The 144,179-nt window shown below is 45.0% G+C and overlaps 1 pseudogene; it reads right to left on the bottom strand.

Moving 5' to 3' along the window:
- Nucleotides 1-90,606: 90,606 nt before the first annotated feature.
- LOC122919961 lies at nt 90,607-90,785 on the bottom strand (annotated as a pseudogene).
- Nucleotides 90,786-144,179: the final 53,394 nt, after the last annotated feature.

Raw genomic sequence — 144,179 nt, 5'->3', positions numbered from 1 at the left:
TGATCCCGTGGTCGTGGCATATCGACGTGTAAAGGGCCTCAACATCACACGTGACCAGCCACATGTCCCCCTCCAGCGACACCCCATTAAGTTTCCGCAATACATCAGAGGTGTCTCTGACATAGGACGGCAGGGTCTCCACGCACCCCCCCAGATAGAAATTCATAAATCTACTAACTCGTTCACAGAGGCTTCCTACCCCGGACACAATAGGGCGCCCGGGGGGGGGGGGTTTGTAACTGTTTGTGGATTTTGGGCAGCAAATACAGAGTGGGAGTAACCGGGTAATCCACCACCAGGCCCTCTTTGAGTCGAGCTGGCAGAATGTTGTTTTCTACCCCAGAATCCAGGATACTATCTAGTTCAGCTTTAAATCTAACAGTGGGGTTACTCTCTAGACGTTTGTAGCAATCCTTATCTCCCAACTGTCTGAACGCTTCCTTCTCATACATCTGTGCAGGCCAGATCACAACATTTCCCCCTTTATCCGCTGGTTTGATAACAATAAGGCTAGTGGCTAGGCCTCCACTCATACCGTTAAAGGGTGTCACTCAATCAAATACCTTGCAAATAAAAAAAATTATATTTATTATTTTTCAGTGATATAATCACAGTTGCAAGCCAGTGTGTGTCAGGCCCACACAGACTGTATTGTGGCCACTGGCTAGTGGCTAGGCCTCCACTCATACCGTTACAGGGTGTCACTCAATCAAATACCTTGCAAATAAAAAAAATTATATTTAATATTTTTTAGTGATATAATCACAGTTGCAAGCCCGTGTGTGTCAGGCCCACACAGACTGTACTGTGCCCACTGCCCACCACTTATATAGGGTGGCACAGTACCTTGCACGCATAGTACAACTTATCTAAAAAAAAATGACAGGCAGAGGCAGGCCACCCCACAGGGGCCGTCGTGGTCGTGGTGCTGTGATTTCCACTGGCCCTGGAATAATGCAAATATAGGAATATAAAAAAGAGAGGATTAAGGTACAATTAGAGTTCTCTGGTCTTAAGGGCGGACCAGGTAACGCGAAAAGAGTACCTGAAGTAGAGGCTAACAGAGGCGCCATGGGGTGGAGGTGAGATCTCTGAAAAGTAGTGTATATAGGAGTTATGCTCGTCTACAGCTATAGATCAGGGCAGGCCGCACAAGTGTTTCGGTGGGTCAAGGGTACCCTTGCCCACTGTGGAGAAATAGAGGTGGTGTAGAAAGGAAGAAAAAGAAGGAGCCCTTTGCACCCGTTAAAAAAAAGAATGAGAAAACACGTAATAGGCGCCAAATCCCTTAGTCACTGGACGTGATGAGGATTATAATTTGTTCTTAGTTATATGTATGAAATAAAAAGACCTTCACCTAGGTCTAATAAAAGAACCAAGAGTTTAAGAGTAGCAACACAACCTTATAGTGGTGATGTTGGCAGATGATGATTATAAAATGAGCATAATAAAATCAAATGCACTCACTTCACGGGGGGGGGGCAGTCACTTCACGGGGATAATAAAATCCAATTCCCCCCCCTCCCCTGTGAAGTGGATGCATTTGATTTTATTATCCTCATTTTATAATCATCATCTGCCAACATCACCACTATAAGGTTGTGTTGCTACTCTTAAACTCTTGGTTCTTTTATTAGACCTAGGTGAAGGTCTTTTTATTTCATACATATAACTAAGAACAAATTATAATCCTCATCACGTTCAGTAACTAAGGGATTTGGGGCCTATTACGTGTTTTCTCATTCTTTTTAACGGGTGCGAAGGGCTCCTTCTTTTTCTTCCTTTCTACACCACCTGGAATAATGCCCAGTGTTCAGAGGCCACGTACCCTGAACCCAAAAAATTCAGAGAAAATAGTTGACTTGCTTACACAGGACACCCAATCTTCAACAGCTTCCGCTAAGAACTTTGACGCACCATCCTTCTCCAGCTCAGCTTTGGTCACCTGCTGTCAAGTTACCACTCTCCCACCCGCCGCCACCATCACCACTACCACCACAGCAACCACAGCCGCTTCACTTGATCCCTCAGAGCAGTTATTTACACACCAGTTGGATGAAATTAGTGATTTGCAACCATTATTGCCAGAGGATGTAAATAACAGGGATATGTCTCAGTCAGGCAGCATTACACACATGGACGTACAGTGTGATGATGATGATGATGTTGTACCCGCTGCTGCTTCCTTTGCTGAAATGTGTCAGATACAAGTGAAGTGGTTGATGATGATGATGTGTCCGTAGATGCCACGTGGGTGCCTGCTCGAAGAGAAGAAGAAGAGGGGGAAAGTTCAGAAGGGGAGAGAGAGAGAAGGAGGAGACGAGTTGGAAGCAGGGGGAGGTCGTCGCAAGGAGCTAGTGGCACAGTCAGACAGCATGTATCGGCACCCGGGGTCAGCCAGACAGCTCGCCAATCAATGCCGTCATTGTTGCCACCACCAGAATGCCGTCATTGCAAAGCTTAGCAGTGTGGCATTTTTTTTGTGTGTCTGCCTCTGATAACAGCAATGCCATTTGCAACCTGTGCCAAAAGCAACTGAGTCGTGGGAAGTCCAAAACCCACCTCAGTACAACTGCTTTGCGAAGGCACATGATCTCACATCACAAACGCCAATGGGATCGACACATGAGTATAAGCAGCACACAAACTGAAAGCCACCATCCTCCTCCTGGTCCAGCATCTTCAGCCATGTCAACCACTGCTTGCCCCCTCTCAAACACCCGACACTCCGCCTCTCACCTTCAGCAGTTCCATCTCATCTGCCCACAGTCAGGTGTCTGTAAAGGAAATGTTTGAGCGTAAGAAGCCAATGTCACAGAGTCATCCCCTTGCCCGGCGTCTGACAGCTGGCTTGACGGAACTCTTAGCCCGCCAGCTTTTACCATACCAGCTGGTGGAGTCTGAGGCCTTCCAAAAATTTGTCGCTATTGGGACACCACAGTGGAAGGTACCTGGACGATTTTTTTTTTCAAAAAAGGCAATCCCAAACTTCTACTCAGTGATTGAAAAGGAAGTCATGGCATCTCTGGCATACAGTGTTGGGGCAAGGGTCCATCTGACCACTGATACATGGTCTGCAAAGCACGGTCATGGCAGGTATATCACCTACACTGTGCATTGGGTCAACCTGCTGACGGCTGCCAAGCATGAAATGCGTGGCACTGCAGCGGAGTTGGTGACACCACCATGACTTGCAGGCAGGCCTACTGCCACCTCCTCTACTCCTTCTAATCCATCCTCTTCCATAACCTCCTCGGCTGAGTCCTCTTCTGCTGTGGAGTCTGGCTGCACATCAACTGAACCCCCCCAGATCCCCAGGGGCTATTCCACATCCCGGAAACTACAGTGTCACGCTGTCTTGGGGTTGACTTGCATGAAAGCAGAGAGCCACACCGGACCAGCACTCCTGTCTGCCCTGAACGCACAGGTGGATCAGTGGCTGACCCCGCACCAACTGGAGATCAGCAAAGTGGTGTGTGACAATGGAAGCAATTTGTTGGCGTCATTGAATTTGGGCAAGTTGCCACATGTGCCGTGCATGGCACATGTGTTGAATCTCATCGTACAACGCTTTGTGTCTAAGTACCCAGGCTTACAGGACGTCCTCAAGCAGGCCAGGAAGGTGTGTGGCCATTTCAAGCGTTCCTACACGGCCATGGCGCACTTTTCAGACATTCAGCAACGAAATAACATGCCAGTGAGGTGCTTCTTTCGCGACAGCCCGACACGTTGGAATTCAACACTCCTAATGTTCGACCGCCTGCTCCAACAAGAAAAAGCTGTCAACGAGTATTTGTATGACCCGGGTGCTAGGACAGCCTCTGCGGAGCTGGGAATTTTTTTGCCACGTTACTGGACGCTAATGCGCAATGCCTGTAGGCTCATGCATCCTTTTGAGGAGGTGACAAACCTAGTCAGTCGCACCGAAGGCACCATCAGCGACCTCATCCCATTTGTTTTTTTCCTGGAGTGTGCCCTGCGAAGAGTGCTGGATCAGGCTGTAGATGAGCATGAAGAGGAAGAGTTGTGGTCACCATCACCACCAGAAACAGCCTTGTCATCATCGCTTGCCGGACCTGCAGCAACGGTGGAAGAGGAGTATGAGGAAGAGAAGTCAGAGGAGGAATGTGGCTTTGAGGAGGAGGAAGACCAACCACAGCAGGCATCTCAGGGTGCTCGTTGCTGTCACCTCTCTGGGACCCGTGGTGTTGTACGTGGCCGGGGGGAAGAACAGACCATCAATGACATCAGTGAGGACGAGGAATGGGGAAATGAGTAGCTCGGCATCCAACCTTGTGCAAATGGGGTCTTTCATGCTGTCATGTCTGTTGAGGGACCCTCGTATAAAAAGGATTAAGGAGAATGACTTGTACTGGGTGGCCACGCTACTAGACCCCCGGTATAAGCAGAAAGTGGCAGAAATGTTACCAAATTACCGAAAGTCAGAAAGGATGCAGCAGTTCAAAACTAAACTAAAAAATATGCTTTACACAGCTTATAAGGGTGATGTTACAGCACGGGAATCTAACAGGGGAAGAGGTGAAAGTAATCCTCCTCCTACCACGACCACGGCGGCAAGGACAGGACGCTTTACAGATGTGTTGTTGATGGAGGACATTCAGAGCTTTTTCAGTCCTACACATCGCCACAGCCCTTCGGGATCCAGCCTTAGAGAACCACTCGACCGACAGGTAGCAGACTACCTCGCCTTAACTGCAGATATCGACACTCTGAGGAGCGATGAACCCCTTGACTACTGGGTGTGCAGGCTTGACCTGTGGCCTGAAATATCCCAGTTTGCGATAGAACTTCTGGCCTGCCCCGCTTCAAGTGTCCTGTCAGAAAGGACCTTCAGTGCAGCAGGAGGCATTGTCACTGACAAAAGAAGTTGCCTTGGTCAAAAAAGTGTTGATTACCTCACCTTCATTAAGATGAATGAGGCATGGATCCCAAAGGGACTGACAGTTGGAGATACGTTTGACTAACAAAAGGCCTGATGACATGCCTTGGCCTCAAAATGGTCCCCACGCTGCTGTATTTAATGTCTGCATACCGGATGACTTTCGTGAATTCTCCGCCACTAGGGTTCAAGCCGCAATGTTTTAGTCACCTTTCTGCCTTGAAAACATCAATTTTTCCGGCCACGGCTACAACAGCGGCTGCAACAATAACATTATTTTTCAGGCATGTGTACATGACTAATTTTTCTGGCCTCTGGTACTGCACTGTGGCTGCAAAAAAAAAAAAAAAAGGCACATACAAGTGTCAATTCCCCTTCGTGATCATTACCTTGTTGTGGTGAAGGGGCTTGCGTATCACAATGAAGCGATCATCACCTCTATGAGGGTTTTGGCAATGTTGCCACACCCCAGATGATAAGGCCATTGCTTCATTATGATCAGACCAAAAGCGATCGGCTGGATAATTTTTCATAGAAAAAACATAAATTTTCTTCTTTTTATTTTAAGTTGTATGGGTTTTTAATACATAAAATAAAAAAATCATAATAAAGTCTCTTAATAGTTTATTAGAAATAATGCAGACAATTAAAAAAATTCCCATCAATTCCAATACAAAGCAAGTGCAGAGTTTAGAACTAAATTATTTCAGAATGTTGCAATGGTTCGTTAATTCGACAATGGTTAATCAATTTTCCACACGTCCCCAGATAGGGGATGTAACAGGGATTAAACTGATAGGAATAGTACTAGTTAAGACACCACTCATATAGGCTGTCACAGCACATTGCTCCGTGCACGCGCAGTGCCCCAACTTGGGAGTAAGAGGACCGACCAAACTGCTTTTTCCATCTCCCGGTTCCTAAAATCAATTCCGTTTGGTGTATCAGAGTTTGGTCTGTCACTGTGAAGGCAGTCGAAGGTACCCGGTCTAATTTCTTTTTCACAAAAGGCAATCCCTGATATGGGACGTAATAGGAATTAAACTGATGAGAATTTTGCTACAGAAAATACCACTCATATTGGGCATGACAGTAATTGCACGGCGTAGACGCAGTGACCGTGGGGTGGATTCAAACAAAGGGGAGGGAGCCAGCGCTTTTTTAACCATCTCCCCGTTCGAAAAATCAATTTAATAAATGGATCCCAGATTGGGGACAATACAGGGATTAAACTGATGAGAATAGTACTACAGAAAATACCACTCATATCGGGTGTGACAGTAAATTGCACGGCGCAGACGCAGTGACCGTGGCGTGGATTCAAACAAAGGAGAGGGAGCCAGCATTTTTTTAACCATCTCCCCGTTCAAAAAATCTATTTAATAAATGGATCCCAGATTGGGGACCATACAGGGATTAAACTGATGAGAATAGTACTACAGAAAATACCACTCATATCGGGTGTGACAGTAAATTGCACGGCGCAGACGCAGTGACCGTGGCGTGGATTCAAACAAAGGAGAGGGAGCCAGCATTTTTTTAACCATCTCCCCGTTCAAAAAATCTATTTAATAAATGGATCCCAGATTGGGGACCATACAGGGATTAAACTGATGAGAATAGTACTACAGAAAATACCACTCATATCGGGTGTGACAGTAAATTGCACGGCGCAGATGCAGTGACCGTGGCGTGGATTCAAACAAAGGGGAGGGAGCCAGCGTTTTTTTAACCATCTCCCCGTCCGAAAAATCAATTAAATTCACCTTTCCGGGACCCTTGGTGTTGTACGTGGTTGGGTGGAGGAAGAAACCTTCAATCACATCAACGGGACACGGCTAGCTTGGTATCCAACCTTGTGCAAATGGGGAGTTTGCGGTTGGGCAAATGGGCTGTTTGCGGTTGTTTGCGGTGCATTAAAAGGGGAGTTTGGTCTGTCAATGTCTGTGAAGCGGGCGCAACCCTTACACTACCTGATCGATACAACATCATACCTGGTCGTATATACACACGTTGTTCAAAAAAATGTAGGATTGTTAGGTGATTTATGCCCTTTATGGATTAAAATCCAACTCTACGTCAACTATGTAATTTTCCATAGGAGTTTTGCCATGGATCCCCCTCCGGCATGCCACAGTCCAGGTGTTAGTCCCCTTGAAACAACTTTTACATCACTACTGTGGCTAGAAAGAGTCCCTGTGGGTTTTAAAATTCGCCTACCTATTGAAGTCAATGGCGGTTCGCCCGGTTCGCCCGTTCGCAAACATTTGCAGAAATTCTCGTTCGCCGTTCGCGAACGGAAAATTTTATGTTTGCGACATCTCTAGTTGCCATGCTGTGCTTGAGCTGTTGTGCCTGGAAGCCAAGAGCCACATTGCTTTCAGCTCTGCGGTCACAGGCCGATCAGTCGCTAACCCTGCTCAATTTGACAGTTGGTACAGTGGTGTGTGACAACGGTGCCAATCTGCTGAGCGCGCTGAAAAACGGCAAAATTACACATGTGCCGTGCTTGGCACACGTCCTGAAATTAGTTGTGCAGCGATTCGTTGCTAAATACCCCGGGGTCCAGGTCTTGCGGCAGGCCATTTTAGAAGATCTTACACAACCATGGCTTGCCTTGCTGACGTTCAGTAGCGACACCACCTGCCCATCAGACGTCTGATTTGTGATAGCCCAACATGCTCAACTCCACCTTTTATATGCTTGATAGGCTGCTCCAGAAGCAATATGCCATTAAGATTACCTGTACAAACTCTGCAGCAGGACAGGTTTTGGGGAGCTTAGTTTCTTTTCAGCCCCAGTGGCTGCTCATGCACGATGCATACAGACTTTTGCGGCCATTTGATGAGATCGCCAAACTGGTCAGTCGCATCCAGGGCGCCATAAGTGACATCATCCTTACGCTTTCTTTCAAAAGTGTGCATTGCTTCGTGTCATTGAGCAAGCTGTGTAGGAGCAAGGGCTGGAAGATGAGGAAGTCGCAATGCTAAATTAATTCCCAGGGGGGGCAACTCCATCTGAGACAAGTCAGCAGGAGTCTGAAGAGGAGTCAGAGAAGGATGGTGCCTGAAGGGAGAAGGAGGAGAAGGAGTAAGAACAACAGGCTTTAAATCTTTCGGGGATCCCTGGTGTTGTCCGTCGATGGGGGGATGAGAGCGAGGATGACAATCTCCTGGGCGATGAGTAGGATCCAGGGCGCTCCACTGCTTCCAATTTAGTGAAATGAGGGCCTTCATGCTTCAGTCTTTGAAGAGGGACCCCCATATAAAAAGCATAAAGCGCAATGACCAGTACTGGGTGGCAACGTACTTAGACCTCTGGTGCAAACACAAAATGGCAGACATGTTACCAGCATCACAGAGGGCTGTCAGAATGCAACATTTCCAGGCCTTATTGTGATAGATGCTGCATTCTGCTGTTGCGGGCGCTGGCAGAGGAATTTCCACCCACACAGAAACAGTTGCGGGTACCAATCCTACCGTGCATGCAAGAAGAGGGCGGTTTGAAGATGTGTTGGTCACTTCAGATATGAGATCATTCTTGCAGACAACACATCGACAGCCTTCCTCTGGATCAAGCCTCAGGGAACGCCTAGACCGAAAGGTGTCTGACTACATCGTGTTAACGGCCGATGTGGACACTCTGAGAAGCGAGGAACCCCTGGACTACTGGGTGTGCAGGCTTGACCTGTGGCCAGAGCTGGCACAATTTGCCATGGAACTCTTAATTTGCCTCCCGTCGAGTGTCCTGTCAGAAAGGATGTTCAGCCAGCAGGCGGGATCGTCTAGGAAAGTGCGGGAGTGCACTTTCCTAGCTCATGACAGTGTGGACTAAAAATAAATGAGGCATGGATCTCGGAGGAATTCAACACCTGTGACGACCACTTTTAATTGAATTTCCTCATGCCAGCCCACACATATCCGCCATCACCCAGAAAAAAGAATGGTCCCTGTCTTATGTAAATACAATGGCATAAAAGGATTTTTCTGTCTGGTAAATGCCTAATTTTTGGGGACAGTACTCCACTGCCATGCAGTAAAATTAGAATCCAATGACCGTCTAATATATTTCCAGCCACATTATCACTTTTCTGTATGGTGAATGCCTAATTGTTCGTGCCTCGGAGGAATTCAACACCTGTGACGACCATGTGTTATCAAATTTCACCTACTATCATTTGGGGTTTATTCAAGAGGGGGGATTTCATTAGCCATGTTTTTAATACAATTTATATGTTTTGTTCTTTTAAATATATGTATTTGACATGTATTTGTACTGGCCTACAGTAAAATTGTAATCCAATGAGTGTCTAATATACTTACAGCCACATAATCACTTGATATTTTCTGTCCGGTGAATGCCTAATGTTTGGGGCCTGTACTCCACTGGCTTGCAGTAAAATTGCTATCCAATGACCATCTAATATACCTTCAGCCACATAATTACTTGATGTTTACTGTATGGTAAATTATTAATTTTTGGGCCCTGTAATCTAACTGGCCAGCAGTAAAATTGTTTTACTGTGACCGCCTAATGTACCTCCAGCCACATGATGACTTGTTCTTTTCTATACGGTGAATGCCTAATGTTTGAGGCCTATATTCCACTGGCCTGCAGTACAATTGATATCCATTGACCATCTAATATACCTCTAGCCACATAATCACTTGTTCTTTTCTCTCTGGTGAATTCATAATTTTTGGGGCCTGTACTCCACTGGCCTACAGTAAATTTTTTATCCACTGACCGTCTAATATACCTCCAGCCACATAATCACTTGTTTTCTGTACGATGAATGCATCATTTTTGGGGCCTGTACTCCACTGGCCTGCTGCCACGACCATGAACATCTTCTTGGGAGCCGCATGCAGTTGCCCGTGGTCTGGTGTTGTGTCAACCGCAGCTGGGGCACTTAGTTGCCTGCCTCAAGTGCGGCTGCCTTTGGTTATGTGTGTGTGTTTGTAGGCATTTTGAATGTCTGGTGTGCACTGTGTTTTATGTTATGTGTGCATTCTGACATTTTCCCTTTGCCTGTGGCTGCCCGTGGCAACGTGTGGTGTTGTGTACATGTGGTGGCAGTGTCTCGGCCTTCTGGCCGACTCCCAGGACACGTTTGCCACGCATGTCGTTGTCGATGGTAACAGCTGCAGTGAGAGTTGGTTTGTGTATTCCCCTTTATGTGGGTTCACTACACTCCCTGGTTTAGGAAGGGTTAACTCCCTCAGTGTGTGTGCACTGGGTGTGTCTGAGTGTGGGTGTGGCTACTTTGGGCTATAAAGCCTCTGCTGGTTTCAGTTAGCTGAGGGGTTCTTCAGCCATGGTTGCTGGAGACATCCTCCTGTTATTTAAAATCTGCCAGTGGGGGCCACCCTTGTGGTCATAAGTTTATGTCTATGTGATGTTCAGTTGATATTTTCCTTTTGTTATTTGGTGCAGCTATGGATCTGGGTTCCTTTGTGTGGATGTGTGTTTGCTGGGTTCATTTAATGTTGTGTGGACATCAGCTTGCCAGCACAGGGATCCAGTCATCAAGGCTGTGGCAGGTGGGTGGAACTAGTTCAGTTCACCTGCCATATCCATAGGACTGTTTGTGTTCCCCTTTTCCCTGCAGCTTGGCCAGTGAGACTCCTGTTCCTCCGTGTCCAGAAGGAACAGGTCGTCTTACCCTGCTCCTAGTTTAGGGCCACCCTGAGGGCTAGCAGGGACTTCAAGGTTACGGAGTATGAGCCCTCCTACCATCATGGTCGGCTCATACAGCTAGGAGTCAGGGTAAGATTAGGGATGCGATTAGGAGGTGACCTGCTCCCTAATTCTGTCGTCCTGGTCGAGCAGCGATTACCATCTTCTGTCATCGCACGGCTGAGGGTTTTCCCCATCCTCAGCCGTGACACCTGCAGAAAAATTGTCATCCAATGATCGTCTAATATATCTCCAGCCTCATAATCACTTGATGTTTTCTTTCCAGTGAATGCCTAAATGTTTGGGGCCTATACTCCACTGGCCTGCATCAAAATTGGTATCCATTTACAGTCTTTAATACCTCCAGCCACATAATCACTTGTTCTTTTCTTTACAGTGAATGAATAATGTTTGGGGCCTGTACTCCACTGGCCTGTAGTAAAATTGATATCCATTGACCATCTAATATACCTCGAGCCAAATAATCACTTGTTCTTTTCTGTACGGTGAATGCATAATTTTTGGGGCATGTACTCCACTGGCCTGCAGTAAAATTGTTATTCAATGACCATCTAATATGCCTCCAGCCACATAATCACTTGTTTTTTTCTGTCAGGTGAATGCATATTTTTAGGGGCCTGTACTCCACTGGCCTACGGAAAAATTGTTATCCACTGACCACCTTATATACCACCAGACGCATAATCACTTGATGTTTTTTGTCCGGTGAATGCCTAATGTTTAGGGCCTGTACTCCACTGGCCTGCAGTAAAATTTATATACATTGACCGTCTAATATACCTCCAGCCACATAATCACTTGTTTTCTGTACGGTGAATTGCATTATTTTTGGGGCCTGTCCTCCAGTGACCTGCAGTAAAATTGTTATCCAATGACCATCTAATATACCTCCAGCCTCATAATCACTTGATATTTTCTTTCCATTGAATACCTAATGTTTGGGGTCTATACTGCACTGGCCTGCAGTAAAATTGCTATCCATTTACTATCTAATATATCTCCAGCCTCATAATCACTTGATGTTTTCTTTCCAGTGAATGCCTAAATGTTTAGGGCCTATACTCCACTGGCCTGCATCAAAATTGGTATCCATTTACAGTCTTTAATACCTCCAGCCACATAATCACTTGTTCTTTTCTTTACAGTGAATGAATAATGTTTGGGGCCTGTACTCCACTGGCCTGTAGTAAAATTGATATCCATTGACCATCTAATATACCTCGAGCCACATAATCACTTGTTCTTTTCTGTACGGTGAATGCATAATTTTTGGGGCATGTACTCCACTGGCCTGCAGTAAAATTGTTATTCAATGACCATCTAATATGCCTCCAGCCACATAATCACTTGTTTTTTTCTGTCAGGTGAATGCATATTTTTAGGGGCCTGTACTCCACTGGCCTACGGAAAAATTGTTATCCACTGACCACCTTATATACCACCAGACGCATAATCACTTGATGTTTTTTGTCCGGTGAATGCCTAATGTTTAGGGCCTGTACTCCACTGGCCTGCAGTAAAATTTATATACATTGACCGTCTAATATACCTCCAGCCACATAATCACTTGTTTTCTGTACGGTGAATTGCATTATTTTTGGGGCCTGTCCTCCAGTGACCTGCAGTAAAATTGTTATCCAATGACCATCTAATATACCTCCAGCCTCATAATCACTTGATATTTTCTTTCCATTGAATACCTAATGTTTGGGGTCTATACTGCACTGGCCTGCAGTAAAATTGCTATCCATTTACTATCTAATATACCTCCAGCCACATAATCACTTGATGTTTTTTGTTCGGTGAATGCCTAATGTTTGGGACCTGTACTCCACTGGCCTGCAGTAAAATTGTTATCCATTGACCGTCTAGTTTACCTCCAGCCACATAATTACTTGTTCTTTTCTGTACGATGAAAGAATAATGTTTGGGGCCTTTACTCCACTGGCTTGCATTAAAATTGATATCCATTGACCGTCTAATACACCTCCAGCCATATAATCACTTTTTCCTTTCTGTATGGTGAATGCATAATTTTTGGGGCCTGTACTCCGCTGGCATACAGAAATGTTTAACTGCAGGCTGGGATAGACCTGATTTAATGTGCTTTGTAGCGTCACAAAGCCGAATCAAAATTTTGAAAACTTTGCTCATCTCTATTCCCAATCATTGTTCCATTTGTCATCCTGTGTAAAGGGGCCTTAACCATCTTTATTCAATACAGGGTATACACTAATAAGCACTGGTAGGTTAAGTGTATATTCCTCCATTAAAGTTGGTGGAACATTGCCATTGCAATGCACATCAACAGTAATTCTGTAATCTGAGAATGTTAGAGCATGTAAACAAACCACTGATTTTCCAGTTGGATTTTAGCATGCATTCCACTCTGAAATCCTAGGAAAAAACCTCTTCCAAATCTTATTGATTTTCAACATGAATCTAACCAGCTGTTTATACAGATGTGAATTTACCATGTGGATTTCAAATCCATGTCAAAATAGGACATCAGTGGACAGGGCTAATCCACAGTCAGATCCAGGGGATTCCAAATACACCACAGAAATCTGAATGTTAGCTTCAGATTTTTGCCAGATTCTGTGGCAAATATACGCTGAATTTTTGTGGTATATTTCCACCACGTGAACAGACCTTATTGTGATTTAGCACCTAAGAGAGCCTGAACGACCAAAGAAGCCAAGCAGTCAATCACAGCACTTCACATTCACAGGAATACACTCCAAAAAAGTGGCTGTCGCCAGCTAAAATGTGCACCGCACGGCCACAAATTCATAAACTCCTATAAATGCACAACACGCCAGCGGTAATGTTTATGCAAATTATTTTATTGAACATATATGCAAAAAATACAATACAAAATTCTTTAAAACCCATAAGGGGAATACAGGCAAATGTGGATGAAAAGATGCCCCCTAAGGCCGGTATATGTAACAGTGCATAATAGTAATAAGTTGCCACTGCTCATGTGTTAAATCGGGAGCCCCAACAGCATGCTGCAACCAATAAAAGATCACATCAAGAAATGATGACAATAAATATATCCAAAGTTATGTCAGTAAACATAACACTGTATCAAGGAAACTCCAAGTTGGGTCACCTCAGTAGAAACTGAATCACGTCCCAGGTGGAAAGTGCCAATCTGGGAGACTGAGGAGATCCTGGAGCATGAATGTTATGCAGCACAGTTGGGGCACCGACGGTCACAAAAGCAGCATTAGAAGCATATACCATACATAAAAATGCAACAACCAACCTGGCCCAGGGGGAACAACCCATATTCCCCTTCTGGGTTTTAAAGAATTTTGTATTGTATTTTCTGCATATATGTTCAATAAAATAATTTGCATAAACATTACCATTCACTGGAATACACCAGCTTTATTATTGGCATGTGCCAGCTTTTTGGCACATAATAATGGTGTAAAGTAAGTCAGCCTTGAGATGGTGTAAGGAAGATCAAAGTGACTAACTTATAGCAAAATGCACCAAATCTATCACATAGTCTGCATCACTGTAATAAATTTGGCATCTCTTCTGATTGTCTCATGTAATGCTGTCTAAATTTAAGGCAAGTGTAATAAATATGCCCTAGTGTATTTTATGTATCACCCCTGATATATTGGCTTGAAAATCAGAATTTCTATTTAGCGCGTATGAAAGATGTGTTTTTTATATGTCTGATTTGTCCAAATCCAAGAGCGGCATGCAGTGCAACTTGCTTTCTGTCACTTACAAGGACTGTTTGGCTCAAAGAAGAGTGAAACAGTGGCTATGTTCTGAGTCAAGTGATGAATGCTGAAATCCATAACTAAGTTTTATGTTTGTAATGGGATCCCCTGCCTATTATACATTCTTTTATGAAGTAGAAAAATGGCAATGCTTACTGTATCAATTTTAGTCATCTGTCTGAGTGCTCTGTTAAGTATAGCGACATCAACAAAGGCAGACAAATCAATTACAAGCTATCCTTGTTTGCTAGCATAAATGCAGGTGATAAATGCCTGTTCAACATCTCATAATAGTTTGTCTTTGTCAGAACTGACCTTTCACCAAAGACATGTCCTGATTTGAAATAAAACATGTTACTATACAGAATTCCGAGGTATAATGCTCTGACGCTTCTAAAGATAACAACTTTGAGGTTACTTTTTTTTTTTTTTCTGTTTACATTTTTCTTTATTAAGCAAAAATAGTTTACATACCGTTGAGGAGAAAACTGTCTCTAAATAAGAGTATCAAAACATTGTAACAAGGTCACATATAAGATATATTCCTTATGAAAGAAACTAATACATCATTGCAATAAAAGATGATCCAAACCTTTAGGCCCCTTTCACACGGGTGAGTATTCCGCGTGGATGGGATGTGTGAGTTGAACGCATTGCACCCGCACTGAATCCCGACCCATTCATTTCTATGGGGCTGTTCACATGAGCAGTGATTTTCACGCTCTATATTCAGCGTTTTTCACGTAAAGCAGGCCCCATAGAAATGAATGGGGTTGCGTGAAAATCGCAAGCATCCACAAGCAAGTGCGGATGCGGTGCGATTTTTACGCACGGTTGCTAGGAGACGATCGGGATGGAGACCCGATAATTATTATTTTCCCTTATAACATGGTTATAAGGGAAAATAATAGCATTCTGAATACAGAATGCATAGTCAAATAGCGCTGGAGGGGTTAAAAAATAAAATAAAAATGTAACTCACCTTAGTCCACTTGTTCGCGTATCCGGCATCTCCTTCTTCATCTTAGCTTTTTGTAGCAACAAGGACCTTTGGTGACGTCACAGTCATCACATGATCCATCACATGATCTTTTACCATAGTAATGGATCATGTGATGACTGTGACGTCACCAAAGGTCCTTGTTGCTACAAAAAGCTAAGATGAAGACAGAAGGAGATGCCGGATACGCGAACAAGTGGACTAAGGTGAGTTAAATTATTATTATTATTTTTTTAACTCCTCCAGCGCTATTTTACTATGCATTCTGTATTCAGAATGCTATTATTTTCCCTTATAACCATGTTATAAGGGAAAATAATACAATCTACAGAACACCGATCCCAAGCCCGAACTTCTGTTGAGAAGTTCAGGTTCGGGTACCAAACATGCGCGATTTTTCTTACGCAAGTGCAAAACGCATGACAATCTTTTGCACTCGCGCTGAAAAGTCGCGGGTGTTCCCACAACGCACCCGCACATGTTTCCGCAACGGCCGTGTGAAAGAGGCCTTAGGGTCTGTTCTGAAGCAGGTTGGCTGCAGGGGTCTCAAGGATGGAGGAATAAAGTGAAATATCTACATCTGGTTTATCACCTATAAATCTATTACATAAGTTGAGAGTATATTCCTGCCAATAGCCGAGAACCAGACTCAGTGTCACGACTATGCTGATGGTCATGACTCTTAGACTTCGCATGCAGTTGCCAGCAGTCAGTTGGTTGTTCACCGCAGCTGAGGGCTGTAAGTTGTTGTGGTTGCTGCTGGCAACATGGTGTTGTTGGCACTGTAGCAGCCTGAGCTTGTTGCTGAGCTGCTTACTGTCTAGGCACGCGGTTGCCTATGGCAACTTGTGTTATATGCGTGCACTTTCCCTAATTGGTGTTCACTGGGTTTATTTGTGTGTGCACTTTCCCTTTAAGTGGCTTCACTACCCTGTCTGGTGTTGGAAGGGTTAATTCCCTTTCCAGAGTGTGTCTGTGTGGGTGTAGCTACTTGGGCTATTTAGCCTCAGTTGAGACCTGAAGCTGAGGGGTACTCCAGCCTTGTGGTAAGCTGGAGTCATCCTCCTGGTCTTATACCATCTGCCAGTGAGGGCCACCCTTGTGGTCATACTGTCACAACTGAGGATGGGGGAAACCCTCAGCCGTGCGATGTTACACGTATGTGGAAGCTGCTTGGCCAGGACAACAGAATAGGGAGCAGGTCACCTCCTATCGCACCCCTAAATCTGACCCTGACTCCTAGCTGTATGAGCCAACCCTGATGGTAGGAGGGCTCATACTCAGGAACCTCGGGTCCCTACTAGCCCTCAGCAGATCCCTGAGCTAGGAGCTGGGTAAGACAACCTGTTCCTCCTAGACACAGAGGAACAGGAGTCTAAACTTGCCAAACTGCAAGGAAGGGAAAACATAAACAGCCTATGGATATGGCAGGTGAGGAAAGCACTTCCACACCTACCTGCCACAGACACACTGACTGGGTCCCGTGCTCAAATGCTAGTGTCCACACCAAACATAAAAAGGACACAGCACCCACACATAAACACACAGGAAACCAGATCCATAGCTGCATTGATAATAAACACAACACAAACATAAAAGTTATGCGTGATCTTTATTTTATGTTTGTGTGGTGTTTCTTAAGGTTTAAGAGCTCAAGTTGCACCACAAATTCGATTGCAAGTCTGAAAGATTTGGTTCCACCAATTGAGAAGTATAGGACACTCCCACCAAAAATGCAGGTAGGAACCTCTTTCCCCTGAGCACCTCTAGCATGTGTCAGACGCGGACCAAGAGTACAAACAAGGGATGTCTGGGGTCTTATACAATCTTGTGATAATTTTGTAGCCATTCTCTTGGAGTCTAACACATCGGGACGACACGTGTGGGGAAATTAAGATAGTGTTTATCTCGGTGTTGGAGAATGAGCAGTTCAAGTCTCTTTCACATAATCTGATATATGCCGGGGCAATGTTGGTCACTAGGGTTCTCAGTCTGTTATATAATTGTGATATAAGTTTAGGAGGGTTTTGAGAACTGCTGATCAGACTTTCAAACCAAACCTGAGGTCTGTGTAAGTCTCCCAGAGTGATATGTTGTGATAAGTATGCACAAAGAAAGTACAGAGAGTTGTTATGTGATGTAGAGATTGATAGTTTGCTTCTCAACTCTCTCAAGGATGGAATCTGAGTGTCTTGAAAAAGATCTTGCAGCCATTTGAGGGAATCGCTATATTGCCTGGGCAGGCTTTCGATGAGAGCTTTAGGGGCAAGATAAAGTATATCCCTAACTTGAAGGATTGGGGAGAGGTGTGGGACTGAGTAATGTGTGTCCTGTAGCCATTTCCAGGCTGCTATAGTAGCTTTTATTAAAGGAGTAGCGCTATAGGGGAGGAGTATGAGGGATCTGTGTCCTAGTAATAGGGCCCTGAATGTGGATTCGACTAACTGTTATATGGAGACCCAGGATTTATGGGGTGGGGCTCTCAACCAGTCCACCACCCTAGAGAGAAGAACTGCTTTACTATAAAGTTCAGGGTCTAGGAGAGCAATCCCACCTGTTTTCTTAGGGTGGCTGAGGGACTTGTAGGAAAGGCGAGCCTTCTTTTTGTTCCAATTAAATGAATTAAAAGTGACCTTAGGGAGATAAAGTAAGAAGTTGGGACCAGAATGGGAAGTACTTGTAATAGATAAGTCAGTTTAGGTTAAACCAATGACATAAGGATATTTTTTCTTCCAAACCAAGAAAGTATGGGCAAATCTAGGTTTTAAGAGTATCAGATATTTGTTTCAGAAGGGGTATGTAATTTAACGAGAATAATTTTCACACCTATATATGTTAAGTGAGGAGAGGACCAATTGAAGGGGGAGTTTTGCTCTAAGTGGTTTTTATGGGATATGGAGAGTCCGGTACTAATGACGAGGGACTTGTTATGGTTCACCTTAAAGTTGGAATGTCTGCTGAAGTTTTCTAGGTGTTGATCAGAAAATCGTCCGCAAAAGCGGCTGTTTTGTGCTCCTGGTCACCTAGCTTCACTTCCTTTATTTCTTTATTTGATCTGATTGTTTGTAAAAGGGGTTCTATAGTCAGGACAAATAGAAGGGGGAGAGACATTTCAGATTTGAAAAAGGCTGGAGAGGGTGCCGTTAACCGAGATCAAAACGGATGGGTTAATATAGATGGAATCAATCGCATGAAGGAAAGGGACTGGAATTTTTTCTGTTAAGAGGACCTGTTTCATAAAGGACCACTTAACTCTGTCGAAGGTCCTCTCAGCATCTGTGCTGAGAAGGACTAGGGGCATAGATTTCTTTTTTGCATAATTTTGAGGTTACTTTTTAATTTGCGAACCATACTTTTTTTCTGTATGTATTCTCCCCATAAATTCCTCTATTTCAGCATGACTCAACCATGTATTTTTCATTGGGAAATAAAAATATCATGGCCCGGATTTACTAATCTTAAAGATTGCATAAGCTTAGACATGCTAGGTACTCCTTCACCACATTTATCACAGGAGCTCAGGCTTCATGATAAATCTAGTGGTGAATATGAGACAGATTTTTGGGCAATTTTAGCGCTAAATTGCACATTTTACACCCTTTCCCATAAAGCTCTGCCTCATTTCTGCTAAGCTCCACCCTCTTTTAAGCATGTCAGAGAAAAAGTATAGTATCCCTAGAAGTACCAATTTGCACAATTGTTTAGATTTTTGAGCAGATACGTTTTGTAAATCTGTGCCCAGATCTGTTTTATCCTACTACGCTTCTGCAGGTTGTTGTGCTCACAAAAAGTTGAGGATACAGTTTAACTGTTGCTAATTTATACAATTTCATCAATGGACAAAAGAGCGTGTCAAAAATATTTTCCACATAGTAGCATCAAGTGGCTGCTATTTCCATGATTACATTTTCTTCAGGTCTGTAATTGAGTCATCTGTATACTAATTAAATCCCCCTACCTATGTGTTAGTGGGTGCACTGGACTAAGCCATCCCACAGTTGTGAAAATGTGATACTGTTAGTTTGTAACAATGCTGGTTCTCAGATCTGGAATCTAATGGGAGAGGCAACAAACAAAATTCTCTATGATAGCCAGTTGTGTTGAGTGAAGCGAAGCATTCAAAGTGGAATTCAGTCCGAAGTTTAGGAAAACTTTGATTTGAAACAAATCCGAATTTCCTTGTCTTTGAGGTAATGATTAATTTTTTCCTTAAATGGTGACTGCACGTGTTACAAAGTGAAAGTGAGAAGCTTGGGAACACAAGATCACCCATAATGCTGTGCAGCCAGCCAATCTGCAGCTAGCTATCCCCTGTGATGTCACAGCCCTGTACATCCCACGCAGTCTCTGCCATTGTCCTGAGAGCTGAGCATAGGAAGAGACGTGGCAAGCGCTCATGTGCCTGGGACAGTGTTACTGAAAATGATTAATAGAAAAAAATTGGAGAGGGAGAGTGCAGGGAGACTTATGATGCTTCAGTTTTATTTATTTCTTCCTACATCGGCCGAAAATGTAATTCAATACCAATAAGATGGAATCCTTTATTATTCCATTACCAATGTGCCAACCAATACCATCCAGTCTGCACCCCTTAGAGGGGCCAGGTCTTAATGATGACCATCCTCATCTTTTGATGGATTTACTTCTTCCAAATCAAGCTTTAAAGTCTCCATGCCCTAGAAAAGTCATCAAGATGCAGAGAGAGGAGGAGCTGGGTGTTGCTGGTGACATATTTTTATCGATATTTGATGATGTGGAAAAGGAGGAAAAGCAAATGACAGAAGAAGGAGGGCTCCCATCTGCTGGACAGAAGAGCGCTGGGGTTGGAGAAGTGGGCATGCCAGAGCTGATCAATAGTCAGTGTTTACTGTCAAATAACCTGCAGGAGATTGCTGGCCAGAACAGCAATAATATGCGTAATGTCCTCCCACTTAACCAGCCAAACCTCATATCAGCAACAGCCCCTGTAAAGGTGCCATGCAGCCATTGACAATGAAAAAGGACTATAAAGTGCAGTCTTTATTATTAAATGAAAGGCAGCAGCGGGCTAATTGGCCATGCGATTCTTCAACACAGCATGGCCACAAGCCGTCAGCAGAGCAGCCACTCTGTATGGGGTATATCTGATTTTATAGTGATTCATGGTTAATTAATTTGTAATGAATCAAATTTGTTGGCTAATTTTGGCAAAATTTCCAAATTCATTTTTTTTAAACTTCGCTCATCTCTAATAACCAGTAGTATTGTAGAATATGTACAGTAGCAGTTGTATTACAAGGACTTGTCGCTCAAAGAATTGGAGCACCATGGAGAGAGGTCAGCAGTGGTCAGATGAATGCAGGATTCTGTACACAAGAGATTACTGTATTTTTCACCCTATAAGATGCACCTGCCCATAATACACACCAAAGTTTTACAGGAGGAAAAGAAAAATATATTTCATCAGACCTCAGATCAGACCCCCAATGTTAATCAGACCTAAGGACAGACTCCCAATGTTAATAAGTCTCTCAATTAGATGACAGATCAGACCTACATATTAATAATCCAACTACCAAAACCAACGTGTATTTCACTGGCAACTGAGGCGGAGCACTAATTTCTCTGGAGCAAGTTTGACTATGTCCACACATAGTAACCGGTCCCAGCGCACGCAAGGACCATCTATAGATGCATCTGCTGTGGCCCCTTCTAGGACACCTATTAAACAGAAATATAACAATTCTGGTGATTCCAAAAATGGGGAGTTGAAGGTAATTACCCTTTCAAATATCCAACTCTCCATATCTCAGAATTATATTCCCCTCCAGCAAAACGCCCTATGAAAATTTGAGTCATGAACAAAGACTAGCGTTAAAGCAATTGAGGGGCATGAAGAATGTCATATTTGAACCGGCTGACAAGGGTGGGAACGTGGTCGTTTGGCCTGTGTAGATGTATGAGGTGGAGGCCCATCGCCAACTTCGTGATACTGATTGCTATAGGAAACTTACATCTAATCCTACCAGTAGCTTTCAGGCTCAGATACAATGTGTTTTTACGGGGATTATTACTAAGACTTCCTCCCATGGCTTAGTGGTGAAACATCCGATTACCCCCACATTATATCTACTACCCAAGGTTCACAAATCTCTATCTAGACCCCCGGGTAGACTGATAGTTTCGGGATGTGGGGGTTTGTGTGAACCTATATGTCGCTTTTTGGATTTTTTGCTTAAGCCATGTGTGGAATGTTTACCGTCTTATGTTTGTGACTCCACTGACGTCTTGAAACGTCTGGAAGATATCCAGATGGAATATGACATGTTCCTTGTAACATGCAATACAGAGTCACTTTACACTTGTATTCAACATGAGTTTGGGCTTAGGGCCTCCAGCTTATTTTTACAGACGAGGAATTTGGCCCCTGATCTAATAGAGTTTTTATTGACTCTGTTGGATTTCATCCTGACACATAACCATTTCCTTTTCAAGGACCGAGATTACCTGCAATTGTGTGGTGTGGCAATGGGGGCGACTTGTGCGCCCTCTTATGCCAATGCATTTCTTGGTTTTTGGAAACGGGAATATGTACAACAGGCTATGGATGAAGCAGATGGTCAGGTCATTTCCTGGATGCGCTTTATAGACGACATTTTGTTTATTTGGCAGGGGTCCAGGACTGCACTGATACATTTTTAATACGACTTTACAAGAATGATTGGAACATTAGGCTGACACAGACCATATAACAGCATGAAATGACGTTCTTGGATATCAACATCAAGACTTCTGCAAATGGAGCCTTGCAAACCGGTGTTCATCGCAAGGAAACTGCCGTGAATGCTTTACTTCATGCCTCTTCTTTTCATCCCAAAAAACAGAAACGATCTATACCAATTGGTCAGTTTTTACGGGCAAAAATATTGTGCACGTCATCGAAAGACTTTGAACAGGAGTCAATGCTACTTCGACAACGTTTCCAGCAAAGAGGATATCAACTAGTGGTTATTGAACGGAGTTACCAACAGGCCTTAAATACATCTCGGCAGACTCTGCTCACAACTAAACATTGTCAAATGTCTCATAGGTCACAATCGGTTTGTATGATTACTGATTATAATGTACAATGGAATAACATCAGAAAAATGTTCATGAAATTTTGGCCTATTTTGCGGTCAGACTAAATCCTCTATTCTGTTCTTACCTCTACTCCTACATTTGTTGCCCGTCGTAGCCAAAATCTCAATGACATTTTGGTATCCAGCCACTATGTCTCTTCTCTCTCGATTGAAAGGGCCAAAATGGGGGTTGACACCTGGTGGACATTGCAGTATTTGTAAGGTCATGATCAAAACTGATCCTTTTTGCGACTCATCTGGACAACTTACGTACAACATTGTGCATTTAATTAATTGCAGCACATCTGGTGTTGTATATTATGCTACGTGTCCGTGCGGATTAATTTATATTGGCATGACAACACAGGAACTTCGTATACGTATCCAGGAACATCAAAGTGATATACGAACTGCATCTAAAATCAATGACCATGACAAAGAGAGGATGGTTAAACTTAAACCAGCTGTGCGACATTTTTTGCCTCAAACATAACAATCGAAGGCAGGACTTAAAGTTCCGTGGCATTGATAGAGTAAATCTTGTCTCTAGGGGTGGTGACTAGTGATGGATAGAGTTGAGCGAACACCTGGATGTTCGGGTTCGAGAAGTTCGGCCGAACTTCCCGGAAATGTTCGGGTTCGGGATCCGAACCCGATCCGAACTTCGTCCCGCACCCCATTGAAGTCAATGGGGACCCGAACTTTTCGGTACTAAAAAGGCTGTAAAACAGCCCAGGAAAGGGCTAGAGGGCTGCAAAAGGCAGCAACATGTAGGTAAATCCCCTGCAAACAAATGTGGATAGGGAAATGAATAAAAATAAAAATTAAATAAATAAAAATTAACCAAAATCAATTGGAGAGAGGTCCCATAGCAGAGAATCTGGCTTCACGTCACCCACCACTGGAACAGTCCATTCTCAGATATTTAGGCCCCGGCACCCAGGCAGAGGAGAGAGGTCCCGTAACAGAGAATCTGTCTTCATGTCAGCAGAGAATCAATCTGCATGTCATAGCAGAGAATCAGGCTTCATGTCAGACACCACTGCAACAGTCCATTGTCATAAATTTAGGCCCAGCACCCAGGCAGAGGAGAGAGGTCCCGTAACAGACAATCTGGCTTCATGTCAGCAGAGAATCAGTCTTCATATCATAGCAGAGAATCAGGCTTCACGTCAGCCACCAATGCAACAGTCCATTGTCAGATATTTAGGCCCAGCACCCAGGCAGAGGAGAGAGGTCCCGTAGCAGACAATCAGGCTTCACGTCAGCCACCAGTGCAACAGTCCATTGGCATATATTTAGGCCCAGCACCCAGGCAGAGGAGAGAGGTCCCGTAACAGAGAATCTGGCTTCATGTCAGCAGAGAATTAGTCTGCATGTCATAGCAGAGAATCAGGCTTCACGTCACCCAACATTGGAACAGTCCATTGGCATATATTTAGGCCCCGGCACCCAGACAGAGGAGAGGTTCATTCAAATTTGGGTAGCCTCGCAATATAATGGTAAAATGAAAATAAAAATAGGATTGAATGAGGAAGTGCCCTGGAGTACAATAATATATGGTTAAGGGGAGGTAGTTAATGTCTAATCTGGACAAGGGACGGACAGGTCCTGTGGGATCCATGCCTGGTTCATTTTTATGAACGTCAGCTTGTCCACATTGGCTGTAGACAGGCGGCTGCGTTTGTCTGTAATGACACCCCCTGCCGTGCTGAATACACGTTCAGACAAAACGCTGGCCGCCGGGCAGGCCAGCACCTCCAAGGCATAAAAGGCTAGCTCTGGCCACGTGGACAATTTAGAGACCCAGTAGTTGAATGGGGCCGAACCATCAGTCAGTACGTGGAGGGGTGTGCACACGTACTGTTCCACCATGTTAGTGAAATGTTGCCTCCTGCTAACACGTTGCGTATCAGGTGGTTGTGCAGTTAGCTGTGGCGTGTTGACAAAACTTTTCCACATCTCTGCCATGCTAACCCTGCCTTCAGAGGAGCTGGCCGTGACACAGCTGCCTTGGCGACCTCTTGCTCCTCCTCTGCCTTGGCCTTGGGCTTCCACTTGTTCCCCTGTGACATTTGGGAATTCTCTCAGTAGTGCGTCTACCAACGTGCGCTTGTACTCGCGCATCTTCCTATCACGCTCCAGTGCAGGAAGTAAGGTGGGCACATTGTCTTTGTAGCGTGGATCCAGCAGGGTGGCAACCCAGTAGTCCGCACAGGTTAAAATGTGGGCAACTCTGCTGTCGTTGCGCAGGCACTGCAGCATGTAGTCGCTCATGTGTGCCAGGCTGCCCAGGGGTAAGGACAAGCTGTCCTCTGTGGGAGGCGTATCGTCATCGTCCTGCCTTTCCCCCCAGCCACGCACCAGTGATGGACCCGAGCTGCGTTGGGTGCCACCCCGCTGTGACCATGCTTCATCCTCATCCTCCTCCACCTCCTCCTCATCCTCGTCCTCCTCGTCCTCCAGTAGTGGGCCCTGGCTGGCCACATTTGTACCTGGCCTCTGCTGTTGCCAAAAACCTCCCTCTGAGTCACTTCGAAGAGACTGGCCTGAAAGTGCTAAAAATTACCCCTCTTCCTCCTCCTCCTCCTCCTCCTGGGCCACCTCCTCTTCCATCATCGCCCTAAGTGTTTTCTCAAGGAGACATAGAAGTGGTATTGTAACGCTGATAACGGCGTCATCGCCACTGGCCATGTTGGTGGAGTACTCGAAACAGCGCAACAGGGCACACAGGTCTCGCATGGAGGCCCAGTCATTGGTGGTGAAGTGGTGCTGTCCTGTAGTGCGACTGACCCGTGCGTGCTGCAGCTGAAACTCCACTATGGCCTGCTGCTGCTCGCACAGTCTGTCCAGCATGTGCAAGGTGGAGTTCCACCTGGTGGGCACGTCGCATATGAGGCGGTGAGCGGGAAGGCCGAAGTTACGCTGTAGCGCAGACAGGCGAGCAGCAGCAGGATGTGAACGCCGGAAGCGCGAACAGACGGCCCGCACTTTATGCAGCAGCTCTGACATGTCGGGGTAGTTGTGAATGAACTTCTGCACCACCAAATTCAGCACATGCGCCAAGCAAGGGATGTGCGTCAAACTGGCTAGTCCCAGAGCTGCAACGAGATTTCGCCCATTATCACACACCACCAGGCCGGGCTTGAGGCTCACCGGCAGCAACCACTCGTCGGTCTGTTGTTCTATACCCTGCCACAACTCCTGTGCGGTGTGGGGCCTGTCCCCCAAACATATGAGTTTCAGAATGGCCTGCTGACATTTTTACCGGGCTGTGCTGAAGTTGGTGGTGAAGGTGTGTGGCTGACTAGATGAGCAGGTGGAAGAAGAGGAGGAGGAAGTCGAGTAGGAGGAGGTGGCAACAGGAGGCAAAGAATGTTGCCCTGTGATCCTTGGCGGCGGAAGGACGTGCGCCAAACAGCTCTCCGCCTGGGGCCCAGCTGCCACTACATTTACCCAGTGTGCAGTTAGGGAGATATAGCGTCCCTAGCCGTGCTTACTGGTCCACGTATCTGTGGTTAGGTGGACCTTGCCACAGATGGCGTTGCGCAGTGCACACTTGATTTTATCGGATACTTGGTTGTGCAGGGAAGGCACGGCTCTCTTGGAGAAGTAGTGCCGGCTGGGAACAACATACTGTGGGACAGCAAGCGACATGAGCTGTTTGAAGCTGTCTGTGTCCACCAGCCTAAATGACAGCATTTCATAGGCCAGTAGTTTAGAAATGCTGGCATTCAGGGCCAGGGATCGAGGGTGGCTAGGTGGGAATTTACGCTTTCTCTCAAATGTTTGTGAGATGGAGAGCTGAACGCTGCCGTGTGACATGGTTGAGATGCTTGGTGACGGAGGTGGTGGTGGTGTTGGTGGTACATCCCCTGTTTGCTGGGCGGCAGGTGCCAACGTTCCTCCAGAGGCAGAGGAAGAGGCCGAGGCGGCAGCAGCAGAAGAGGCCGAGGTGGCAGCAGCAGAAGAGGTAGCAGGGGGAGCCTGAGTGACTTCCTTGGTTTTAAGGTGTTTACTCCACTGCAGTTCATGCTTTGCATGCAGGTGCCTGGTCATGCAGGTTGTGCTCAGGTTCAGAACGTTAATGCCTCGCTTCAGGCTCTGATGGCACAGCGTGCAAACCACTCGGGTCTTGTCGTTAGCACATTGTTTGAAGAAGTGCCATGCCAGGGAACTCCTTGAAGCTGCCTTTGGGGTGCTCGGTCCCAGATGGCGGCGGTCAGTAGCAGGCGGAGTCTCTTGGCGGCGGGTGTTCTGCTTTTGCCCACTGCTCCCTCTTTTGCTACGCTGTTGGCTCGGTCTCACCACTGCCTCTTCTTCCGAACTGTGAAAGTCAGTGGCACGACCTTCATTCCATGTGGGGTCTAGGACCTCATCGTCCCCTGCATCGTCTTCCACCCAGTCTTGATCCCTGACCTCCTGTTCAGTCTGCACACTGCAGAAAGACGCAGCAGTTGGCACCTGTGTTTCGTCATCATCAGAGACATGCTGAGGTGGTATTCCCATGTCCTCATCATCAGGAAACATAAGTGGTTGTGCGTCAGTGCATTCTATGTCTTTCACCGCTGGGGAAGGGCTAGGTGGATGCCCTTGGGAAACCCTGCCAGCGTAGTCTTCAAACAGCATAAGAGACTGCTGCATAACTTGAGGCTGAGACAGTTTCCCTGGTATGCATGGGGGTGATGTGACAGACTGATGGGCTTGGTTTTCAGGCGCCATCTGTGCGCTTTCTGCAGAAGACTGGGTGGGAGATAATGTGAACGTGCTGGATCCACTGTCGGCCACCCAATTGACTAATGCCTGTACCTGCTCAGGCCTTACCATCCTTAGAACGGCATTGGGCCCCACCATAAATCGCTGTAAATTCTGGCGGCTACTGGGACCTGAGGTAGTTGGTACACAAGGACGTGTGGATGTGGCAGAACGGCCACGTCCTCTCCCAGCACCAGAGGGTCCACTAACACCACCACGACCATGTCCATGTCCACGTCCGCGTCCCTTACTAGATGTTTTCCTCATTGTTATCGTTCACCACAACAGCAAAAATATTATTTGGCCCAATGTATTGTATTCAAATTCAGCTAAATATAAAATTGAGGCCTAGTATTTAGGCGCTGGGTGACCGGTATAGATTTACTGACAGAATTAGACTTGGAAATGCACAGTAGCGTGTGTGTGAAGTTATTCTGAATGACCCTATGTGCACCTTGAATATTATATACCCTTTTAGGGATAGATTTCAAATAGCTCTGATACAGCAGAAACCACTAAATTATGAAATTGCTAAATTGGGAATTGTATTTCAACCCAGAACAAAAAATGTGCTTTGACGGACACTAAATAACTTGCCCAGCCAGAACAGTACAGCGGTAAAGACAGATTTAGCAGGATATAAATTTGAGGCCTAGTATTTAGGCGCTGGGTGACCGGTATGGATTTACTGACAGAATTAGACTTGGAAATGCACAGTAGCGTGTGTGTGAAGTTATTCTGAATGACCCTATGTGCACCTTGAATATTATATACCCTTTTAGGGATAGATTTCAAATAGCTCTGATACAGCAGAAACCACTAAATTAGGAAATTGCTAAATTGGGAATTGTTTTTCAACCTAGAACAAAAAATGTGCTTTGACGGACACTAAATAACTTGCCCAGCCAGAACAGGACAGCGGTAACGAGAGATTTAGCGGGATATAAATTTGAGGCCTAGTATTTAGGCGCTGGGTGACCGGTATGGATTTACTGACAGAATTAGACTTGCAAATGCACAGTAGCGTGTGTGTGAAGTTATTCTGAATGACCCTATGTGCACCTTGAATATTATATACCCTTTTAGGGATAGATTTCAAATAGCTCTGATATAGCAGAAACCACTAAATTATGAAAGTGCTAAATTGGGAATTGTATTTCAACCCAGAACAAAAAATGTGCTTTGACGGACACTAAATAACTTTCCCAGCCACAACAGTACAGCGGTGGGTAACGAGAGATTTAGCGGGATATAAATTTGAGGCCTAGTATTTAGGCGCTGGGTGACCGGTATGGATTTAGTGACAGAATTAGACTTGGAAATGCACAGTAGCGTGTGTGTGAAGTTATTCTGAATGACCCTATGTGCACCTTGAATATTATATACCCTTTTAGGGATAGATTTCAAATAGCTCTGATACAGCAGAAACCACTAAATTAGGAAATTGCTAAATTGGGAATTGTTTTTCAACCTAGAACAAAAAATGTGCTTTGACGGACCCAAATAACTTGCCCAGCCAGAACAGTACAGCGGTAAAGACAGATTTAGCGGGATATAAATTTGAGGCGTAGTATTTAGGCGCTGGGTGACCGGTATGGATTTACTGACAGAATTAGACTTGCAAATGCACAGTAGCGTGTGTGTGAAGTTATTCTGAATGACCCTATGTGCATCTTGAATATTATATACCCTTTTAGGGATAGATTTCAAATAGCTCTGATATAGCAGAAACCACTAAATTATGAAATTGCTAAATTGGGAATTGTATTTCAACCCAGAACAAAAAATGTGCTTTGACGGACACTAAATAACTTTCCCAGCCACAACAGTTCAGCGGTAACGAGAGATTTAGCGGGATATAAATTTGAGGCCTAGTATTTAGGCGCTGGGTGACCGGTATGGATTTAGTGACAGAATTAGACTTGGAAATGCACAGTAGCGTGTGTGTGAAGTTATTCTGAATGACCCTATGTGCACCTTGAATATTATATACCCTTTTAGGGATAGATTTCAAATAGCTCTGATATAGCAGAAACCACTAAATTATGAAATTGCTAAATTGGGAATTGTTTTTCAACCCAGAACAAAAAACGTGCTTTGACGGACACTAAATAACTTGCCCAGCCAGAACAGTACAGCGGTAACGAGAGATTTAGCGGGATATAAATTTGAGGCCTAGTATTTAGGCGCTGGGTGACCGGTATGGATTTAGTGACAGAATTAGACTTGGAAATGCACAGTAGCGTGTATGTGAAGTTATTCTGAATGACCCTATGTGCACCTTGAATATTATATACCCTTTTAGGGATAGATTTCAAATAGCTCTGATACAGCAGAAACCACTAAATTATGAAATTGCTAAATTGGGAATTGTATTTCAACCCAGAACAAAAAATGTGCTTTGACAGACACTAAATAACTTGCCCAGCCAGAACAGTACAGCGGTAAAGACAGATTTAGCGGGATATAAATTTGAGGCCTAGTATTTAGGCGCTGGGTAACCGGTATGGATTTACTGACAGAATTAGACTTGGAAATGCACAGTAGCGTGTGTGTGAAGTTATTCTGAATGACCCTATGTGCACCTTGAATATTATATACCCTTTTAGGGATAGATTTCAAATAGCTCTGATACAGCAGAAACCACTAAATTATGAAATTGCTAAATTGGGAATTGTATTTCAACCCAGAACAAAAAATGTGCTTTGACGGACACTAAATAACTTGCCCAGCCAGAACAGTACAGCGGTAAAGACAGATTTAGCGGGATATAAATTTGAGGCCTAGTATTTAGGCGCTGGGTGACCGGTATGGATTTACTGACAGAATTAGACTTGGAAATGCACAGTATCGTGTGAGTGAAGTTATTCTGAATGACCCTATGTGCACCTTGAATATTATATACCCTTTTAGGGATAGATTTCAAATAGCTCTGATACAGCAGAAACCACTAAATTAGGAAATTGCTAAATTGGGAATATTTTTTCAACCCAGAACAAAAAATGTGCTTTGACGGACACTAAATAACTTGCCCAGCCAGAACAGTACAGCGGTAACGACAGATTTAGCGGGATATAAATTTGAGGCCTAGTATTTAGGCGCTGGGTGACCGGTATGGATTTACTGACAGAATTAGACTGGGATATGGCCAAAAAATAACCACACTATTGCTGGTTAAATGCACTTGGTGTGACAGCTTGACCAACCACACTACTGAGGGTTAAATGCACTTGGTGACGGGCACAGCTTGCCCCTGATGTAGTATATGGCCAAAAAATAAACAGACTATTGCTGGTTAAATGCACTTGATGTGACAGCTTCACCCTGATGTAGGCTTTAGCCAAAAAACAACCACACCATTGAGGGTGAAATGCACTTGGTGACAGGCGCAGCTTGCCCCTGATGTAGTATATGGCCAAAAAATGAACAGACTATTGCTGGTTAAATGCACTTGGTGTGACAGCTTGACCAACCACACTACTGAGGGTTAAATGCACTTGGTGACGGGCGCAGCTTGCCCCTGATGTAGTATATGGCCAAAAAATAAACAGACTATTGCTGGTTAAATGCACTTGGTGTGACAGCTACACCCTGATGTAGGCTTTAGCCAAAAAACAACCACACCATTGAGGGTTAAATGCACTTGGTGACAGGCGCAGCTTGCCCCTGATGTAGTATATGGCCAAAAAATAAACAGACTTTTGCTGGTTAAATGCACTTGGTGTGACAGCTTCACCCTGATGTAGGCTTTAGCCAAAAAACAACCACACCATTGAGGGTTAAATGCACTTGGTGACGGGCGCAGCTTGCCCCTGATGTAGTATATGGCCAAAAAATAAACAGACTATTGCTGGTTAAATGCACTTGGTGTGACAGCTTCACCCTGATGTAGGCTTTAGCCAAAAAACAACCACACCATTGAGGGTTAAATGCACTTGGTCGCAGCTTGTGCTGGCGCACCACAAGACACAAAATTGCCACCGATCACCCCAGAAAAAAGTGACTGACAAACGGTCTGGGCAGCCTAAAAACAGTGAGCAATTGAGTATCAGCAGCTCAATGACCCACAGCTGCAGATCGATCGATTAATCAAGTCCTTTGGAGGAGTTAATCTGCCTAATCTCGCCCTACTGTCGCAGCCGCAACCTCTCCCTACGCTAATCAGAGCAGAGTGACGGGCGGCGCTATGTGACTCCAGCTTAAATAGAGGCTGGGTCACATGGTGCTCTGGCCAATCACAACCATGCCAATAGTAGGCATGGCTGTGACGGCCTCTTGGGGCAAGTAGTATGACGCTTGTTGATTGGCTGCTTTGCAGCCTTTCAAAAAGCGCCAAGAAAGCCTCACAAAAGCGCCAAGAAAGCGACGAACACCGAACCCGAACCCGGACTTTTACGAAAATGTCCGGGTTCGGGTCCGTGTCACGGACACCCCAAAATTTGGTACGAACCCGAACTATACAGTTCGGGTTCGCTCATCCCTAGTGATGGACGAACATCAGTTCACAAACGCGATTGCGCGAACGCGATCAAATGTTTGCGAACCGCAAGTTTGCGGCGGTTCCCATTCATTTTAATGACAGGCGAACCTGAAAAACCTTCAGCTCATATTTGCAGCCAAGAAAAAATTACTAGAAGTGCGCAAATAGTCCCACAACATGGACAGTGACATACCAGATGTATTATTCAAATTTGTGATCTCCATAAAAACGTTTTCAATGCAAAATATTGGCAATAAAATTTTCACGTACGCGCATGCGCAAATGCACTATAAAGTATAATGGTATATAACACCCCGCTTCAATCAGTTTATTGGGGTACGACTGGTATATCACACCAGTAGAAATTATTTGTTCCAATAACGCTTGTCCCTCTATATACCTGCAGTATCGCAGCAGAACCGCACACAACTGCCTCACAATGCAAATGTACTATAATATACTTTCTAACATAGAAAGTATATTATAACATTGTACAAGGAAGGCAATCCATTAGAATATACATGAAGATAAAACGTAACCTTTAATAATTTTACTATGAGGGTCCATTCATGCGTCCGTAAGTGTTTTGAGGATCCGCAAAAAACGGACACCGGCAATGTGCATTCCGCAATTTGTGGACCGCACATCGCCGGCACTATAATAGAAAATGCCTAATCTTGTCTGCAATTGCGGACAAGAATAGGACACATTCTATTTTTTTGCAGAAACGGAAGCACAGATGCGGAAGTGCGGATCCCCAAATGCGGATGTGGATCGGATGCGAACAGCACATTCCAGCCCCATTGTGGAATGGATGCGGACCCATTTTGCAGATGTGTGAAAAAGATTTCCTTCAAAATGAAAATAAATTTAATTTTTAAAGTTAAGCAAAAAGCATAGATGTGGTAGGCAATAACAAGTGCTTGGCGGCACTAAATCAGGTGCTCGGCGGCACCAAATCAGAAACCATATGTCCTAACACAATCCGGGGGGTTCCAGTGCACATTGATGAATCCAGGAGGGAAAGCAAAAAAACATCCATCCCTGGGGTAGATGATGATGTGGTATTGAAAGACAGGGTGGGCAAAGAACTGTCCCAGATATTGCCCTTCAGGGGGGTGCTTATTCTGGCCCTGATAGCCTAACCACAGACTACCTGCCCTGATGAGAGCGACCCCGTCTGGAACCTTACCCTATATAAAAATGGCCCTAGTATGCCCCTAGGCCCCTGACTTCCAGGTGATCACTATATAGATCTATGTGTTTTTGAGTCATTATAAAAGTATATTATAAGTTTATTGCACCCCTCTGTGTATCACACATATGGATAGCACACCTATACTAGTGCTTAAAATGACTTTTGTGGCCCTATTAGCTAGCGTTTGGTGTCCCTAACAGCCTGTCCCTGCTCCACACAGCAACCTTTCCCTACACTGGCAAACACTGAATGTAAAATGGCGTCCAGATCAGGTTTATTTAAAGGTAGGGGGTATGTCCATGTGCTGAAATGTCTCAATTGGCTGTCCTGTACCACCTGATGGATGTGTCATGCGTCAAAGTTCTTCACAATGTAAAAGAATATGGCGGGCACGAATTTCTCCATATGTTTGTATGTTCGGCGAATCGCAAACACGCAAAGTTCACTGCGAAACAACCTCCGGGCGAACCGCAAGGCCATCTCTAGTGGTGACCTTTTTAGACACCTTGAACAGGTCGAGAGCAAATGGATAATTAAACTTCAGACTCAAATACCAAATGGTCTCAATGATAAAGTTCCCTTTGCCTCCCTTCTATGACTCCTCCTTGAACTTAAAATTTGTTTTGAATATGTGTTTTAAATATCGTATACATGGGTGGTGGAAAATGTGTCTTGAATACTGACCACTGGCTGATTTAAATCACCTCCCTCCTTGGCGGGTGGAGGGGTTTTTGTTCACATGGATGAATGAGTCATTCGTTTTGGTATCATCGCAATTCGGTGGTGGGGATGTACCTATAGTGTCATACTGCTGGAATTGCTAGTCAACCAGCATTGATAATTTGATACTAATCATTGCTACAGACAGGGTATACAATGGGACATTATTTATATGTACATTTATGAATTTTTTGTAACATGTGCATGTTTTATTCAGTTTTTTTTTTCTGTTTTGTTTTATCCCACTTCTTATTATTTGTTATCATTTTGACACATGATCATATAATATCCTACTTCTTCAGTCAAATTTTGTTTTATCCCACTTCTTTTAAAGATGTCCAGAACTATTCGCCGGCGAACAGTTCCCGGCGAACATAGCTTGTTCGCGTTCGCCGCGGCGGGCGAACATATGCGATGTTCGGTCCACCCCCTATTCATCATCATTGAATAAACTTTGACCCTGTACCTCACAGTCAGCAGACACATTCCAGCCAATCAGCAGCAGACCCTCCCTCCCAGATCCTCCCACCTCCTGGACAGCATCCATTTGAGATTCATTCGGAAGCTGCATTCTTAGTGAGAGGAGGGACAGTGTAGCAGCTGATGATTTAATAGGGAAATCGATAGCTAGGCTAGTGTATTCAGTGTCCACTACAGTCCTGAAAGACTCATCTGATCTCTGCTGTAAGGACAGCACCCCAAAAAGCCATTTTTAGGGCTAGAACATCCCTGTGTAATCTAACTGCAGTTGCCGGCCGGCTTGAGTGTGTCAGGCTCACAGCGTATACTGTGCCCACTTGCCCAGTGCCACCACTCATATCTGGTGTCACAGTAGATTACATTTAAAAAAAATATATATTTTTGACTGTGAAATAATAGCAGTCAGTTGCCTGCACGCGTGTGAGTTTAAGGCCCTGCTAGTGCAAAGTGTCACCAGCGCAACTCATATCTGGTGTCATCACAGTAGATTAAATAAAAAATAAAAAAATGGACTTTGAAATAATAGCAGTCAGTTGCCTGCACACGTGTATTTCAGGCCCTGCAAGTGCATAGTGTCACCAGCGCAACTCATATCTGGTGTCATCACAGTAGATTAGTGATGTCTAGAGTTGAGCGGACACCTGGATGTTCGGGTTCGAGAAGTTCGGCCGAACTTCCCGAAAATGTTCGGGTTCGGGATCCGAACCCGATCCGAACTTCATCCCGAACCCGAACCCCATTGAAGTCAATGGGGACCCGAACTTTTCGGCACTAAAAAGGCTGTAAAACAGCCCAGGAAAGGGCTAGAGCGCTGCAAAAAGCAGCAACATGTAGGTAAATCCCCTGCAAACAAATGTGGATAGGGAAATGAATTAAAATTAAAATTAAATAAATAAAAATTAACCAAAATCAATTGGAGAGAGGTCCCATAGCAGAGAATCTGGATTCACGTCACCCACCACTGGAACAGTCCATTCTCAGATATTTAGGCCCCAGCACCCAGGCAGAGGAGAGAGGTCCCGTAACAGAGAATCTGGCTTCATGTCAGCAGAGAATCAGTCTTCATGTCATAGCAGAGAATCAGGCTTCACGTCAGCCACCAATGCAACAGTCCATTGTCAGATATTTAGGCCCAGCACCCAGGCAGAGGAGAGAGGTCCCGTAACAGACAATCTGGCTTCATGTCAGCAGAGAATCAGTCTTCATGTCATAGCAGAGAATCAGGCTTCACGTCACCCACCACTGCAACAGTCCATTTTCATAAATTTAGGCCCAGCACCCAGGCAGAGGAGAGAGGTTCCGTAACAGACAATCTGGCTTCATGTCAGCAGAGAATCAGTCTTCATATCATAGCAGAGAATCAGGCTTCACGTCAGCCACCAATGCAACAGTCCATTTTCATAAATTTAGGCCCAGCACCCAGGCAGAGGAGAGAGGTCCCGTAACAGACAATCTGGCTTCATGTCAGCAGAGAATCAGTCTTCATGTCATAGCAGAGAATCAGGCTTCACGTCACCCACCACTGCAACAGTCCATTTTCATAAATTTAGGCCCAGCACCCAGGCAGAGGAGAGAGGTCCCGTAACAGACAATCTGGCTTTATGTCAGCAGAGAATCAGTCTTCATGTCATAGCAGAGAATCAGGCTTCACGTCACCCACCACTGCAACAGTCCATTTTCATAAATTTAGGCCCAGCACCCAGGCAGAGGAGAGAGGTCCCGTAACAGACAATCTGGCTTCATGTCAGCAGAGAATCAGTCTTCATATCATAGCAGAGAATCAGGCTTCACGTCAGCCACCAATGCAACAGTCCATTTTCATAAATTTAGGCCCAGCACCCAGGCAGAGGAGAGAGGTCCCGTAACAGACAATCTGGCTTCATGTCAGCAGAGAATCAGTCTTCATGTCATAGCAGAGAATCAGGCTTCACGTCACCCACCACTGTAACAGTCCATTTTCATAAATTTAGGCCCAGCACCCAGGCAGAGGAGAGAGGTCCCGTAACAGACAATCTGGCTTCATGTCAGCAGAGAATCAGTCTTCATATCAGAGCAGAGAATCAGGCTTCACGTCAGCCACCAATGCAACAGTCCATTTTCATAAATTTAGGCCCAGCGCCCAGGCAGAGGAGAGAGGTCCCGTAACAGAGGATCTGGCTTCATGTCAGCAGAGAATTAGTCTGCATGTCATAGCAGAAAATCAGGCTTCACGTCAGCCACCACTGCAACAGTCCATTGTCAGATATTTAGGCCCAGCGCCCAGGCAGAGGAGAGAGGTCCCGTAACAGAGGATCTGGCTTCATGTCAGCAGAGAATTAGTCTGCATGTCATAGCAGAGAATCAGGCTTCATGTCACCCAACATTGGAACAGTCCATTGGCATATATTTAGGCCCCGGCACCCAGACAGAGGAGAGGTTCATTCAACTTTGGGTAGCCTCGCAATATAATGGTAAAATGAAAAAAAAAATAGGATTGAATGAGGAAGTGCCCTGGAGTACAATAATATATGGTTAAGGGGAGTTAGTTAATGTCTAATCTGGACAAGGGACGGACAGGTCCTCTGGGATCCATGCCTGGTTCATTTTTATGAACGTCAGCTTGTCCACATTGGCTGTAGACAGGCGGCTGCGTTTGTCTGTAATGACGCCCCCTGCCGTGCTGAATACACGTTCAGACAAAACGCTGGCCGCCGGGCAGGCCAGCACCTCCAAGGCATAAAAGGCTAGCTCTGGCCACGTGGACAATTTAGAGACCCAGAAGTTGAATGGGGCCGAACCATCAGTCAGTACGTGGAGGGGTGTGCACACGTACTGTTCCACCATGTTAGTGAAATGTTGCCTCCTGCTAACACATTGCGTATCAGGTGGTTGTGCAGTTAGCTGTGGCGTGTTGACAAAACTTTTTGTCACGGACGGTGTACAGGGAACAAGGCAAAGCAACAAGCATAAATGACTCGCTGGATCCAAAAGCTAAGGAACAAAAGGGAGACCCCTGCAGAAGACCTGGCACTTTCCCTGGCTGCTCAGCCTATGCAAAGATCCGAATGGTGGAAGTTTGCATATCCACGTACCTTGACTATATAATCCCTGAGCACCCTACAATACTGAGGGGACACGACCACCGGCTCCCTACACAAGATACGGAGGGAGTCAGGGTCTACTGGGGTCCAGCAAACAGAAAATAACAGATAAATGTTCAAACACTTAGCTTTGTAGTAGACAGGAGAACAAGACCAGCTTGCACACACACTCCAGGAAGAAGTATAAGCCGCCCAGAAAAGCATTCTGGGGAGGAATTTAAAGGGAAGCAATTAGTCCAACACATGACAGCTGAGAGAGGCTAACGAGATGAGCAACTGAACAGCACAACAAGAGAACTCAAGGAGGAGGTTCTGAAAGGCCTCTGTCAGAGCTTCTCAGCTGTCTTGTTGTGACACTTTTCCACATCTCTGCCATGCTAACCCTGCCCTCAGAGGAGCTGGCCGTGACACAGCTGCCTTGGCGACCTCTTGCTCCTCCTCTGCCTTGGCCTTGGGCTTCCACTTGTTCCCCTGTGACATTTGGGAATGCTCTAAGAAGCGCGTCTGCCAACGTGCGCTTGTACTCGCGCATCTGCCTATCACGCTCCAGTGCAGGAAGTAAGGTGGGCACATTGTCTTTGTAGCGTGGATCCAGCAGGGTGGCAACCCAGTAGTCCGCACAGGTTAAAATGTGGGCAACTCTGCTGTCGTTGCGCAGGCACTGCAGCATGTAGTCGCTCATGTGTGCCAGGCTGCCCAGGGGTAAGGACAAGCTGTCCTCTGTGGGAGGCGTATCGTCATCGTCCTGCCTTTCCCCCCAGCCACGCACCAGTGATGGGCCCGAGCTGCGTTAGGTGCCACCCCGCTGTGACCATGCTACATCCTCATCCTCCTCCACCTCCTCCTCATCCTCGTCCTCCTCGTCCTCCAGTAGTGGGCCCTGGCTGGCCACATTTGTACCTGGCCTCTGCTGTTGCAAAAACCTTCCTCTGAGTCACTTCGAAGAGACTGGCCTGAAAGTGCTAAAAATGACCCCTCTTCCTCCTCCTCCTCCTGGGCCACCTCCTCTTCCATCATCGCCCTAAGTGTTTTCTCAAGGAGACATAGAAGTGGTATTGTAACGCTGATAACGGCGTCATCGCCACTGGCCATGTTGGTGGAGTACTCGAAACAGCGCAACAGGGCACACAGGTCTCGCATGGAAGCCTAGTCATTGGTGGTGAAGTGGTGCTGTTCCGCAGTGCGACTGACCCGTGCGTGCTGCAGCTGAAACTCCACTATGGCCTGCTGCTGCTCGCACAGTCTGTCCAGCATGTGCAAGGTGGAGTTCCACCTGGTGGGTTCGTTGCATATGAGGCGGTGAGCGGGAAGGCCGAAGTTACGCTGTAGCGCAGACAGGCGAGCAGCGGCAGGATGTGAACGCCGGAAGCGCGAACAGACGGCCCGCACTTTATGCCGCAGCTCTGACATGTCGGGGTAGTTGTGAATGAACTTCTGCACCACCAAATTCAGCACATGCGCCAGGCAAGGGATGTGCGTCAAACCGGCAAGTCCCAGAGCTGCAATGAGATTTCGCCCATTATCGCACACCACCAGGCCGGGCTTGAGGCTCACCGGCAGCAACCACTCGTCGGTCTGTTGTTCTATACCCCGCCACAACTCCTGTGCGGTGTGGGGCCTGTCCCCCAAACATATGAGTTTCAGAATGGCCTGCTGACGTTTACACCGGGCTGTGCTGAAGTTGGTGGTGAAGGTGTGTGGCTGACTGGATGAGCAGGTGGAAGAAGAGGAGGAGGAAGCCGAGAAGGAGGAGGTGGCAACAGGAGGCAAAGAATGTTGCCCTGCGATCCTTGGCGGCGGAAGGACGTGCGCCAAACAGCTCTCCGCCTGGGGCCCAGCTGCCACTACATTTACCCAGTGTGCAGTTAGGGAGATATAGCGTCCCTGGCCGTGCTTACTGGTCCACGTATCTGTGGTTAGGTGGACCTTGCCACAGATGGCGTTGCGCAGTGCACACTTGATTTTATCGGATACTTGGTTGTGCAGGGAAGGCACGGCTCTCTTGGAGAAGTAGTGGCGGCTGGGAACAACATACTGTGGGACAGCAAGCGACATGAGCTGTTTGAAGCTGTCTGTGTCCACCAGCCTAAATGACAGCATTTCATAGGCCAGTAGTTTAGAAATGCTGGCATTCAGGGCCAGGGATCGAGGGTGGCTAGGTGGGAATTTACGCTTTCTCTCAAATGTTTGTGAGATGGAGAGCTGAACGCTGCCGTGTGACATGGTTGAGACGCTTGGTGACGGAGGTGGTGGTGGTGTTGGTGGTACATCCCCTGTTTGCTGGACGGCAGGTGCCAACGTTCCTCCAGAAGCGGAGGAAGAGGCCGAGGCGGCAGCAGCAGAAGAGGCTGAGGCGGCAGCAGCAGAAGAGGCCGAGGCGGCATCAGCAGAAGAGGCCGAGGCGGCAGCAGCAGAAGAGGTAACAGGGGGAGCCTGAGCGACTTCCTTGTTTTTAAGGTGTTTACTCCACTGCAGTTTATGCTTTGCATGCAGGTGCCTGGTCATGCAGGTTGTGCTAAGGTTCAGAACGTTAATGCCTCGCTTTAGGCTCTGATTGCACAGCGTGCAAACCACTCGGGTCTTGTCGTCAGCACATTGTTTGAAGAAGTGCCATGCCAGGGAACTCCTTGAAGCTGCCTTTGGGGTGCTCGGTCCAAGATGGCGGCGGTCAGTAGCAGGCGGAGTCTCTTGGCGGCGGGTGTTCTGCTCTTGCCCACTGCTCCCTCTTTTGCTACGCTGTTGGCTCGGTCTCACCACTGCGTCAGTGCAGTCTATGTCTTCCACCGCTGGGGAAGGGCTAGGTGGATGCCCTTGGGAAACCCTGCCAGCAGAGTCTTCAAACAGCATAAGAGACTGCTGCATAACTTGAGGCTCAGACAGTTTCCCTGATATGCATGGGGGTGATGTGACAGACTGATGGGGTTGGTTTTCAGGCGCCATCTGTGCGCTTTCTGCAGAAGACTGGGTGGGAGATAATGTGAACGTGCTGGATCCACTGTCGGCCACCCAATTGACTAATGCCTGTACCTGCTCAGGCCTTACCATCCTTAGAACGGCATTGGGCCCCACCATATATCGCTGTAAATTCTGGCGGCTACTGGGACCTGAGGTAGTTGGTACACAAGGACGTGTGGATGTGGCAGAACGGCCACGTCCTCGCCCAGCACCAGAGGGTCCACTAACACCACCACGACGATGTCCACGTCCGCGTCCCTAACTAGATGTTTTCCTCATTGTTATCGTTCACCACAGCAACAAAAATATTATTTGGCCCAATGTATTGTATTCAAATTCAGCTGAATATAAATTTGAAGCCTAGTATTTAGGCGCTGGTTGACAGGTATAGATTTACTGACAGAATTAGACTTGGAAATGCACAGTAGCGTGTGTGTGAAGTTATTCTGAATATCCCTATGTGCACCTTGAATATTATATACCCTTTTAGGGATGTATTTAAAGTAGGCCTGATACAGCAGAAACCACTAAATTAGGAAATTGCTAAATTGGGAATTGTATTTCAACCCAGAACAAAAAATGTGCTTTGACGGACACTAAATAACTTGCCCAGCCAGAACAGTACAGCGGTAACGACAGATTTAGCGGGATATAAATTTGAGGCCTAGTATTTAGGCGCTGGGTGACAGGTATAGATTTACTGACAGAATTAGACTTGGAAATGCACAGTAGCGTGTGTGTGAAGTTATTCTGAATGACCCTATGTGCACCTTGAATATTATATACCCTTTTAGGGATAGATTTCAAATAGCTCTGATACAGCAGAAACCACTAAATTAGGAAATTGCTAAATTGGGAATTGTATTTCAACCCAGAACAAAAACTGTGCTTTGACGGACACTAAATAACTTGCCCAGCCAGAACAGTACAGCAGTAACGACAGATTTAGCGGGATATAAATTTGAGGCCTAGTATTTAGGCGCTGGGTGACAGGTATAGATTTACTGATGGAATTAGACTTGGAAATGCACAGTAGCGGGTGTGTGAAGTTATTCTGAATGACCCTATGTGCACCTTGAATATTATATACCCTTTTAGGGATAGATTTAAAATAGCTCTGATACAGCAGAAACCACTAAATTAGGAAATTGCTAAATTGGGAATTGTATTTCAACCCAGAACAAAAAATGTGCTTTGACGGACACTAAATAACTTGCCCAGCCAGAACAGTACAGCAGTAACGACAGATTTAGCGGGATATAAATTTGAGGCCTAGTATTTAGGCGCTGGGTGACATGTATAGATTTACTGACAGAATTAGACTTGGAAATGCACAGTAGCGTGTGTGTGAAGTTATTCTAAATGACCCTATGTGCACCTTGAATATTATATACCCTTTTAGGGATATATTTCATATAGCTCTGATACAGCAGAAACCACTAAATTAGGAAATTGCTAAATTGGGAATTGTATTTCAACCCAGAACAAAAAATGTGCTTTGACGGACACTAAATAACTTGCCCAGCCAGAACAGTACAGCAGTAACGACAGATTTAGCGGGATATAAATTTGAGGCCTAGCATTTAGGCGCTGGGTGACAGGTATAGATTTACTGACGGAATTAGACTTGGAAATGCACAGTAGCGTGTGTGTGAAGTTATTCTGAATGACCCTATGTGCACCTTGAATATTATATACCCTTTTAGGGATAGATTTCAAAAAGCTCTGATACAGCAGAAACCACTAAATTAGGAAATTGCTAAATTGGGAATTGTATTTCAACCCAGAACAAAAAATGTGCTTTGACGGACACTAAATAACTTGCCCAGCCAGAACAGTACAGCGGTAACGACAGATTTAGCGGGATATAAATTTGAGGCCTAGTATTTAGGCGCTGGGTGACAGGTATAGATTTACTGACAGAATTAGACTGGGATATGGCCAAAAATAACCACACTATTGCTGGTTAAATGCACTTGGTGTGACAGCTTGACCAACCACACTACTGAGGGTTAAATGCACTTGGTGACAGGCGTAGCTTGCCCCTGATGTAGTATATGGCCAAAAAATGAACAAACTATTGCTGGTTGAATGCACTTGGTGTGACAGCTTGACCAACTACACTACTGAGGGTTAAATGCACTTGGTGACGGGCGCAGCTTGCCCCTGATGTAGTATATGGCCAAAAAATAAACAGACTATTGCTGGTTAAATGCACTTGGTGTGACAGCTTTACCCTGATGTAGGCTTTAGCCAAAAAACAACCACACCATTGAGGGTTAAATGCACTTGGTGACAGGCGCAGCTTGCCCCTGATGTAGTATATGGCCAAAAAATAAACAGACTATTGCTGGTTAAATGCACTTGGTGTGACAGCTTCACCCTGATGTAGGCTTTAGCCAAAAAACAACCACACCATTGAGGGTTAAATGCACTTGGTCGCAGCTTGTGCTGGCGCACCACAAGACACAAAATGGCCGCCGATCACCCCAGAAAAAAGTGACTGACAAACAGTCTGGGCAGCCTAAAAACAGTGAGCAATTGAGTATCAGCAGCTCAATGACCCACAGCTGCAGATCGATCAATAATCAAGTCCTTTGGAGGAGTTAATCTGCCTAATCTCGCCCTACTGTCGCAGCCGCAACCTCTCCCTACGCTAATCAGAGCAGAGTTACGGGCGGCGCTATGTGACTCCAGCTTAAATAGAGGCTGGGTCACATGGTGCTCTGGCCAATCACAGCCATGCCAATAGTAGGCATGGCTGTGATGGCCTCTTGGGGCAAGTAGTATGACGCTTGTTGATTGGCTGCTTTGCAGCCTTTCAAAAAGCGCCAAGAAAGCGTCACAAAAGCGCCAAGAAAGCGACGAACACCGAACCCGATCCCGGACTTTTACGAAAATGTCCGGGTTCGGGTCCGTGTCACGGACACCCCAAAATTCGGTACGAACCCGAACTATACAGTTCGAGTTCGCTCATCCCTAGTGATGTCCCAAATTATTCGCCGGCGAACAGTTCACCCCTATATATCATCATTGAGCAAACTTTGACCCTGTACTTCACAGTCAGCAGACACATTCCAGCCAATCAGCAGCAGACCCTCCCTCCCAGACCCTCCCACCTCCTGGACAGCATCCATTTTAGATTCATTCGGAACCCACATTCTTAGTGAGAGGAGGGACAGTGCTGCTGCTGCTGATTCAATAGGGAAATCGATAGCTAGGGCATTGTTCTGTGTCCACAGACTCATCTGCTGTAAGGACAGCGTCCTGACAGCACCCCAAAAAGCCCTTTGCAGTTGCCTGCCCGTGTGTGAGAGGCTGCAGGCTCAGTCACAGACAGTACTGTGTGCACACCATCCATATAGGGTGTCACAGACAATACCTTGCAGATAAAAATAATTCAATTTATATTATTTCTCTGTGATAGAATCGCATTTGCAAACCAGTGAGTGACTGTGTGGCCCACAGACAGTACTGTGTGCACACCATCCATACAGGGTGTCACAGACAATACCTTGCAGATACAAAAAATTCAATTTATATTATTTATCTGTGATATAATCGCATTTGCAAGCCAGTGAGTGACTGTGTGGCCCACAGACAGTACTGTGTGCACACCATCCATACAGGGTATCACATACAATACCTTGCAGATAAAAATAATTATATTTATATTATTTATCTGTGATATAATCGTATTAGCAAGCCAGTGAGTGACTGTGTGGCCCACAGACAGTACTGTGTGCACACCATCCATACAGGGTGTCACAGACAATACCTTTCAGATACAAAATAAATACATTTATATTATTTATCTGTGATATAATTGCAGTTAAAAGCCAGTGAGTGACTGTGTGGCCCACAGACAATACTGTGTGCACACCATCCATACAGGGTGTCACAGACAATACCTTGCAGATAAAAATAATTCAATTTATATTATTTATCTGTGATATAATTGCATTTGGAAACCAGTGAGTGACTGTGTGGCCCACAGACAGTACTGTGTGCACACCATCCATACAGGGTGTCACAGACAATACCTTGCAGATACAAAAAATTCAATTTATATTATTTATCTGTGATATAATCGTATTAGCAAGCCAGTGAGTGACTGTGTGGCCCACAGACAGTACTGTGTGCAGACCATTCATACAGGGTGTCACAGACAATACCTTGCAGATAAGAAAAAATCAATTTGTATTATTTCTCTGTGATATAATCGCATTTGCAAGCCAGTGAGTGACTGTGTGGTCCACAGACAGTACTGTGTGCACACCATTCAAATGACAGGCAGAGGCAGGCCACCCCGCAGGGGCCATCGTGGTCATGGTGCTGTGATTTCCACTGGCCCTGGAATAATGCCCAGTGTTAAGAGGCCACATACCCTGAACCCCAAAAATTCAGAGAAAATAGTTGACTGGCTTACACAGGACGCCCAATCTTCAACAGCTTCCGCTAAGAACCTTGACGCACCATCCTCCTCCAGCTCAGTTTTGGTCACCTGCTCTCAAGTTACCACTCTCCCGCCCGCCACCACCACTACCACCACAGCAACCACAGCCGCTTCACTTGATCCCTCAGAGGAGTTATTTACACATCAGTTGGATGGAATTAGTGATAAACAACCATTATTGACAGAGGATGTAGATAACAGGGATATGTCTCAGTCAGGCAGCATTACACACATGGACGTACAGTGTGATGATGATGATGATGATGATGTTGTACCCGCTGCTGCTTCCTTTGCTGAGGTGTCAGATACAAGTGAAGCGGTTGATGATGAAGATGTGTCCGTGGATGCCACATGGGTGCCTGCTCGAAGAGAAGAAGAAGAGGGGGAAAGTTCTGAAGGGGAGACAGAGAGAAGGAGGAGACGAGTTGGAAGCAGGAGGAGGTCGTCGCAAGGAGCTAGTGGCACAGTCAGACAGCATGCATCAGCACCCAGGGTCAGCCAGACAGCACGCCAATCAACACATGCATTTGCCACCACCAGAATGCCGTCATTGCAAAGCTCAGCAGTGTGGTATTTTTTGTGTGTGTCTGCCTCTGATAACAGCAATGCCATTTGCAACCTGTGCCAAAAGAAACTGAGTCGTGGGAAGTCCAACACCCACCTTGGTACAACTGCTTTGCGAAGGCACATTATCTCACATCACAGACGCCAATGGGATCAACACATGAGTACAAGCAGCACACAAACTCAAAGCCACCATCCTTCTCCTAGTCCAGCATCTTCAGCCACGTCAACCACTGCTGTCCTCCTTGCCCCCTCTCAACCACCTGCCACTCTGCCTCCGACCCTCAGCAGTTCCATCTCATCGGTTGGTGACACCGCCACTACTTGCAGGCAGGCCTACTGCCACCTCCTCTACTCCAGCCTCTTCGATAACCTCCTCGGCTGAGTCCTCTTCTGCTGCGGCGTCTGGCTGCACATCAACTGAATCCCCCCAGCTCCCCAAGAGCTATTCCACATCCCGGATATGGCAGTGTAACGCTGTCTTGGTATTGACTTGCCTGAAAGCAGAGAGCCACACCGGACCAGCACTCCTGTCCACCCTGAACGCACAGGTGGATCAGTGGCTGACCCCGCACCAACTGGAGATCGGCAAAGTGGTGTGTGACAATGGAAGCAATTTGTTGGCGGCATTGAATTTGGGCAAGTTGTCACATGTGCCGTCCATAATTTTTCTAGCCCCTGGTGCTGCACTGTGGCTGCAAAAAAAAAAAAAAAAGGCACATACAAGTGTCAATTCCCCTTCATGATCGGTACCTTGTTGTGGTGAAGGGGCTTGCGTATCACAATGAAGCGATCATCACCTCTATGAGTGTGTTTGCAATGTTGGCACACCCCAGATGATAAGGCCGTTGCTTCATTATGATCAGACCAAAAGCGATCGGCTAGATAATTTTTCAAAGAAAAAACATTATTTTTTTTTATTTTTTTTAAAGTTTGCATGGGTTCTTAATACATAAAAAAATCATAATAAAGTCTCTTAATAGTTTATTAGAAATAATGCAGACATTTTAAAAAATCCCCATCAATTCCAATACAAAGCAAGTACAAAGCTCAGAACTAAATTATTTCAGGATGTCGTAATGGTTCGTTAATTCGACAATGGTTAATCAATTTGACACACGTCCCCGGATAGGGGACGTAACAGGGATTAAACTGATAGGAATAGTACTAGTTAAGACACCACTCATATAGGGTCAGGGTATCACAGCACATTGCTCCGTGCACGCGCAGTGCCCCAACTTGGGAGTAAGAGGACCGACCAAGCTGCTTTTTCCCTCTCCTGGTTCCTAAAATCAATTCAGTTTGGTGTACCAGAGTTTGGTCTGTCGCTGTGAAGGCACTCAAAGGTACCTGGCCTACATTTTTTTTCACAAAAGGCAATCACTGATATGGGACGTAACAGGGATTAAACTGATGGGAAGAGAACTACAGAAAATACCACTCATATCGGGTGTGACAGTAAATTGCACGGCGCAGACGCAGTGACCGTGGATTCAAACAAAGGGGAGGGAGCCAGCGTTTTTTTAACCATGTCCCCGTTCGAAAAATTTATTCAATAATTGGACCTCAGATTGGGGACGTAACAGGGATTAAACTGATGAGAATAGTACTACAGAAAATACCACTCATATCGGGTGTGACAGTAAATTGCACGGCGCAGACACAGCGACCGTGGATTGAAACAAAGGGGAGGGAGCCAGCGTTTTTTAACCATCTTCCCATTCGAAAAATCTATTCAATTCACCTTTCGGGGACCCTTGGTGTTGTACGTGGCTGGGTGGAGGAAGAAACCTTCAATGACATCAACGGGACATGGCTAGCTTGGTATCCAACCTTATGCAAATGAAGAGTTTGCGGTTGGGCAAATAGACTGTTTGTGGTTGTTTGCGGTGCATTAAAAGGGGAGTTTGGTCTGTCAATATCTGTGAAGCAGGCGTAACCCTTACACTACCTGATTGATACAACATCATACCTGATGGTATACACACACTGGATGTTTTAAACCACGTTGTTCCAAAAAAAATTGGATTGTTAGGTGATTTATGCCCTTTATGGATTAAAATCCAACTCTGCGTCAACTATGTAATTTTCAATGGGAGTTTTGCAATGGATCCCCCTCCGGCATGCCACAGTCCAGGTGTTAGTCCCCTTGAAACAACTTTTCCATCACTACTGTGGCTAGAAAGAGTCCCTGTGGGTTTTAAAATTCGCCTGCCTATTGAAGTCAATGGCGGTTCGCCCGTTAGCGAACATTTGCAAAAATTTGTGTTCGCCGTTCGCGAACGGAAAATGTTATGTTCGCGACATCTCTACAGTTGATTACATTTGAAAAAACAAAACAATTTTGACTGTGAAATAATAGCAGTCAGTTGCCTGCACGCATGTGTGTTTCAGGCCCTGCAAGCACATAGTGTCACCAGCGCAACTCATATCTGGTGTCATCACAGTAGATTACATAAAAAAATATATATAAATTTTGATTGTGAAATAATAGCAGTCAGTTGCCTGCACACGTGTGTGTTTCAGGCCCTGCAAGCACATAGTGTCACCAGCGCAACTCATATCTGGTTTCAACACAGTAGATTACATTAATAAAAATAATATTTTGACTGTGAAATAATAGCAGTCAGTTACCTGCACGCGTGTGTGTTTCAGGCCCTGCAAGCGCATAGTGTCACCAGCGCAACTCATATCTGGTTTCATCACAGTAGATTACATTTAAAAAAATAAAAAAATTTGGAATGTGAAATAATAGCAGTCATTTGCCTGCAAGCGTGTGTGTTTCAGGCCCTGCAAGTGCACAGTGTCACTAGCGCAACTCATATCTGGTGTCACAGTAGATTATATTTAAAAAAATATATATATATTTTGACTGTAATAGATTGAATAGCAGTTATTTGTCTGCAAGCGTGTGTGCAGGCCCACAGCGTCTACTCTGCCAACTTCTGCCAGTGCACAGTGCCACTCATATGGTGTCACAGTAGCTTGCACACATAGTACTAATAAACTAATCTAAAAAAACTGACAGGCAGAGGCAGGCCACCCCGCAGGGGCCGTCGTGGTCGTGGTGCTGTGATTCCCTTTGGCCCTAGAATAATGCCCAGTGTTCAGAGGCCACGTACCCTGAATTCGAAAAGTTCTGAGGACATAGTTGACTGGCTACCACAGGACACCCAATCTTCTACAGCTTCCGCTTGGAACCTTGACGCGCCATCCTCCTCCAGCTCAGCTTCGGGCACCTCTCAAGTTACCACTCGCCCGCCTGCCACCACCACCAACACTAGCACCACAGCTGCTTCACTCGATCTGTCAGAGGAGTTGTTTACACATCAGTTGGAAGAAATGAGTGATGCGCAACCATTATTGCAAGAGGATGTAGATAACAGGGATATGTCTCAGTCAGGCAGCATTACACAGATGGACGTACGGTGTGATGATGATGATGTTGTACCCGCTGCTGCTTCCTTTGCTGAGTTGTCAGATACAAGTGAAGCGGTTAATGATGACGATGTGTCTGTGGATGTCACGTGGGTGCCCGCTCGAAGAGAAGAAGAACAGGGGGAAAGTTCAGATGGGGAGACAGAGAGGAGAAGGAGACGAGTTGGAAGCAGGGGGAGGTCGTCGCAAGGAGCTAGTGGTCAGCCAGACAGCACGCCAATCAACGCATGCTGTTGCCACCACCAGAATGCCATCATTGCAAAGCTCAGCAGTGTGGCATTTTTTGTTTGTGTCTGCCTCTGATAACAGCAATGCCATTTGCAACCTGTGCCAAAAGAAACTGAGTAGTGGGAAGTCCAACACCCACCTAGGTACAACTGCTTTGTGAAGACACATGATCTCACATCACAAACGCCTATGGGATCAACACATGAGTACAAGCAGCACACAAACTCAAAGCCACCATCCTCCTCCTGGTCCAGCATCTTCAGCCACGTCAACCACTGCTGTCCTCCTTGCCCCCTCTCAACCAGCCGCCACTCTGCCTCTCGCCTTGAGCAGTTCCTGCTCATCTGCCCACAGTCAGGTGTCTGTCAAGGACATGTTTGAGCATAAGTCACAGAGTCACCCCCTTCCCTGCCGTCTGACAGCTGGCTTGTCGGAACTCTTAGCCCGCCAGCTTTTGCCATACAAGCTGGTGGAGTCTGAGGCCTTCAAAAAATTTGTAGCTATTAGGACACCGCAGTGGAAGGTACCCGGACGAAATTTCTTTGCACAAAAGGCAATCCCCAACCTGTACTCTATTGTGCAAAAGGAAGTCAGGGCATGTCTGGCACACAGTGTTGGGACAAGGGTCCATCTGACCACTGATACCTGGTCTGCAAAGCACAGTCAGGGCAGGTATATCACCTACACTGCGCATTGGGTAAACCTGCTGACGGCTGCCAAGCATGGAATGCGTGGCTCTGCAGACTAGTTGGTGACACTGCCACGACTTGCAGGCAGGCCTGCTGCCACCTCCTCTACTCCTCCTACTCCATCCTCTTCCATAACCTCCTCGGCTGAGTCCTCTTCTGCTGCTGTGTCTTGCTCCACATAAACTGCCACCTCCCAGCTCCCCAGGGGCTATTCCACATCCCGGATACTACAGTGTCACGCCGTCTTGGGGTTGACTTGCCTGAAAGCAGAGAGTCACACCGGACCAGTATACTCCTGTCCGCCCTGAACGCACAGGTGGATCAGTGGATGACTCCGCACCAACTGGAGATCAGCAATTGAATTTGGGCAAGTTGAAACATGTGCCGTGCATGGCACATGTGTGTAATCTGATCGTACAACGCTTTGTGCATAAGTACCCAGGCTTACAGGACGTCCTCAAGCAGGCCAGGAAGGTGTGTGCCAATTTCAGGCCTTCCTACACGGCCATGGCGCACTTTTCAGACATTCAGTGGTGAAACAACATGCCAGTGAGGCGCTTGATTTGCGACAGCCCGACACGTTGGAATTCAACACTCCTAATGTTCGACCGCCTGCTCCAACAAGAAAAAGCCGTCAACGAGTATTTGTATGACCGGGGTGCTAGGACAGCCTCTGCGGAGCTGGGAATTTTTTTGCCACGTTACTGGACGCTCATACGCAATGCATGTAGGCTCATGCGTCCTTTTGAGGAGGTGACAAACCTAGTCAGTCGCACCGAAGGCACCATCAGCGACAATATCCCATTTGTTTTCTTCCTGGAGCATGCCCTGGGAACAGTGCTGGATCAGGCCATAGATGAGCGTGAGGAGGAAGAGGAAGAGTTGTGGTCACCATCATCACCACCAGAAACAGCCTTATCAGCATCGCTCCCTGGACCTGCGGCAACGCTGGAAGAGGAGTCTGAGGAAGAGGAGTCAGAGGAGGAATGTGGCTTTAAGGAGGAGGAAGACCAACCACAGCAGGCATCCCAGGGTGCTAGTTGTCACGTATCTGGTACCCATGGTGTTGTACGTGGCTGGGGGGAAGAACAGACCTTCAGTGAGATCAGTGAGGACGAGGAACGGGACATGAGGAGCTCGGCATCCAACCTTGTGCAAATGGGATCTTTCATGCTGTCGTGTCTGTTGAGGGACCCTCATATAAAAAGGCTGAAGGAGAACAACCTGTACTGGGTAGCTACGCTACTAGACCCCCGGTATAAACAGAAAGTGCCTGAAATGTTACCGAATTACCGGAAGTCGGAAAGGATGCAGCAGTTCCAAAATAAATGAAAAAGTATGCTTTACACAGCGTATAAGGGTAATATCACAGCACAACGGGAATATAACAGGGGAAGAGGTGAAAGTAATCCTCCTCCTACCACGACCACGCCGGCAAGGACAGGGCGCTTTACAGACGTGTTGTTGATGCAGGACATGCAGAGCTTTTTAAGTCCTACGCATCGCCACAGCCCTTCGGGGTTCACCCTCAGAGAACGACTCGACCGACAGGTGGCAGACTACCTTGCCTTAACTGCAGATATCGACACTCTGAGGAGTGATGAACCCCTTGACTACTGGGTGTGCAGGCTTGACCTGAGCTATCCCAATTTGCGATAGAACTTCTGGCCTGCCCCGCTTCAAGTGTCCTGTCAGAAAGGACCTTCAGTGCAGCAGGAGGTATTGTCACTGAGAAGAGAAGTCGCCTAGGTCAAAAAAGTCTAGATTACCTCACCTTTATTAAGATGAATGAGGGATGGATCCCGAAGGGACTGACAGTAGGCGATACATTCGACTAAAAAAGGCCTGATGAGATGAGCTGCCTTGGGCTAAAAATGGTCCCCACACTGCTGTATTTTATCTCTGAATGCCGGATGACTTGCATGACTTATCCGCCACCAACTAGGGTTCAAGCAGCAAGGTTTTAGGGCACTTTCTTCCTGGGAAACATAGATTTTTCCGTCCGCTGCTACAATACCAAATTTTTCAGGCATGCGTGCATACCTAATTTTTCGGGCCTCTGGTGCTGCACTGTGGCTGCAAAAAACAAATAAAAAAAGGCACATACATGTGTCAATTCCCCTTTGTGATCGTTACCTTGTTGTGGTGAAGGGGCTTGCGTATCACAATGAAGCGACCACCTCTATGAGTGTGTTGGCAATGGCAATGTTGGCACACCCCAGATGATAAGGTCGTTGCTTCATTGTGAACAGACCGGCTGGATAATTTTGCATAGAAATAACATAAATTTTCTTTGTGATCATCTAAGGTGATCATTAAAGCCTACTAGGGCAACAAGTGGCTCACACTGCAGAATCATTGTTTTTTTGGGTCATTTAACTATCACTGAACTACCTCAGCACAACCATAGGCTTTGAAAAAAAAACATTGCCTGCAATCTCCCAAACGTGCGCACGAGCACAGTCATCACTACACCAAGATTGACACATAGAGGAATAAAATTTATGTCATGAGTGAGTCAACTATTGACAACTCCTGATAGGGGACGTAACAGGGATTAAACTGATAGGAATAGTACTACTTAACACACCTTATAGTAATAATAATAATAATAATAATACTAGTGGACGTAACAGGGAGTAAACTGATAGGAATAGTACTACTTATCACACCACTCATATCTGGTGGCACACACAGTAAATTCCACACGCAGTGCCCCAAATTAGAAGTAGGAGGACCAACCAAGCATCTTTTTCCATCTCCCGGTTCCTAAAAACTATTCCTTACACGTCCCCTGATAGAGGACATAACAGGGATTTAACTGATAGGAATAGTACTACTTAACACACCACTCCTATCTGGGGGCACAGTATATTGCAGACACAGTGCTCCAAGTTGGAACTAGGACTACCAACCAAGAATCTTTTTCCATCTCCCAGTTCCTAAAATCTATTCCATACACGTCCCCTGATAGGGGACGTAACAGGGATTAAACTGATATTAATAGTACTACTTAACACACCTTATAATAATAATAATAATACTAGTGAACGTAACAGGGATTACACTGATAGGAATAGTACTACTTAACACACCACTCATATCTGGTGGCACACACAGTATTCTAATATCTATTCCATACACGTCCAATGATAGGGGACGTAACAGGGATTAAACTGATAGGAATAGTACTACTTAATGTCATGCCCTGCTCTGACTATGTGCGGAGGTCGGCCAGAATAGCAGCACGTGTTTAGTGTTGTGTTTTGGAGTCGTGCTGGATCCGCCTCCCATCAGGTGCACTGGGTGGGGTCATTAGTTTAAATAGCTCTAGATTCCAGTGCTCTGAGCGGGTTATAGAAATCAGTCTGGCCTTGGAAGCAAGGAAGTCTGTTCCAGCTCAGAAAAGATAAGTGTGGTTTCAGTTTTTGTTGCTTGCTGTCTAGGTTGTGTTTATGTCATCTCTCCCATCCAGGTTCTGTGCGAACAGGCTGCTCCTATTTCCCCTTCTCACCATCTCAGGGAATCTAGGGTGTTTTAGCCCAGGCACGGGGACACATCATTCCTACCACCAAGTTCTGAATGTGGGCTGAGCAATGCAGTGAGAGAAGTCAGGGATTAAGGGATTAGCTAGGAGGTGACCCTTCCTCTGCTTCTCGCCTAGAGCCTTGTTGTTGGTTTATCTGTGTGTCTGAGTACTCGTCCGCCGTGACATTATAACCCGCCAAACTTTGACTGTCATTGCTCAGCGGTTTTTGTGATGGCGTCAATTGATGCATTAGTTGACCGCATGCAGGGGCTATCCCTAGAGGTTGCAGAGCTACGTGGTTCGGTCACTCCTTGTCAGAATGCTCTGACATCAGGTGCAGGTCAAATTTGTGTGGAGCCTAAAGTGGCTCTTCCTGATCGATTTATAGGGGGTACAGATGACTTTATCCGTTTTAGAGAGTCTCGCAAATTGTATTTTCGGCTGCGTCCATCTTCGTCAGGCAATGAGAGTCAGAGGATAGGTATAATCATTTCTCTGCTTAACGGGGACATGCAATCCTGGGCCTTTTCTCTGCCGCCCGGTTCTCAGGCCCTCCGGTCGGTAGAGGAATTTTTTAAGTCTCTGGGATTAATCTACGATGACCCAGATCGGGTCTCGATGGCGGAGTCGAGATTACATAATTTATTTCAGGGTGAACATACTGCAGAGGCTTACTGTGTTGAGTTTAGGAGATGAGCTACTGAATCAGAGTGAAATGATCCCGCGTTACGTAGTCAGTTTTGTCAGGGGTTATCTGAGAGATTAAAGGATGCCCTTGCTTTTCATGAATACCCAGACTCTTTGGAGAATGCCATGTCTTTAGCAGTACGGTTAGATAGACGTATCAGAGAAAGGTGTAGGGCTCCGTCCGCGCAAGGGATCCCTTCTGTGAGTGGTTTCGTCTCTACTGCCTCCCCGGGTGATGTTACAGGTAACTCTGGGGTAGCGGAGGAAGCCATGCAGCTGGGTCAGGTTTCTTGCCATTCTAATAGTAGAGACTTTAGGAAATTGCACAAACTGTGTTACTACTGTGGAAAGAGTGGTCATTTTATTTTTGCTTGTCCTTTTGTTAAACCGCAGGTGGAAGAGAAAAAATAAACAAAAAAAAACTTCCCTGACACTTGGTAGCGTGAATGGTGTGGTGGAGCAGGCAGGTATGCAAGCTCCCTGCAGTTCCCGTTTTCTCCTTCCAGCTGTGGTGGCGCTAGAGTCAAGAATTTTTTGTTGTTTAAGTATTCCTTGATTGTGGTGCTGGTGTAAACCAAAGTATTTTCACTTTGGAGAATGAGATTCGAGTTTTTGCAATTGATTCTTCCCCTCTTTCTCAAAGGAGTCTTACTCACATTGTTCATGGTATTCACTTAGAGGTGGGTGATTCACATGTTGAGATTATTTCTTGTTTTTTCATGAAGGATTTGCCAGCTCCTATAGTTTTGGGGTTGCCATGGTTGACTAAACATAACCCAATTATAGATTGGCAAGCGAGACAAATCATTGGTTGGAGTGAGTTTTGTTCGGATAATTGTCTTGGCACATCTATCTCTGGTGTGTCCACTACGGCTTTACCTCAGTATCTCTCAGATTTTGCGGATGTCTTTTCGGAGGGTGGGGCTCAGGAATTGTCCCCTCATCGAGACTATGATTGTCCAGTTAATCTCATCCCAGGGGCTAAATTGCCAAAATCTCGGCTTTACAACCTCTCTCAACCCGAAAGAGAGGTCATGCGAAAGCTCATCACCGAGAGTTTGGCAAAAGGTCATATTAGGCCATCTAAGTCTCCGGTGGCAGTAGGCTTGTTCTTTGTAAAAAAAAAGGAAGGATCGCTTAGACCGTGTTTGGATTTCCGGGAATTGAACCGTATTACGGTCCGGGATCCATATCCCCTGCCTTTGATTTCTGACCTTTTTGATCAGATTGTTGGAGCCAAGGTGTTCTCCAAGTTGGATTTGAGAGGGGCCTACAACCTAATACGAATCAAGGAGGGGGATGAGTGGAAAACGGCCTTCAATACGCACGAGGGTCATTTTGAGAATGTGGTGATGCCTTTTGGGTTGATGAACGCGCCAGCAGTATTTCAGCGATTCGTCAATGACATTTTTCATCATTTGGTGGGGAGATTCGTGGTGGTTTATTTGGATGACATTTTAATTTACTCTCCTGATCTGAAGACCCATCAGGATCATGTGAGACAAGTTTTGACGATCCTTCAGGAGAATAAATTATATGCGAAATTGGAGAAATGTTTGATATTGGTGCAGAAGCTTCCATCCTTGGGATATTTGCTTTCTGACTCTGGTTTTCGTATGGACCCCGAAAAGGTCCGGGCGGTTCTGGAATGGGACCAACCAGAGAATCTGAAAGCTTTGATGCGGTTCTTGGGGTTTACTAATTATTATAGGAAATTTATTTCGAACTATTCCACCATTGTAAGACCTCTCACTGATATGACTAAGAAAGGCGCTGACATCTCTGTCTGGTCGGATGAGGCATTGCAGGCCTTTTCGGCTATTAAGGAGCGTTTTGCATCTGCTCCCATTCTGGTGCAGCGTGATGTGTCTCAGCCATTCATTGTGGAGATTGATGCATCTGAAGTGGGGGTTGGAGCGGTGCTGTTGCAGGGTTCATCTCCTGGCAAATGGGTCCTGTGTGCTTTTTTCTCAAAGAAGCTCTCGGTCGCCGAGAGGAATTATGATCTTGGAGATAGAGAGTTGTTGGCTATCAAGTTGGCCTTTGAGGAATGGCGTCACTGGTTGGAGGGGGCGTCTCACCCCATTACGGTATATACAGACCATAAGAATTTGGCTTACTTACAATCTGCCAAGCGTCTGAACCCTAGACAGGCCAGATGGTCACTGTTTTTTATCAGGTTTAATTTTGTGGTTACCTTTTGCCCAGGGGTTAAGAACGTCAAGGCAGATGCCTTGTCTCGCAGCTTTCCTGGGGGAGGTGATTCAGAAGATCCTGCTCCGATTTTGGCTGATGGAGTGATGGTCTCCGCTCTGTACCCCGAATTGGAGATGGAGGTGTTGGGAGCCCAGGAGGGGGCTCCTGGTTCTTGTCCCCCAGGAAGGTTGTTTGTTCCTGAGGGCCTGCGATACAAGGTATTCAAGGAAAATCACGATACTGTCCTTGCTGGACATCCTGGTGGTAAGTACACCTGTGATCTGGTGTCCCGGAGGTTCTGGTGGCCAGGGTTACATAAGAGCATTGACGATTATGTGGCAGCTTGTGAAACCTGTGCTCGGTCAAAGGTTGCTCATACTCGACCGGCTGGTTCACTTCTTCCATTGTCTATTCTGTCTCGTCCCTGGATGCACTTGTCTATGGACTTTATTACGGATCTGCCGAGTTCCTCAGGAGAACAGTAATTTTGGTGGTAGTTGACCATTTCAGTAAAATGGCTCACTTTATATCTTTAACTAGTCTGCCTAACACCAAGACTCTTGCGCAGATTTTTGTGGATAATATTGTGAAATTGCATGGTATTCCTTCGGATGTGGTCTCCGATAGGGGCACGCAGTTTGTCTCCAGGTTTTGGAGGGCGTTCTGTTCTCGGCTGGGCATTCAACTTTCGTTCTCTTCGGCTTTTCATCCGCAGTCGAATGAACAGACAGAGCGTACTAATCAAAACCTGGAGACCTACTTGAGGTGCTTTGTGGCTGAGAATCAGGGGGACTGGTCCTCATTCTTTTCTCTAGCAGAATTTGCTTTGAATAACCGTAGGCAGGAGTCCACAGGTAAGCCGACGTTTTTTTGGCGCATACGGCTTTCATCCTCAGTTTGGTACCTTTTCTGGGACTGGTTCCTCGGGGATGCCAGAGGAGGAGAGATTTTCTTCTGCCTTGTCTTCCATCTGGCGGAGGATCCAAGGGAATTTGGAGAAGATGGGTGAGAGGTATAAGCGAATGGCTGACAAGAGACGTGTGACTGGTCCGGACCTGTGTGTGGGTGATCTGGTATGGTTGTCCACTAAAAATATTAAGTTGAGAGTGCCATCTTGGAAACTGGGACCAAGATTTATCGGTCAGTACAAAATATCTGCGGAGATCAATCCAGTAGCGTTTTGACTGGATCTTCCACAAAATTGGAAGATCCATGATGTGTTCCACAGGTGTTTACTGAAAAAATATGTGAAACCGGTGGAACCATCGCCTTTGCCTCCTCCTCCTGTTCTGGTCGATGGAAATTTGGAGTTCGATATCTCCAGGGTTCTAGACGCTAGAGTTCTTCGGGGTTCCCTTCAGTATCTGGTACACTGGAGGGGATACGGCCCTGAGGAGAGGATGTGGATTCCGGCTCTGGATGTCAGTGCCAGCCGTCTGGTGAGGGCGTTTCATAGATCCTATGCGAATAAGGTTGGTCCGGGGTGTCCGGAGGTCACCCGTAGAAGGGGGAGTACTCTCATGCCCTGCTCTGACTATGTGCGGAGGTCGGCCAGAATAGCAGCTTGTGTTTAGTGTTGTGTTTTGGAGTTGTGCTGGATCCGCCTCCCATCAGGTGCACTGGGTGGGGTCATTAGTTTAAATAGCTCTCAATTCCAGTGCTCTGGGCAGTTATAGAAATCAGTCTGGCTTTGGAAGCAAGGAAGCAAGGTTGTCTGTTCCAGCTCAGAAAAGATAAGTGTGGTTTCAGTTTTTGTTGTTTGCTGTCTAGGTTGTGTTTATGTCATCTCTCCCATCCAGGTTCTGTGCGAGCAGGCTGCTCCTATTTCCCCTTCTCACCATCTCAGGGAATCTAGGGTGTTTTAGCCAAGGCACGGGGACACATCATTCCTACAACCAAGGTCTGAATGTGGGCTGAGCAGTGCAGGGAGAGAAGTCAGGGATTAGCTAGGAGGTGACCCTTCCCCTGCTTCTCGCCTAGAGCCTGGTTTTTGGTTTATCTGTGTGTCTGAGTGCTCGTCCGCCGTGACACTTAAACACACCACTTATATCTGGTGGAACAGTACATTGCAAGCCGTACACGCAGTGCCCCAAATTGGAAGTAAAGGGACCGACAAAGCATCTTTTTCCATCTCCCGGTTCCTAAAATCTATTCCATAGACCGGCCCCTGATAGGGGAAAAAACAGAAATTAAACTGGTAAGAACCGATTTTTTTAATAAAAAAAAAGGGGACAGCCTCTGCGGAGCTGGGTATTTTTGGGCCGCGTTACTGAACGCTCATGCACAATGGCTGTAGGCTCATGCGTCCTTTTGCGGAGGTGACAAACCTGGTCAGTCAAACCCAAGGCAACATCATCGACCTCATCCCATATGCGTTTTTTCTGGAGCGTGCCCTGCGAAGAGTGCTGGATCAGGCCGTAGATGAGCATGAAGAGGAAGAGTTGTGGTCACCATCACCACCAGAAGCAGCCTTGTCGTCGTGGATTCCTGAGCCTGCGGCAACACAGAGAGAGGAGTCTGAAGAAGAGTAGTCAGAGGAGGAAGGTGACTTTGAGGAGGTGGAAGACCAAACACAGCAGGTGTCCCAAGGGGCTTGTTATCATCTTTCGGGGACCCTTGGTGTTGTACGTGGCTGGGTGGAGGAAGAGACCTTCAATGACATCAGTGAGGACAAGGAACGGGACATGGCTAGCTTGGTATCGAACGGTTGTGCAAATGGACTGTTTGCGGTTGTTTGCGGCGCATTAAACGGGGAGTTTGGTCTGTCAGAGTTTGGTCTGTCACTGTGAAGCGGGCGTAACCCTTACACTACCTGATCGATACAACATCATATCTGATCGTATATACACACTGGATGCTTGAAAGCATGTTATTCCAAACAATTTAGGAATGTTAGGTGATTTATGCCCTTTATGGATTAAAACCTGACTGCGTCACTTGCGTAATTTTCCATGGGAGTTTTGCCATGGATCCCCCTCCGGCATGCCACAGTCCAGGTGTTAGTCCCCTTGAAACAACCTTTCCATCACTATTGTGGCCAGAAAGAGTCCCTGTGGGTTTTAAAATTCGCCTGCGTATTGAAGTCTATGGCGGTTCGCCCGGTTTGCCCGTTCGTGAGCATTTGCAGTAATTTGCGTTCGCTGTTCGCAAATGGAAAATTTTATGTTTGCGACATCTCTACTCTTTTTTAGTTATTTTTATCTTTTGACACTTTCTTCACTAGACACTATTCACCGGTTTCCTAATCATCCAGCTTTTTCACATTATTTTGGTCGAGTATCATTTACATTATACACATTTTGAGTATCAATCGGTATGAACATCACATCAGTGTCGATTTCACCATTCGCAAACATTAATTCTTACAGAAAAATTCTACAAAAATATTTAAATAAAAATAAGATGTTTAATTTGTATCCCAGTCTTACTGGTACCTAACTTTAGGCTATGTTTATACTTGTAGTACTGCTTTCCTCATTGACAGGTATTGCCTGCCCGCTTTGCCCTCACTTTGCCTGGTGGTTGCGGAGCGTCCGACTGTTCACGCATGAGCCGGGTTCCGGCCCCGCACTCCACTCCTGAATGACGACGGTCGCGCGAATCTCGCGTGACCCTCCTCATCCAGACCAGTTGGGCAGGTTTGCGAGTACCATGTTCATGATGGAGTGCCGGGCGGCAAATAATGAGCATCCACCACTTTCATTTGGTTCAGGTGGCATGTATTGGAGGCGCGACAGGCCACCAATAGAATTACCATATTAATGAGGTCTATGCAGCTTAACCTATCAGTGGACATGACTCAGTACCTTTAGTCATTTAAAAAGACATTCCCACCACACCAGCCAGTAACCCCCTGAAAAAGCTAATGCGAAACACGCGTTGAGGAGTGGACTGGTGGTGTTCGTGTGCGGTGTCTTAGTTAGGATGGCCAGTATCTGTAATGTGTTGATGACATTGTGTTGCCCTTATGCTTTATGTACTTCATGCGGTGTGCGTTATGTGACATCACTGATATGGCAATGTGGTTTTGATATACTGAGATATGAATTTTGATACCACTTGTCATTAAGCTCAAATTGTTTGGTCACACCAGCTTTTACTGTCAGATGCTGACCATTAATATGGTCAGCATCAGGCCTTCATGTGAATGACCCCCATGATCAGATCAGTTTAAAAAAAATCAACTTATCTCTGCTCCTGTCATCCAGCTCTATTCTTTTTCCTGCCACATGGCAATGCTCACAGCGTGAGGCCACCGAGTGCTGACGTCCTCATGCTGTATGCAGTCACAGCACAGTGAGCGGCAGAAAGAAGACCAGGAAACAGTGAGTAAAGAGCCAGGGGTGTGCTGCATTCACCACTTCCTGGTCCTCCTGTACTAATGAGTGCATCCATAATGGAAGCACTCATTAGTATTCCCCCGATAAGACGCAGTGACATTTTCTCCCCACTTTGGGAGGAGGGGGGAGTGTGTCTTATAGGGAGAAAAATACAGATGTATGTAGTGTAGAGCCTGTTTGAAAATGCACCACACATCAGATTTCTTATGCTAAAAATGGTCTAAAAATTATTCCTTTGTGGTGGCAAATACTTGCCGGTCTTTATACACACATGGTGGTAATCGAAGTAGAAGAAATTGTGTTTTTAATCTCACACTAGCTTGTAATCAGCATACTTTTTTTAAAATAAATTTTTTAATATATGGTTGATAACTGTGACTGCAAACTAATACATCAGGTACACTAATCTGAATTGACCAACTACAGAAGCAGCAAAAGGGCAATTGGACAGAGTCCACCACAATATGCTTCCAGTAACTGTGATGCACACAAGGGTCCCTGAGGTAACCTGGCTGGCTGATTCACAAGCAGTCTGATAAATGGTTGGCAAAACCAGCTTCCCTGAGGCAGCCTAGAGAAGTTACCAAATATGACACATTTTGTGAAATAATCTAAATAAATCTAGCTAGCTATTGTTTTTTCTTCACTGTGAAATAACCTCTCTGACACTAATCTGTATTCTGTATTTTAAAACCTCTTTCCTATATCTAACATGTTATTCCTCCAATGTACATACACCCAGAAAAACATCACAGATCCTGGCTGGGATCTTATATAGGGCCTATGACGCATCCACTGACATTACAGCTATAGTCTGTCATGATTGGCTGAGGCTGACTGCAAGGCATTATGGGCAAGCCCGATGGGACAAGGTAGAACTACCTGGCTTTGCACAGCTATATTTCATCTATTTAATTTAATGATTGTGTGTGTCGTTAAAAGATATCGACAGTATCCATTATAATAGTGACATCTACAGTACCTCGCTCCTTTAACAATGACCTCCACAACAGCCTGCCCCTTAACAGTAACATCTACAGCGACCTCCCCTTTAACAGTGACCTCCACAGCGGCTGTCCTGTTATTAGTGAGCTTCACAGTACCCCATCTCAATAACAGGGATTTTCACAATAACCTGCACCCTTAAAAGTGACCTCCACAGAGCTCTGTTCCCTTAAAATGTGACCTCCACAACACCCTGTCCCCTTAACAGTAACCTCTACAGCACACCACCCCTTAACACTGAACTCCATAGCAGACCATCCCCTTAACTGTGACCTCCACCGTTCCCTGCCCCCTTAACAGAGACCTCCACAGCGCCTGCCCCTTTAACAGTGACCTCCACAGCATCCCACCCCTTTAACAGTGACCTCCACAGCAGCCTGCCACTTTATTAGTGACCTCCACAGTACCCTATCTCCTTAACAGTAATTTCCATAACACGCCGTCCCCTTAGCAGTGGCATCTACAGTAATCTGCCTCCTAACACTGACCTCCATAGCAGATCATCCCCTTAACTGTGACCTCCACAGCAGCCTGCCCCTAGGCTGGCCATATTTCTGGCTTTAGGCCAGACAGTGTGGCTTTCAGACTCCCTGTCCTCTGTCCGGTGGAGGGCCTGGTCGGACACAGGGATGTCTGAGCGTGAGCTGCAGGGAGAAAGTCACCCTCTCTGCCACCCCTGTAGCTGCTAGAAGTAGATTTTTACCTTCATTTTTCCAATCCCCGTCGGCTGCGGGTGGGGTCGTGGCCTAACAGGGTCAAGGGGGTTGGTTAGCGGGACCTGGGGGCAGGGTTTTTAAGTCCTTCTTTTGAGGGTGGCCTGAATGGCCACCCTATCAGCCCCCTGAACTGTGACCTCCACAGCACTCTGCTCCCTTAATAGTGTCATCCACAGCGCCCTGCCCCTTTAAAGCTGACCTACAGCAGTGAAAAAATTTGCTGGGTTGTAAAGAAAGCCTGGTTTAAAACTGTGTTTATGTGGGGAATAAGGGCCTGCGAGTTTCGAATGGCTGATAAGGGTCATGTGACCAGGCTTCTATTGGCTAATTATTTTTTAAATTATATATCTCAGGAACTGTACGTGCTAGAGAGCTGATACCCGCTCTAAAACCTTCCGGACACCTGATGTACCTGTGTGCTAAATTTCGTGATTGTAAATGCGACGGTGCGGATTCCATTAGCAGAAATACAGTACATACACACATATACTCAGATTTATATATTAGATGACCACCATCATTTCCCTTAGAATTGATATGCTCATCTCTAATTCAGGGTTTAGTACACAAGAAAAGGAGATCGGCCATGGTCAGATGTATGTAGAGTTCAGTACCGAAGAGTGAGAGATCAGTCATGATCAGCCTAATGCAGAGCTTGGTACACACATCAATAGATCAGATATGGTCATATATGCATATGCGGAGTTCAGTACACATGAGATCATAATTATAAAGCTCAGGAAAGCAGGATTACAGACAAGCCAGAATAATCAGGCACAGAAGGTTCTATACTGTGGGTTGATATAGTGCAGCAATTACTGTAATTGGCTGCAGAGGACGTGCGATCCACTAATCACTGGAAGCAGGAAACATGCAGTTGAGAAAAGCTAGAACAGATAAGACTCAGAGTAGCATAATGGGGTCTGGGAAGAGCCATATACACAGTTTGTGGAACATTTATCATCAGTATTAGTGTCAATATAAACTGATTAAAGTGCTGAAGTTGGGACTTTACTGTCATGTTCTCTTTTGCTCTCTGTATTAAGCTGCTTCTCAGCCCCTCCTCTCTGTTCTGAGTGACAATTGTGGCATCCAAACAGGAGACCACTACAGCTGTCACTAAGAGCAGAGCTTTGAAGCAGTTCAATACAGAGAACCGGGAATACTTCACACTGAAGCTCCACCTCCAGAGCACTTGGTGGTGGAGAATCTAGCAGAATAAAAGTTCATATTGACATTACCCCTGACAATAAGATCTTGTCCTGCTCTTCCCAACCACTATATAGTGCTTCTATTTGAACAGGAAAAGCTCCAATCACCTGAAACTTGGTGTGTGCCGCTGTAATTTTTATTAAATTTCTCTCCTATCTCTCACCAAAGTTTGTCTGAAATTGCCAAAATTCAATTTGGGTTCAGTTCTCTTTAATATTGATTTGTTTATCTCTACTAGTAAGTTCAATTCCTGGCACAGTTAGAAATGTCATGAAGGCTGACAGAAATAAAACTGAGGTAACTTCTTCATTTTATCCAAGCCTTATCATAGGCACATGCAATACCCCAGATGGGGTATACCCAAATTGAAAAGAGAACTAGCTAGGCTCTTAGGTTCTTAAGCCGTAGGACCAGAAATCGGCTTGTCTGTGAGGAACACTACTCCAGGGAGATGGAAAGGTCCAAGGGCTGCAGTAACCCATCAAAGCTACGGCATTACAGTCAGCAGAGTGAACAGCTACCACGGCTTTACAGACACTACTGCAAGGTGAGGGAGAATTAATTAAGACACCCAATACTATGACCCAATTCAGATAAACCTGAAATTACATAGTGTACACCTAGAGCAACAGGTGCCAGCCTTAGTAATGTCAAATTGACAGCAATATACAGACGTGGACAAAATTGTTGGTACCCTTTGGTCAATGAAAGAAAAAGTCACAATGGTCACAGAAATAACTTTAATCTGACAAAAGTAATAATAAATTAAAATTCTATAAATGTTAACCAATGAAAGTCAGACATTGTTTTTCAACCATGCTTCAACAGAATTATGTAAAAAAATAAACTCATGAAACAGGCATGGACAAAAATGATGGTACCCCTAACTTAATATTTTGTTGCGCAACCTTTTGAGGCAATCACTGCAATCAAACGCTTCCTGTAACTGTCAATGAGACATCTGCACCTCTCAGCAGGTATTTTGGCCCACTCCTCATGAGCAAACTGCTCCAGTTGTGTCCGGTTTGAAGGGTGCCTTTTCCAGACTGCATGTTTCAGCTCCTTCCAAAGATGCTCAATAGGATTGAGGTCAGGGCTCATAGAAGGCCACTTTAGAATAGTCCAATTTTTTCCTCTTAGCCATTCTTGGGTGTTTTTAGCGGTGTGTTTTGGGTCATTGTCCTGTTGCAAGACCCATGACCTGCGACTGAGACCAAGCTTTCTGACACTGGCTAGTACATTTCTCTCTAGAATTCCTTGATAGTCTTGAGATTTCATTGTACCCTGCACAGATTCAAGACACCCTGTGCCAGACGCAGCAAAGCAGCCCCAGAACATAACAGAGCCTCCTCCATGTTTCACAGTAGGGACAGTGTTCTTTTCTTGATATGCTTCATTTTTTCGTCTGTGAACATACAGCTGATGTGCCTTGGCAAAAACTTCGATTTTTGTCTCATCTGTCCACAGGACATTCTCCCAGAAGCTTTGTGGCTTGTCAACATGTAGTTTGGCATATTCCAGTCTTGCTTTTTTATGATTCGTTTTCAACAATGGTGTCCTCCTTGGTCGTCTCCCATGTAGTCCACTTTGGCTCAAACAACGACGGATGGTGCGATCTGACACTGATGTTCCTTGAGCATGAAGTTCACCTTGAATCTCTTTAGAAGTCTTTCTAGGCTCTTTTGTTACCATTCGGATTATCCGTCTCTTAGATTTGTCATCAATTTTCCTCCTGCGGCCACGTCCAGGGAGGTTGGCTACAGTCCCATGGATCTTAAACTTATGAATAATATGTGCAACTGTACTCACAGGAACATCTAGTTGCTTGGAGATGGTCTTATAGCCTTTACCTTTAACATGCTTGTCTATAATTTTCTTTCTGATCTCTTGAGACAGCTCTTTCCTTTGCTTCCTCTGGTCCATGTCGAGTGTGGTACACACCATATCACCAAACAACACAGTGATTACCTGGAGCCATATATATAGGCCCAATGGCTGATTACAAGGTTGTAGACACCTGTGATGCTAATTAGTGGACACACCTTGAATTAACATGTCCCTTTGGTCACATTATGTTCTGTGTTTTCTAGGGGTACCATCATTTTTGTCCATGCCTGTTTCATGAGTTTATTTTTTTACATAATTCTGTTGAAGCATGGTTGAAAAACAATGTCTGACTTTCATTGGTTAACATTTATAGAATTTTAATTTATTATTACTTTTGTCAGATTAAAGTTATTTCTGTGACCATTGTGACTTTTTCTTTCATTGACCAAAGGGTACCAACAATTTTGTCCACGTCTGTATATGGCTACAGGCAAATGAATGGTAGTTAATGGTGACAAATAGCCTGTTTAATACCACACTGCACTGTTAGATTTTTTTATTTAAAAAATAGCCCAAAAATTATATTTTTTTAGGTGGCAGACACCTTCTCTTCTGTCTTTTGATCTGTAAAATGGTTACTGTCACTTTGAGAAATTAATGCAGGACAAATCACAAAAAAATTGGATTTGACAAATTAAAAATCTTTTGGGAAATTTGTAAGGAATTTAATTTATGTAGAATTTATTTACCCATCTCTACTTTGAATTATCAAGTAATTCACCAAATAAGGCAGCTTGGATGTATGAAACTTGTATGCTTATGCAGTTTCATATACTATAACTGCTATTGATCTTAACTGACTGTGGTTTTAAATACAGTTAAGACTACTTTCACACTTGCGTCATAGTGATCCGGCAAGCAGTTCCGTCGCCGGAATTACCTGCCGGATCCGTCAAAATCAACATTACCGGATATTTTTCATGCAACTGATCCGTCGTTCTGGCAATAGTATTTTATGCCGGATCCGTCATTCCGTTGCATCCGACATACACTTTTCGACTGATCCGTCTGCCGGATCCGTCGTAATAGCGGATCCGTCTGTTCCGTTTCCTTCCGTTTGTAAACGGAAGGACGGATCCGTTATTCAAATTTGAGAGATAAAAAGATGCAATCTGTTAAGCAAATACTACAAGTGGCTATAAAAGAAAACCGAAGGTCACTTACCACTCAGAAGTTCCTTCTGCAGAGTGTAAAGATGATGCCAGACTATATTAGTTTCGGATTTCAGGCTCTAATGCTGGTTTCGTGCTGGAGAAGACGTCTTCGAGACAGACAGCGTAGAAAGCGTTACTATTGGGTGCATCCAATAACCTCTGCAAGAATAAGAAGGGGAGTTTTTGAAACTCTGTTTCCCGAATTAAGGAATTATCCTGACAAATTTGTTAATTACTTACGGATGACGGTAGAAAGTTTTGACGATCTCTTACAACGGGTGTCACCTCACATTCAAAGGCAAGACACCACTTTCCGCCGCTGTGTTTCCCCAGCAGAACGCCTGTTGTTGACCATAAGGTAAAGTAGATAAATATTATACATCGTACGAATTCTGTCTAAATTTTTTAAAGCTGCTCCTTGGTAGTGTAAAAGTAAAAAAATTAAAAATTTTATTTCCTGTGATCAATGTAGAACGTGGATAGGCCACAAGTGATGATCAGCATTATTTATTTTAAGTATGCTTATCAAAATAATGGTCAAACGATGTCAAATGAACTGTGATCAATATCGGTCACCATGGAGAAGAAACATTTCTCCTTTTATTTTTTACATTATTATTGTCTACTTAAAAAATCTTGATTAAAAAAAACGTCCCATAGAATTGTGTCTTGATTGATAAATATTATAATTTTTTTTAAATAAAAATCTATTTTTTTTCATAGGTTTCTTGCCAGTGGAGCAAGTTTTAGCTCACTCCATTTCCAATTTCGACTTGGCATATCGACTGTTTCCATTATTGTGAAGGAGACATGCCGTGTTTTGTGGGATCAACTTCATGAAGAATTTATTCCACATCCAACTAGACAGCATTGGACCGAAATTGCTGAAAAATATTGGGATATTTGTCAGTTTCCCAACTGCATAGGTGCAGTAGACGGGAAACATATAAGAATAATCAAGCCCCAAGGAACCGGATCTGAGTTTTACAACTATAAGAAATATTTTTCAATAATTCTAAGGGCTATCGCTGATGCAGAATACCGTTTTGTTGCCGTTGACGTGGGGGCCTATGGACGCACCAACGATTCCATGGTTTTTAAAAATTCTTATATGGGCCGTAGTCTATATAATAGAGAATTTGATTTCCCGCAGCCTCAACCACTGCCAGGTACTGATGCCCCACCCATGCCGTTTGTATTGGTTGGTGATGAGGCCTTCCAAATGTGTGGAAATCTTCTGAAACCTTATTCAAGCCGCGGATTAAATTTAACAAAACGGACATACAACTACCGCTTGACCAGGGCTCGAAGAATGGTTGAATGTACATTTGGAATTTTGGTTGCAAAATGGCGGATTTTTAGCAAACCAATTCATATGAAGGTGGAATCGGTGGATGAGGTTGTAAAGTGTGCTGTTGTGTTACACAACTACCTCCTTAAAAAGGAACCACTGAATTTGGAACAGATACAGGAGGACAGCGAGATGCCAAGCATTGAAAGTTTTGGACCACGGTCAAGTGTTGCAATATCACGGATGAGAGACTGTTTTGCAGATTATTTTTGCTCGGAGGCAGGAAGGGTGGACTGGCAGGACCGATTTGTTTAAACATTTTGCATTTATTTGTGAATTACAGTTAATTTCTGTTTATTTGGTGGTTTACAGATTTTTGTATTAGTTTTCAATTGGATTTGTGTTTCAATAAATATTGTTTTTCAAAGTATTTGAAATTTTAATTATATATTATTTTTTAGCACGATATAAGAGAAATACATTAGTGATTTGCTACACTGCAGATATATTATTGTGTTGATACTCAATTTCAATCTTCTATATCGCTAGATGAGCGACACATCTTTGTGTAGCTTCGCTGGCGCAGGTAGATTTCATCAGGAATGTTAGTGTGTAGTAATCTGACCAACGCCAGAGGAGCGACACATACTTGTGTCGCTCCACTGGCGAAGGTAGATTTTATCAGGCCTGTTATGGTGTAGTAATCTGACCAACGCCAGAGGAGCGACACATACTTGTGTCGCTCCACTGGCGAAGGTAGATTTTATCAGGCCTGTTATGGTGTAGTAATCTGACCAACGCCAGCGGAGCGACACATACTTGCGATCGGACAATTCTAAAGACCTTTCCTACATACACTAAAGTAATCTCCCATCGCTGTTGGAGCAAACCAAGTATAGTTCACTTCAAAAGCGATGTGAGATGTTCGCTTTTATTTAATAAAAAATTAAATAAATACAAAACAAATAAAATTTATAAACAATAACGATTTTATTTTAAAAATATTTTTTTTTAAATAATATAAATAACCTTTTTAGAATAAAGAAAAATAAAAAGCCTACAAATGCCTGTAAGTAGGACCGGTGGGAGTGGTGGGAGTAGAAGGTTGGGTGGTGGAGGTTTCAACACTGGTTGGTCCCCCTCGTTCCTGTGCCCCTGTGGACATAAAAGTGGCAAGCACAACAGAGGGAGTATTCAATCTGGATGGGGGAGCGGGAGAAGGAGTTGACCGAGCAAGAGTAGAAGGAGTGTTGAAACTGGAAGTTGGAAAATATTGAGGAGGAGAAGGAGAAAAGTGGTGAGAAAAGTGCTCGGTGGAATGTGGAGGCTGGGATGGGGGATGAGGAGGTAGGAAAGGGGGGTAGGTAGTTTGGGTAGGGGGTTGTTGAGGTTGTGATGGGGGATAGGGCATGGATGGGGGATAGGGCATGGATGGGGGATAGGGCATGGATGGGGGATAGGATGTGGGGCGGTGCTGAACTTGCCACAAGACACTGTCCACCTGTCTTCGGGCCTCAAACAACTGGTCGGGCGTAAATCGTTCCATCACGGGGAGCAACGAATACCAATAGTGATGCACAGGACCCAATTGCGACGTATGCACCGCCCCCTCCAGCAGACGTCGCACTTGTTCCTCCAAAGCGGCAATTCTATTGGTATATCCCATCAAGGACTCGTAAACGAGCCTTGTGAGATCCTCGTAGTCAGCCTGACGGCTCCTACCGGTCCTCTGGCGACGCATCAATGCCTCAAAAAGTGGTGCCATTGTGGCCATTATTGCGTCGCCAGAGGGCACAGGTAGGGGAACATTGAGGTCCCGACCAGCTGTTGGAGTAGGACGTGAGGGACCCGCGGTGGGCGGCTCTTCGGGGACCGCCTCTTGAGCTCCGGCCTCTGGAAGGACTTCACGAGGAGCTTGTTGCGCCCGAGTACTGCTAGATGTGCTGTAAATGGAAAAAAATAAATTAATGGACAAATAGGGAACTATATGTGAATGTCCCAGACAGAGTGTAAAATGACAGTCTGCTTAGGCCACACACATAGATTGGAGATCACTATTCATAATTATTATAAACATTCGCAGCTGTAGGGTTCTCCGAAGAAAACCTAATGCGGCCGCATACCGGTACGGCCGCTTTTGGCTTCCTCCGGAACCACTTGGGCGCTTGACCTCCTCGTTGTAGTCCTTCTTATAGCGGTCCCTCATTGACCGCCACCGCACCAGGATTGTAGTCCCTGTCCGCAAGAAAAAATAAATAAAATTAATATTATATTAATTTATTTCAGACATCAGAAATGGTTTAGTATTTGTTTGAACCTGCTACAACAACAATAAAACAATTATTGATGTTCACTATAGGTAGCATTGAGTGACCAACTTCAACCAGACACAAAACCAATTATGAAAAGTACACAGGTGCATTATACTAGAGTATACTTACGGCACTCCTCCCGTTGACTCTCATTGAGGTCGTCCCAATTAGGCACTAATACTTCGCATATCTGAAGCCAGAGGAGCCGGGTACCATGATGGTCAGCATGGCGGCGGTCCGTGTGGTCCCACAGTGGTGGTCTGTCCTCCACCATCTGGATGAGGAGTTCATTGTCAATTATACAACTACCAAATTCTAACACCAGATTTGGCGCTATAGAGATAGGACCTGCACGGCTAGATCGCCGCTAGCATGTTTACAATATATGTGTCCTATAAAAGCCTGTGTGGTTTTAATTAAATAAAAGAGAGGATTTTATAGATATGTAAATGAGTGTTGAATGTGTCGCTCATGCGCTGTTCTCGGCATGAAGCTGATGTCAGGACAGGGAAGGAACAATATAACGGCACTGCGCACAAGGAAGGTTAGTGCAGCCCCTTGGACACATTCAACACTCATTTACATATCTATAAAATAATTTTTTAAAATAAATTAAAACCACACAGCCCTATAGGACACATATATTGCGAACATGCTAGCGGCGATCTAGCCGTGCATGTCCGTCTCTCTATAGGCCCAAACCTGTTGACAGAAATCCCTTAACATTATAAAAATTAAAAATACTCCTCTAGGTAATACTCACACGAACACGACCGCCGCTGGCTCCCCGACTTCCTCTGGCTTTAAATTGACGACCTCTGTTGGATCCAACGGGAGGAGCGACCTGTAATAGAAATACCAATAATAAAAAAAAAAATTAAATATAAAAATCATAATATTGTGTTAAAAAAAATAAAAAATAAATAAATATTTACCGCTTCATGTCCTCCACCACCAACTTCCTCCTCTCCAGCGGTCTCTGGGCCGCGAGGCCTCTCCTCCGCAGATGATGACTGTGAATAAAAAAAATAAAAATATGTAAAAATGCATTCATAATGTAAATGCAGAATGCTTTAAAAAAAATTTTACCGTATCATGTCTCCACCTACGTCTTGGAGGAGAGGTCCCAGCCTCAGTAGAAGATGTTGAGCCTGTAGAAAAAAAAAATATTACTCTGATTAATATTATTATTAAATATTAGTTTAGTACAAAAAACCAAGACTAATAATACTTACTTGACATTCTATTTTAGAGTAATATTCCAATTTCTTTTTCGAAATAATCTACATGTGAAAAAAATAAAATGATTTAACATTTTTTCTGACTTCTACCCCTAGCATCCACTATGTACTTGCACCACATGCATTGCCTATGCAAAACTACATAGGCACTGCATGTGGTGGAAGTACATAGTGGATGCTAGGGGTGGTAGTCAATAGGACTACTACCCCTAGCATCCACTATGTACTTGCACCACATGCATTGCCTATGCAAAACTACATAGGCACTGCATGTGGTGGAAGTACATAGTGGATGCTAGGGGTGGTAGTCAACAGGACTACTACCTCTAGCATCCACTATGTACTTGCACCACATGCATTGCCTAGGCAAAACTACATAGGCACTGTATGTGGTGGAAGTACATAGTGGATGCTAGGGGTGGTAGTCAATAGGACTACTAACCCTAGCATCCACTATGTACTTGCACCACATGCATTGCCTAGGCAAAACTACATAGGCACTGCATTTGGTGGAAGTACATAGTGGATGCTAGGGGTGGTAGTCAATAGGACTACTACCCCTAGCATCCACTATGTACTTGCACCACATGCATTGCCTATGCAAAACTACATAGGCACTGCATGTGGTGGAAGTACATAGTGGATGCTAGGGGTGGTAGTCAACAGGACTACTACCCCTAGCATCCACTATGTACTTGCACCACATGCATTGCCTAGGCAAAACTACATAGGCACTGCATGTGGTGGAAGTACATAGTGGATGCTAGGGGTGGTAGTCAACAGGACTACTACCCCTAGCATCCACTATGTACTTGCACCACATGCATTGCCTATGCAAAACTACATAGGCACTGCATGTGGTGGAAGTACATAGTGGATGCTAGGGGTGGTAGTCAACAGGACTACTACCCCTAGCATCCACTATGTACTTGCACCACATGCATTGCCTATGCAAAACTACATAGGCACTGCATGTGGTGGAAGTACGTAGTGGATGGTAGGGGTGGTAGTCAACAGGACTATTACCCCTAGCATCCACTATGTACTTGCACCACATGCATTGCCTATGCAAAACTACATAGGCACTGCATGTGGTGGAAGTACATAGTGGATGCTAGGGGTGGTAGTCAACAGGACTACTACCCCTAGCATCCACTATGTACTTGCACCACATGCATTGCCTAGGCAAAACTAGTAGTAGTCCTGTTGACTACCACCCCTAGCATCCACTATGTACTTGCACCACATGCATTGCCTATGCAAACCTACATAGGCACTGCATGTGGTGGAAGTACATAGTGGATGCTAGGGGTGGTAGTCAACAGGACTACTACCCCTAGCATCCACTATGTACGTGCACCACATGCATTGCCTATGCAAAACTACATAGTCAACACATGTGGTGGAAGTACATAGTGGATGCTAGGAGTAGTAATCAACATGGCTACTACTCCTAGCATGATCTATTTACTACAGCTCCCATGTATAATTACATAGGAGCTGCTTATATTGATTTTATACAAAAAAATCACTGAGGAAACAAAAAAAAAAACTTTCTACTCACCAACAATGGCGTCCTCCCTTCTCCCTCGCAAGCAGGATCGAAGAGTGACAGGAAGTTGACGGCGCCCACAGCTCCTCCTATTCGTTTGCGCAGGCGCAGAAAGAAGAACCGGATCCGTCGATCAGGCAAACAACTGAAACCTATGCGACGGATCCGGCTCTAATGCATTCCTATGGAGTAAAATGCCGGATCCGTCATTCCGGCAAGTCTTCAGTAATTTTCGCCGGAGAAAAAAACCGTAGCATGCTACGGTTTTCTCTTTTGCATGATCAGTCAAAATGACTGAACTGAAGACATCCTGATGCATCCTGAACGGATTACTCTCCATTCAGAATGCATGGGGATATGCCTGATCAGTCGTTTTCCGGCATAGAGCACTTTTGACGGAACTCTGTGCCGGAAAACAAAAACGCAAGTGTGAAAGTACCCTAAGACAAAGGTATGCCAACATATGCACCTTCCAAACGCATGTGAAAAGAATACTATTTTGTCTTAAATTTGGGACAATAAAGTCAATGGGTACCCCAAATGTGGCGTGAATGACTTATACCATTGTTTGCAAACACTGTTGTGCCCATGGAGCAAGCATCTGTATGCAGAGATCTGTATGCTACATAATGTAATCATCTGTTTGTATATTGTCTACCATATTAGTGATGACATATTGGCCTGGTAATGTGTTAAAATGTTTCCTGCTGAGCTTGAGCTAAGCATAATTATAGATGGTAAGTTATAGTTTTATATTCCATTGTATTTGGCTAATATCATATTTTGTCTTATTGCATTCTCTAAATTATTAAAAGAAATGACTATGTGCATGAAGAATAACACAAGGAATAATACAGCTGGAAATAAGAAAGGATTTTAAGTATAATATATAATAGTTATTTAAATTAGCTTTTCAAGTTTCCATTAGGTGCAGCATGTAAGTAAAGAGTCTAATAAATCTTTACTTGTACTGACACTATCATATGAATAATTCTACTTTTATTCAGATAGCAACATTATCCAAAAAAGAACATGCCTATTTTAATTCAATGTTTAGAAGTAAAGTAGCATTTAAATAATGTTCTGGATTCCATTATTAAGGACTAAAACCTCAAAATACCAAACAGTAAACAGCAAACTTGTATATACAATCCTTGTATATACAATATATATAATTGTCTCAATAAGCTATAATAACTATACTACATAAAAAACGTATAAAATATATATTTTAAATATTTAGTATAATCCCATTTGTGGTCATGGCTACGGCCAAGAGATATTCGAAGAACCCTAGGGAGAGAAACCACGGGAACAACCTAACCCAGCTAGGCGTGTCTTAGCTAACTTGACTAAATGGCTTGTTGTGTCCCCTAAGCCATGATCGTGGGTAGGCCTATAAGTGGGCATACCATGTGGAAATGATAATATAAGGTAGGGAGGGTGGGGCACATGAGAACAAGCCCCTGTGAGTGCGGCTGTGGCTTGCATATGAAGAGCCTCCGCCCCTCCTACAAATGCAGGCTGGCTAATCAGCCTTACCAACTTGTGGTCATGGCTACGGCCAAGAGATATCCGAGGAACCCTAGGGAGAGAAACCACGGGAACAACCTAACCCAGCTAGGCGTGTTTTAGCTAACTTGACTAAATGGCTTGTTGTGTGCCCTAAGCCATGATCGTGGGTAGGCCTATAAGTGGGCAAAAACCAAGCCAAGTAGGGTAGAAAAGGAACTCAAATGGCATGTGCAAACTAATCCCCAAGCCAACTGCAAGACGTCAGGGATCTAGAGCGAAAATTTGGGGTGTATGAGGCAAGACCAGAAGGAGACCTACAACCCATCTTGTGGAAGACAAGGCAAGAGACATAATGCACAATATTGCGGATACTGCCCCAAAGCGGAATGGAGGACCGGGAATACGTTGTGAAATGGATCATGAAAACCAACTGAACCTTGTAAAGTTTTGGTTCTAGTGCGAGTACTGGCAATGCCCTAGCCTCAGGAGATCGTGCGACCGAAACCTAACTGCCTAGACTAGGCAGGAATGAGGGCCAAAAAGAACTATGTAGATAGGAAGAGAATCCTTGAATAGTTCCCCAGACAACAGCTATCTGCTAGCCGTGGTCCGCGTGTTGTTCTACTGTGTGCCCCATAGAATTGTTTTAACACTTGAGACGTGAACACCGACCTACTATCTAAATCTTCTACCATGAGGATATGCTGGACCTTGTCCAAAACCCGATTCAACGTGGTTGTAGGGAGTCTGAGGTTAGTGCGGCAAGAAGCTACAAAGCCATAATATACAAGATTTTGTCTATGCCCTCCCATGAGTGAGGGAATGCAATTGCAATAAAGCTATCTGCGAAAATGAATTCCTGGTCGTGGTAAAAAGGCAATGACTTTGTGCGGGGACCTGGTTGACAAGATAGGATCGACTACAGTCAGAGACTGAAATGCTAGAGGGAATTGTGAAAAGGCCACCACTATCTGTTCGCTCTATCTGACGCACTTCACCCATGTTTATCAACTGTTATAAAGTAGCTGTGGTGCCATAAGTCAGCACTTGTTCTATTCAGCTCCATCCACTGTAAAGTAGACAGAGCAGGTTACTAGTGATGGACGAACATCAGCCGCAAGTTCGACGCAGGCCCCATTCACTTTAATGGCAGGCGAACCTAAAAAACCTTCAGGTCATATTTGTAGCCACCAAATACTTACTAGAAGTGCACAAATCATTCCACAATATGGACGGTGACATACCAGAGGGGGATCGAAGGCCAACATTTCCACAAAAAAAGATGTATTTTATAAGGGGCCATTTTTTTGCGTCTTAAAGGCAAACTCTCAACATTGTGCCCTGCTGGAGCATAGAAAAGTTTTATTTTAGGCCACGGGAGTACAGGACCCAAACATTAGGCATTTATCGGACAGAAACCATCAAGTGATTATGTCGCTCTAGGTTATTAGAAGGTCAGTGAATAATAATTTTACTGCAGGCACATACATTCACTGGACAGAAAACATCAAGTGATTATGTGGCTGGAGGTATATTAGACCGTCATTGGATATAAATTTTATTGCAGGCCAGTGGACTGCAGGCCCCAAAAATTATTTATTCACCGTACAGAAAAGAACAAGGGATTATGTGGCTGTAGGTATATTAGAGGGTCAATTGATATAAATTTTACTGCAGGCTAGTGGACTAAAGGTCCCAAAAATTATTCATTCACTGTACAGAAAAGAACAAGTGATTATGTGGCTGGAGGAATATTATACGGTCAATGGATATTAATTTTAATGCAGGCCAGTGAACTACAGGCCCCAAAAATTATTCATTCACCGTACAGAAAAGAACAAGGGATTATGTGGCTGTAGGTATATTACAGGGTCAATTGATATAAATTTTACTGCAGGCTAGTGGACTAAAGGTCCCAAAAATTATTCATTCACTGTACAGAAAAGAACAAGTGATTATGTGGCTGGAGGAATATTATACGGTCAATGGATATTAATTTTAATGCAGGCCAGTGAACTACAGGCCCCAAAAATTATTCATTCACCGTACAGAAAAGAACAAGGGATTATGTGGCTGTAGGTATATTAGAGGGTCAATTGATATAAATTTTACTGCAGGCTAGTGGACTAAAGGTCCCAAAAATTATTCATTCACTGTACAGAAAAGAACAAGTGATTATGTGGCTGGAGGAATATTATACGGTCAATGGATATTAATTTTAATGCAGGCCAGTGAACTACAGGCCCCAAAAATTATTCATTCACCGTACAGAAAAGAACAATTGATAATGTGGCTGGAGGCACATTAGTAAATAGGTGTTTAGGGTGATATTCTACAGTGTTGAAAAGTCAATCACTTGTAGTATAGACCCCCAAGGCAAAAATAAAGGAAAAAGAGCGCCAGACCCCGTATCAAGTATAGTTGGAAATAGGAGTAGAAAGCACTACTAAACAGTGATGAATGCTATATCGCACAGAAATGTGTCGTGAAGCAATAGTGTGGAGTCAAGATAGTGGGTGCTCCGGGTAGAAGACCCTGAGTATACACCGCTATGCAAAAAGGACCATCTAGAACCTAATAGTCAAATGATGGTGTGGTTAACGAAGATAGAATTGATAAAATGATAAGAATAATATAATATAAATGGTAAATAGTAAAAGTGTGAGATGCCCAACACAGGACAATATCACACGAATGACTATTTATTATCCATCCATTATTAATAATTTTTTATAGGAATATGAATTATAATGTATTTAATCATTATTAGCAGTATTCCTACTGCTTCCGTTTTGTATGTATGCATTTTATTCATATATATGTATATATGTGTGCATTAATGTGTGTGTGCACACATGTATATATTTGTGCTTTTATTAGGTCCTCATACCCTTCCTTATATATATACATTTTAATGTTCATTTTTAGCATATTATATTATTATAATAACCAGTTTTGTGTTCGCAACACTGGCCTTCCAATATGCTCTTTGGGCACTATTTGCATTTGCAGATCATCACGGGCTCCTGCTGACCCGCACTGTGCGTTCCACCAGGGCCTCGATGCCGTGGACCGGAAACCCCGGCTCTTGTCTCTGTTGGAACGCATGAGGTGCGTTCCACTGAGCGGAAGTCGGTCATACTTTCGGCCCAGGACGTCGCGGTATGGTGCAATTACCAGCAGCACCTCAAGGACCCTGGCAGACGATCGGTTAGGTTATATATTTTTTTTTAAGTCATTACCACTCACCGGACCACCCTGACTCTCGCCCGTGGTGGGACGCATCATTTTGCGTTCCACGGAGCGGAAGTGGGGGTCACTTCCGGTCTGATATGCCCGATGTGGCTCTCCTGCTATATGCATGCATCCAGTCCGTATTACTTAATGTCATATTGTCATACTATCACTATTCAAGATGTTATATTTATATTTTTTAATTAATTTATCCATTTGTTTATAATCACATTGTGGAACGCATATGCGTTCCAAATACCGGAAGTGGTCATACCACTTCCGGTTCTTTGAAAAACGCGCCTTTTTAGGGCTATTAGGGTATAAATTGTTTGCTTTTACTGTCATTTGGTTATGTAATGCTCCTGAAGAAGGGGATTTATTGTCCCCGAAACGCGCCGAGCCACGTATACACATTAAAGGTGATTGATCAGAAGCGCTGGACTTGTTGCTGCATTCCATCACTACGACTCTACATGCGATCCTGGCCGGGGGGGTTCAAGTCACAGGTGTTTTATGCTTATCCTGGTGACTACCCCCCAGTGAAGAGAGTGTTATTTAATCGTGTGATATTGTCCTGTGTTGGGCATCTCACACTTTTACTATTTACCATTTATATTATATTATTCTTATCATTTTATCAATTCTATCTTCGTTAACCACACCATCATTTGACTATTAGGTTCTAGATGATCCTTTTTGCATAGCGGTGTATACTCAGGGTCTTCTACCCGGAGCACCCACTATCTTGACTCCACACTATCGCTTCACGACACATTTCTGTGCGATATAGCATTCATCACTGTTTAGTAGTGCTTTCTACTCCTATTTCCAACTGTACTTGATACGGGGTCTGGCGCTCTTTTTCCTTTATTTTTGCCTTGGGGGTCTATACTACAAGTGATTGACTTTTCAACACTGTAGAATATCACCCTACACACCTATTTACTATCCTGTTAAGTGTCTGTAGCCACAAACACTTTTTTGAGCTGCCTCACCTCTCCTTTCTCCTGTTTTTTTTATTTTTTTTATATTATCACCCCTGTCGGCGCCCAAATCTTTCATTCCTTTGGGATACATTGTGATCCCTACGGGTCTGAATTAACTTCCACTTTTTTTCTGTTCTTTATTCCATGGAGGCACATTAGGCAGTCACCGTATAACAATTTTACTGTTGACCATTTAGATTACTAGCACCAAAAATTATGCATTCAACGTACATAAATGATCAAGTGATTATGTGGCCGGAGGTATATTAGACGGTCAATATATATAAATTTTATAGCAGGCCTGAGGACTAAAGGCCCCAAAAATTATTCATTCACCGTACAGAAAAGCACAATTGATAATGTGGCTGGAGGTAAATTAAGTGGTCACCGTATAACATTTTTACTGTTTGCCAGTTATATTACAGGCACCAAAAAATTATGCATTCACCATACAGAAAAGATCAAGCGATTATGTGGCTAGAGGTATATTAGATGGCCATTCAATATCAATTTTACTGCAGGCCAGTGTAGTACAGGCCCCAAACATTAGGCATTCACCAGACAGAAAAGAACAAGTGATTATGTGGCTTGGGGTATATTAGACTGTCATTAGATATAAATTTTACTGAAGGACAGTACAAATAGATGTCAAATACATATGTTTAAAAGGATAAAAAATATAAAATTGGATTAAAAACATGGCTAATGGAATCCTCCCTCTTGAAAAAAAAACAAAAAACAACTGATAACATTTGAAATTCGATAACACGTGGTCATCACAGGTGTTGAATTCCTCTGAGGTCCCAAACATTAGGCATTCACCAGACAGAAAAGGCGTTTTATGCCGCTGTATTTACCTAAGACAGGGACCATTATTTGTTCTGGGTGGTGATATTTGTGGGCTGCCGTGAGGAAATTAAATTAAACATGATTGTCACAGGTGTTAAATTCCTCTAAGATCCATGCCTCATTCATTTTTAGAAATGTGAGGTAGTTTACACTGTCATGAGCTAAGCGAGTGCGCTTATCAGTCACCATCCCCCCTGCTACGCTGAATGTCCTTTCAGACAGGACAATCGACAAGGGGCAAGCCAGGAGTTCTATGGCAAATTGTGCCTGCTCTGGCCACAGGTCAAGCCTGTACACCCAGTAGTCCAGGGGTTCCTTGCTTCTCAGAGCATCCACACCGGCTGTTAACCCGACACAAGGTTCGATGTCACTGATGGAGACCTGGATGTGACTGACCAGTTTGGTGATCTCATCAAATGGCTGCAGAAGTCTGCATGCGTTGCGCATGAGCAGGCACTAGCGCGGTGAAAAAAAAACAAGCTACCCAGAACCTGTCCTGCCGCAGAATTCGTACAGATTGTCGTTAATGGCACGTTTCTGCTGGAAAAGCCCATCAAGCATATATAAAGTGGTGTTCCAGTGCATCAGGAAGTCACAAATCAGACGTCTGACGGGCAGGTGGTGGCACCAATGAACGTCAGCAATGCGAGCTATGGCAGTGTAAGCTCTTTTAAAATGTGCAGGTGTCTTGGGAGCGCAAGATGTGACCGTGCATGGTGGATGGCTCGCTCCAGATACATTTGCAGCCTGCTTTTTGCCTCCTGTGCACTGCGAGTTCTGCCTGCTTCTCATTCTCCTCCCTATCTGCTGCTCCATCTCTCCCTCTGAACTCGCCTCCTCTTCCTCTCTTGTGTGCACCCACGTGACGTCCATCGACACATCATCTTCACCACCACTGACATTAGAGATCTCGGAGTAGGCAGCAACAGCGGGGACCAGCCTCCTTGGGCTGATCTGGCTACTGTCGTCAGACCGCTGGGTGGCAGCTGTTGCTACCTCCTCTTCCTCATCCGATGCCAAGAATGGCTGTGCATCGGTAAGGTCTGGGAATTTATGGGAAAATAATTCCTCTGACTTGAGTGGAGGGACTATGGTGGTGGTGCTGGTGGTTTCTATGGGGGTGCACACAGCAGAGTGTGAGAAGGGTGCAGATACAGAGGATGAGGAGGATGCAGAAGGGGAAGGCTGAGTGAGCCACTCAACTAACTCTGGTGCGTCCTTTGACGAAATCGCACGCACCTTCTCCAACTTCCCACTTAGGCTCCAGCCTGGAGCACCTGCCCGTCCCCTACCACCCATGTGGAATGGCCTGCCTCTTCCTCTGCATGTCATTTTTAAAATGACCCTGTTACTAAGTCACTATAGAAGGGCAACATTTGTGGAAGCAGGTATATAGAACCCCTTAATCAGATTTTTTTGGGGGCAACTGGTATATCACACCAGTTGCAATTAGTTGTTCAAATGTCGCTTGTCCCTCAGTATAGCTGTGGTATCTTAGCAGAACTGCACACAAATGCTGCCCTGTACAAATGCACTATATAGAAATTATATTATAGGTATATCACACCCCTGCCTCAATAATTTTTTTGGGGGGCAACTGGTATATCACACCAGTAGAGATTACCTTGCGGTTCGCCCGGCTGTCATTTCACGGCAAACTTTACTCGTTCGCGGTTCGCCGAACGGGCGAACATATGGCGATGTCCGCCGGTGCCATATTATTTTACATTGTGAAGAACTTTGACCCATGACACATGCATCAGGTGGTACAGGACAGCCGATCGAGATGTTTCAGCACATGGACAAACCCTTATAAATATATCAGCACATGGACAAACCCTTATAAACCCTATCTGGCCACCATTTTATATTCAGTCTTTTGCCAGTGTAGGGATAGGTTGCTTTGTGAAGAAGGAACAGACTGTTAGGGACACCAAACGCTAGCTAATAGGGCCACAAAAGTCCTTTTAAGGACTGGTATAGGTGTGCTATCGATAAGTGTGACTTACTGAGGGGTGTAATATACTTATAATATACTTTCTAACAAAGAAAGTGTATTATAGTGCATTTGTATTGTGAAGCAGTTGTGTGCGGTTCTGCTGCGATACTGCAGCTGCACAGAGCGCAGTATCCGTGCGGAGCCAAATGGATCCATCCAGGCTTACAATGTAAGTCAAAGGGGACGGATCCGTTTGAAGTTGACACAACATGGCTCAATTTCAAACGGATCCGTCCACCATTTACTTTCAATGTAAAGTCTGGACTGATCCATCTGACTAACTTTCAGACTTAGAATTTTTTTCTGAAATATAATGCAGATGGATCCGTTCTGAACGGATCCCATTGTCTGCATTATAGGAGCAGATCCATCTGTACAGACACCAGATGGATCTGCTCTGAACGCAAGTGTGAAAGTAGCCTAATTTGTACTGGTGTGATATACCAATTGCCCCCCCCCCCCCCCCAAAAAAAAAAAAAATGATTGAGTCGGGGGGGTGATATTCCTCCTTCCACAAATACTGCTGTTCTATAGCAACTTTTGTCACAGGGTCATTTTGAAAATGACAGGCAGAGGAAGAGGCAGGCCATTCCGCAGGGGTGGTGGGCAGGTGCACCAGGCCGGGCCCAAGTGTGAAGTTGCAGAAGGCGCGTGCGATTACGTCAAAGGACGCACCAGACTTAGTTGAGTGGCTCATTTAGCCTTCCGCTTCTGCACTCTCCTCATCCTGTCTATCTGCACCCTCTTCACTCTCTGATGTTTGCACCCCCAAAGACACCACCACCATCATTTCCCCTCCACTCGAGTCAAAGGAATTATTTTCCCATCCATTCCCAGACCTTACCAATGCACAGTCATTCTTGGCATCGGATCCGGTGTAGGTGGCATCAACGATCGCCACCCAGCTGTCTGACGACAGTACCCAGATCAGCCCAAGAACTTCCCGCTGTTGCTGCCTACGCCAAGATCTCTAATATGAGTGGTGGTGAAGGGGATGATGATGACATGTCAATGGACATCACGTGGGTGCCCACAAGAGAGGAAGAGGAGGGGAGTTCAGAGGGAGAGACAGAGCAGCAGATAGGGAGGAGAAGGAGGAGAAGCAGGCGGAACTTGCAGTGCACAGGAGGCAAAAAGTAGACTAATGTATCTGGAGCTAGCCATCCACCATGCGCGATCACATCTGGCGCTCCCAGGACGCCGGCACATGGCTCCTCAGTGTGTTTTTTTTTTAACGTGTTCGCTGCTGACAACTGTTTTGCCATCTGCAGCCTGTGCTGTCAATGCATAAGTCGCGGTAAGCCCAACACTCACCTTGGGACGACCGCCTTAAGAAGGCAGCTGGCCTCCCATGACTGAGCTCAGTGGGAGCACCACTGTTAGAACCCACAAAGCCACACTCCTGGCGCTCCACGTCCTGCCTCTTCTGTCTCTCCTTCTCCTCTCACCTCCAATTTTTCCTCCACTCCAACTTCCACCATGCCATCGTCTCGTTCTTTTGGCAAAAGGCAGGCTTTCGAGGCCCAAATGTTCGAGCGTAAAAAGTTGATGACGCTGGATAACCCTCTTTCCCAACGGCTAACCGCTGGCTTGTCAGAACTGCTAGCCTGCCAACTACTGCCACATAAACTGGTGGACTCAGAGGCTTTTAGAAAATGTGTGGCCATTGGCATACCGCAATGGAAGGTCCCCGAAACAAAATATTTCTCCCAGAAGGGCATCCCAGAGCTATATGGCCATGTTCAGAGGCAAGTGATTGTATCTCTGGCACACAGTGTCGGTGCCAAGATGCATCTGATCACAGACACGTGATCTAGCAAACATGGGCAATTAAGGTACATAACTTTTACTGCCCACTGGGTGAACGTTCTGATGGCTGTCAAGCATGCAACCCATGGCACCTGTGTGGATTTGGTGTTACTGCCACGGATTGCATGCAGGCCTGACTCTTCTTCTCCTCCTCCTTCTCCATCCTCTGTCTCCTCCTTGGCTGACTTCTCCTTTTCCACTGCTACCGCCTCTTCCGCTGAGCCCCCCAAGCTCTACAGTACCTATTCGACGTGCCAGATGAGACGTTGCCATGCTGTGCTGCGGCTGGTGTGCCTAGAAGCCAAGAGCCACATCGGTCCTGCACTGCTTTCAGCTCTGCAGTCATAGGCCGATCAGTGGCTAACCCCGCTCAATTTAACAGTTGGTAAAGTGGTGTGCGACAACGGTGCCAGAGTGCGCTGAAACAAGGCAAAATGGCACACGTCCTTAACTTTTTTCATGCAGCGATTCATTGCCAAATACCCCTGGGTCCAGGACTTCTTACCGCAGGCCAGGAAAATCTCTGCCCATGATCAGCAGGAGCCAGGCCACTCCACCGCTTCCAGTTTAGTGCAAATGGGGGCCTTCATGCTCCAGTGTTTGAAGACCATTACTGGGTGGCAATGTACTCAGACCCCGGTACAAAAACAAAATGGCAGACATGTTACCCGCATCATATAGGGCCGTCAGAATGCAGCACTTCTAGGCCTTGCATGCTGATTTTTCAGGCGCTGGCAGAGGAATTTCCAGTCACAGAGAAACAGTTGTGGGTACCAATCCAACAGTGCATGCAAGAAGAGGGCGGTTTGAAGATGTATTGGTCACTTTGAATATGAGATCATTCTTGCAGCCAACCCATTGACAGCCACCCTCTGGATCCAGCCTCAGGGAACACCTAGACCGACAGGTGTCTGACTACATCGGGTTAACAGCCGATGTGGATGCTCAGAGAAGCTAGGAACCCCTTGACTACTGGGTGTGCAGCCTTGACCTTTCGCCAGAGCTGGTACAATTTGCCTGTCGGCTTGCCCTTCGTCCAGTGTCCTGTCTGAAAGGACGTTCAGCGCAGCAGGGGGGATCGCGACCGATAAGCGCACTCACCAGGTTTAATTGAATTTCCTCATAAGAGGTCACAAATATCCGCCACCACTCAGAACAAATAATGGTCCCTGTCTTAGGTAAATACAGCGGCATAAAAGGCCTTTTCTATCCGTTGATTGCCTAATGTTTTGTGCCTCAGAGGAATTCAACGCCTGTGACGACCACGTGTTTTAACTATTATCATTAGGGTTTTTTGCAAAAGGGAGGATTTCGTTAGCCATGATTTTAATACAATATTATATTTTTTGTCCTTTTAAACATATTTTTTTCACCTGTATTTGTACTGGCCTTCAGTAAAATTGTTATCCATTGACCGTCTAATAGACCTCCAGCCACATAATCACTTGATATTTTCTGTACGTTGAATGCATAACTTTTGGGGCCTGTAATGCACTGGCCTGCAGTAAAATTTATATCCAATGACCGTGTAATCTACCTCCAGCCACATACTTGCTTGGTCTTTTCTGTACGCTGAATGCATAATTTTTTGGGCCTGTAGAACACTGGCCTGCTGTAAAATTGATATACAATGACCGTGTAATCTACCTCCAGCCACATAGAGATGTCCTGAACTATTCGCCGGCGAACAGTTCCCGGCGAACATAGCTTGTTCGCGTTCGCCGCGGTGGGCGAACATATGCGATGTTCGGTCCGCCCCCTATTCATCATCATTGAGTAAACTTTGACCCTGTACCTCACAGTCAGCAGACACATTCCAGCCAATCAGCAGCAGACCCTTCCTCCCAGAACCTCCCACCTCCTGGACAGCATCCATTTTAGATTCATTCGGAAGTTGCATTCTTAGTGAGAGGAGGGACAGTGTAGCTGCTGCTGATTTAATAGGGAAATCGATAGCTAGGCTAGTGTAATTAGTGTCCACTAAAGTCCTGAAAGACTCATCTGATCTCTGCTGTAAGGACAGCACCCCAAAAAGCCCTTTTTAGGGCTAGAACATCAGTGTGCTTATTTTTTTTCCTGTGTAATCTAATTGCAGTTTCCTGCCAGCGTGTGTGTCAGGCTCACAGCGCATACTGTGCCCACTTGCCCAGTGCCACCACTCATATGTGGTGTCACAGTAGCTTGTATAAAACAATAAAAAAAAATATATATTTTTTTGACTGTAATATAATAGCAGTCAGTTGCCTGCACGCGCGTGTGTGTTTCATGCCCTGCAAGTGCATAGTGTCACCAGCGCAAATGATATCTGGTGTCACAGTAGATTACATTTAAAAAAAATAATAATAATTTTGACTGTGAATAAATAGCAGTCAGTTGCCTGCAGGTGTTTGTGTGTTTAAGGCGCTGCAAGTGCATAGTGTCACCAGCGCAACTCATATCTGGTCTCACAGTAGATTACATTTTAAAAAATTAATAAAAATTTTGACTGTGAATAAATAGCAGTCAGTTGCCTGCACGTGTGTGTGTGTTTCGTGCCCTGCAGAAAGTGCAGAGTGTCACCAGCGCCACTCATATCTGGTGTAACAATAGATTACATAAAAAAAACAAAAACAATTTTGACTGTGAATAAATAGCAGTCAGTTGCCTTCACGTGTTTGTGTGTTTCCTGCCCTGCAAGTGCATAGTGTCACCAGCGCAACTCATATCTGGTGTCACAGTAGATTACATAAAAAAAAAAAAAAAAATGTTGACTGTAAATAAATAGCAGTCAGTTGCCTGCACGTGTGTGTGTGTGTGTGTGTGTGTGTTTCGTGCCCTGTAAGTGCATAGTGTCACCAGCGCAACTTATATCTGGTGTCACAGTAGATTAAATTTTTTTTAAAAACTACAATTTTGACTGTGAATAAATAGCAGTCAGTTGCCTTCATGTGTTTGTGTGTTTAAGGCCCTGCAAGTGCATAGTGTCACCAGCGCAACTCATATCTGGTGTCACAGTAGATTACATAAAAAAATAAAATAAAAATGTTGACTGTAAATAAATAGCAGTCAGTTGCCTGCACGTGTGTGTGTGTGTGTGTGTGTGTGTGTGTGTGTTTCGTGCCCTGTAAGTGCATAGTGTCACCAGCGCAACTTATATCTGGTGTCACAGTAGATTACATTTTTTTTTAAAACTACAATTTTGACTGTGAATAAATAGCAGTCAGTTGCCTTCATGTGTTTGTGTGTTTAAGGCCCTGCAAGTGCATAGTGTCACCAGCGCAACTCATATCTGGTGTCACAGTAGATTACATAAAAAAATAAAATAAAAATGTTGACTGTAAATAAATAGCAGTCAGTTGCCTGCACGTGTGTGTGTGTGTGTATGTTTCGTGCCCTGTAAGTGCATAGTGTCACCAGCGCAACTTATATCTGGTGTCACAGTAGATTACATTTTTTTTTAAAACTACAATTTTGACTGTGAATAAATAGCAGTCAGTTGCCTTCATGTGTTTGCGTGTTTAAGGCCCTGCAAGTGCATAGTGTCACCAGCGCAACTCATATCTGGTGTCACAGTAGATTACATTTAAAAAATAATAATTCTATTTTGACTGTGAATAAATAGCAGTCAGTTGCCTGCACGTGTTTGTGTGTTTAAGGCCCTGCAAGTGCATAGTGTCACCAGCACAACTCATATCTGGTGTCACATTAGATTACATAAAAAAAAAAAAAACATTTTGACTGTAAATAAATAGCAGTCAGTTGCCTGCACGTGTGAGTGTGTGTGTGTGTGTGTGTGTGTGTGTGTGTGTTTTGCGCCCTGCAAGTACATAGTGTCACCAGTGCAACTCATATCTGGTGTCACAGTAGCTTGCACACATCGTACAACTAAACTAATCTAAAAAAAAATGACAGGCAGAGGCAGGCCACCCTGCAGGGGCCGTCGTGGTTGTGGTGCTGTGATTCCCTTTGGCCTTAGAATAATGATGATGATGCTGTACCCGCTGCTGCTTCCTTTGCTGAGTTGTCAGATACAATGGAAGCGGTTGATGATGATGATGTGTCCGTGGATGTCACATGGGTGCCCGCTCGAAGAGAAGAAGAAGAGGGGGAAAGTTCAGATGGGGAGACAGAGAGCAGGAGGAGACGAGTTGGAAGCAGGTGGAGGTCGTCGCAAGGAGCTAGTGGCACAGTCAGACAGCATGATCGGCACCCGGGGTCAGCCAGACAGCACACCAATCGACGCATGCTGTTGCCACCACCAGAATGACGTCATTGCTGAGATCAGCAGTGTGGCATTTTTTTTGTGTGTCTGCCTCTGACACCAGTGATGCCATTTGCAACCTGTGCCAAAAAGAAGCTGGTGGAGTCTGAGGCCTTCCAAAAATGTCTAGCTATTGGGACACCGCAGTGGAAGGTACCCGGCTGAAATTTCTTTGCACAAAAGGCAATACCCAACCTGTACTCGATTGTGCAAAAGGAAGTGATGGCATGTCTGGCACACAGTGTTGGGGCAAGGGTCCATCTGACCACTGATACCTGGTCTGCAAAGCACGGTAAGGGCAGGTATATCACCTACACTGCGCATTGGGTAAACCGGATGATGGCTGCCAAGCATGGAATGCGTGGCTCTGCAGAGGAGTTGGTGACACCGCCACGACTTGCAGGCAGGCCTGCTGCCACCTCCTCTACTCCTCCTACTCCACCCTCTTTGCTAACCTATTCGGATGAGTCCTCTTCTGCTGCTGCGTCTTGCTCCACATCAACTGCACCCCCCCCCCCCCCAGCTCCCCAGGGGCTATTCCACATCCCGGATACGACAGTGTCACGCCGTCTTGGGGTTGACTTGCCTGAAAGCAGAAAGTCACACCGGACCAGCACTTCTGTCCGCCCCAAAATGCACAGTTGGATCAGTGGCTGACTCTGCATTAACTGGAGATCGGCAAAGTGGTGTGTGACAACGGAAGCAATTTGTTGGCGGCATTGAATTTGGGAAAGTTGACACATGTGCCGTGCATGGCACATGTGTTGAATCTGATTTTGCTTTGTGCATAAGTACCCAGGCTTACAGGACGTCCTCAAGCAGGCCAGGAAGGTGTGTGGCCATTTCAGGCGGTCCTACACGGCTATGGCGCACTTTTCAGATATACAGTGGCGAAACAACATGCCAGTGAGGCGCTTGATTTTCGACAGCCCGACACGTTGGAATTCAACACTCCTAATGTTTGACCGCCTGTTCCAACAAGAAAAAGCAGTCAATGAGTATTTGTATGACCGGGGTGCTAGGACAGCCTCTGTGGAGCTGGGATTTTATTTTTGCCACATTACTGGACGCTCATGCGCAATGCCTGTAGGCTCATGCGTCTTTTTGAGGAGGTGACAAACCTAGTCAGTCGCACTAAAGGCACCATCAGTGACATCATCCCATTTGTTTTCTTCCTGGAGCGTGCCCTGCGAAGAGTGCTGGATCAGGCCGTAAATGAGCGTGAAGAGGAAGAGTTGTGGTCACCATCACCACCAGAAACAGCCTTATCAGCATCGCTTGCTGGACCTGCGGCAACGCTGGAAGTGGAGTGTGAGGAAGAGGAGTCAGAGGAGGAATGTGGCTTTGAGGAGGAGGACGAATACCAACCACTGCAGGCATCCAGCAGGGTGCTCGTTGTCACCTATTTGGTACCCGTGGTGTGGTATGAGGCTGGGGGGAAGAACAGACTTTCAGTGAGATCACTGAGTATGAGGAACGGGACATGAGTAGCTCGGCATCCAACCTTGTGCAAATTGGGTCTTTCATGCTGTCGTGCCTATTGATGGACCCTCGTATAAAAAGGCTGAAAGAGAACGACCTGTACTGGGTGGCCACGCTACTAGACCCCCGGTATAAGCAGAAAGTGCCTGAAATGTTACCGAATTACTGCAAGTCGGAAAGGATGCAGCATTTCCAAAATAAATTGAAAAGTATGCTTTACACAGCGTATAAGTGTGATGTCACAGCAAAACGGGAATCTAACAGGGGAAGAGGTAAAAGTAATCCTTCTACCACGAGCACGTCGGCAAGGACAGGACGCTTTACAGACATGATGTTGATGGAGGACATGCAGAGCTTTTTAAGTCCTACGCATCGCCACAGCCCTTCGGGGTCCACCCTCTGAGAACGACTCGACCAACAGGTAGCAGACTACCTTGCCTCGACACTCTGAGGAGCGATGAACCCCTTGACTACTGGGTGTGCAGGCTTGACCTGTGGCCTGAGCTATCCCAATTTGCGATAGAACTTCTGGCCTGCCCCGCTTCAAGTGTCCTGTCAGAAAGGACCTTCAGTGCAGCAGGAGGTATTGTCACTGAGAAGAGAAGTCGCCTAGATCAAAAAAGTCTAGATTACCTCACCTTTATTAAGATGAATGAGGCATGGATCCCAAAGGGACTGACAGTGGGCGATACATTTGACTAAAAAAGGCCTGGTGATGAGCTGCCTTGGGCTAAAAATGGTCCACACACTGCTGTATTTTATCTCTACATGCCGGATGACTTGCGTGACTTATCTGCCACCAACTAGGGTTCAAGTCAAAATGTTTTAGTGCACTTTCTGCCTGAAAAACATATATTTTTCTGGCCGCTGCTACAGCAGCGGCTGCAACAGTACCTAATTTTTCAGGCATGTGTACATGCCTAATTTTTCTGGCCTCTGGTGCTGCACTGTGGCTGCAAAAACAAAACAAAAAAAAGGCACATACATGTGTCAATTCGCCATTGTGATCGTTACCTTGTTGTGGTGAAGGGGCTTGCGTATCACAATGAAGCGACCACCTCTATGAGTGGGTTGGCAATGGCAATGTTGGCACAACCCAGATGATAAGGTCGTTGCTTCATTGTGAACGGACCAAAAGCGATCGGCTGGATTATTTTGCATAGAAAAAACATTCATTTCTTTGTGATCATCTAAGGTGATCATTAAAGCCTACTAGGCCAACAATGCAGAATCATTGTTTTCTGGTTCACTTAACTGTCACTGAACTACCTCAGCATGACCATAGGCTTTGAAAACCCCCCATCACCTGCAATCTCCCAAACGTGCGCACGAGCGCAGTCATCACTACACCAAGATTGACGCATAGCGGAATAAAATTTGTGTCATGAGTGTGTCAACTATTGACAACTTTTTGCGGTTGTCTAAAATCTATTCCATACAAGTCCCCTGATAGGGGACGCAACAGAGATACACTGATAGGAATAGTACTACTTAACATACCACTCATATTGGGATTGCACAGTACATTACACGGCACACACGCAGTGCCCCAAATTGGAAGTAAGAGGACCGACGAAGCATCTTTTTCCATCTCCCAGTTCCTAAAATCTATTCCATACACGTCCCCTGATAGGGGACGTAACAGGGATTAAACTGATAGGAATAGTACTACTTAACATACCACTCATATTGGGATTGCACAGTACATTACACGGCACACGCGCAGTGCCCCAAATTAGAAGTAAGAGGACCAACCAAGCATCTTTTTCCAGCTCCCGGTTCCTAAAATCTATTCCATACACGTCCCCTGATAGGGGACGTAACAGGGATTAAACTGATAGGAATAGTACTACTTAACATACCACTCATATTGGGATTGCACAGTACATTACACGGCACACGCGCAGTGCCCCAAATTGGAAGTAAGAGGACAGACAAAGCATCTTTTTCCATCTCCCAGTTCCTAAAATCTATTCTATACACCGGCCCCTGATAGGGGACAAAACAGAGATTAAACTGTTAAGAACAGATTTGTTTTAATTTAAAAAAAAAGAGGACAGCCTCTGCGGAGCTGGGTATTTTTTGGCCGCGTTAATGAACGCTCATGCACAATGGCTGTAGGCTCATGCGTCCTTTTGCGGAGGTGACAAACCTGGTCAGTCAAACCCAAGGCAACATCATCAACCTCATCCCATATGCGTTTTTTCTGGAGCGTCCCCTGCGAAGAGTGCTGGATCAGGCCGTAGATGAGTATGAAGAGGAAGAGTTGTGGTCACCATCACCACCAGAAGCTGCCTTGTCGTCGTCAATTGCTGGACCTGCGGCAACGCAGAGAGAGAGGACTGAAAAAGAGGAGTCAGAGGAGGAAGGTGGCTTTGAGGAGGTGGAAGACCAACCACAGCAGGCGTCCCAGGGGGCTTGTTGTCACCTTTCGGGGACCCTTGGTGTTGTACGTGGCTGAGTGGAGGAAGAGACCTTCAATGACGTCAGTGAGGACAAGGTATCCAGCCTTGTGCAAATGGGGAGTTTGCGGTTGTGCAAATGGGCTGTTTGCGGTTGTTTGCGGTGCGTTAAGCGTGTTGGGGAGTTTGGTCTGTCACTGTGAAGCGGGCGCAACCCTTACACTACCTGATCGATACAACATCATACCTGATGTTTTAAAGCACGTTATTCCAAACAATTTAGGAAATGTTAGGTGATTTATGCCCTTTATGGATTAAAACCTGACTATGCATCAACTACGTAATTTTACATGGGAGTCTTGCCATGGATCCCCCTCCGGCATGCCACAGTCCAGGTGTTAGTCCCCTTGAAACAACTTTTCCATCACTATTGTGGCCAGAAAGAGTCCCTGTGGGTTTTAAAATTTGCGGTGCGTTAAACGTGTTGGGGAGTTTGGTCTGTCACTGAGAAGCGAGCGCAACCCTTACACTACCTGATCGATACAACATCATACCTGATGTTTTAAAGCACGTTATTCCAAACAATTTAGGAATGTTAGGTGATTTATGCCCTTTATGGATTAAAACCTGACTCTGCATCAACTACGTAATTTTACATGGGAGTCTTGCCATGGATCCCCCTTCGGCATGCCACAGTCCAGGTGTTAATCCCCTTGAAACAACTTTTCCATCACTATTGTGGCCAGAAAGAGTCCCTGTGGGTTTTAAAATTTGCCTGCCTATTGAAGTCTATGGCGTTTCGCGTGGTTCGCCCATTCGCAAACATTTGCGAAAATTCGCGTTCGCCGTTTGCGAATGGAAAGTTTTATGTTCGCGACATCTCTCCAGCAACATACCTACAGTGAATAAATAATTGTTGCGGCCTCGGAGTGATGACCACGTGTTATCGAATTAATACTATTATCATTATTATTTTTTTCAAGAGGGGGGTTTTGTTAGCCATGTTTTTAATCCAATTTTATATTTTTAGTTATTTTAAACATATGTATTTGACCTGTATTTGTACTGGCCTACAGTAAAATTGATATCCATTGACCCTGTAATATACCTCCGGCCATATAATCACTTGATCTTTTGTGTCCAGTGAATTCCTAATGTTTGGGCCCTTTAGTCTAGTGGCCTACAGTAAACTTTTCATTCATTAACCGCATAATGTACCTTGAGCCACATAATCAGAATTTCTTTTATGTCAGGTGAATGCCTCATTTTTCATGCCCGTACTCCTGTGGCCTAAAATAATAAAATTTCTAGGCTCCAACAGGGCACATTTCAGAGAATTTCCCTTTAAGACAAATACAAATGTCCCCTGATTAAGATAACAATTTTTTTTTTACTTTTGTCATTGACCCCCCCCCCCCCCCCCCTCTAGAATGTCACTTTCCATGTTGTGGGACTAATTGTACACTTCTACTAAGTATTTGGTGGCTGAAAATAAGAGCTAAAGGTTTTTCAGGTTCGCCTGCCATTAAAGTGAATGGGGCCTGCCACGAACTTGCAGTTTGCAAACATTTGATTGCGTTCGCACAATCGAGTTTGCGAAACTGTCCCGGACGATGTTTGTCCACCACTGCACATTAAGGTATAGATGTAAGATGTAACGTGCTGATTTTGTACATTTAACACACACCAAAATATATATATCCTGGTTTGTGTGTTAGTGTGTATATATACATAAAGGGGAAGCAATATTCTGTATTCTAGTAAATGACCCCATCCATCATTACATTACATACATCACGAATGTAATATTTTTTTTGTTGTTTTTCTCAATTCTGAATATTTTGTGATTACAGATGTTCCCCTTCCCACCATCCACTGCCGACCTTGAAAACAGGCTCTGCTGCCGATGGAGGTGTCGGAGGAGGCGGAGAAAGACGAGGACGGAGAGCAGCCTGGAACTTCTGGGCAGCAGAATGCTCCTCCCCCACCAGATGTGGGTGAAGTTGTGGAGGTGGTGGCAAAACCCTCCCTTCCGCCGGTTCCCACCACCACATGTACAGCTGATGAAGAGGAGGAGGTTACCACCCAATGCCAGAGAGTAATTATGTTTGCACAGCAAACTAAATCTCTAACCGTAAGATATACTAAGCAATTAACCCTTTCTAACCCATGTAATTTTTCGCCCTCCTGTCAAGGCCATAAATAACTTTACACCCCATTTTTGAAACTATGCCCCTCAAACTATTGAAATCAGATTTTACAGTGTTAACCCTTAAGGTTACTAACGATAATTCAATGAAAAAGTAAATTAAATTTAAAAAGTTTAGTTTTTAATAGCGGAATTTAGATTCTTATCAATTTTTATTCAACTAATCAAGGGTTAAAAGCAAAACTGAGCTCTACATCTATTACACTGAATATGGGGTTTACAAAAACACCACATATCTACTCAAAAACTGATTTATGTGCCCACAGCAGGCTTCAGAGTAGAAGGTGAGACATATGGCGTTAGGACTCAGGAGAGAGTGTTTAGCTCAAATGGTAATTGGCTAGGTCGCATGTTAAGATACCCAGAGGTACCCCAAGGGTGGAAAACCATAAAAAGTGACCATATTCAGGAAACGACACTCCTCAAGGAATAATTAAAGCTGTGTACTGAGCACTTTGACCCATCGGGCATTTCACTAAATTTGTAAATGCTTTTAACAAAAAATAAAATAAAATCCAGAATTTTTTTCTCAAAACACATTATTAAATTTCACAAGTAGTAACTGGACTAAATACACCACAGATTTAGTTCCCCAATTCCCCGCAAATACAACAACACCACATATGTGTAACTATATTTGTAACTTTACAAACTAAAAGAAAAGAAAAGAACAGCCCTGCACACAAACTTTTTAATCTACAGAAAAACCATTAACTACTACTGAACTATCATAAACGAATCAACTGTATACTTATAATCAATATCGGTAACTAACAAATTGCGATATCAAATAGTAGACAATGCACTAATTTCACTGTAATTTGCAGTTAATATTTTTTTTATATTTTTTTTTATTACAGTACTCATTAAAAATAAAAAAAAAATAAAAACATGGGGTACACTCAAAAAGCCATTACTGACATAATGGCGCTGCTGCAGTGTTATAACCAAAAACTACAGCAGCTGGAGGAGAGGCAGTGAACAGTAGTGATGAGCGGCAGGTAACATATTCGATTTAGACGGAATTCGCAAATATTCAATAGAATATTCGTTTCATATTCGTCGAAATCGAATATTTGTCATTATTCTCATTATTACGATTAATATTCTATTTAAATAATCGCTTATTGCGATTGTAACTTTATGCTACTTTTCTATTGGTTTGATATCTAGAATTAGCGAAGATGACGAACATGACGAATGTATTCGTCATATTCCTCAAAACGAAGATAACTAAGTATTCTCCAATCGCATTACGATTTCAACAGTACTGCAATTTATATATTTTCCAGATTCATTAACTTGTTAATTAAATTCTAGCAAGCTGACCTATTAGAAACCCAGCTCTGTTGAAATCGCAATGAGATTACATTAAATTATATTAATCGCATTGCGATTTCAACTTGGACCTGATTTACTATGGTTGGCTTGGTAGAATTAGAGAATATGACGAATGTATTCGTCATATTCTTCAAAACGAAGAATCCAAAATATTCTCCATCTTTGTTTTAGCTTCATATTCATCAACTTCGTTAATTCTAGCAATAAAATAGGAAAGTTGACTCTAGAGACAGCTGTGTTTAATTTGCTATGCGCTTATATTACTTTGCTTTTTTTAAAATAAATAGAATAATTATAATACTTGATAATTATTACAATTATTCTATTTATAAAAAAAAGCAAAGTAATATAATCGCATAGCGAATTAAACGCAGCTGTATCTAGAGTCAACTTTCCTATTTGATAAAGTAATTGCGCTTTAAATTTTTTTTTACATAATATACAAGTATAAAAAAAATTGACGAGAATAATAACTTGACTAACAGTATGTGACTAATTAATAGGTGCATCACTCATCCGAGTGACAAGTTTTAAAAATTTCAACCAAAACAATAGTGAAAAAAAAACAACAAAAAAAAAACCACACATTGACTCACTGTAAGTAATGGAGCCTTCTCATTCTCATTTGGACAACAAGCTAGAAGCAGGGAGGGATGATATAATTTTTTTTTTTACACAGTACACATCATTGTGATGACTGATGTGTACTGTGAAAAAAAAAAATATATATATATATATATATATATATATTCGTAATTACAAATATATACCGCTATATTCTACATATTTGCCCACAAACTTAAGAAGGGAGGGAGAGAGGGACTCAAGGGAACAGTGTCTGGCGCTCATCAGTGGCGATATTCCTATTGCAAAACATATTTGCGTTGCCTGAGGAGGTGGTGATGGTGAGTACAATAAAGGAATTCTAGAGGGGCCTGGATGTATTTCTGGAGCATAATAATATTACAGGCTATAACTTCTAGAGAGGGGTCGTTGATCCAGGGAGTTATTCTGATTGCCTGATTGGAGTCGGGAAGGAATTTTTTATTCCCCTAAAGTGGGGAAAATTGGCTTCTACCTTCACAGGGTTTTTTTTTTTTTTTTGCCTTCCTCTGGATCAACTTGCAGGATAACAGGCCGAACTGGATGGACAAATGTCTTTTTTCGGCCTTATGTACTATGTTACTATGTTACTATGTTACTAATAGTAGCGCTCCACTCACTGCCACTGACTAATTTCTGTAAGTAATGGAGCCTTCTCATCAGTCACCACAAACTAGAAGCAGGGAGGGAAAATCACATTTTTATTGCACAGTACACATCACATAATTGTGATGTTTGTGTGTTGTGTAAAAAAAAAAAAAAAGAAAATTAATCATTATGAATATATACTGCTATATTCTAAATATTTGTGAATTCTCAAAGCCAGACCACCCTCATTATATCTTCTCAGCACAAATTGGACGATAAAGAGAAGGAGGACCAGGAGACGGCCGCCTCCGCTACAGAGGATAGTACCCATGGAAGTTTATTTCCATCTGTTCAGCGTGGGTGAGCAGAAGAAGAGGAAGAGAATGAGAAAATTGAGAGTGATCCTCCTGATGACGACAGCGAAGTCTTGCCTGTTGGTACTCTGGCACACATGGCTGATTTCATGTTAGGCTGCCTTTAACGCGAACCACTCGTTATACGCATTTTAGACAACACGGATTTCTGGTTGTTCACCCTTCTTGACCCCCGCAACAAAGAGAACTTATCATCTCTCATTCCTCTGTGGAGAGGATGACCAAAACGGTGCAATACCAGAAGATCCTTGTTAAAAAATTGGTGCAAAACTTTCCATTTGACAACGCTGGCGGCAGACTCCGTAGTTCCATGGCCAACCAAGGAGGGGAGACATGGGAACACACAGCAGTTCCAACAGAGGGACGGCAACACTCTCTAAAGCCTGGGACAGTTACATGACACCCCATCACCACCCTCACCCTGATGCGTGCCCTAGTGTCACAAAGAGGGAAACATTTTGAAAGATGGTGTAGGAGTACATAGCATACCGTGTCAGCATCCTCATTGATCCCTCAGTGCCTTACAACTATTGGGTAACCAAGCTGGACACGTGGCACGAACTGGCGCTCTACGCTTTGGAGGTGCTGTCCTGCCCTGCCGCCAGAATTTTGTCTGAGCAGGTATTTAGTGCTGCTGGTGGCATTATAACAGATAAGCGTATCCGCCGGTCAACTGAAAATGCTGACAGGTTGATTCTTATAAATATGAACAAGGCCTGTATTGCCCCTGACTTCTCGACTCCACCAGAGGAAAGCGGCTGAACATAAAGGCTCTTTAAATGTGTTGTTTATAATGTACTGAATGCACTGTATTCCCTTGCACCCCTTCCACCACAAAAAAGAGTATATGGTTGAATCTTCCTTTTGCAATCCTCCTCATCCTCTTCCATCATATCAACATGCTTATTCATTGCATATAATGCCCTTGCATATATGCCCTCGCATTTAGTGTTTTACAGGGTCAGCTTACCGGCAGGCCCTCCCATATAATGTTTTACAAGGTTAGCTAACCTACAGGCCCTGACATATAATGTTTTAGAGGGTCAGCTAACCTGCAGGCCCTTGCATATAATTTTTTAGAGGGTCTGCTTGCCAGCAGGCCCTCACCTATAATCTTTTAAAGGGTCAGCTAACCTGCAGGCCCTCACATATAACGTTTTACAGGGCCAGCACACTTGCAGGCCCTGGCATATAATTTTTTAGAGGGTCAGCTCACCAGCTGGCCCTCACCTATAATCTTTTTCAGGGTCAACTAACTTGCAAGCCCTCGCATATAATAATTTACAGGGTCAGCTCACCTGCAGGCCCTGGCATATTATTTTTGGAGGGTCAGCTCACCAGCAGGCCCTCACTTACAATCTTTTACAGGGTCAGCTTAACTGCAGACCCACTCATATAATGTTTTACAGGGTCAACTCACCTACAGGCCCTCGCATATAATGTTTCAGAGGGTCAGCTCACCAGCGTGCCCTCACCTACAATCTTTTACAGAGTCAGCTCACCTGCAAGCACACAAATATAATGTTTTACAGGGTCAGCTCACCTGCAGGTCCTCACATATAAAGTTTTAGAGGGTTAGCTCACCAGCAGGCCTTCACCTATAATCTTTTAGATGGTAAGCTCACCTGCAGGCCCTTGCATATAATGTTTTAGAGGGTTAGCTCACCAGCAGTCCCTCAACTGCAATCTTTTAGAGGATGAGCTCACCTGCAGGCCCTTGTATATAATGTTTTACAGGGTCAGCTCGCCAGCAGGCCCGCACCTAAAATCTTTTACAGTGTCAGCTCACCTGAAGGGCCTTTCATATAATTTTTTAGAGGGTCAGCAATAAAGGGTCAGCTGTCATTTTTGGAAGCCCTTTCACTTAGTGCATAGGCTTTATCCCACTAACTGAACAATTGTACCACAATGTGAATGAGGCCCCCCATTATGTGATATACAGGTTGCATTGAAGTGCCTCTTTCTTGTAATTTTTGTCAGCACATGCACTTTATATACAAGTAAATATCCAGTAAAGAATGTTTCCTAAAAATGTTTCCTCCAAAATCTTTTTTTTTTTTTTTTTTTACTCTTTTATTGACGTGAAAGAAGAAATATCAACATTTTACATCCGTGTTACATGTCATAGTGTATACAGGTATAGCAGGTAAATTCATGCATCTAAGACCTCATGCACACAACAGTATTTTTTCACGGTCCGCAAAACGGGGTTCCATTGTTCCGTGATCCGTGTTTTTTCTTCCGTTGTGCTTCTGTGTGTTTTTGCGGACCGTCAGAAAACAAGGAATGGTGAAAAAAAATTAATTTTCAGAACTCCACCCAGATATATATGCAGGTCGCCTGAGTTTGGTTTTGTGGCCATTTTCTGTAGTCTTCACAGAGTGCAGAGGTTCTTTTGGTTGCCTTGTATTTGCTGTTTCACCATGGCAGATGACCCTGAGGAAGAGGTCTTACTGCATTGGCCTGTTTCTCAGCGATGGGGACAGCGCACTCCTTTGTTGGATGAGGCACCTAGTAGAAGGTGGCGATTTTGGGTCCATCCGATAGTTTCACAACGCTACCGAAAAGGACACTTTCATACCCTCTACAAAGATCTGCGCCTACCTCCTGAGAAGTTTTTTTCCTTCTGTCGGATGTCAGTGCCTACATTTGATTGCTTGCTGTCGTCTCTACATACTGTCCTTACCTTCATGGACACCAATATGAGGCGCAGCATTTCTCCAGAGGAAAGGCTCATTGTCACGTTGAAGTAAGCAATATTTAATGTTTATAGTTTGAACAGTAATGTGCACTGCTTCTGTCAGGAGGAACATGTGTTACAAAATGGCTGCTGTTAGACATGTGCTTCTGTTTGCTGAAGTAACCTTTCTTTGCCCATAATGTTTTGGAAAAATTGTTATTTTTATTTACTTTAATCCCTGACACATTACCTGCCAATATTTAAGCTTGTCGTTTCTTTTTATGAGGTTTGCAATTCATGTTCAGCTATCTTCATCATCATGCATAATGTTCACATTATTCTTTAAGGCGCCCATAACCTTCAGCATGTCAAGGGTCTAAATACAGTTGTTGTAACTTAGTTGTGGTAGTACTGCCCACACCCCAATAGCTGGTAGTATTTGTTTCATACACCCCCCCCCCCCCCCCCCCAAAATCACTTTTTTAAATTATGTTTAGTCTACAATGGACATAGATAGTTTTAAATCATGTCTTGTATACAACATTATAGGCGAATAAAGTATCTGATGTTCCCTTTGATTTGCTGCTGGTTGTTCTTTTGCATCCCTGCATTTTGAGTTTCTTTTAGGAACCTCGACTATTTCTCGGATTGTACGTCACACTTGCCAGGTCATCTGGCAGCAAATCTGAGAGACGGCGATGCCGCAGCCCAAGACAGACGATTAGATTCGCATTGCTGAGGGCTTTAATATGTCATCGCAGTTTCCAAACTGCATCTGGGCAATGGGTGGCAAGCACATCCGTGTGAAGAAGCCTCTTCACTCTGGGTCCCGATTCTTCAATTATAAGCATTATTTTTTGGTAGTGCTGATGGCTGTTGCTGACAGTAACTACCGGTTTATAATGGTTGATATCGGGGCCTATGGAAGCACTGCGGATGCTCGCATCTTTAGTGCTTCTAGAATGGGTGAATGGCTTTGTGCCAACCAGCTTGCCCTGCCCGAGTCCAGAAGACTGCCTGGATATGCAGGTACGCCGACTCCATTTGTCATCGTGGTGGATGAAGGGTTTGCATTATTTTATTGGCACAAGTTCTGGCAGACAGTTTTGCCATGGCAAATAAGAGAAATAAAACAGACGCGGATGACAATCGGATGTGCTTCCGCGTTTTTTGCGGAGCCATTGACTTGAATGGGTCCGCGAACCGTTGTCCGTCAAAAAAATAGGACAGGTCTTATTTCTTTGACGGACAGGAAACACGGATCACGGACGCGGATGACAAACGGTGCATTTTCCGAGTTTTCAACGGACCCATTGAAAGTCAATGGGTCCGCAGAAAATCACGGAAAACGGAACAACGGACACGGATGCACACAACGGTCGTGTGCACAAGGCCTAAGTCAGACATCAACTGCATTGCTATATATACAGTATAGGATATATATCTCCTATCTATTAATATAAATTTATACAGAACATTCTTGTGACTCCACTAGACTGACCGATCCAAAATTCCAGTGCCTGTCATAGTCCTGAGGCTGAGTGCAGTGTGTGCGGAGAGTTATATCAGAAAAATTGGGGTTTATTATGGTGTTTGAACACCATTACAAGAGATGGTATAATTTGATTGATTTGTAATTTCCACATGGAAAGGGTTGGTTTGTTGGGGTCATACCATCGCAAAGCTATACATTTGCGCACCATAAATAATGATTCTCTCAAAAATATTATCATATAGTGATCCCAAGTATCTTTGCTTAAAAGTCTCAGCAGGCAGATCTCAGGAGCGCATTCTATCTGGATCGACAACAAATTGGAAAGGAAGGCAATCACCTCCCTCTAAAAAGTGGCGATTGGGCTGCAGCTCCATATCATGTGCCAAAAATCTACATCTAGTTCTCCATATGGTGGGCATGCAGTAGATGATGCCCTGCCAACAATGTAGAGCCTGGTTGGCGTTAGATATGTTTGATGAGTGAGATATAATTGCATCATTTTATTATTAGCTGCTGGCGATACTTGCAAATGTGATTCCAATAAATCTACTATAGATTCATCTGTGAGTGTGGGTATCAACCTTTTCCATTAGTCTATTACTTTGAGGGAGTTAATTTTGACCTTTTGTTTGTACTAAATAGGAATACATTTTCGACTAGTGTCAGTCTGTAAAAGTGGCGTACTACTCGGACAACATTGTTCCCAGCAGCAACCTGGGAGTCCAAGATGCATTCAGACATCCTCTCCATGCTGTTCTCGAAACATTTTGGTGGTGTTTCCATCAATTTCTGATGTTTTTCTATGAACCAGGCACCCTCCCCTCTTCAGAGCAGGGGGTGCCTGGTTTAATCCTCGGATTCTCCCATTAACTTCCATTATGCTCGAGTGCTCGGTAGAGCACCCGCGCATCCCGATGTGTTCGGCCAGAGCACCCCAGCTGGGTGCTGGGATAAACAATAATATATATATATATATATATATATATTATAATTTTTTTCTAGCAATTACGCATTTATTTTGTGCCATACATTTTTTTACAATTACTAAAAAAAAATATATATATAAATCTAATTTAACCTCTATTTCTGAAAAAGTTTGTAACAGGATTTGAACTCACAGCTTCTGCATCATAGCCCAGAACTTCAACTACTACACTATACTTGTTCCAATAACACTTGTCCCTCTATATACCTGCAGTATCGCAGGAGAACCGCACACAACTGCCGCACAATACAAATGCACCATAATATACTTTCTAACGTAGAAAGTATATTATAACATTGTACAAGGAACGCAATACATTAGAATATACATAAAGATAAAACTTAACCTTTAATAATGTTACTATGAGAGTCCATTCACACGTCCATAAGTGTTTTTCGGATCCACAAATGCGGTTGCGGACAGCACATTCCGGCCCCATTGAAAATTAATGGGGCTGCACCCATTCCGCAAAATTGTGGAACAGATGCGGACCCATTTTGCGGACGTGTGAATGGAAAAGATATCCCTCAAAATGAAAATAAATAAAATTATTAAAGTTAAGCAAAAAGCATAGATGTGGTAGGCAATAACAAGTGCTCGGCAGGCACTAAATCAGGTGCTCGGCGGCACCAAATCAGAAACCATATGTCCTACCACAATCCGGGGGTTCCAGTGCACATCCATGAGAAAGCAAAAAACATCTATCCCTGGGCTAAATGATGATGTGGTATTGAAGGACAGGGTGGGCAAATAACTGTCCCCGATATTGCACTACAGGGGGTGCTAGTCAGGCCCTGATAGCCTAACCACAGACAACTGTTAAAGGGGCAGGCACTGCGTAGGTGACTGTTAAAGGGGCAGGCATGGTGGAAGTCACTGTCGAAAGGGCGGTTACTGTGGAAGTCACTGTTAATGGGGCGGGCACTGCGGAGGTTACTGTTAAAGGGGAGGGGACTGTGGAAGTTTCTGTTAAAGCGGCGGATCCTGTGGAGGTCACTGTTAAAGGGGCAGCCACTATGAAGGTCACTGTTAAAGGGGAGAGCACTGTGCAGGTCACTGTATAAGGGGCAGGTACTGTGCAAGACACTGTTAAAAAGGCGGGCACTGCGGAAGTCACTGTTAAAGGGGCGAGCACTGTGGAAGTTGCTGTTAAAGGGGCAGGTACTGTGGAGGTCACTGGTAAAGGGGTGGCCACTATGAAGGTTACTGTTAAAGGGTTGGTCAATATTAAAGGGGCGGGCACTGTGGAGGTCCTTGTTAAAGGGGTGGTCACTGTGGAAGTCACTGTTAAAGAGGTGGGCACTGTAAAGTCACTGTTAAAGGGGCGGGCACTGTAAAGGTCACTGTTAAATGGGCGGCCACTATGAAGGTCACTGTTAAAGGGGTGGTATTTGTTAAAGGGGCGGGCACTGTGGCAGTTACTGTTAAAGGGGCGGCCACTATGAAGGTTACTGTTAAAGGGTTGGTCAATATTAAAGGGAACCTGTCACCTGGATTTTGTGTATAGAGCTGAGGACATGGGTTGCTAGATGACCGCTAGCACATCCGCAATACCCAGTCCCCATAGCTCTGTGTGCTTTTATTGTGTAAAAAAAACGAGTTGAGACATATGTAAATTAACATAAAAGAGTCATATCTTACTTGTGTGACCAAAGAAGAGTCATATTTTCAAACTCTGACTCATTTCAGGTTAATTTGCATATGTATCAAATCAGTTTTTATACACAATACAAGCACACAGAGCTATGTGGACTGGGTATTCCGGATGTGCTAGCGGCCATCTAGCAGCCCATGTCTTCAGCTCTATACCCAAAATCCCGGTGACAGGTTCCCTTTAAAGGGGCGGTCACTGTGGAAGTCACTGTTAAAGGGGGGGCACTGTAGAAGTCACTGTTAAAAGGGCGGGCACTGTGAAGGTCACTGTTAAAGGGGTGGTCTTTGTTAACCGCCTCCGGACCGCCTAACGCAGATGTGCGGTCCGGAGGCGGCAGCCCTGCGCAGAGTGACGCATATACGCGTCATCTCGCGAGGGCCGAGATTTCCTGTGAACGCGCGCACACAGGCGCGCGCGCTCACAGGAACAGAAGGTAAGCGAGTGGATCTCCAGCCTGCCAGCGGCGATCGCTCGCTGGCAGGCTGGAGATGTGATTTTTTTTTAACCCCTAACAGGTATTTTAGACGCTGTTTTGATAACAGCGTCTAATATACCTGCTACCTGGTCCTCTGGTGGTCCCTTTTGTTTGGATCGACCACCAGAGGACACAGGTAGCTGTGTAAAGTACCACAAAACACTACACTACACCCCCCCTGTCACTTATTAACCCCTTATGAACCCCTGATCACCCATGATCACCCCATATAGACTCCCTGATCACCCCCCTGTCATTGATCACCCCCCTGTAAGGCTCCATTCAGATGTCCGTATGATTTTTACAGATCCACGGATACATGGATCGGATCCGCAAAACACATACGGACGTCTGAATGGAGCCTTACAGGGGGGTGATCAATGACAGGCGGGTGATCACCCATATAGATTCCCTGATCACCCCCTGTCATTGATCACCCCCCTGTCATTGATCACCCCCCTGTAAGGCTCCATTCAGATGTCCGTATGATTTTTACAGATCCACGGATACATGGATCGGATCCGCAAAACACATACGGACGTCTGAATGGAGCCTTACAGGGGGGTGATCAATGACAAGGAGGTGATCACGCATATAGACTTCCTGATCACCCCCCTGTCATTGATCACCCCCCCTGTCATTGATCACCCCCCTGTAAGGCTCCAATTCAGACATTCGTATGCGTTTTGCGGATCCGTTCCATGTATCCGTGGATCCGTAAAAATCATACGGACGTCTGAATGGAGCCTTACAGGGGGGTGGTCAATGACAGGGGGGTGATCAATGACATGGTGGTGATCACCCCATATAGACTCCCTGATCACCCCCCTGTCATTGATCACCCCCCTGTAAGCCTCCATTCAGACATTTTTTTTGGCCCAAGTTAGCGGAAATTTTTGTTTTTGTTTTTTCTTACTAAGTCTCATATTCCACTAACTTGTGTCAAAAAATAAAATCTCACATGAACTCACCATACCCCTCACGGAATCCAAATGCGTAAAATTTTTTAGACATTTATATTCCAGACTTCTTCTCGCGCTTTAGGGCCCCTAAAATGCCAGGGCAGTATAAATACCCCACATGTGACCCCATTTTGGAAAAAAGACACCCCAAGGTATTCCATGAAGGGCATATTGAGTCCATGAAAGATTGAAATTTTTGTCCCAAGTTAGCGGAAAGGGAGACTTTGTGAGTAGGGATGAGCGAACTCGAACTGTATAGTTCGGGTTCGTACCGAATTTTGGGGTGTCCGTGACACGGACCCGAACCCGGACATTTTCGTAAAAGTCCGGGTTCGGGTTCGGTTTTCGTCGCTTTCTTGGCGCTTTTGTGATGCTTTCTTGGCGCTTTTTGAAAGGCTGCAAAGCAGCCAATCAACAAGCGTCATACTACTTGCCCCAAGAGGCCATCACAGCCATGCCTACTATTGGCAAGGCTGTGATTGGCCAGAGCACCATGTGACCCAGCCTCTATTTAAGCTGGAGTCACATAGCGCCGCCCGTCACTCTGCTCTGATTAGCGTAGGGAGAGGTTGCGGCTGCGACAGTAGGGCGAGATTAGGCAGATTAACTCCTCCAAAGTACTTGATTATTGATCGATCTGCAGCTGTGGATCATTGAGCTGCTGATACTCAATTGCTCACTGTTTTTAGGCTGCCCAGACCGTTTGTCAGTCACATTTTTCTGGGGTGATCGGCGGCCATTTTGTGTCTTGTGGTGCGCCAGCACAAGCTGCGACCAAGTGCATTTAACCCTCAATGGTGTGGTTGTTTTTTGGCTAAAGCCTACATCAGGGTGAAGCTGTCACACCAAGTGCATTTAACCAGCAATAGTCTGTTTATTTTTTGGCCATATACTACATCAGGGGCAAGCTGTGCCTGTCACCAAGTGCATTTAACCCTCAATGGTGTGGTTGTTTTTTGGCTAAAGCCTACATCAGGGTGAAGCTGTCACACCAAGTGCATTTAACCAGCAATAGTCTGTTTATTTTTTGGCCATATACTACATCAGGGGCAAGCTGCGCCCGTCACCAAGTGCATTTAACCCTCAGTAGTGTGGTTGGTCAAGCTATCACACCAAGTGCATTTAACCAGCAATAGTCTGTTCATTTTTTGGCCATATACTAAATCAGGGGCAAGCTGCGCCCGTCACCAAGTACATTTAACCAGCAATAGTCTGTTCATTTTTTGGCCATATACTACATCAGGGGCAAGCTGCGCCCGTCACCAAGTGCATTTAACCAGCAATAGTCTGTTCATTTTTTGGCCATATACTACATCAGGGGCAAGCTGCGCCCGTCACCAAGTGCATTTAACCCTCAGTAGTGTGGTTGGTCAAGCTGTGACACCAAGTGCATTTAACCAGCAATAGTCTGTTCATTTTTTGGCCATATACTACATCAGGGGCAAGCTGTGCCCGTCACCAAGTGCATTTAACCCTCAGTAGTGTGGTTGGTCAAGCTATCACACCAAGTGCATTTAACCAGCAATAGTCTGTTCATTTTTTGGCCATATACTAAATCAGGGGCAAGCTGCGCCCGTCACCAAGTGCATTTAACCAGCAATAGTCTGTTCATTTTTTGGCCATATACTACATCAGGGGCAAGCTGCGCCCGTCACCAAGTGCATTTAACCCTCAGTAGTGTGGTTGGTCAAGCTATCACACCAAGTGCATTTAACCAGCAATAGTCTGTTCATTTTTTGGCTATATACTAAATCAGGGGCAAGCTGCGCCCGTCACCAAGTGCATTTAACCAGCAATAGTCTGTTCATTTTTTGGCCATATACTACATCAGGGGCAAGCTGCGCCCGTCACCAAGTGCATTTAACCCTCAGTAGTGTGGTTGGTCAAGCTGTGACACCAAGTGCATTTAACCAGCAATAGTCTGTTCATTTTTTGGCCATATACTACATCAGGGGCAAGCTGCGCCCGTCACCAAGTGCATTTAACCCTCAGTAGTGTGGTTGGTCAAGCTGTCACACCAAGTGCATTTAACCAGCAATAGTCTGTTCATTTTTTGGCCATATACTACATCAGGGGCAAGCTGCGCCTGTCACCAAGTGCATTTAACCCTCAATGGTGTGGTTGTTTTTTGGCTAAAGCCTACATCAGGGTGAAGCTATCACACCAAGTGCATTTAACCAGCAATAGTCTGTTTATTTTTTGGCCATAAACTACATCAGGGGCAAGCTGTGCCTGTCACCAAGTGCATTTAACCCTCAATGGTGTGGTTGTTTTTTGGCTAAAGCCTACATCAGGGTGAAGCTGTCACACCAAGTGCATTTAACCAGTAATAGTCTGTTTATTTTTTGGCCATATACTACATCAGGGGCAAGCTGCGCCCGTCACCAAGTGCATTTAACCCTCAGTAGTGTGGTTGGTCAAGCTATCACACCAAGTGCATTTAACCAGCAATAGTCTGTTCATTTTTTGGCCATATACTAAATCAGGGGCAAGCTGCGCCCGTCACCAAGTGCATTTAACCAGCAATAGTCTGTTCATTTTTTGGCCATATACTACATCAGGGGCAAGCTGCGCCCGTCACCAAGTGCATTTAACCAGCAATAGTCTGTTCATTTTTTGGCCATATACTACATCAGGGGCAAGCTGCGCCCGTCACCAAGTGCATTTAACCCTCAGTAGTGTGGTTGGTCAAGCTATCACACCAAGTGCATTTAACCAGCAATAGTCTGTTCATTTTTTGGCCATATACTAAATCAGGGGCAAGCTGCGCCCGTCACCAAGTGCATTTAACCAGCAATAGTCTGTTCATTTTTTGGCCATATACTACATCAGGGGCAAGCTGCGCCCGTCACCAAGTGCATTTAACCCTCAGTAGTGTGGTTGGTCAAGCTATCACACCAAGTGCATTTAACCAGCAATAGTCTGTTCATTTTTTGGCTATATACTAAATCAGGTGCAAGCTGCGCCTGTCACCAAGTGCATTTAACCAGCAATAGTCTGTTCATTTTTTGGCCATATACTACATCAGGGGCAAGCTGCGCCTGTCACCAAGTGCATTTAACCCTCAGTAGTGTGCTTGGTCAAGCTGTGACACCAAGTGCATTTAACCAGCAATAGTCTGTTCATTTTTTGGCCATATACTACATCAGGGGCAAGCTGCGCCCGTCACCAAGTGCATTTAACCCTCAGTAGTGTGGTTGGTCAAGCTGTCACACCAAGTGCATTTAACCAGCAATAGTCTGTTCATTTTTTGGCCATATACTACATCAGGGGCAAGCTGCGCCTGTCACCAAGTGCATTTAACCCTCAATGGTGAGGTTGTTTTTTGGCTAAAGCCTACATCAGGGTGAAGCTGTCACACCAAGTGCATTTAACCAGCAATAGTCTGTTCATTTTTTGGCAATATACTAAATCAGGGGCAAGCTGCGCCCGTCACCAAGTGCATTTAACCCTCAGTAGTGTGGTTGGTCAAGCTATCACACCAAGTGCATTTAACCAGCAATAGTCTGTTCATTTTTTGGCCATATACTAAATCAGGGGCAAGCTGCGCCCGTCACCAAGTGCATTTAACCAGCAATAGTCTGTTCATTTTTTGGCCATATACTACATCAGGGGCAAGCTGCGCCCGTCACCAAGTGCATTTAACCCTCAGTAGTGTGGTTGGTCAAGCTATCACACCAAGTGCATTTAACCAGCAAATGTTTGTTCATTTTTTGGCCATATACTAAATCAGGGGCAAGCTGCGCCCGTCACCAAGTGCATTTAACCAGCAATAGTCTGTTCATTTTTTGGCCATATACTACATCAGGGGCAAGCTGCGCCCGTCACCAAGTGCATTTAACCCTCAGTAGTGTGGTTGGTCAAGCTATCACACCAAGTGCATTTAACCAGCAATAGTCTGTTCATTTTTTGGCCATATACTAAATCAGGGGCAAGCTGCGCCCGTCACCAAGTGCATTTAACCAGCAATAGTCTGTTCATTTTTTGGCCATATACTACATCAGGGGCAAGCTGCGCCCGTCACCAAGTGCATTTAACCCTCAGTAGTGTGGTTGGTCAAGCTGTCACACCAAGTGCATTTAACCAGCAATAGTCTGTTCATTTTTTGGCCATATACTACATCAGGGGCAAGCTGCGCCTGTCACCAAGTGCATTTAACCCTCAATGGTGTGGTTGTTTTTTGGCTAAAGCCTACATCAGGGTGAAGCTGTCACACCAAGTGCATTTAACCAGCAATAGTCTGTTTATTTTTTGGCCATATACTACATCAGGGGCAAGCTGTGCCTGTCACCAAGTGAATTTAACCCTCAATGGTGTGGTTGTTTTTTGGCTAAAGCCTACATCAGGGTGAAGCTGTCACACCAAGTGCATTTAACCAGCAATAGTCTGTTTATTTTTTGGCCATATACTACATCAGGGGCAAGCTGCGCCCGTCACCAAGTGCATTTAACCCTCAGTAGTGTGGTTGGTCAAGCTATCACACCAAGTGCATTTAACCAGCAATAGTCTGTTCATTTTTTGGCCATATACTAAATCAGGGGCAAGCTGCGCCCGTCACCAAGTGCATTTAACCAGCAATAGTCTGTTCATTTTTTGGCCATATACTACATCAGGGGCAAGCTGCGCCCGTCACCAAGTGCATTTAACCAGCAATAGTCTGTTCATTTTTTGGCCATATACTACATCAGGGGCAAGCTGCGCCCGTCACCAAGTGCATTTAACCCTCAGTAGTGTGGTTGGTCAAGCTGTGACACCAAGTGCATTTAACCAGCAATAGTCTGTTCATTTTTTGTCCATATACTACATCAGGGGCAAGCTGCGCCCGTCACCAAGTGCATTTAACCCTCAGTAGTGTGGTTGGTCAAGCTATCACACCAAGTGCATTTAACCAGCAATAGTCTGTTCATTTCTTGGCTATATACTAAATCAGGGGCAAGCTGCGCCTGTCACCAAGTGCATTTAACCAGCAATAGTCTGTTCATTTTTTGGCCATATACTACATCAGGGGCAAGCTGCGCCCGTCACCAAGTGCATTTAACCCTCAGTAGTGTGGTTGGTCAAGCTGTGACACCAAGTGCATTTAACCAGCAATAGTCTGTTCATTTTTTGGCCATATACTACATCAGGGGCAAGCTGCGCCCGTCACCAAGTGCATTTAACCCTCAGTAGTGTGGTTGGTCAAGCTGTCACACCAAGTGCATTTAACCAGCAATAGTCTGTTCATTTTTTGGCCATATACTACATCAGGGGCAAGCTGCGCCTGTCACCAATTGCATTTAACCCTCAATGGTGTGGTTGTTTTTTGGCTAAAGCCTACATCAGGGTGAAGCTGTCACACCAAGTGCATTTAACCAGCAATAGTCTGTTCATTTTTTGGCCATATACTAAATCAGGGGCAAGCTGCGCCCGTCACCATTTGCATTTAACCCTCAGTAGTGTGGTTGGTCAAGCTATCACACCAAGTGCATTTAACCAGCAATAGTCTGTTCATTTTTTGGCCATATACTAAATCAGGGGCAAGCTGCGCCCGTCACCAAGTGCATTTAACCAGCAATAGTCTGTTCATTTTTTGGCCATATACTACATCAGGGGCAAGCTGCGCCCGTCACCAAGTGCATTTAACCCTCAGTAGTGTGGTTGGTCAAGCTATCACACCAAGTGCATTTAACCAGCAATAGTCTGTTCATTTTTTGGCCATATACTAAATCAGGGGCAAGCTGCGCCCGTCACCAAGTGCATTTAACCAGCAATAGTCTGTTCATTTTTTGGCCATATACTACATCAGGGGCAAGCTGCGCCCGTCACCAAGTGCATTTAACCCTCAGTAGTGTGGTTGGTCAAGCTATCACACCAAGTGCATTTAACCAGCAATAGTCTGTTCATTTTTTGGCCATATACTAAATCAGGGGCAAGCTGCGCCCGTCACCAAGTGCATTTAACCAGCAATAGTCTGTTCATTTTTTGGCCATATACTACATCAGGGGCAAGCTGCGCCCGTCACCAAGTGCATTTAACCCTCAGTAGTGTGGTTGGTCAAGCTATCACACCAAGTGCATTTAACCAGCAATAGTCTGTTCATTTTTTGGCCATATACTACATCAGGGGCAAGCTGCGCCCGTCACCAAGTGCATTTAACCCTCAGTAGTGTGGTTGGTCAAGCTGTGACACCAAGTGCATTTAACCAGCAATAGTCTGTTCATTTTTTGGCCATATACTACATCAGGGGCAAGCTGCGCCCGTCACCAAGTGCATTTAACCAGCAATAGTGTGGTTATTTTTTGGCCATATCCCAGTCTAATTCTGTCACTAAATCCATACCGGTCACCCAGCGCCTAAATACTAGGCCTCAAATTTATATCCCGCTAAATCTCTCGTTACCGCTGTCGTGTTGTGGCTGGGAAAGTTATTTAGTGTCCGTCAAAGCACACTTTTTGTTCTGGGTTGAAATACAATTCCCAATTTAGCAATTTCATAATTTAGTGGTTTCTGCTATATCAGAGCTATTTGAAATCTATCCCTAAAAGGGTATATAATATTCAAGGTGCACATAGGGTCATTCAGAATAACTTCACACACACGCTACTGTGCATTTCCAAGTCTAATTCTGTCACTAAATCCATACCGGTCACCCAGCGCCTAAATACTAGGCCTCAAATTTATATCCCGCTAAATCTCTCGTTACCGCTGTCCTGTTGTGGCTGGGAAAGTTATTTAGTGTCCGTCAAAGCACATTTTTTGTTCTGGGTTGAAATACAATTCCCAATTTAGCAATTTCATAATTTAGTGGTTTCTGCTATATCAGAGCTATTTGAAATCTATCCCTAAAAGGGTATATAATATTCAAGGTGCACATAGGGTCATTCAGAATAACTTCACACACACGCTACTGTGCATTTCCAAGTCTAATTCTGTCACTAAATCCATACCGGTCACCCAGCGCCTAAATACTAGGCCTCAAATTTATATCCCGCTAAATCTCTCGTTACCGCTGTCCTGTTGTGGCTGGGAAAGTTATTTAGTGTCCGTCAAAGCACATTTTTTGTTCTGGGTTGAAATACAATTCCCAATTTAGCAATTTCATAATTTAGTGGTTTCTGCTATATCAGAGCTATTTGAAATCTATCCCTAAAAGGGTATATAATATTCAAGGTGCACATAGGGTCATTCAGAATAACTTCACACACACGCTACTGTGCATTTCCAAGTCCAATTCTGTTAGTAAATCCATACCGGTCACCCAGCGCCTAAATACTAGGCCTCAAATTTATATCCCGCTAAATCTCTCGTTACCGCTGTCCTGTTGTGGCTGGGAAAGTTATTTAGTGTCCGTCAAAGCACATTTTTTGTTCTGGGTTGAAATACAATTCCCAATTTAGCAATTTCATAATTTAGTGGTTCCTGCTATATCAGAGCTATTTGAAATCTATCCCTAAAAGGGTATATAATATTCAAGGTGCACATAGGGTCATTCAGAATAACTTCACACACACGCTACTGTGCATTTCCAAGTCCAATTCTGTTAGTAAATCCATACCGGTCACCCAGCGCCTAAATACTAGGCCTCAAATTTATATCCCGCTGAATTTGAATACAATACATTGGGTCAAATAATATTTTTGTTGTTGTGGTGAACCATAACAATGAGGAAAACATCTAGTAAGGGACGCGGACGTGGACATGGTCGTGGTGATGTTAGTGGACCCTCTGGTGCTGGGAGAGGACGTGGCCGTTCTGCCACATCCACACGTCCTAGTGTACCAACTACCTCAGGTCCCAGTAGCCGCCAGAATTTACAGCGATATAGAGTGGGGCCCAATGCCGTTCTAAGGATGGTAAGGCCTGAGCAGGTACAGGCATTAGTCAATTGGGTGGCCGACAGTGGATCCAGCACGTTCACATTATCTCCCACCCAGTCTTCTGCAGAAAGCGCACAGATGGCGCCTGAAAACCAACCCCATCAGTCTGTCACATCACCCCCATGCATACCAGGGAAACTGTCTCAGCCTCAAGTTATGCAGCAGTCTCTTATGCTGTTTGAAGACTCCGCTGGCAGGGTTTCCCAAGGGCATCCACCTAGCCCTTCCCCAGCGGTGAAAGACATAGAATGCACTGACGCACAACCACTTATGTTTCCTGATGATGAGGACATGGGAATACCACCTCAGCATGTCTCTGATGATGACGAAACACAGGTGCCAACTGCTGCGTCTTTCTGCAGTGTGCAGGCTGAACAGGAGGTCAGGGATCAAGACTGGGTGGAAGACGATGCAGGGGACGATGAGGTCCTAGACCCCACATGGAATGAAGGTCGTGCCACTGACTTTCACAGTTCGGAGGAAGAGGCAGTGGTGAGACCGAGCCAACAGCGTAGCAAAAGAGGGAGCAGTGGGCAAAAGCAGAACACCCGCCGCCAAGAGACTCCGCCTGCTACTGACCGCCGCCATCTGGGACCGAGCACCCCAAAGGCAGCTTCAAGGAGTTCCCTGGCATGGCACTTCTTCAAACAATGTGCTGACGACAAGACCCGAGTGGTTTGCACGCTGTGCCATCAGAGCCTGAAGCGAGGCATTAACGTTCTGAACCTGAGCACAACCTGCATGACCAGGCACCTGCATGCAAAGCATGAACTGCAGTGGAGTAAACACCTTAAAACCAAGGAAGTCACTCAGGCTCCCCCTGCTACCATTTCTGCTGCTGCCGCCTCGTCCTCTTCCTCCGCCTCTGGAGGAACGTTGGCACCTGCCGCCCAGCAAACAGGGGATGTACCACCAACACCACCACCACCACCTCCGTCACCAAGCGTCTCAACCATGTCACACGGCAGCGTTCAGCTCTCCATCTCACAAACATTTGAGAGAAAGCGTAAATTCCCACCTAGCCACCCTTGATCCCTGGCCCTGAATGCCAGCATTTCTAAACTACTGGCCTATGAAATGCTGTCATTTAGGCTGGTGGACACAGACAGCTTCAAACAGCTCATGTCGCTTGCTGTCCCACAGTATGTTGTTCCCAGCCGCCACTACTTCTCCAAGAGAGCCGTGCCTTCCCTGCACAACCAAGTATCCGATAAAATCAAGTGTGCACTGCGCAACGCCATCTGTAGCAAGGTCCACCTAACCACAGATACGTGGACCAGTAAGCACGGCCAGGGACGCTATATCTCCCTAACTGCACACTGGGTAAATGTAGTGGCAGCTGGGCCCCAGGCGGAGAGCTGTTTGGCGCACGTCCTTCCGCCGCCAAGGATCGCAGGGCAACATTCTTTGCCTCCTGTTGCCACCTCCTCCTTCTCGGCTTCCTCCTCCTCTTCTTCCACCTGCTCATCCAGTCAGCCACACACCTTCACCACCAACTTCAGCACAGCCCGGGGTAAACGTCAGCAGGCCATTCTGAAACTCATATGTTTGGGGGACAGGCCCCACACCGCACAGGAGTTGTGGCGGGGTATAGAACAACAGACCGACGAGTGGTTGCTGCCGGTGAGCCTCAAGCCCGGCCTGGTGGTGTGTGATAATGGGCGAAATCTCGTTGCAGCTCTGGGACTAGCCAATTTGACGCACATCCCTTGCTTGGCGCATGTGCTGAATTTGGTGGTGCAGAAGTTCATACACAACTACCCCGACATGTCAGAGCTGCTGCATAAAGTGCGGGCCGTCTGTTCGTGCTTCCGGCGTTCACATCCTGCTGCTGCTCGCCTGTCTGCGCTACAGCGTAACTTCGGCCTTCCCGCTCACCGCCTCATATGCGACGTGCCCACCAGGTGGAACTCCACCTTGCACATGCTGGACAGACTGTGCGAGCAGCAGCAGGCCATAGTGGAGTTTCAGCTGCAGCACGCACGGGTCAGTCGCACTACAGAACAGCACCACTTCACCACCAATGACTGGGCCTCCATGCGAGACCTGTGTGCCCTGTTGCGCTGTTTCGAGTACTCCACCAACATGGCCAGTGGCGATGACGCCGTTATCAGCGTTACAATACCACTTCTATGTCTCCTTGAGAAAACACTTAGGGCGATGATGGAAGAGGAGGTGGCCCAGGAGGAGGAGGAGGAGGAGGAAGAGGGGTCATTTTTAGCACTTTCAGGCCAGTCTCTTCGAAGTGACTCAGAGGGAGGTTTTTGGCAACAGCAGAGGCCAGGTACAAATGTGGCCAGCCAGGGCCCACTACTGGAGGACGAGGAGGACGAGGATGAGGAGGAGGTGGAGGAGGATGAGGATGAAGCATGGTCACAGCGGGGTGGCACCCAACGCAGCTCGGGTCCATCACTGGTGCGTGGCTGGGGGGAAAGGCAGGACGATGACGATACGCCTCCCACAGAGGACAGCTTGTCCTTACCCCTGGGCAGCCTGGCACACATGAGCGACTACATGCTGCAGTGCCTGCGCAACGACAGCAGAGTTGCCCACATTTTAACCTGTGCGGACTACTGGGTTGCCACCCTGCTGGATCCACGCTACAAAGACAATGTGCCCACCTTACTTCCTGCACTGGAGCGTGATAGGAAGATGCGCGAGTACAAGCGCACGTTGGTAGACGCGCTACTTAGAGCATTCCCAAATGTCACAGGGGAACAAGTGGAAGCCCAAGGCCAAGGCAGAGGAGGAGCAAGAGGTCGCCAAGGCAGCTGTGTCAATGCCAGCTCCTTTGAGGGCAGGGTTAGCATGGCAGAGATGTGGAAAACTTTTGTCAACACGCCACAGCTAACTGCACCACCACCTGATACGCAACGTGTTAGCAGGAGGCAACATTTCACTAACATGGTGGAACAGTACGTGTGCACACCCCTCCACGTACTGACTGATGGTTCGGCCCCATTCAACTTCTGGGTCTCTAAATTGTCCACGTGGCCAGAGCTAGCCTTTTATGCCTTGGAGGTGCTGGCCTGCCCGGCGGCCAGCATTTTGTCTGAACGTGTATTCAGCACGGCAGGGGGCGTCATTACAGACAAACGCAGCCGCCTGTCTACAGCCAATGTGGACAAGCTGACGTTCATAAAAATGAACCAGGCATGGATCCCACAGGACCTGTCCGTCCCTTGTCCAGATTAGACATTAACTACCTCCCCTTAACCATATATTATTGTACTCCAGGGCACTTCCTCATTCAATCCTATTTTTATTTTCATTTTACCATTATATTGCGAGGCTACCCAAAGTTGAATGAACCTCTCCTCTGTCTGGGTGCCGGGGCCTAAATATATGCCAATGGACTGTTCCAATGTTGGGTGACGTAAAGCCTGGTTCTCTGCTATGACATGCAAACTAATTCTCTGCTGACATGAAGCCAGATTGTCTGTTACGGGACCTCTCTCCTCTGCCTGGGTGCTGGGCCTAAATTTATGAAAATGGACTCTTACAGTGCTGGGTGACGTGAAGCCTGATTTTCTGCTATGACATGCAGACTGATTCTCTGCTGACATGAAGCCAGATCCTCTGTTACGGGACCTCTCTCCTCTGCCTGTGTGCTGGGCCTGAATATATGCCAATGGACTGTTGCAGTGGTGGCTGACGTGAAGCCTCATTCTCTGCTATGACATGCAGACTAATTCTCTGCTGACATGAAGCCAGATTGTCTGTTACGGGACCTCTCTCCTCTGCCTGGGTGCTGGGCCTAAATTTATGAAAATGGACTCTTACAGTGGTGGGTGACGTGAAGCCTGATTCTCTGCTATGACATGAAGACTGATTCTCTGCTGACATGAAGCCAGATCCTCTGTTACGGGACCTCTCTCCTCTGCCTGTGTGCTGGGCCTAAATATATGCCAATGGACTGTTGCAGTGGTGGCTGACGTGAAGCCTCATTCTCTGCTATGACATGCAGACTAATTCTCTGCTGACATGAAGCCAGATTGTCTGTTACGGGACCTCTCTCCTCTGCCTGGGTGCTGGGCCTAAATTTATGAAAATGGACTGTTACAGTGGTGGGTGACGTGAAGCCTGATTCTCTGCTATGACATGAAGACTGATTCTCTGCTGACATGAAGCCAGATCGTCTGTTACGGGACCTCTCTCCTCTGCCTGGGTGCTGGGCCTAAATATATGACAATGGACTGTTGCAGTGGTGGCTGACGTGAAGCCTCATTCTCTGCTATGACATGCAGACTAATTCTCTGCTGACATGAAGCCAGATTGTCTGTTACGGGACCTCTCTCCTCTGCCTGGGTGCTGGGCCTAAATTATGACAATGGACTGTTGCAGTGGTGGCTGACGTGAAGCCTCATTCTCTGCTATGACATGCAGACTGATTCTCTGCTGACATGAAGCCAGATCGTCTGTTACGGGACCTCTCTCCTCTGCCTGGGTGCTGGGCCTAAATATATGCAAATGGACTGTTGCAGTGGTGGCTGACGTGAAGCCTCATTCTCTGCTATGACATGCAGACTAATTCTCTGCTGACATGAAGCCAGATTGTCTGTTACGGGACCTCTCTCCTCTGCCTGGGTGCTGGGCCTAAATTTATGAAAATGGACTGTTGCAGTGGTGGGTGACGTGAAGCCTGATTCTCTGCTATGACATGAAGACTGATTCTCTGCTGACATGAAGCCAGATTGTCTGTTACGGGACCTCTCTCCTCTGCCTGGGTGCTGGGCCTAAATTATGACAATGGACTCTTACAGTGCTGGGTGATGTGAAGCCTGATTTCTCTGCTATGACATGCAGACTGATTCTCTGCTGACATGAAGCCAGATCCTCTGTTACGGGACCTCTCTCCTCTGCCTGTGTGCTGGGCCTGAATATATGCCAATGGACTGTTGCAGTGGTGGCTGACGTGAAGCCTCATTCTCTGCTATGACATGCAGACTAATTCTCTCTGACATGAAGTCAGATTCTCTGTTACGGGACCTCTCTCCTCTGCCTGGGTGCTGGGCCTAAATTTATGACAATGGACTGTTGCAGTGGTGGGTGACGTGAAGCCTGATTCTCTGCTATGACATGCAGACTGATTCTCTGCTGACATGAAGCCAGATTGTCTGTTACGGGACCTCTCTCCTCTGCCTGGGTGCTGGGCCTAAATATATGACAATGGACTGTTGCAGTGGTGGCTGACGTGAAGCCTCATTCTCTGCTATGACATGCAGACTAATTCTCTGCTGACATGAAGCCTCTCTCCTCTGCCTGGGTTCCGGGGCCTAAATATCTGAGAATGGACTGTTCCAGTGGTGGGTGACGGGAAGCCAGATTCTCTGCTATGGGACCTCTCTCCAATTGATTTTGGTTAATTTTTATTTATTTAATTTTTATTTTAATTCATTTCCCTATCCACATTTGTTTGCAGGGGATTTACCTACATGTGCTGCCTTTGCAGCCCTCTAGCCCTTTCCTGGGCTGTTTTACAGCCTTTTTAGTGCCGAAAAGTTCGGGTCCCCATTGACTTCAATGGGGTTCGGGTTCGGGACGAAGTTCGGATCGGGTTCGGATCCCGAACCCGAACATTTTCGGGAAGTTCGGCCGAACTTCTCGAACCCGAACATCCAGGTGTTCGCTCAACTCTATTTGTGAGAAAAAAAAAATATATATCAATTTCCGCTAACTTGTGCCAAAAAAAATAAATTTTATGAACTCGCCATGCCCCTCATTGAAGACCTTGGGTGTCTTCTTTCCAAAATGGGGTCACATGTAGGGTATTTATACTGCCCTGGCTTTTTAGGGGCCCGAAAGCGTGAGAAGAAGTCTGGGATCCAAATGTCTAAAAATACCCTCCTAAAAGGAATTTGGGCCGCTTTGCGCATCTAGGCTGCAAAAAAGTGTCACACATCTGGTATCGCCGTACTCAGGAAAAGGTGGGGAATTTGTTTTGGGGTGTCATTTTACATATACCCATGCTGGGTGAGAAAAATATCTTGGTCAAATGCCAACTTTGTATAAAAAAATGGAAAAGTTATCTTTTGCCAAGATATTTCTCTCACCCAGCATGGTTATATGTAAAATGACACCCCAAAACACATTGCCCTACTTCTCCTGAGTACGGCAATACCAGATGTGTGACACTTTTTTTCAGCCAAGGTGGGCAAAGGGGCACATATTCCAAAGTGCACCTTTCGGATTTCGCAGGCCATTTTTTACACATTTTGATTGCAAAGTACTTCTCACACATATGGGCCCCTAAATTGCCAGGGCAGTATAACTACGCCACAAGTGACCCCATTTTGGAAAGAAGACACCCCAAGGTATTCCGTGAGGGGCATGGTGAGTTCCTAGAATTTTTTATTTTTGGTCGCAAGTTAGTGGAATATGAGACTTTGTAAGAAAAAAAAATCATCATTTTCCGCTAACTTGTGACAAAAAATAAAAAGTTCTATGAACTCACTATGCCCATCAGCGAATACCTTAGGGTGTCTACTTTCCGAAATGGGGTCATTTGTGGGGGTTTTCTACTGTTTGGGCATTGTAGAACCTCAGGAAACATGACAGGTGCTCAGAAAGTCAGAGCTGCTTCAAAAAGCGGAAATTCACATTTTTGTACCATAGTTTGTAAACGCTATAACTTTTACCCAAACCATTTTTTTTTTTTTTGCCCAAACATTTTTTTTTATCAAAGACATGTAGAACAATAAATTTAGCGAAAAATTTATATATGGATGTCGTTTTTTTTGCAAAATTTTACAGCTGAAAATGAAAAATTTCATTTTATTGCAAAAAAATCGTTACATTTCGATTAATAACAAAAACAGTAAAAATGTCAGCAGCAATGAAATACCACCAAATGAAAGCTCTATTAGTGAGAAGAAAAGGAGGTAAAATTCATTTAGGTGGTAAGTTGCATGACCGAGCGATAAACGGTGAAAATAGTGTAGTGCAGAAGTGTAAAAAGTGGCCTGGTCATTAAGGGGGTTTTAGCTAGCGGGGTTGAAGTGGTTAAAGGGGCGGGCACTGTGGCGGTTACTGTTAAAGGGGTGGGCACTGTGGATGTCACTGTTAAAGGGGCAGGCACTGTGGAAGTCACTGTTAAAGGGGCAGGTACTGTGGAGAATACTGTTAAAGGGGACGACCACTATGAAGGTCACTGTTAAATGGGTGGTCAATGTTAAAGGGGCAGGCACTGTGGAGGTCACTGTTAAAAGGGCAGGCACTGTGAATGTCACTATTAAAGGAGAAGCCACTATGAAGGTCACTGTTAAAGAGGTGGTCAATGATAAAGGGTTGAGCACTATATTGGGGTCACTTTTAAAGGGGCGGGCACTGTGGAGGTCGCTTTAAAAGGGGCAGGCACTGTGGAGTCACTGTTAAAGGATTGATCACTGTGGAGGTCACTATTAAAGGGACAGACACTGTTAAAACGGCGGGCACTGTGGATGTCACTGTAAAAGGGGCAGGGACTATGCAGGTCACTACTAAAGAGGCGTTCATTGTTAAAGGGGCGGCCACTGTGGAGGTCAATGTTAAAGTGGCAGCCACTCTAGAGGTCACTGGTAAAGGGGCAGGCACTGTGGAGATAACTGTTAAAGGGGTGGGCATTGTGGATGTCAATGTTAAAGGGGCAGTCACTGTGGAGGTCAATGTTAAAGGGGCAGGGTACTGTAGAGGTCACTGTTATGGGGGATACTGTTGATGGCAACATGAAATGAAATAGATTAAATATACCCTTGCGAAGTTGGGTACTTCTCCTAGTGCTTTATATTTTTGGGAAATTCAAAACAAATTGTTCAATTGGATGATGCAAATGTGGTGACATACAAAGTCACTTTTTCCTTCTCATCGCCATCTTTGTCTTATTGTTTCTTTTTAAGGATCTTAGCTAATGTTTTCATGCTTCTTAAAGGCTTCAGCATTTAGAAACACTATCTGTTTCACTCAAATTAGAGAAAAATGTAAAATCTGTTTATGAGATGCCCTCCATGTGAGCAGGCCCACCAGTTATGTGTTGACCATTGTAATGTCTCTTTACCAATCTGCTCACATGATATTCTCTCTATATAAATCATAATTACGGAGACAGGTATACACAGAGGACCCAAACAGTTGACGCAAGAGAATAATGAGTTATAAGCTTAGTATATTTTCTACAGTCTAAAATATAAAGTAAAATAATGTACTGGTAGAAGCCTCTGGCATATCTACAATAGAAGGCAGGGTAGGCAACTGCTATGGGGCCTGTGGAGGAAAGGGGGACGGTTGCTAGCCGTGGACCCACAACTGGAGGGATGACACAGGGTTGAAATTTCCCTCATACAGCTGCTCAGAGGCTGCCCTGACTCTCTAGGTCAGTCTCAGAGAAGCTGCTATGGAGAACTGAATGGTAGAAAGTTTGTCAGCTGATAGGATGAAGGCTCTGAAGATGCACAGTCTGGGACAGGATGAAGAGGGAAGGGCTCTCTGGTTGCAGAGACTTGTGAACAGAGGGAGGGTTCCCACTAACAGCCAGGGGAATCCTCCTGTCAATGAATGAAGACCAAACCAGCAAGACGAGGAAGGACTCTTCCTGCAACATGAAGAAACTTGAACCGTCCCCTGCTGATCCCTGCACTGGTGCAGCTTCATGTGTTGTGATGGGAAGGGGGGGAGGGAGACATGACTTTGGAGGCTCTGTATTGTAGTAACAGAGGGGCATGATTCTGTGTAATGCAGGTATGTGTGTGGAGGGGGCTGGGGGCTGGGTGAGTATATTGTGTGTGTTGGGGTGTTTTCCAGGCTTTGTGTTACATGATGAAGCATGGTTTATCTGTGAGAGAGGTGTATGGACTCTTTGTACTGTGGGAGAGAGGGATTAAAGATTTTGGTGGGGTTTTACTATATTCTTTGTGTGTCATGGGGTAATCATACCTCCCATCCACTTGATATTTGCAAGCTCTGCCCAATCTGTACACAAACCCTCCCAGAAATGCACTCTTTATGGTATATTTTAAAAAGCTCCACCCAATGTAAGACCGTTTTCACAGCACAATTCTGCAAAACACACAAAATGAAGGAATGCTAACATAAATCCATTAGAGTGGACTGTATTTTATAAATTCCGAAGCACATGGAAGAAAAGCTTGGCTTTGGGGGCAGATGATAAAGTCCACAGTATAATTTACGGGAAGATTTACTAATTTTATAGATAGCGCATTACACAGGCTTCCTAGACCTGCACCAGTTATCACAGGACTTCAGGCTGGATGATACATGTAGTGCAGGGATAGACACTTTTCTTTGACTCTAAATCAACTATTGATTGGCTTATTTTGCAACAAAATTTTACATTTCTGGTGCAAAGAGTTGCATCTCAGTCTCAGTCCTATCTTCCCAGTAGGCTGCTCCCCATTTTTGGAATTTGCACTGATAATTTCTCTAAACTTAGATGTACCCAATTACACAGCATTTTGGCACAATTTACAGAACACCAAAATATAGAGATCCTTGAGATTTCTATATATGCCCCTGGTAAAAGCCCACATTGTATATTATACAAAGATTTAATAGTCAAAATTATAAAAAAATATAAATTATTAGTATTACTAAAACAGTCACTAACTGTAAGGGTAAGAGATCTGTCAGGTTCTACTTAATATGGGGAATTGAGAGAATTGACTTTTTATGTTTTTATTTTTATATATTTTTTAAAACTTTGTTCACTTTTTTTGCATTTATTAAGTCCCCCCCCCCATGAGACTTTATACATGTGATTGTCTAATCACCTCTCTCATAGACTGCAATCACTCCAGTAGAGGACCCGCATGTTGGAGTTCATAGTATCTGACATAGATGGGTAATGCCGGGAACCCCTGGATCCGAATTAACTGTGCACAACTGTTTTGTCTGGCCAAAAGCCAGTATTTCTGCTGGAAACCCGAAGGATCTCCGTTGGATTCCATTATTGTCAATGTGGATCCAGTGGTTCATGGCATTTTTCAGTTATGCCAAGTTATCCTTGCAAAATAAAACCCCTGTTATTGTTATATATAAATGTAATCAACTATTCAATTCACTCTAAATCTTTTAAAACATCATTGCAGCATGTAATTTGCTAACTTTGATTATTTACAAAAAAATAGATTACATGTGATATAATTAGAAAGATTTAAATAATGTTCTAGCCACAGATTAGCTGCTTGTGCAGTCAATGCAAGTATTCACTTAAACCATTTACATGAAATGGCAGGCAGGAGCTTAGAAAAATAAAAAAATACAGGGAGTGCAGAATTATTAGGCAAATGAGTATTTTGACCACATCATCCTCTTTATGCATGTTGTCTTACTCCAAGCTGTATAGGCTCGAAAGCCTACTACCAATTAAGCATATTAGGTGATGTGCATCTCTGTAATGAGAAGGGGTGTGGTCTAATGACATCAACACCCTATATCAGGTGTGCATAATTATTAGGCAACTTCCTTTCCTTTGGCAAAATGGGTCAAAAGAAGGACTTGACAGGCTCAGAAAAGTCAAAAATAGAGAGATATCTTGCAGAGGGATGCAGCACTCTTAAAATTGCAAAGTTTCTGAAGCGTGATCATCGAACAATCAAGCGTTTCATTCAAAATAGTCAACAGGGTCGCAAGAAGCGTGTGGAAAAACCAAGGCGCAAAATAACTGTCCATGAACTGAGAAAAGTCAAGCGTGCAGCTGCCAAGATGCCACTTGCCATATTTCAGAGCTGCAACATCACTGGAGTGCCCAAAAGCACAAGGTGTGCAATACTCAGAGACATGGCCAAGGTAAGAAAGGCTGAAAGACGACCACCACTGAACAAGACACACAAGCTGAAACGTCAAGACTGGGCCAAGAAATATCTCAAGACTGATTTTTCAAAAGTTTTATGGACTGATGAAATGAGAGTGAGTCTTGATGGGCCAGATGGATGGGCCCGTGGCTGGATTGGTAAAGGGCAGAGAGCTCCAGTCCGACTCAGACGTCAGCAAGGTGGAGGTGGAGTACTGGTTTGGGCTGGTATCATCAAAGATGAGCTTGTAGGGCCTTTTCGGGTTGAGGATGGAGTCAAGATCAACTCCCAGTCCTACTGCCAGTTTCTGGAAGACACCTTCTTCAAGCAGTGGTACAGGAAGAAGTCTGCATCCTTCAAGAAAAACATGATTTTCATGCAGGACAATGCTCCATCACACGTGTCCAAGTACTCCACAGCGTGGCTGGCAAGAAAGGGTATAAAAGAAGAAAATCTAATGACATGGCCTCCTTGTTCACCTGATCTGAACCCCATTGAGAACCTGTGGTCCATCATCAAATGTGAGATTTACAAGGAGGGAAAACAGTACACCTCTCTGAACAGTGTCTGGGAGGCTGTGGTTGCTGCTGCACGCAATGTTGATGGTGAACAGATCAAAACACTGACAGAATCCATGGATGGCAGGCTTTTGAGTGTCCTTGCAAAGAAAGGTGGCTATATTGGTCACTGATTTGTTTTTGTTTTGTTTTTGAATGTCAGAAATGTATATTTGTGAATGTTGAGATGTTATATTGGTTTCACTGGTAAAAATAAATAATTGAAATGGGTATATATTTGTTTTTTGTTAAGTTGCCTGGTAATTATGCACAGTAATAGTCACCTGCACACACAGATATTCCCCTAAAATAGCTAAAACTAAAAACAAACTAAAAACTACTTCCAAAAATATTCAGCTTTGATATTAATGAGTTTTTTGGGTTCATTGAGAACATGGTTGTTGTTCAATAATAAAATTAATCCTCAAAAATACAACTTGCCTAATAATTCTGCACTCCCTGTATATTAATGCTGACTACACTCCACAACACCAAGAAGGACTAGTCATAAGGTTATGCAAATCGAGTAAGGAGCAGGCGTTGTTAGGATCTGCAAGCTCAATCTGTGGCATCTAGGAGGGGCATAAAAGTAAGATTGAAAATTTTTGAATTGAAACGTTTTTTTTAGCCACATGATAACTAAAAAATTGGATGAAGTCGTGTGGGATGATTGTGCGATGCTTCCTGTTTGTCAACATGCCAGTTATTGCCACTTCTTGCAAAAACTGAGAGACAAAATCCTTGAATTGAGAGACCTCATTACATGCCTATGCCGAGAAGTAAGCACTGTTAAACATTGTGTGCTCTGGTGGCGCAATATTCTTTTACATTGTGCCGAACATTGACCCATGACACATCCATCAGGTGGTACAGGACAGCCAATTGAAACGTTTCAGCACATGGACACACACACCCTACCCTATAAATACACTACGTGCAGAATTATTAGGCAAATGAGTATTTTGACCACATCATCCTCTTTATGCATGTTGTCTTACTCCAAGCTGTATAGGCTCGAAAGCCTACTACCAATTAAGCATATTAGGTGATGTGCATCTCTGTAATGAGAAGGGGTGTGGTCTAATGACATCAACACCCTATATCAGGTGTGCATAATTATTAGGCAACTTCCTTTCCTTTGGCAAAATGGGTCAAAAGAAGGACTTGACAGGCTCAGAAAAGTCAAAAATAGTGAGATATCTTGCAGAGGGATGCAGCACTCTTAAAATTGCAAAGTTTCTGAAGCGTGATCATCGAACAATCAAGCGTTTCATTCAAAATAGTCAACAGGGTCGCAAGAAGCGTGTGGAAAAACCAAGACGCAAAATAACTGCCCATGAACTGAAAAAAAGTCAAGCGTGCAGCTGCCAAGATGCCACTTGCCACCAGTTTGGCCATATTTCAGAGCTGCAACATCACTGGAGTGCCCAAAAGCACAAGGTGTGCAATACTCAGAGACATGGCCAAGGTAAGAAAGGCTGAAAGACGACCACCACTGAACAAGACACACAAGCTGAAACGTCAAGACTGGGCCAAGAAATATCTCAAGAGTGATTTTTCGAAGGTTTTATGGACTGATGAAATGAGAGTGAGTCTTGATGGGCCAGATGGCTGGATTGGTAAAGGGCAGAGAGCTCCAGTCCAACTCAGACGCCAGCAAGGTGGAGGTGGAGTACTGGTTTAGGCTGGTATCATCAAAGATGAGCTTGTGGGGCCTTTTCGGGTTGAGGATGGAGTCAAGCTCAACTCTTAGTCCTACTGCCAGTTTCTGGAAGACACCTTCTTCAAGCAGTGGTACAGGAAGAAGTCTGCAAGGTAAGAAAAACATGATTTTCATGCAGGTCAATGCTCCATCACACGCGTCCAAGTACTCCACAACGTGGCTGGCAAGAAAGGGTATAAAAGAAGAAAATCTAATGACATGGCCTCCTTGTTCACCTGATCTGAACCCCATTGAGAACCTGTGGTCCATCATCAAATGTGAGATTTACAAGGAGGGAGAACAGTACACCTCTCTGAACAGTGTCTGGGAGGCTGTGGTTGCTGCTGCACGCAATGTTGATGGTGAACAGATCAAAAGACTGACAGAATCCATGGATGGCAGGCTTTTGAGTGTCCTTGCAAAGAAAGGTGGCTATATTGGTCACTGATTTGTTTTTGTTTTGTTTTTGAATGTCAGAAATGTATATTTGTGAATGTTGAGATGTTATATTGGTTTCACTGGTAAAAATAAATAATTGAAATGGGTATATATTTGTTTTTTGTTAAGTTGCCTAATAATTATGTACAGTAATAGTCACCTGCACACACAGATATCCCCCTAAAATAGCTAAAACTAAAAACTACTTCCAAAAATATTCAGCTTTGATATTAATGAGTTTTTTGGGTTCATTGAGAACATGGTTGTTGTTCAATAATAAAATTAATCCTCAAAAATACAACTTGCCTAATAATTCTGCACTCCCTGTAAACCTGATCTGGTCGCCATTTACATTCAGTCTTTTGCCAGTGTAGGGAGAGTTTGCTGTGTGGAGCAGGGACAGACTGTTAGAGACACCAAACGTTAGCTCATAGGGCCCAAAAAATCCTTTTAAGGACTGGTATAGGAGTGCTATTGATAGGTGTGACATACTGTGGGGTGTTATACACTTATAATATACTTTCTAACATTGAAAGTATATTATAGTGCAATTGCATAAGCAGCATTTGTGTGCGGTTCTGCTAAGATACCGCAGCTATACAGAGAGACAAATGCTATCGGGACAACTAATTGCAACTGTTATGATATACCACTTGCCCCCCCCCCCCCCAAAAAAAAAATTGATTGAGGCAGGGGTGTGCTAACCTATAATATAATTTCTATATAGTGCATTTGTATTGTGCAGCATTTGTGTGTGGTTCTGCTGTGATGCAGCAGCTATACAGAGGGACAAATGCTATTGGAACAACTAATTGCAACTGGTGTGATATACCTATTGTTACCCTAAAATAAACTGATTAATGGGTTTGATATACCAGTTTCCAGCAAATACTCATTAAGGGTTTCTATATACCTGCTTCCACAAATACTGCTCTTTTATAGGGACTTTGTCACAGGGTTATTTTAAAAATGACAGTCAGAGGAAGAGTCAGGCCATTTGCAGGAGTGGTAGGGGTCGGGCAGGTGCACCAGGCCGGATCTAAGTGGGAATTTGGAGAAGGTGTGTGCGATTACGTCAAAGGATGCACCAGAGTTGGTTGAGTGGCTCACTCAGCCTTCCGCTTCTGCACCCTCCTCATTCTCTGTATCAGCACCCTCCTCACTCTCTGCTGTGTGCAGCCCCAAAGACACCACCACCATAGCCACTCAACTCCACTCAAGTGAGAGGAATTATTTTACCATCATTTTCCAGACCTGAACGATGCGCAGCCATTCTACGACAGTACCCAAATCAACCCAGGGAGGATGGTCCCCGCTGTTGCTGCCTACTCCAAGATCTCTAATGTCAGTGTTGGTGAAGGTGACAATGATGACGTGTCGATGAATGTCACGTGGGTGCCCACAAGAGAGGAAGAGGAAGGGAGTTCAGAGAGAGAGAGACGGAGCAGATAGGGAGGAGAAGAAGGAGAAGCAGACAGAACTCACAATGCACAGGAGGCAAAAAGTAGACTGCAAATGTATCTGGAGCGAGCCATCCACCAAGCACGGATATATATGGTACTCCCAGGATGCCGGCACATGGCTCCGCAGTGTTGGCTTTTTTCAAAGTGTCAGCTGATGACAATAGTGTTGCCATCTGCAGCCTGTGCTGTCAACGCATAAGTCGCGGTTAGCCCAAAACTCACCCAAGGACGACCGCCTTAAGACGGCACCTGGCCTCCCATCTCCAAGCCCAATGGGAGAAACACAGTCAGAACCCACAAAGCCACACCCCCGGCACTCCACGTCCAGCCTCTTCTCCTTCTCCTCTCTCCTCCCATTTGTCCTACAGTCATGTGAAAAAATTAGGACACCCTTTGAAAGCATGTGGTTTTTTGTAACATTTTTAATAAAAGGTTATTTCATCTCCGTTTCAACAATACAGAGAGATTAAAGTAATCCAACTAAACAAAGAAAACTGAAGAAAAGTCTTTTCAAGATCTTCTGTAAATGTCATTCTACAAAAATGCCTATTCTAACTGAGGAAAAAGATAGGACACCCTCACATGTATTCCCTCTTAAATTGGCTCAGATCTCACACAGGTATATCACACCAGTTGCACATAATTAGTAGATCGTTACTCTGCATGTTGAATGAGGCTTGCCCTATTTAAACCTCAGACATTTAGTTTGGTGTGCTCCTGACTGTTGAAGTGAGAGTGAGCACCATGGTGAGAGCAAAAGAGCTGTCAGAGGACTTCAGAAAAAAGATTGTAGCAGCCTATGAGTCTGGGAAGGGATTTAAAAAGATCTCAAAAGATTTTGAAATCAGCCATTCCACTGTCCGGAAGATAGTCTACAAGTGGAGGGCTTTCAAAACAACTGCCAACATGCCCAGGACTGGTCGCCCCAGCAAGTTCACCCCAAGAGCAGACCGCAAGATGCTAAAAGAGGTCTCCAAAAACCCTAAAGTGTCATCTCGAGAACTACAGCAGGCTCTGGCTACTGTTGATGTAGAAGTACATGCCTCTACAATCAGAAAGAGACTGTACAAGTTTAACTTGCATGGGAGGTGTGCAAGGAGGAAACCTTTGCTTTCCAAGAGAAACATCGAGGCCAGACTGACATTTGCCAGAGATAAAGTTGACAAAGACCAGGACTTCTGGAATAATGTTCTTTGGACAGATGAGTCCAAAATTGAATTATTTGGACACAACAGCAGAGGACATGTTTGGCGTAAACCAAACACAGCATTCCAAGAAAAGAACCTCATACCAACTGTGAAGCATGGAGGTGGAAGTGTCATGGTTTGGGGCTGCTTTGCTGCAGCAGGACCTGGTCAGCTCACCATCATAGAATCCACGATGAATTCTACTGTGTATCAGAAGGTGCTTGAAGAACATGTGAGACCATCAGTTAGAAAATTAAAGCTGAAGCGGAACTGGACCATGCAACATGACAATGACCCAAAACATACTAGTAAATCAACCAAAGATTGGCTGAAAAAGAAGAAATGGAGAGTCCTGGAATGGCCAAGTCAAAGTCCAGATTTGAATCCCATTGAGATGCTGTGGGGTGACTTGAAAAGGGCTGTACGTGCAAGAAACCCCTCAAACATCTCACAGCTGAAAAAGTTCTGCATTGAGGAGTGGGGTAAAATTTCCTCAGACCGATGTCGAAGACTGGTAGATGGCTACAAGAACCGTCTCACTGCAGTTATTTCAGCCAAAGGAGGTAACACTCGCTATTAGGGGCAAGGGTGTCCTATCTTTTTCCTCAGTTAGAATAGGCATTTTTGTAGAATGACATTTACAGAAGATCTTGAAAAGACTTTTCTTCAGTTTTCTTTGTTTAGTTGGATTACTTTAATCTCTCTGTATTGTTGAAACGGAGATGAAATAACCTTTTATTAAAAATGTTACAAAAAACCACATGCTTTCAAAGGGTGTCCTAATTTTTTCACATGACTGTACATTCCACCTTCCACCGTGCCGCTGTCGTGTTCATCTGGCAAAAGGCAGGCTTCTGTAGCGCAAATGTTCAAACATAAAAAGTTGATGACGCCAGATAACCCTCTAGCCAAATGGCTGACGGCTGGCTTGTTGTAACTTCTTGCCCGCCAACTACTGCCATAAAAACTGGTGGGCTCGGAGGCCTTTAGAAAATTTGTGGCCATTGGCACACTGCAATGGAAGGTCCTCGGAAGGAAATATTGCTCCCAGGAGGTCATCCCAGGGATATATGGCCATGTTCAGCGGCAAGTGAATGTATCTCTGGCACACAGTGTTGGTGCCAAGATACATGTGACCACAGACACGTGGTCTAGCAAACACAGGCAGGGAAGGTACATAACTTTTACTGCCCACTGGATGAACCTTCTGATGGCCTTCAAGCATGCAACCCATAACTCCCATGTGGATTTGGTGTTACCGCCACAGATTGCATGCAGGCTGGCCTCTTCTTCTCCTTCTCCTACTCCATCCTCTGTCTTCTCCTCGGCTGACTCCTCCTTTACACTGCTACCGCCTTTTCCACTGCACCCCCCAAGCTGCCCAGAACCTGTTCAACATGCCAGGTGAGACGTTGCCATGTTGTGCTTCGGCTGTTGTGTCTGGAAGCCAAGAGCCCCACCGCTCCTGCACTCCTTTTAGCTCTGTGGTCACAGGCCGATCAGTGGCTAACCCTGCTCAATTTGACAGCTGGTAAAGTGGTGTGCGACAACGGTTCCAATCTGCTGAGTGCGCTGAAATAGGGCAAAATGACATGGCACACATCCTGAACTTAGCCGGGCAGCGATTCGTTGCCAAATACCCCGGGTTCCAGGACGTCTTGTGGTAGGCCAGGAAAATCTCTGCCCATTTTAGATTTTCTTACACGACCATGGCTCGCCTTGCTGACGTTCAGCAGCGATAGCACTGGCCAGTCAGATGTCTGACTTGTGATTGACCGACGTGCTGGAACTCCACCTTGTATATGCTTGATAGGCTTCTCCAGCAGAAATGTGCCGTTTATGACTACCTGTATGAACTCTGTGGCAAGACAGGCTCTGGGGAGCCAGATTTTTTTTCACAGCACTAGTGGCTGCTCATTCGTGATGCATGCAGATTTCTGCGGCCATTTGATGACATCACCAAACTGGTCAGTCTCAGCCAGGGTACCATCAGTGACATTATACCTTACGCCTTATGTCATTGATCAAGCCATCGAGGAGCAGGAGCAGGAAGATGAGGAAGTCGCAATGATGAATGAATTTCCAGGGGGGCTACTCCATCTGAGACAAGTCAGAAGGAGTCTGAAGAGGATTCAGAGGAGGATGGGGCCTGGTGGGATGAGGAGGAGCAAGAAGAGCAGGCTTTAAACTTTTCTGGGATCCCTGGCTTTGTCCGAAGATGAGACCAAGGACGACATTCTCCTTGGCGATGAGCAGGAGCCAGGGCGCTCCATAGCTTCCAATTTAGTGCAAATGGGGGCCTTCATGCTCCAGTTTTTGAAAAGAGACCCCCTTATAAAAAGCATAAAGGGCAAGGACCAGTACTGGGTGGCAACGTACTTAGACCCCTGGTACAAACACAAATTGGCGGATATGTTTCCAGCATCATGAAGGGCTGTCAGAATGCTGCATTTCTAGGCCTTGCTTTGAGAGATATTACATTCTGATTTTGTGGGCGCTGGCAGAGGAATTTCAACCCACAGAGAAACAGTTGGGAGTATCAATCCTACAGCGCATGCAAGAAGAGGGCGGTTTGAAGATGTGTTGGTCACTTTGAATATGAGATCATTCTTGCAGCCAACCCATCGACAGCTGCCCTCCGGATCCAGCCTCAGGGAATGCCTAGACCGACAGGTGTCAGACTATATTGGGTTAACGGCCAATGTGGGCGCTCTGAAAAATGAGGAACCCCTGGACTACTGTGTGTGCAGGCTTGACCTGTGGCTAGAGCTGGCACAATTTGCCATGGAACTCTTTGCATGCCCCTCGTCAAGTGTCCTGTCCGAAAGAACGTTCAGCGCAGCAGTGGGGATCATGACCGATAAGCGCACTTGCCTAGCTCACGACAGTGTGGACTACCTCACATTTATAAAAATGAATGAGGCATGGATCTCGGAGGAATTCAACACCTGTGACGACCACGTTTAATTAAATTTCCTCATGCCAGCCCACACATATCTGCCACCACCCAGAACAAATAATGGTCCCTGTCTTATGTAAATACAGTGGCATAAAAGGCCTTTTCTGTCCGGTAAATGCCTAATGTTTGGGACCTTGGAGGAATTCAACACCTGTGACGACCACGTGTTATCGAATTTCACCTATTATAATTTTTATTTTTTTCAAAAGGCGTGATTTTGTTAGCCATGTTTTTAATCCAATTTTATATTTTTTGTTCTTTTAAACATATGTATTTGACATGTATTTCTACTGAGAAGATGTGGGGGGAACCAGTCAGCACAACCCTATATGCAGGTGCACATTGCTATGGCGAAATACACATACAAACGTAAAAACACAAATGCAATCGCACTCTGCAACCAGCACTCTGCCCTGCCTCTATGCTGGATGTTCGAATGAGGCATTAGTGTACATTTTGGCCAAAGCATAATAAGCCACTCACCACGTCAAGGTCGCCTCTATGAGTGGTCCCTAACACTAGTTCCTACCTGTTATAGGCCATGTCAGCCACACAAAGTCCAGTGAGCGTAGGTACAGCATGCACGCCAGGCACACTCTGCTTTTAACCCCGTCCTGTGCCATTACAGCTTCCATCGGATCCAGGGATGCAAGTACCAACATGCATGCTGAGCCCACTATATACTTCTCCTGGAGCCAAATGGCTCTTTGTAGTATATATTGGAGGCATTGCGATCTCCATGCAGTCATGCACACCTGACCAGTTGGTCTGCCCTGGAGGCTGGTTTTAAAGTCAGTATAAAACTGAGTCTGCTTTCATAGCGCCTACCATTTGGCTCCAGGAGAAGTATATAGTGGGCCCATAACAGGTAGGAACTAGTGTTAGGGACCACTCATAGAGGCGACCTTGACGTGGTGAGTGGCTTATTACGCTTTGGCCAAAATGTACACTAATGCCTCATTCAAAATCCAGCATAGAGGCAGGGCAGAGTGCTGGTTCCATGTAGTTCTACTGGCCTGCAGTAAAATTGATATCCAATGACCTTCTAATATACCTCCAACCACATAATCACTTGATATTTTCTGTCCGGTGAATGAATAATTTTTTGGGCCTGTAGTCCACTGCCCTGCAGTAAAATTGATATTCATTAACCATATAATATACCTCCGGCCACATAATCACTTGATCTTTTATGCACGGTGAATGCAGAATTTTTGGGGCTTGTAATCTAACTGGCTAACAGTAAAATTGTTATACTGTGACCGCCTAATGTACCTCCTGCCACATTATCAATTGTTTGTTTCTGTACAGTGAATTAATTATTTTTGGGGTCTATAGTCCGCTGGCCTGCAGTAAAATTGATTTCCATTGATCGTCTAATATACTGCAGGCCACATAATAACTTGATCTTTTATGTATTTTAAAGACATAATTTTTGGGGCCCATAATCTAACTGGCCAACAGTAAAATTGTTATACGTTGAACGCATAAATTACATCCAGCCACATTATCAAATGTTCTTTTCTGTACCTTGAATGAATAATTTTTGGGGCCTGTAGTCCACTGGCCTGAATTAAAATTGATATCTATTGACCGTCTAATATACCTCCGGCCACTTAATCACTTGATCTTTTCTGTACGGTGAATGCATAATTTTTGAGGCCTGTAATCTAACTGGCCAACAGTAAAATTGTTATATGGTGAGCGCCTAATGTACCTCCAGCCACATAATCACTTGATCTTTTCTGTACGGTAAATGCTTAATTGTTGGGGCCTCAGAGGAATTCAACACCTGTGACGACCACATGTTATCGAATGCTATCATCATTTTATTCAAGAGGGGGGATTTTGTTAGCCATGTTTTTAATACATTTTTATATTTTTAGTTCTTTTAAATATACAGTGCTGCCCATAATTATTCATACCCCTGGCAAATTTTGACTTAAAGTTGCTTTTATTCAACCAGCAAGTAATTTTTTGACAGGAAATTACATAGGTGTCTCCCAAAAGATAATAAGACGATGTACAAGAGGCATTATTGTGGAAAAAAACTATTCTCAGCTTATATTTACATTTGAGCAAAAAATACAAGATGTTCCACACTGTGGAAAATCTCAGAGGACGTGGTCGGAAGCCAAAACTGACACCTGTGCTGGCCAGGAGGATAGTTAGGGAGGTATAAAATAATTCAAGGATCACCACAAAGGCCATCCTGGTAAATCTGGGCTCTGCTGGTGGCAATGTCTCAAGGCAGACAATCCAACGGACACTGAACACTGCAGACTGCTGGGAGTCCAAGGAGGATGCCACTTCTCCAGATAAGACACACAAAAGCTCACTTGGCCTTTGCAAAAGCTCATCTGGACAAAGAAGAAGACTTCTGGTCTTCTGTGTTATGGTCAGATGAAACAAAAATTGAATTGTTTGGTCACAATGATGTTTCCTTCATTTAGCGTAAAAAAGGAGAAGCCTTTAACCCAAAGAACACCATCCCCACTGTCAAACATGGTGGTTGGAACCTAATTCTTTGGGGGTGTTTTTCAGCCAATGGACCAGGAAACCTAATCACAGTAAACGGCACCATGAAAAAACAGCAATACATGAGGGTTCTCAACGACAACATCAGGCAGTCTGCAGAGAAACTTGGCCTTAGGCACCAGTGGACATTTCAGCATGACAATGACCCAAAACACACAGCAAAAGTGGTGAAGAAATGGTTAGCAGAGTGGCCCAGCCAGAGTCTAGACTTGAATCCAAATAGGAATCTGTGGAGGGAGCTAAAGATCAGGGTGATGGCAAGAAGACCCTCCAACCTGAAAGATTTGGAGCTCATTGCTTAAGATGAATGGGCAAAAATACCTGTGGAGACATGCAAAAAGCTGGTCTGCAATTATATGAAGTGTTTGATTGCTGTAATAGCCAATAAAGACTTTTCTATTGATTATTGAGAAGGGTATGAATTATTTTGGACTGGACACTTTTTGTTCAAATGTAAATAAAAGCTGAGATTCCCCCCCACAATAATGCCTCATATACATTGTCTTATTATCTTTTGGGAGATGCCTATGTCATTTCCTGTCAAAAAATTACTTGCTGGTTGAATAAAAGTAACTTTAAGTAAAAATTTGCCAGGGGTATGAATAATTATGGGCAGCACTGTATGTATTTGACATGTATTTGTACTGGCCTGCAGTAAAATTGATATCCAATGACCATCTAATACAAACCGGATTCCCAAAAAGTTGGGACACTAAACAAATTGTGAATAAAAACTGAATGCAATGATGTGGAGATGGCAAATGTCAATATTTTATTTGTAATAGAACGTAGATGACAGATCAAACGTTTAATCCAAGTAAATGTATCATTTTAAAGGAAAAATACGTTGATTCAAATTTTCACGGTGTCAACAAATCCCCAAAAAGTTGGGAAAAGTAGCAATAAGAGGCTGGAAAAAGTAAATTTGAGCATAACGAAGAGCTGGAAGACCAATTAACACTAATTAGGTCAATTGGCAACATGATTGGGTATAAAAAGAGCTTCTCAGAGTGGCAGTGTCTCTCAGAAGCCAAGATGGGTAGAGGATCACCAATTCCCACAATGTTGCGCAGAAAGATAGTGGAGCAATATCAGAAAGGTGTTACCCAGCGAAAAATTGCAAAGACTTTGCATCTATCATCATCAACTGTGCATAACATCATCCGAAGATTTAGAGAATCTGGAACAATCTCTGTGCGTAAGGGTTAAGGCCGTAAAACCATACTGGATGCCCGTGATCTCCGGGCCCTTAAACGACACTGCAACACAAACAGGAATGCTACTGTAAAGGAAATCACAGAATACTTCCAGAAACCATTGTCAGTAAACACAATCCACAGTGCCATCCGCCGTTGCCAGCTGAAACTCTACAGTGCAAAGAAAAGCCATTTCTAAGCAAGATCCACAAGCTCAGGCGTTTTCACTGGGCCAGGGATCATTTAAAATGGAGTGTGGCAAAATGGAAGACTGTTCTGTGGTCAGACGAGTCATGATTCGAAGTTCTTTTTGGAAATCTGGGACGTCATGTCATCCGGACAAAAGAGGACAAGGACAACCCAATTTGTTATCAACGCTCAGTTCAGAAGCCTGCATCTCTGATGGTATGGGGTTGCATGAGTGTGTGTGGCATGGGCAGCTTGCATGTCTGGAAAGGCACCATCAATGCAGAAAAATATATTCAGGTTCTAGAACAACATATGCTCCCATCCAGACGTCATCTCTTTCAGGGAAGACCCTGCATTTTTCAACAAGATAATGCCAGACCACATTCTGCATCAATCACAACATCATGGCTGCGTAGGAGAAGGATCCGGGTACTGAAATGGCCAGTCTGCAGTCCAGATATTTCACCTATAGAGAACATTTGGCGCATCATAAAGAGGAAGATGCAACAAAGAAGGCCCAAGGTGATTGAACAGTTAAAGGCCTGTATTAGACAAGAATGGGAGAGCATTCCTATTTCTAAACTTGAGAAACTGGCCTCCTCGGTCCCCAGACATTTGTTGAGTGTTGTAAGAAGAAGGGGAGATGCCATACAGTGGTGAAAATGGCCTTGTCCCAACTTTTTGGGGATTTGTTGACACCATGAAATCCTGATTCAACATATTTTTCCCTTAAAATGGTACATTTTCTCGGTTTTAACTTTTGTTCCGTGATTTATGTTCTATTCTGAAAAAAAATATTAGAAGTTGGCACCTCCACATCATTGCATTCAGTTTTTATTCACGATTTGTATAGTCTCCCAACTTTTTGGGAATCCGGTTTGTATATCTCCAGTCACATAATCACTTGTTCTTTTCTGTACATTAAATGGATAATTTTTAGGGTCTATACTCCACTGGCCTGCAGAAAAATTGATATCCAATGACCGTCTAATATACCTCCAGCCACATAATCACTTGATATTTTCTGTCTGGTGAATGCCTAATGTTTAGGGCCTGTACTCCCGTGGCCTAAAATAAAAAAAATTCTAGGCCCCAGCATGGCACATTTTTGAGTGTTTCCCTTTAAGACACATAAAAATGGCCCTAATGAAAATTCATATTTTTTCATGGGAATTTTTGCCATTGAAACCCCTCTGGTATGTCACTGTCCGTGTTGTGGGTCGATTGTGCACTTCTTGTAAGTATTTGGTGGGTACAAACATGACCGGAAGGTTTTTCATGTTTGTCCATTAAAGTGAATGGGGCTCGCCACGAACTTGCGATTTGCGTACATTTGATCGTGTTTGCGTGATTGCATTTGCAAATCGCCCCTGCCGATGTTCGTCCATCACTAACTATTTGTAACCTGCATCTTGCATGGCCTAATTGTGCTACCATGGCCTGCAGCATCTCTGGACTTGCTTCATATCGCACACATCTGGGATGTTATTGGTCAGCAATTACAAAGGGAGCTGTCAGCTGCAGATCTTGATGATATGCATGCCCAATTGCTTTCAACATGGCAGAACATTCCTTAGACAATAATTAATAAACTCACTGATAGCATGCCAAGTGTGTATATTTCTGTGTGTGGCGCCTATACATGATACTGAATACATTGAGATATTTTGTATATTTTGTTTCCATTCTTTTTATCATTTGCAATGCATATTATCATTTCTACTGATCCTGTGATTTACAGAATTCCTCAACTCCTTCTTTGTGTTACTTGTTCATCGTTGCATCCACAATGTGCATCCAAAATAACCAAAATGAGCTGTTTTATTAAAGTAAATATCAGTATATGACTAAATGTGCTGTTATATTATAAAACACAGTTTATATGTTATCATACCAGTATTCATGGCAGGCTGGATTAAGTCCCTCTAGCCTCTCTTTGATATTTATAGCTACTAAAAGTTTTTGGCATAGAAAGATTGCAATTTTTGTCACAAGTGTTGGTTTAAGATTTTTTATGACACCGTCATAACTTTCCTACAAAGTGGGCGAGGTTTGATTGGTAGGAGAAAAGCTATGGACAGGACTTGCACAGCTCAACTCATTTTAGAATGTGTGCATGAGAAAACTGGTGCACATTTCCCCAGATATCTACTCCAGCTCCTAGGTGGAGTAAACTTTAGTTCTGGGACTAAGAAGTCCTGATAAACACCACAGTTGTTAAGAGGCGTGCGAGGAGAGCAAAATAAGACATTAACAAGAACATTTTGGCATAACCCATATCATTAAAAGTCATCAGGCAGGTAAATGCAAAAGGACACAATTAGCTCCATTAGCAACGGGAGGTCAGAACAAACGTAAAGAAGTTCAAGAACCTTCCAAGGTGAGGGCATGCATTTGTGCACAAGTATGTATGGCAGTATTACATTTTGTGTCAAAAATATGGAGGCCTCATCTTGGTTTTCTACAGAAGAAATATATTAACAGGCAATACTTTATGTTAGCATGATGAGAAAATACAATTTTAACACACGTTAATCCCTTATAATTTAGAATCATTAACCTAGCAAGCAAAGAAAATATGAATGCATAAAACATTACAAGTAGGGATGAGCGAACTCGAACTGTATAGTTCGGGTTCGTACCGAATTTTGGGGTGTCCGTGACACGGACCCGAACCCGGACATTTTCGTAAAAGTCCGGGTTCGGGTTCGGTGTTCGTCGCTTTCTTGGCGCTTTTGTGACGCTTTCTTGGCGCTTTTTGAAAGGCTGCAAAGCAGCCAATCAACAAGCGTCATACTACTTGCCCCAAGAGGCCGTCACAGCCATGCCTACTATTGGCATGGCTGTGATTGGCCAGAGCACCATGTGACCCAGCCTCTATTTAAGCTGGAGTCACATAGCGCCGCCCGTCACTCTGCTCTGATTAGCGTAGGGAGAGGTTGCGGCTGCGACAGTAGGGCGAGATTAGGCAGATTAACTCCTCCAAAGGACTTGATTATTGATCGATCTGCAGCTGTGGGTCATTGAGCTGCTGATACTCAATTGCTCACTGTTTTTAGGCTGCCCAGACCGTTTGTCAGTCACTTTTTTCTGGGGTGATCGGCGGCCATTTTGTGTCTTGTGGTGCGCCAGCACAACCTGCGACCAAGTGCATTTAACCCTCAATGGTGTGGTTGTTTTTTGGCTAAAGCCTACATCAGGGTGAAGCTGTCACACCAAGTGCATTTAACCAGCAATAGTCTGTTTATTTTTTGGCCATATACTACATCAGGGGCAAGCTGCGCCTGTCACCAAGTGCATTTAACCCTCAATGGTGTGGTTGTTTTTTGGCTAAAGCCTACATCAGGGTGAAGCTGTCACACCAAGTGCATTTAACCAGCAATAGTCTGTTTATTTTTTGGCCATATACTACATCAGGGGCAAGCTGCGCCTGTCACCAAGTGCATTTAACCCTCAATGGTGTGGTTGTTTTTTGGCTAAAGCCTACATCAGGGTGAAGCTGTCACACCAAGTGCATTTAACCAGCAATAGTCTGTTTATTTTTTGGCCATATACTACATCAGGGGCAAGCTGCGCCTGTCACCAAGTGCATTTAACCCTCAATGGTGTGGTTGTTTTTTGGCTAAAGCCTACATCAGGGTGAAGCTGTCACACCAAGTGCATTTAACCAGCAATAGTCTGTTTATTTTTTGGCCATATACTACATCAGAGGCAAGCTGCGCCCGTCACCAAGTGCATTTAACCCTCAGTAGTGTGGTTGGTCAAGCTGTCACACCAAGTGCATTTAACCAGCAATAGTCTGTTCATTTTTTGGCCATATACTACATCAGGGGCAAGCTGCGCCTGTCACCAAGTGCATTTAACCCTCAGTAGTGTGGTTGGTCAAGCTGTCACACCAAGTGCATTTAACCAGCAATAGTGTGGTTATTTTTTGGCCATATCCCAGTCTAATTCTGTCAGTAAATCTATATCTGTCACCCAGCGCCTAAATACTAGGCCTCAAATTTATATCCCGCTAAATCTGTCGTTACTGCTGTACTGTTCTGGCTGGGCAAGTTATTTAGTGTCCGTCAAAGCACATTTTTTGTTCTGGGTTGAAATACAATTCCCAATTTAGCAATTTCCTAATTTAGTGGTTTCTGCTGTATCAGAGCTATTTGAAATCTATCCCTAAAAGGGTATATAATATTCAAGGTGCACATAGGGTCATTCAGAATAACTTCACACACACGCTACTGTGCATTTCCAAGTCTAATTCCATCAGTAAATCTATACCTGTCACCCAGCGACTAAATACTAGGCCTCAAATTTATATCCCGCTAAATCTGTCGTTACTGCTGTACTGTTCTGGCTGGGCAAGTTATTTAGTGTCCGTCAAAGCACATTTTTTGTTCTGGGTTGAAATACAATTCCCAATTTAGCAATTTCCTAATTTAGTGGTTTCTGCAGTATCAGAGCTATTTTAAATCTATCCCTAAAAGGGTATATAATATTCAAGGTGCACATAGGGTCATTCAGAATAACTTCACACACACGCTACTGTGCATTTCCAAGTCTAATTCCTTCAGTAAATCTATACCTGTCACCCAGCGCCTAAATACTAGGCCTCAAATTTATATCCAGCTGAATTTGAATACAATACATTGGGCCAAATAATATTTTTGTTGTTGTGGTGAACAATAACAATGAGGAAAACATCTAGTAAGGGACGCGGACGTGGACATGGTCGTGGTGGTGTTAGTGGACCCTCTGGTGCTGGGAGAGGACGTGGCCGTTCTGCCACATCCACACGCCCTAGTGTACCAACTACCTCAGGTCCCAGTAGCCGCCAGAATTTGCAGCGATATATGGTGGGGCCCAATGCCGTTCTAAGGATGGTAAGGCCTGAGCAGGTACAGGCATTAGTCAATTGGGTGGCCGACAGTGGATCCAGCACGTTCACATTATCTGCCACCCAGTCTTCTGCAGAAAGCGCACAGATGGCGCCTGAAAACCAACCCCATCAGTCTGTCACATCACCCCCATGCATATCAGGGAAACTGTCTGAGCCTCAAGTTATGCATCAGTCTCTTATGCTGTTTAAAGACTCTGCTGGCAGGGTTTCCCAAGGGCATCCACCTAGCCCTTCCCCAGCGGTGGAAGACATAGACTGCACTGACGCACAACCACTTATGTTTCCTGATGATGAGGACATGGGAATACCACCTCAGCATGTCTCTGATGATGACGAAACACAGGTGCCAACTGCTGCGTCTTTCTGCAGTGTGCAGACTGAACAGGAGGTCAGGGATCAAGACTGGGTGGAAGACGATGCAGGGGACGATGAGGTCCTAGACCCCACATGGAATGAAGGTCGTGCCACTGACTTTCACAGTTCGGAGGAAGAGGCAGTGGTGAGACCGAGCCAACAGCGTAGCAAAAGAGGGAGCAGTGGGCAAAAGCAGAACACCCGCCGCCAAGAGACTCCGCCTGCTACTGACCGCCGCCATCTGGGACCGAGCACCCCAAAGGCAGCTTCAAGGAGTTCCCTGGCATGGCACTTCTTCAAACAATGTGCTGACGACAAGACCCGAGTGGTTTGCACGCTGTGCCATCAGAGCCTGAAGCGAACCTTAGCACAACCTGCATGACCAGGCACCTGCATGCAAAGCATGAACTGCAGTGGAGTAAACCCCTTAAAAACAAGGAAGTCGCTCAGGCTCCCCCTGCTACCTCTTCTGCTGCTGCCGCCTCGGCCTCTTCTGCTGCTGCCGCCTCGGCCTCTTCCTCCGCCTCTGGAGGAACGTTGGCACCTGCCGCCCAGCAAACAGGGGATGTACCACCAACACCACCACCACCTCCGTCACCAAGCGTCTCAACCATGTCACACGCCAGCGTTCAGCTCTCCATCTCACAAACATTTGAGAGAATGCAATCAAAAAAGATAGGGGCACATCCAATAATATAAGGGGAGAGTGCCGGCCCTCGGTATGTGAAGCACAATGTAACAAAAGAGAAAAAGAATACCGAAATGGGAGCCGCACATCTACAAAAATATAAGTTTATTAAGGCAACAGACACAGCATAAAAAAGTTTTTTTAAATCGTTGTATACAACAAATCTGGGCCATGTAAGCCGTGTGTCGGCGCATGCCCATCTGAATCACCACAAATTCATATATGAGCCCCCACATCAATCAGCATATAATGATATAAAGTGCATGAAATCCATCAACAATAGATAATAAATACTTATCATAAAAATGGCATAATGGGGGGTGTCTGTGGCGGTCAGCAGAAGAGCCCAACGCGTATCGCCAGGCTTGCTGGCTTCCTCAGGAGTGTCAGCCACTACTTCTCCAAGAGAGCCGTGCCTTCCCTGCACAACCAAGTATCCGATAAAATCAAGTGTGCACTGCGCAACGCCATCTGTAGCAAGGTCCACCTAACCACAGATACGTGTACCAGTAAGCACGGCCAGGGACGCTATATCTCCTTAACTGCACACTGGGTAAATGTAGTGGCAACTGGGCCCCAGGTGGAGAGCTGTTTGGCGCATGTCCTTCCGCCGCCAAGGATCGCAGGGCAACATTCTTTGCCTCCTGTTGCCACCTCCTCTTTCTCAGCTTCCTCCTCCTCTTCTTCCACCTGCTCATCCAGTCAGCCACACACCTTCACCACCAACTTCAGCACAGCCCGGGGTAAACGTCAGCAGGCCATTCTGAAACTCATATGTTTGGGGGACAGGCCCCACACTGCACAGGGGTTGTGGCGGGGTATAGAACAACAGACCGACGAGTGGTTGCTGCCGGTAACCCTCAAGCCCGGCCTGGTGGTGTGCGATAATGGGCGAAATCTCGTTGCAGCTCTGGTACTAGCCGGTTTGACGCACATCCCTTGCCTGGCGCATGTGCTGAATTTGGTGGTGCAGAAGTTCATTCACAACTACCCCGACATGTCAGAGCTTCTGCATAAAGTGCGGGCCGTCTGTTCGCGCTTCCGGCGTTCACATCCTGCCGCTGCTCGCCTGTCTGTGCTACAGCGTAACTTTGGCCTTCCCGCTCACCGCCTCATATGCGACGTGCCCACCAGGTGGAACTCCACCTTGCACATGCTGGACAGACTGTGCGAGCAGCAGCAGGCCATAGTGGAGTTTCAGCTGCAGCACGCACGGGTCAGTCGCACTGCGGAACAGCACCACTTCACCACCAATGACTGGGCCTCCATGCGAGACCTGTGTGCCCTGTTGCGCTGTTTTGAGTACTCCACCAACATGGCCAGTGGCAATGACGCCGTTATCAGCGTTACAATACCACTTCTATGTCTCCTTGAGAAAACACTTAGGGCGATGATGGAAATGGAGGTGGCCCAGGAGGAGGAGGAGGAGGAGGAAGAGGGGTCATTTTTAGCACTTTCAGGCCAGTCTCTTCGAAGTGACTCAGAGGGAGGTTTTTTTGCAACAGCAGAGGCCAGGTACAAATGTGGCCAGCCAGGGCCCACTACTGGAAGACGAGAAGGACGAGGAGGAGGTGGAGGAGGATAAGGGATGAAGCATGGTCACAGCGGGGTGGCACCCAACGCAGCTCGGGCCCATCACTGGTGCGTGGCTGGGGGGAAAGGCAGGACGATGACGATACGCCTCCCACAGAGGACAGCTTGTCCTTACCCCTGGGCAGCCTACATGCTGCAGTGCCTGCGCAACGACAGCAGAGTTGCCCACATTTTAACGTGTGCGGACTACTGGGTTGCCACCCTGCTAGATCCACGCTACAAAGACAATGTGCCCACCTTACTTCCTGCACTGGAGCGTGATAGGAAGATGCGCGAGTACAAGCGCACGTTGGTAGACGCGCTACTTAGAGCATTCCCAAATGTCACAGGGGAACAAGTGGAAGCCCAAGGCCAAGGCGGAGGAGGAGCAAGAGGTCGCCAAGGCAGCTGTGTCACGGCCAGCTCCTCTGAGGGCAGGGTTAGCATGGCAGAGATGTGGAAAAGCTTAGTCAACACGCCACAGCTAACTGCACCACCACCTGATACGCAACGTGTTAGCAGGAGGCAACATTTCACTAACATGGTGGAACAGTACGTGTGCACACCCCTCCACGTACTGACTGATGGTTCGGCCCCATTCAACTTCTGGGTCTCTAAATTGTCCACGTGGCCAGAGCTAGCCTTTTATGCCTTGGAGGTGCTAGCCTGCCCGGCGGCCAGCGTTTTGTCTGAACGTGTATTCAGCACGGCAGAGGGCGTCATTACAGACAAACGCAGCCGCCTGTCTACAGCCAATGTGGACAAGCTGACGTTCATAAAAATGAACCAGGCATGGATCCCACAGGACCTGTCCGTCCCTTGTCCAAATTAGACATTAACTACCTCCCCTTAACCATATATTATTGTACTCCAGGGCACTGCCTCATTCAATCCTATTTTTATTTTCATTTTACCATTATATTGCGAGGCTACCCAAAGTTGAATGAACCTCTCCTCTGTCTGGGTGCCGGGGCCTAAATATATGCCAATGGACTGTTCCAATGTTGGGTGACGTGAAGCCGGATTCTCTGCTATGACATGCAGACTGATTCTCTGCTGACATGAAGCCAGATCCTCTGTTACGGGACCTCTCTCCTCTGCCTGGGTGCTGGGCCTAAATATCTGACAATGGACTGTTGCAGTGGTGGCTGACGTGAAGCCTGATTTTCTGCTATGACATGCAGACTAATTCTCTGCTGACATGAAGCCAGATCCTCTGTTACGGGACCTCTCTCCTCTGCCTGGGTGCTGGGCCTAAATTTATGAAAATGGACTGTTGCATTGGTGGGTGACGTGAAGCCTGATT

This window comes from Bufo gargarizans, chromosome 9, assembly GCF_014858855.1.
Source record: "Bufo gargarizans isolate SCDJY-AF-19 chromosome 9, ASM1485885v1, whole genome shotgun sequence".
NCBI classification, from domain to species: domain Eukaryota; kingdom Metazoa; phylum Chordata; class Amphibia; order Anura; family Bufonidae; genus Bufo; species Bufo gargarizans.
The sequence above is the reverse complement of the archived record's forward strand: the minus strand, read 5'-3'. Positions and strand labels throughout refer to the sequence as shown.